The 144,179-nt window shown below is 33.5% G+C and overlaps 2 protein-coding genes across 3 annotated transcripts; one reads left to right on the top strand and one right to left on the bottom strand.

Annotated features, from left to right (window-relative positions):
- Positions 1 to 23,985: 23,985 nt before the first annotated feature.
- On the bottom strand, positions 23,986 to 128,701 carry LOC119066298. 2 transcript variants are annotated; one of them, XM_037168673.1, is made up of 9 exons: positions 128,376 to 128,701; positions 104,095 to 104,519; positions 49,196 to 49,316; positions 49,040 to 49,127; positions 42,788 to 42,923; positions 42,411 to 42,544; positions 38,334 to 38,462; positions 34,727 to 34,919; positions 23,986 to 28,500 (listed from the first exon to the last, which is right to left on the bottom strand). In XM_037168673.1, the coding sequence occupies exons 2-9, from the start codon at positions 104,153 to 104,155 to the stop codon at positions 28,376 to 28,378; spliced, it is 987 nt and encodes a 328-aa protein (XP_037024568.1). In that variant the 5' UTR covers positions 104,156 to 104,519; positions 128,376 to 128,701; the 3' UTR covers positions 23,986 to 28,375. The 2 variants fall into 2 exon arrangements, with proteins under 2 accessions (XP_037024568.1, XP_037024569.1); XM_037168674.1 differs by having other exon boundaries at positions 23,986 to 28,497.
- LOC119066299 lies at positions 49,912 to 51,526 on the top strand. The gene is made up of 6 exons (XM_037168675.1): positions 49,912 to 50,136; positions 50,608 to 50,722; positions 50,783 to 50,903; positions 50,970 to 51,098; positions 51,154 to 51,279; positions 51,346 to 51,526. Exons 1-6 carry the CDS (start codon positions 50,052 to 50,054, stop codon positions 51,475 to 51,477), a joined length of 708 nt encoding a protein of 235 aa, XP_037024570.1. The 5' UTR covers positions 49,912 to 50,051; the 3' UTR covers positions 51,478 to 51,526.
- Positions 128,702 to 144,179: the final 15,478 nt, after the last annotated feature.

Raw genomic sequence — 144,179 nt, 5'->3', positions numbered from 1 at the left:
ATCACAAAATGTTTTAATATATTCGGTATGGCTAGAAGCATGTATGGCAAAAAAATGTCAATCAAATCTTCAAAAAATATAGACGGTACCGGCTTACTAATAGTGAAAAAACGTAATCGAATATAACTAATTTTCTATTTACAGTGGAATGACGTAGGTTATAAGTCATATTAATCCAGTTTTATACTAACTTTATATTTTCGTAGTCGAAAGACTAAGAAAGAAAGAAAAATGAAATGACAAAAAATAAAAATTATTATATTTTTAGTTGTTTAAATATATTTTTTTGATAAAATTAGGTACATTCGACGACGATCAGTAAGCTAGTACCGTCTATATTTTTTGAAGATTTGATTGACATTTTTTTGCCATACATGCTTCTAGCCATACCGAATATATTATAACATTTTGGTGTTTTTTTAGTCGTTGTTGTTTCTCTAAAGAAAAAATTTAGCTAAGTAAAAGGACCCCCGTGAAACCGAAATCACCAAAGCCGACACTTTCGTAACGAAAAATATATAATTTAAATAGAGAATCGTTTTTAATATACTTCGAAGACATCGAAAAGATACTAACATTAGGAAACTGTAGTCATATTAAACTCTGATTTGTCCGACAATGCTGTTACGTACGGCTACTCCGAAATTTTGGAGCGCTGCTCACATATTTCGAAAAATACCATCATAATTGTCACATTTAGTGGCACATTAAGTTCTTGTAACTAGTTCACAGTATTCTTGATCACTTTCAATGATCAGATGACTTACCAAAATTTTATATATCAAGTCATTTAACCCACAACAGTTATTAAAAGTGCTGGAAACGGCCAAATAATGGACTTCAGATGACGTTTTCGCAATTTTTTCGAAAAGCGCCCGCTGCGCCAACCTACCCCTCGAACAAAAGTGGTTTGTTATGACTCAAAAAAGAGAAATAAGAAGAAAACTCAGATGTCCCGGGTAAAAAAAAAAAGTGAATGTGAGACCCCTTTTGAGACCGTTTTTTTTGTATGGAGGTGAGACGTCTCTTTTCGAACCTTTGAGACTGGTTTCTTCTCATATACTGATGAATTGATGATGATGATGATTGCGAAACCGATGAGAAGTCTCGTTTTAAATGTTTTAATAGACTGTATGAGACTGACTGAGTGGTCTCTTCTTCTGTATTTTACGAGACTGACCGAGTGGTCTCTTCTCCTGTATTTTACGAGACCGACCGAGTGGTCTTTTCTTCTGTATTTTACGAGACTGACCGAGTCGTCTCTTCTCCTGTATTTTACGAGACTGACCGAGTGGTCTCTTCTTCTCTATTTTACGAGACTGACCGAGTGGTCTCTTCTTCTGTATTTTACGAGACTGTCCGAGTAGTCTCTTCTTCTGTATTTTACGAGACCGACCGAGTGGTCTCTTTTTTAGATTTGACTATGTTTGAGACTCAAAATATTTTTGAGACCGACTGAGTGGTCTCTTTTTTAGATTTGACTATGTTTGAGACTCAAAATATTTTTGAGACTCTTTGAGAAGTCTCATTTCAGTTTTTTCTAGATCCTTTTAGAGGCCATCTGAGAACTCTCACTTTCTTTTCGACGTCTTTTGAGACTATCTGAGAACTCTCACTTTCTTTTCGATATTTCTTGAGGTTATTTGAGAAGTCTCATTTTAATTTTTTTTTGAGATCCTTTTGAGGCCATCTGAGAACTATCACTTTCTTTGCGACATTTTCTGAGACCATCTGAGAACTCTCATTTCCATTTTCCATCTGTGAGATATTTCATTGTCTTTAGGCTGTAGTTTCTTCCCGCATTCACAGATGGCACAGTTTTTTATTTTTTCTTATAATTCGCTGAAATGATAGAAATTTTAGTGATATTTGATTTTTTTTTTACCTTTTTTTATTTCGTAATGTATTTTCCGGTCACCACTCCAAGTACTAACCGCGCCGAATGATGCTTAACTTTAGGATTGGACTGCCAGCCACCTTACGCGTGTTGCTAAATTGGATATATCTTCGTATAAGTCTTATTTCGAACCGTTGTTACAAAAACTTTGAGGCCGACTGAGTGGTCTTCCTTGGATTATTTTTCGTTGGACTTTGGGAGACTGACCGAGAAGTCTCGTTTTGAATATTTTACGAGAATGTAAGAGAGCGACCGAGTGGTCTTTCCTGGATTATTTTTCGTTGGACTTTGGGAGACTGACCGAGAAGTCTTGTTTTGAATATTTTACGAGAATGTAAGAGAGCGACCGAGTGGTCTTTCCTGGATTATTTTTCGTTGGACTTTGGGAGACTGACCGAGAAGTCTCGTTTTGAATATTTTACGAGAATGTAAGAGACCGACCGAGTGGTCTTTCTTGGATTATTTTTCGTAGGACTTTAGGAGACTGACCGAGAAGTCTCGTTTATGAACATTTTACGAGAATGTAAGAGACCGAACGAGTGGTCTTTCTTGGATTATTTTCGTTGGACTCGAGGAGACTGACCGAGAAGTCTCGTTTTGAATATTTTACGAGAATGTAAGAGAGCGACCGAGTGGTCTTTCTTGGATTATTTTTCGTTGGACTTTGGGAGACTGACCGAGAAGTCTCGTTTTGAATATTTTACGAGAATGTAAGAGACCGACCGAGTGGTCTTTCTTGGATTATTTTTCGTAGGACTTTAGGAGACTGACCGAGAAGTCTCGTTTATGAACATTTTACGAGAATGTAAGAGGCCGACCGAGTCGTCTTTCCTGGATTATTTTCGTTGGACTTGAGGAGACTGACCGAGAAGTCTCGTTTTGAATATTTTACGAGAATGTAAGAGACCGACCGAGTGGTCTTTCCTGGATTATTTTTCGTTGGACTTTGGGAGACTGACCGAGTGGTCTCGTTTTGAATATTTTACGAGAATGTAAGAGACCGACCGAGTGGTCTTTCTTGGATTATTTTTCGTAGGACTTTAGGAGACTGACCGAGAAGTCTCGTTTATGAACATTTTACGAGAATGTACGAGACCGAACGAGTGGTCTTTCTTGGATTATTTTCGTTGGACTCGAGGAGACTGACCGAGAAGTCTCGTTTTGAATATTTTACGAGAATGTAAGAGAGCGACCGAGTGGTCTTTCCTGGATTATTTTTCGTTGGACTTTGGGAGACTGACCGAGAAGTCTCGTTTTGAATATTTTACGAGAATGTAAGAGACCGACCGAGTGGTCTTTCTTGGATTATTTTTCGTAGGACTTTAGGAGACTGACCGAGAAGTCTCGTTTATGAACATTTTACGAGAATGTAAGAGACCGAACGAGTGGTCTTTCTTGGATTATTTTCGTTGGACTCGAGGAGACTGACCGAGAAGTCTCGTTTTGAATATTTTACGAGAATGTAAGAGAGCGACCGAGTGGTCTTTCTTGGATTATTTTTCGTTGGACTTTGGGAGACTGACCGAGAAGTCTCGTTTTGAATATTTTACGAGAATGTAAGAGAGCGACCGAGTGGTCTTTCCTGGATTATTTTTCGTTGGACTTTGGGAGACTGACCGAGAAGTCTCGTTTTGAATATTTTACGAGAATGTAAGAGACCGACCGAGTGGTCTTTCTTGGATTATTTTTCGTAGGACTTTAGGAGACTGACCGAGAAGTCTCGTTTATGAACATTTTACGAGAATGTAAGAGACCGAACGAGTGGTCTTTCTTGGATTATTTTCGTTGGACTTGAGGAGACTGACCGAGAAGTCTCGTTTTGAATATTTTACGAGAATGTAAGAGAGCGACCGAGTGGTCTTTCCTGGATTATTTTTCGTTGGACTTTGGGAGACTGACCGAGAAGTCTCGTTTTGAATATTTTACGAGAATGTAAGAGACCGACCGAGTGGTCTTTCTTGGATTATTTTTCGTAGGACTTTAGGAGACTGACCGAGAAGTCTCGTTTATGAACATTTTATGAGAATGTAATCGAACGACCGAATGGTCTCTCTTGGATTTTTTTTTCGTTGGACTTTATGAGACTGACCGAGTGGTCTCATTTCAAGAACATATTTTTTCGAAATGCAGAGACCAACTGAGTGGTCTCATTTCAAGAACATATTTTTTCGAAATGCAGAGACCAACTGAGTGGTCTCATTTTAAGAACATATTTTTTTTAAATGCAGAGGCCAACTGTTTCAATTTTTGACATACTTTGACTCTGATCCACTGTAGAGACCTTTGAGAGTTCTCTTTAGAACTAAACTTTTATTTTACCTAATTATTTAAATTATTTATGAGACTAATGATACAGTAATGATGTGAGTAATAAAGTTTTTTATAAAATAGTTACGAAACCAATACCAGCTGATCAAAATAAATACGCCGTCGAAATGGCTACTTGTTCACAGAACTCGATGCAAACACAGCAGCAAAACTTGATAGAAACAAAATTGCGTTTATAATTAAAAGTTAAGTTCAAAAGACAACTCTCATAGGTCTCTGCAGTCGGTCAGAGTCAAATATTGAAAACGACCGCTCAGTTGTTTTCTATTTCAAAAAAATGAGACTGCTGATTTGGTCTCTGTATTTCAAAAAAATATTTTCTTGAAGTGAGACCACTCGGTCAGTCTCCCAAAGTCCAACGAAAAATAATCCAGGAAAGACCACTCGGTCGGTCTCTTTCATTCGCGTAAAATTTTCAAAACGAGACCACTCGGTCAGTCTCCCAAAGTCCAACGAAAAATAATCCAGGAAAGACCACTCGGTCGGTCTCTTACATTCTCGTAAAATATTCAAAACGAGACTTCTCGGTCAGTCTCCTCAAGTCCAACGAAAATAATCCAGGAAAGACGACTCGGTCGGCCTCTTACATTCTCGTAAAATGTTCATAAACGAGACTTCTCGGTCAGTCTCCCAAAGTCCAACGAAAAATAATCCAGGAAAGACCACTCGGTCGGTCTCTTACATTCTCGTAAAATATTCAATACGAGATTTCTCGGTCAGTCTCCCAAAGTAAAACGAAAAATAATCCAGGAAAGACCACTCGGTCGGTCTCTTACATTCTCGTAAAATATTCAAAACGAGACTTCTCGGTCAGTCTCCCAAAGTCCAACGAAAAATAATCCAGGAAAGACCACTTGGTCGGTCTCTTACATTCTCGTAAAATATTCAATACGAGATTTCTCGGTCAGTCTCCCAAAGTAAAACGAAAAATAATCCAGGAAAGACCACTCGGTCGGTCTCTTACATTCTCGTAAAATATTCAAAACGAGACTTCTCGGTCAGTCTCCCAAAGTCCAACGAAAAATAATCCAAGAAAGACCACTCGGTCGCTCTCTTACATTCTCGTAAAATATTCAAAACGAGACTTCTCGGTCAGTCTCCTCGAGTCCAACGAAAATAATCCAAGAAAGACCACTCGGTCGGTCTCTTTCATTCGCGTAAAATTTTCAAAAACGAGACTTCTCGGTCAGTCTCCTAAAGTCCAACGGAAAATAATCCAAGAAAGACCACTCGGTCGGTCTCTTACATTCTCGTAAAATATTCAAAACGAGACCACTCGGTCAGTCTCCCAAAGTCCAACGAAAAATAATCCAGGAAAGACCACTCGGTCGGTCTCTTACATTCTCGTAAAATATTCAAAACGAGACTTCTCGGTCAGTCTCCTCAAGTCCAACGAAAATAATCCAGGAAAGACGACTCGGTCGGCCTCTTACATTCTCGTAAAATGTTCATAAACGAGACTTCTCGGTCAGTCTCCCAAAGTCCAACGAAAAATAATCCAGGAAAGACCACTCGGTCGGTCTCTTACATTCTCGTAAAATATTCAAAACGAGACTTCTCGGTCAGTCTCCCAAAGTCCAACGAAAAATAATCCAAGAAAGACCACTCGGTCGGTCTCTTACATTCTCGTAAAATATTCAAAACGAGACTTCTCGGTCAGTCTCCCAAAGTCCAACGAAAAATAATCCAGGAAAGACCACTCGTTTGGTCTCTTACATTCTCGTAAAATATTCAAAACGAGACCACTCGGTCAGTCTCCCAAAGTCCAACGAAAAATAATCTAAGAAAGACCACTCGGTCGGTCTCTTACATTCTCGTAAAATATTCAAAACGAGACCACTCGGTCAGTCTCCCAAAGTCCAACGAAAAATAATCCAGGAAAGACCACTCGTTTGGTCTCTTACATTCGCGTAAAATCTTCAAAAACGAGACTTCTCGGTCAGTCTCCCAAAGTCCAACGAAAAATAATCCAGGAAAGACCACTCGTTTGGTCTCTTACATTCACGTAAAATATTCAAAACGAGACCACTCGGTCAGTCTCCCAAAGTCCAACGAAAAATAATCTAAGAAAGACCACTCGGTCGGTCTCTTACATTCTCGTAAAATATTCAAAACGATACCACTCGGTCAGTCTCCCAAAGTCAAACGAAAAATAATCCAGGAAAGACCACTCGTTTGGTCTCTTACATTCTCGTAAAATATTCAAAACGAGACCACTCGGTCAGTCTCCCAAAGTCCAACGAAAAATAATCTAATAAAGACCACTCGGTCGCTCTCTTACATTCTCGTAAAATATTCAAAACGAGACCACTCGGTCAGTCTCCCAAAGTCCAACGAAAAATAATCCAGGAAAGACCACTCGGTCGCTCTCTTACATTCTCGTAAAATATTCAAAACGAGACTTCTCGGTCAGTCTCCTAAAGTCCTACGAAAAATAATCCAAGGAAGACCACTCGGTCGGTCTCAAAAATCTCATAAAATATTGAAAAAGAGACCACTCGGTCAGTCTCGTTCAGCCAAAGTTCAACAATCATCAAAGAAATAAAATATTGAGAATGAAATGAGACTGAAAACGTAATGAGACTGAAATGAGACCGTTGATCATGCTCATTTTACAGTCTCACTGAGACCTTAATTTTAACCCGGGGTGCAAAAATTTTTGTTTAAATTTGGTTCAGGCACACCGTGATCCATTTAATACCATTTAATCCATTTAATCTAGAAGTGAGTCACCCCTCGGTAAAACTTCTGGACCTATTTCAATCGAGAAACTTAAATTTAATTTTACCTTTACTGCAACGACTTTTTTCTTATTTCGTTTTATTTCTCATAATATTGTAGACCGGACAAAAAAATTATCTATTTCATTAATCTTTCACTGAAAGAACATTTTCACAACTTTTCCGAAAACAATGAACGGGACGTTAAAATTTTCGTATCTCTGACACCTACTTAAATTTGAATTTCATTACCCGATTTAAGTAAGAAAGCTTTCCGTCATTCTTGCAGGATAAAAGCTTTGAGTGTCGTGTAATATGTACAGCCGTATATATATACAAAAGCAACAGAGTGTTAATTTTGTCGCTATTTTTACAACATGCTTTGGTGTTATAAAATATGTATAATCATTTGCTAGCATACAGTTCGCTAGAAATGTTCCATACTTTCTGCATACATAGTGTTAATATAGGATGAAAAAGGTATGAGAATTATTTAGTTAAGCCTTTTCCATACAAATTTCCTAAGCTTCTTAGTAATCGTTTTATCAATGTATGATGTACGACTTTAATGTACTTTACATCAGGATCGTTAACGCTTTCGATGAAGCTATTTTACGAGACGATGACGGTGTATGCAAGAGGGCTATGTCTATGTCATGTGTTATAGATAGAAACAAGTACAACAGAATGTACGTTATAATTAATGAAGTAAAAGATTTTGGTATTTAATTGTTTCAATTTCGTACAGAATCAGTGACAGGCACTGCAGTTTCGCTGATGATAAGTTAACACTTTTGTATTATATACCGTGAGCGTATTCTAAATATTTGATGAATAAATCCTACACTTGCACAGTACAATAATAAAACAGTAATACACCACCTTCGACACCACCAGCACAACACTAGTGTTGGATAAACGTGGAAAAGTGTGGTGTAAGTGATGTAAAAGTGATGGTCGGATACTTAAAGTTTATGCAACAATTGCAACAATCATATCACCAACACAACAAAAATCCATCAGCTTAAATGCCATTAATTACGCTACACTAACACAACATTACAACACCTCACTTCTACAACACTTTTGCGACTTTCAATCAATCAATAATACCTACAACAATTAACCGTCAGTTACACTCAACGTTTTTCAGATTGCCCTACACACCCGCTCAGTTTGTATGTAAAAATCTGTGATACAAACTGAGCGTTACCGATTTATTGATTAAAAGTTATTTGTTCACAGAGGGGGAAAAAAGTTGAAAATTAAATTTCGATGGATCGAAATTTAATTTTCAACCCGAAAAAGTCAACCAAAAAACTGAAATTTCGAACTTTTTCCAGAGGTCAACACAACGTTTTTGAGGGAACATGACTGTTTGACGATTTGTCGAGTGACTTTTCAAGTTAGAAAAGTGCAGCTCTATGGTTTAATGTTTCTTAAAAATCAGTGAATTTCCAAACGCTCTAACGTCGCAGATTGACAAAGAAGGCCTTCGAAAACAGCAGATCGGACGTAAAAATGGGTGCTCTCAATGCACGACTTAAACGTGTGAACATTACCTTAATTTAATTAATTTCCACAAACAGTACATTTCAGTTAAATCACAAGGTGCAGATTGTATTATTTAAGTTAGAGCACGTGCCCGATAACGAAAATTAGAAGAACATCAGTCCAGACAAGTATTTGCCTAGATTAGCTAGAGACACCTTTTTGCTAGTGCAGTTTTGAAAAAGGATTTCCGTAAAAAGTTATCATCGACAATAAAAAACGAAACGCACAAACGTAGGCTACAACTTCAGCTAGGTGACCATGCCTCTTAAATTCAGATTGAAGGTTTAATGCCGAAGTATTTGAATTCAATTAAATTTCTCACCTACTTTCCATATTGTCTTACGTTAATTCGATTCGATGCGATGTCGTAAATGAACGTTTAATTACTTCTAAATATAAAGAAAAAGTAACATTAAAAATCCCCCCAAGGAAAATCATTAAATTGCTGAACTTTTACATTATAACCAAATGAAGTGTGATAACATTGAAACGAAAAGCACACTCCACCATTACCGTTACAATGGTCGAATGTGCAACGCTTTAATTATTTTCCAGCAATGAAAATACATTTCCGATATATAGAAAAAAAAGCTCACACACAGCACCAGTTTCAATTTAAGTAAAATTTCCAGATGCCCTGAATCCCCATTAAACATAAATCACAATAATAAAAACTGCACATCATTTTCCACTTGACAATAGTACAAATGCAGTAAAGCCAGTTTTATGTCGTTTACGTGACGAGAGGGAAAATTCTATTTTACAGTTTCAGTACATTTCGTTTCATCTTTCTTTGTGTTTGCATTGAATAAGTTGAACATTTTTGAGTATAAGTTGCAAGCATTGAAAAATATAAAAAGAAGGTGTGGGCACGTATATAATGTCATTGTTATAATAGTATAATCATTATGCCAAAAGAAATCTGGTTACATTCGGTTGTACGATGGCGCACAACTTTGACAATTGAAAGAAAAGAATGGAAAAATTCTTCTATTATTTACGATTAAATTCGAGTGATAGATTCTCAAATGCTAGAAAATCAATTATTTTTGTGTCTATCCACTTTAATGTCAATATAATAGGTCCTATCCCAGCTGTCTGCCTTAGAAGATATGTTGAGAGGGAAGTCTGACGGATTCAATTTCACGGAACAAAAAAGAGGTGGACAATTGTAAAGTTGCTGTATTTGTTATAAGACCTATCTATCAGTCCAATACGGCCAATAATAACAAGTTAAGTCTCTCAGTCATCTCTGAGGAACGTTGGACGCATAAATGATATCTCTCCACAAATTCATCTTTTTCGGATTATATCATACGAGTTATGTGTACATAATTGGAGTGACCACAACGCAACTATTCAAATGAAGCTTCTAAGACACTCGCTTCATTTTTTGATAAACTGTTTGATACTGTGCATGAGAGGGAAGCGATTTTTAAGATTTTTAGTTTCCAGCTTAATACCGGGTAACATTATTATCAGGTCAGGAACTTTAGAACTATAACAATTCCATAGCATTTATTTCTGACACAATAAAACCCGATCCACTTTGATTGAATGGCATTAGCATCTGAGCTATCCCATCCAAATCGAGCTGTTCTCCCTTTATACTCTTATTCATATGTACCAACCGATAAATGGAAATTTTACTAACAACGAGTTGTTGCTAAAGCTGAATAAAAACATTGTTTTTACTGTTGTGCTCTCGCATGAAATGGAAATAGTATATTACGTCCTTGTTTGTTGTTGTGGCAAGTGTGAGCTTTGCGGAACGAGGCGAAGGCGAGTGGAGTAATCACACAAGCTAAAACCACATCTTACAAGCAATTACGTGTTACGGCATGTAAGGCATTTTACTTACGAGGTTCCAAGTTGTTATTTGAGAAGTGGGGAACACCCCATTTATCAAATACACAACTTGGAACCTCGGAAGTAATATACTATTATCTGTCTGGAACGATAATCTCGAGCTTATCCCTCTAGGGAGTTTTTGTTTATCTCGATATATCTGTTCTCGACAGATAAAATATGATATGCACCTATTGCCAGACTGTTATTTTGACGTGTAGGCATTATGACCCACGCCTTCGGCTAGGGCAATAATGTCCTACACGTCAAAATACCAATCTTGGCAATAGGTTCATAATATATATTACATGATTGTGCGAGGTAAGTAAATTTTCTCTGTCTCAAACAGTGACGGTGAATGCACTTTCGTAGAAATTGTTCAATTATTTTCTATACTTCATGCTAATGAAAAAACGAATTTTGTGACAGTCTAACAGTAACATTACCAACGAAGTATTGACTTTCGGTAGAATAAAACTTCAAAAAGCAGCATAATACTGATGTCTTATATTCTCTTCAAAGCCCAAATATTGCCAATTTAAAAGTGAAAATGTGGTTTCAGCACACATAACGTACTTACATCAACAAAATATGGTAAGGTCCTTTTCGCATCATTAATGCGAGCGAAAATTTTCTTTATGAAAATTTATAGATGAGTTTTTCGCACATGTACACACAAACATACACACGGTTAAATGGAAGGTAAAGCATTCATGGTTGTCGTTAAATTGAATATACAAAATCATTTGTGTAAATGAAAACGAGAAAATGTTTATTTGAAAATCCGTGACTTATGGATGTGTTCGCGATTACATTTAAGCAGTTAAATAACACTCTAAAACCGTAAATTTATAGTGTTTTGTGACCGAAATTCGTAATCATATAAATCATTTGTAACTACAATAATGGATGTCGACGGTGACATCTACTATAAAATATACCCCACGGTAAAAGTCAAATATGCTTTGCACTGTTGTATATAACCATGGGTCTGGGTAATTTATTTCGTATTAAATGATATTTTTTTATGGATTTTTATGTATAAATATGTACAACAGGGATGTCGGCATGTTTACCGAAATATTCAATACGTATGTGTGTAAAAATAGGTTGCAGAAAATTTGTTACATTCTGATTTCGCGCCGTACAGCTATATACTTTGCTTGCTTCACAATATTTTTTTTGCCTAGTAGGGAGGCTGCGCAAAGGTATTTTAAGTCGATCTATGTGAAAGCCGTTGCTGGTTGTTAGTATAATTGATAAGACCAACGTAAAGCTACTTATTTAGATCTTGTAATAATGTTGTTCTACTATAGCGGCTTTACAGAATAAATTGAAACTTATAGTACCTAACGAACAATAAATGTAATTCGTCTCTTGGTAAGATCGTTGCCAATTTGCAATATAAATGCACGTACCTGTATGTTGATTATTGATTCGCAATTAAAAACCATGGCGCGTTATTCCTTTGTGTTTTATCAATCAAAACTACGTTATCATGTGTAATCATTTAATCAATAGTTATCAATGCCACCGAGTGATAAACTCTTTTTGAGGCACTACTAGATGTGCTAACTCGAGGCTGTAAGCCGCTTACAACGTTTTTCTCAAAAAATCCAAAGAAATCCACGAAATCCACTTTTCGTCGGTATCGGGGAATCTGGCTACGGTGCAAAAGGAATGCACTTTTAAACTACGTAAAAGGTGAACTCGCACACACAAGTTTATTACTGTAAATGCTTTTTAGCCATGTCATGGACTTAATGACTCCTTTTACAGAATTTCGGTATCAAAAATTTGTGTGCGAGTTCACCTTTCACGTAGTTGAAAAATGCGTTGTTTCACGCCACTCCCTGATTTTCGCCACGATTTTTCTTTAATTTTGCATTTTTTTATCGGGATTTACGGGTATGAAATCGAGTCTAACCGAAAACACATTTTGCAGGTTCGGGATGGCCTAATAATTTTTGAAAATTTTCATTTGGCTTCAGTTAGAGTCTCACTAATTTTTGGTTTAATCAAGTTAATAAAGTCGATTTTAACTTCCATAACAGTTTGAGCCGCTATGCTGTTGCTTGGTGATATTGGGACAAAAGAAACCAGCTCTAACACTGTTTGTCACAGTTGATATTAATGTTATTCTACTTCAAATATACAAAAAAATAGTGAAAATCCAACACTCTTCTTATGCTACTAAGGGCCATGTCATGAGGCTATGACAACATTCGCATTTGTTTGCACTGTGCACCAGCAAAATTAAATGTTCAATTTGAAATTCGACTTTGCCGAAACTCGTAACGTTTGCCCAATTAAAATAACTATAAATTTACCAGAGACACATACTCAAATCGCACAATTTGCATACATCGTAGATCGTAGCCGTTGTAGTAATTCTGCATTTGATAAATAGAAAACATACAACGCAGCATGACCGACAACATTTACATAAAATGGACTAGACAGTAGACATTTCGACGTTGTATTTTTCAATTATGCTGAAAGGAGCTGAAAATGTGAATGAAGAAAGAATTTTGGTGAATGACTGGAAAATGCACCACAACGCCATCGACACATTCACACACACTATAAGTTGTCGAAGACTTTGCTATAGATCATAGAAGGGAAGAGAACGTTGAAGCATTCATTTTGTCGTTTGATATGAATCGTATTCCTCGTCTCCATCATACAGCAGCATAAATAACAAAACTATACCAATTCACGTACTATAAACCCAATTTATTCAGCAACAAAAAATCGAATGAAGAATTTTTATTTCATCCACAAAAAACAGCGGCACACACGATGTAACAACATCATAAACAACCCACAGCACTCAGCACATCGGGAAAAACAAAACCTTCAATAAAGTGTTGAAAAGTATTATTTCCAGCCGAAAAAGAAAAGTTTCGAATCAAACAAAAAAAAAGAGAAGAAGAAGTAGGGGAAGGAACAAGCAGAAAACTTTTTTTTTTCATTGAAAATTCTTATTCCATACGCAATATTTCTTATTGGCAAATTTCATAAAACAATCAGAGCCTAATTTAAAGTGGCAATGCAATTTACAACTTTTGAAAATATTTCGCAAGGGTGACAAGAAAGGAATTTACAAAATAGAAAATTAAATTAGATTTTTCCGGGTTTTGTCAATGTGTCGATCGTTTTAATGCTTCTATAGCTTTCGCTCTGTTATGTGTATGTATGTGTATGAGTATGAATGCTTTCTGTAGACGAGTGATATATTGTGTACGGTGCTTTTCATGAATTAATGGAAAATTCGAAGAATTTCCCAGCATTAGCGAAATTAAAATATTTTATTGAATTGATTTGACGTATAACATCATACAACCACGGCGAACGTTTAAAAAAAGTACTTTGTGAGAGTATTAAAAAATATCGAAAAAAGCACCCCGTGCTGGTTGGTGTTTATTCATCGAAAGTTAAGGTGATTTGAATAAGTAGTTTTGTATCGATGCGACGTAATGTACTGTAGTAATTTAAAGCGAACATTTCCGGCTTTGTACAATGTTACTTCGTTGTGTTTCCACTGCAAATATATTACCACAGATGAAATCACTGGGCTATCTCATCTGTTGACGATAACGATGACAAAAAATTAATATTAAACCAGACTAAAATCGGTTGGTTTATAGCAAGTTCAATGTTATAACTAATGAAGTAAAAGATTTTTTATTTATTTCACGAAAAAAATAAAAAAAATTAAAAAAAATCCTCAAACGTTTTTCTGATAGTTTTGATTTCCAGTGATATTCTTTCCAAGGATTTCAAACGATTTTTAAACTGATTTCATCATAAGAATGTAATTTTGGTGGGTTTCGTTTGTTTCTTCCGTTTTATTTGTTCCACCACATATGATAACGTTTATCTTTAAGTCTCTTCAATTCCACACGTACGTGTGAGTGAACCGACACTCTTTACGCTTCTGTTTTTGACAACATGTAGAACGATGTGGAACAATTAAAACTGTAGAATGTTAACCAATTACAAACTTTAATTGAGTTGAGTTTAAGGTTTTTTCTTTAATTTTCAAGGTTTTTTTTTTGAAGTTCGAGGATTTATTTAGAATTAAAGCGATTTTTTGAGGATGTTCAAAGAATTTGAAGATTTTCTTTTTAGCAAAAAATGTTTAACTGCTCATCGTTGGTGATAGTCGTCTATAAACTAATTTTCTAGACCTTTTAATGTGGAGTTAATTTAAATACTTAGTTGGATATTTCACCACTTGAACGTCAGTTTCTTAACTTTAAGACGTTAATTCCCACTTATATGGTTGATCTCATTGAGCATGCCTCAATAGATGAATGGGAGTGTAAGTCGCCATCGAAACATTTAGTGAATTATATAATGTTCATGTCTTGGACGAGAGAGACACTGAAAAATAAAGTCATGTAACCGGCACCTAATCAACGTACTCATGTACCCATTGGGTACCCCATAAATAAACTGTTAACCAAAACTACCATTATTACATTGAAATATTGATAGAACCAGCTGCGTCTACTATAAATTGTACCACCATGCATAAATTGAGAGTTTTTCTCATTTTTTTATTATTATGATAAGTTTTGTCTCGTTTCTGCTTCATTAATTTCCAACAGTGTATAATCGTTCTGTTTAGTTTTAAGTGCTTTTGCATATGACAAATGTAATAAGTCATTAACAGCAAAAATATTTGCAAATTTTGTATTGTTCTTTTGCATGCACCACACACCGAGATAGAGAAGAGTATACTTTGGTCCTTTAAGTTAACCGCCCCATTTTCTGAAAATTTTATTCTTACTTCCAACCATTAACATATATTTCCTTTTTAGAACTATATACATACCAATTTTATGTTCACTTATTGTAATGCTATGTTAATGGTGCGTTTTTTTTATGATGATGATGATGCTAGTTTCGTTTTTGTTTTATGCAAATTCAATTTTTATATGAATTACAATTTTACAGTATAAGAGCAATATAAAACAGATTAATGGGTATCATTGCTGAATTATAGTGTACATTATATACCCCACGTTAATGGCGCTGTATTCTATTTAAACAATTTTACAAAATGAAAGTTTTGTTGGAAAAGTACTTAAGAGGTTCTGGAAATTTGTTTCGAATGCCAAGTATCACATTATAATGCAATGCACAGACAGATGAAGCGTTACGAATGACGAGACACGTCGGCCGGAACACGAGCATCACATTTTTCTATTGACATTAATTTTTTGTTGGAAATTAATTTTTGCGTGATTTAACCATGTAAACGTTATTTACATGCCCTTCAGCTATACAACGCATAAAAACCTTACAAACACCTCGCCTTGGGCCAACGAAGAAAAATCTGATGAGAAGTTCTTTCTTCTCAGTTTCGTACATAATTTTCGTATATCTCTTGACGTTATTAGTAAGAGGTCAATTCACTCCAGGTAAAAAATCTAGTCTCTTTTTGAGACGTATCGTTACATCCAGTGGAACAACTGATGAGTTCTAAAAACAGTCATCGTATTCGTATCGTTAGTCGCTATCATTTCTCGCGTAACGTGAACCTTGAGATGTTGAGATGCAAGAATTGAGAAAAGCTCTGTTATTGTTTTTTTGTAAAGACTGTGTTCGTGTGGGAGTTTTTTCTGAATGTTTTTGTCAATAAGCTATTACGGTATCCATTCAATCCCTGTGTGTCTTTTTAAAACCATATCGACCGGTAAAGCATTTAGTCTCTTTGTGAGATGTATCACAACGCACGACAAGAACAGGCAAAAGAACAGAATTTAAAGAAGAGGCCTCCACGAAGCAGTATTTCAAAATTCTCATACAGATGTTCCATGCAAAATAAGAGGTCCAATGCACTTTAAAAAAATCTGTTCCTTTGCATGTTCTTGGAGTCCGTTGAAGAGGTGGTTTGACTGTAAAATATAGTCAAAACAACTATACTACTGCAATACACCATAATAATGATGAAGAAAGTAACGCTAAAGTAAATTTCTCTACAAATTCAGTTTCACATTGTAAAAAGCTATGAATAATTTGTTACTCTTGAGGAATGAACAGGAATTACTCTGGAGGACTCAAAACCTTGGCGAAGTTATAAATATCGAATAATCATAAGTCTCCGGTAGCGATAGATCTCCAGGAAATTTTTGTGTCACAATGGTTGCTATGGAAATTTTCAGTATATAAATCTTGTACAGACAGGCAGTCAGATACCACACAGTTTCCATGAAGTTGCTACCTGATAAATCAAAAAAGTGATATGAAACATTTGTAAACATTTATAAAAGTTCAGGTAGAATAGCGATGTATGTGCGAAGCGTTTAACATTTAACAAAATGTAAAAATGATTCAATTTCACCTGTCATCATTTTCATGTTTGCTAAAGCGGAAACACAAAATGTTGACATCATTAAATATGCTATTGTACTTTAGGCTTTTTCGAAAAGATATTGTGTATCACGAAAGATGTTTGAGTCATTGAGGTGCAGCACATCACAGAATCATTATTTTCCAAAGAATTCCGGAGCCATTTTATATCCTCTTAAGTCTTCAAAGACCACAAAGGCCGCATATACAACTGTGAAGCTATATTTTATTTCCCAGTAAAACAAACTTTACCACTGTGTAAGACTTGGTTCTCGTATAAGTATTAATAGAACAATTTTTCGCAGGCAGCCAGAATATGTCACCAATAGAAACATCTATTCTCTTACTTCTTTTGATAGAAATAATTTCAGAAAAATCTAAAAAAAAATCGTTTATTTGATTGGCTTCAACATACACAGCCAAATGTAAGCCTGTATTGACCAGAGTTCGCATAATAATCATGTGCTTAAAGTTACTAAATGCAATATACATCATTTGGTTCTGTGATGATTTTCATATTAAATGAGAGGATGCAGGCTGTATTTTTGGTGAATAAGTTACAGATTCTACCAAAATCTACCAATGATTACAGAAACAAATCGGTAAATTTCGGTAATCTCCTGTAAATTTCAGTAAATTCGGTAAATTACCAGTAATAGGCCCTACGTTTTACATAAATATACTTGGGAAATACATCACTCAATTCCAAGTGTTCCAAGTGTACACTCCTCATTGAATGACTCTTTACGCTCTGTAGTAACTTTACTGTTTATTTAATTACCTTCTCCACGTTGAACGTCTAATTCATACTTCTTGTTATGACAACTACCAACACTGTTCCAATATTTTAATTACATCGAAGTTGATTTACGTGAAGAATGTGTTGAATGTGAGTCGAGATGGATGGTCGGACTTTTGAACAGTCATCTTTCAAAACCGTAATTTAGTCTTGTCAAGGAAATTTCTCATGATTTTCAATTTCACATTTTCCGCATCTGATCAATATGTTGTACTCACATGAAATCAATATGTACACACATAAATAGTAGTATAGCTAAGCGGTACTGTCTCATAGAGCTTTCGAGATAAGCTAGGAAAAATAAACCAGAGAAGACAAAGAAGTGGGTTTCTGTTATCGTACAAAAAAAATATCCAATAAATATCAAACTAAGTTATAAACCGACGAACCGACAATAGCCAACATGGAATCATCTCTAATGGATAATGTTATACATTTGAAAATAATGAAAGTTGAAAATCTTTGAAGCAGAAAAACAACCCGTATTTCCATTTAAATCGCATACATACACACACATACGTAACATAACAAAAGAGAGCAACAACTAAACAATGCTTTCAACTCATAATCTAAATTAATTAATTTTTATTTCTAACATGACTGCTCACAGTCCCAATGGGAATTGGAATGAAAAGCTTTACATTGTGAATAATACAATGTGATACACTCAAATAATGATACAAATCGTCTTAACTTTTATTTTATGTTATTTCATGTTGTTAAAGGATACGCTTGTATTGTGTATAAGTTATGTATATTTTGTACATTAAATTATCCTATATTCGGTTTGTTGTAAAGCTGTGACATATGAGCGGTATATTATTTTGTGGCTTAATGTCAAAGAAGACCCCAAACATATTCTCGTGACAATAAGATTCTTTGTGCAGTACTTTTTATACCTACTTTACTTCACTCATAAATAAAGTGTTTTTTTCTTCGTTTAATAAGAAACGACTAAGTGAGTTCAAAACGTTCAAAAACAGGCCACAATGACTTAGAACATATTTCATTGTTGCCGATTATTTAGTACATTTTTGATTTTTATTACCTCCTGTTCAAATGTAGTTCAAACTGAATTGAGAGATTCTTTTGAAAAACCACCTATCGAAATCAGACCCATTTCGTAAAAAAAACATAGCTAACGCCGACCCGTACGAAACACCTATTCGTATGAAAAGCCTTTAATGTAGAACTCTTCACTTCTCTTACTTCATTTTCTTCTCTGCTGAAAAGCTTTTCGCCCTTTAAAATCACTTACATTATCCACTCTTTGCCATGTTATCATATACAAATAAATTGCCGGAGGCAATGTAGACAGCCCCGTACGAAGTCAAATTTCATAAATTCCTATTAAAACAGCTATGTACCGCTATATTTACCTATATTTCACTATAAATGAACAATTCACAGATGAATATGCTATTATATAGCTCTATATGCCTGTATATAGCTCAATATAGCTGTATATAGATATATATAGATGTCCATATATGGGATGCCGAAAACGACCAACACAGATAATCAATTACTTCTCTGTTAACAGAAACTTTCTTGCTACCATTTTTCCCAAGATATTTCAATGTTACAAAAATCCAATATGGCCGCCGGCAGCCATTTTGTCAGGAGACCGGAAATAGTACTGACGCATTACATTCGTTAATACCTTTCAAACGAAAAAAAATCATGAAATTCGGTCAAAATTTACTCGAGATATTGGCAAAAAACACCACCTTCACTGTACGGCCGAGTAGCCGGATATGAGCTCACTATAAGAGATCTAGCTCACGCTCTGGTGAATCGAATTTCATAAACTTTTTTTCCCTGATTGGTACGGTCAATACCTATCTAATAAAGCTAAAACGAACGAAATATGTTCAAATTTGGCTGTCCCAAAATCTCCCATATTCGAACTTAGCCTTTCTTTTAACATTACCAAACGGGAAAATTTTTTTTAGAAATCGGGTCTAAAAACACTTTCTCTGAGTTACGTACAAAACTTTTTATGCCAAGGTTGGCGAAAGTTGATTTTCATGAGCTGGGACAAAATTACAGAATTTTTCTCGTAATTTGGTCCCTTCGCCTGAAGACATTGCATTTGTGTTCAATTTAGGAATTTGTCGGGTAATTTTGGCCCTCAGCATGAACATCTCACTTCGTTCGGGCTACAACTGGCGAAATTATCTAAAATATATCTACCTTCCACAGCATATACGTAAATAACTTTCAGTACCCGGGAGGTGCGGTAATCATGGTTTGATAGCGAAATGAAACGCATTTCTGTGTAACAAAATAATTTGAGATAAAAAAGTCTTCGCAATTCGATTAATCTTTTCGAAGAAGAATTTCTATTTGAATCAAAAACGTACACTATATTGCACTTACCATACCAATTATTCATTCAAAAATAATCACATTGATTTATTTTCATTTAAGGTCGCAAGAGTACACTGTGCAAACATTACATGGAATTGTTCTATGACTTTTTTGTAAACCATGAATAATTTCGTGTGTATGAAAAGTCAATGCACACATGATTTCAACTTCTAGGATTTGTATTAAAAAATCAACGTTGATGTGATCATTTTTGAATAAATGTTTCGTGAGTGCAGTGGTTTTATGTTTTCGTTCGAATAGAAACCATGTTTCGAAATATGTGAACAATCTGCAAGACATTTTTTATCTCAATTATATATTGTTTTAGAGAAATGCTTTTCATTTTCTGTAAAACCACGATTCCCGCACCTCCCCGCTGCTTCGTGTGTGTTTCGAAGAAAAAATTGGCTTTACCATTTGGTTCCCAGCTAATTCAGTATTGCCTAGTTGAAATGAAATCCAAAGCCAAAAATCTCTTTCATGTAAAAAGTTGTTTTTTCTGTACAATTGTATGGATTAAGAGTAGGAAAAAAAAATCAAATAAAACATGTGAGCGATCTATTTCCATATTACTTCAAACCATAGTAATGCTAGTAACGTATATGCTCTGTTCAATGATTATCCGGCATAATTTGCATGAGCGTACTGTCATAATGATCGGGTTGTTGAGTTGAGTTTGATAAATGAGGCCATTTCATACAATACATGAACGAACGATACCATTGATAGTCTGTGAAGCCCATCAACAGGCTCAATAGAATAGTTTTTTTTTATACGTGCTCTGACGATTGAAACATGAGACATTTGTACTGTACACGATAGTGAAGCTGATGTGTGTATCAGATAACAATTATTTTCCATAATGTGATATTCGAACGTTCGGATGGTATCTATGTCCTCAATTGTAATGAAACCATTTCGACCAATAATATGACGTATGTGTTGGTGGAAACAGTCTAAGGATGATTGTTATCGTTCACTCTAATCTTTTAAGCTCGATGCTGCAGGGAAAAGTATTACAAATGGACTTGAATAATCTTGGATTTTTTTTTAGTTGATCGTAGAGGTTTACTCATGAATGAATTAATCTATTCTGTAAAATCTGGTCGAAGAGTTTTTCAATTTAGTTTTAAGCAAATAACTAAGGAGATTGTGCCAAAAAAACAAGTTATGAGTTAGAGAGTGTTTATAGTTGTTAAATTAGGTTCAGTTTATCTATAACTCCCATTGGTTTTTGCTAAGAATCTGCTGAGTATTACCGATAAGAACGTTATTCTTCTAAGCAAAAAGATGTTGAACGACTGTCTCTAAAATACATATAAAATCAGTTTTGTCATAATAATAACACCCGCAAACCACCGCATTTTCTCAGCCGCTCAAAACTTAACCGAGGCCGTTAAGAAACGATTTGATTGAGCAGCCCAGCAGCTATAATAATTATTATTACATGTTTTGCCACATTTTGTCTTAAGACAATGCAAAATCGAAGATAGTGACCCACGATTTTGTAATTTTTTGTGGGCGGCTGTACGTTTCGAAGTTTACACTCATTTATAAAAAATGATCGGTCCATTTTGGAGGCATACCGTAGAACAACTTTTTGCACACAATAATACTCTAACATAATTATTAAACTTCACGAGTGTTACTTTTCATACATAACTAGCTGATAGATGGATTTGAACTATGAAGTACACTAAAAAGGTGTTTCAGTACACCATTGGGTACCTAATCTATACCCACAAATACAATTTACAATGGAAACAGAACAAAATAATGAAATCACCTTCCTGGACATCCTAATAAAATGATCGGAAGAAGGACAAATTGAAACAAACGTCTATAGAAAACCACACATACTGGTAGATATTTGAATTTTAATTCCTTTCACCATAAATCACAAAAGATTTCGGTCATAGACTCATTGGTTTATCGTGCTTTCAAAATCTGCAGTCAAAATTACCTTCAAGACGAATTAGACCATATTAAGAGAACCCTGCAAGAAAACGCATTTCCAATAGAAGAATTGAAAGAATGAGACTAAAATTCAGAAACCCGATTGAAGCTTTGGACATAGCATCAAATGTCATAACTGAAATCGCAAATCCACTCAACAATAATTTACTACAAAATTCACCAAATGAGAACAACAACATTATCCCAAGATCAACAAAAAGACAAATGACGAATACTGGGTTCCATTACCATATATCGGTAACATATCAAACAAAGTCGGAAGTTATTTACACCGTAAACTGAAGTGGAATATAACTTTTACCCCAGGCATAAAAGTCTTAAATATGCTTCGAAGTCTTAAAGATAAAGAAAATGAAAATCAAGCAGGAATTTACTCGATCCCATGTGGTACCTGCGACCAAGTATATTTAGGTGAAAGCATGAGATTCGAAGAGAGAAAGGACGACCACGAAGGCAACGTAAGAAGACGAGAATAGACAAAATCAGCCATTGCTGGTCATAAGAAATAAGCAACACAAGATCAATTGGAACGAAGGAAAAATATTAATTAAAGAAAAAGATTTTAGCTTAAGAAAAGTCAAAGAAGGTCTCGCTATAAAACAAAGCCAAAAACCATTAATGAACACCGACAAAGGTTTAGTTTTGAGCAATCAAAGCACCTAGTAATAGAGATTTTTTGGTGTCAAATAGAGTAGTTTTTAGTACGAGTTGCCATTTACATTATATTAGACAGGAGTCGCCGTGAGATGCCGCATTGGAGGCAAATTTGAAAACGAAAAAGTGGTTACTTCGAAGGGTTTGCATTAAACTTTTATTAAAGAATTTACATTCAGTTACGTAATTTAGTTATTTGTATGCAGACTGCTAACGTGATGTTAGATTATTTGTTAAAATAATGTACATTTCAGTGATCATATTTTCATTGAAAGAACGTTCGTGCCTATTTTTCGAATATATCTTGGCTCTTACCGTATTTTTAAGAGTGTAAAAATCTTATAAAATTAAAAATGACATTTGACACTGCCAAAATTACCTACTTTATTTTTTTCTATTACCCTGCTTGGTGCTTTGGGGCAATGCATGGACTCCAATAATCCCAAACGTTTATGATTTCGCTAAGTAAACATATCAAAATGCATTGTAACCATTTCATAAGTAGGCCCGTCTCATTTAGTTTTCATCCCTGATGAAGCTCACTGATTTTGAGCGAAAGCTCGAAAAATAAAAACTTTGCAAAAATCGAAACCACGTATTCCAATTAACAAAAAATCAATCTATAAGATCATCTCCAAGGCCGTTTGAAATGCCATCCACGTCTTAAAAATCTCATACAAATTAATGAATGAACGAAACATTTAACGAAACTTAAGTGAGGTTACGTCCGAAAGTACCGTATGTTGAAGATGATCTATTGCAGGGAGGAAGAGACAGTTTTTAAATTACATTTAAAATTAAGTTGACTTAGAATGTCTTTAAGTATAATGTCATGGTAAGATTGTTAAAAATTATTTGTCATGGAGCAAACGTCAGTAGTTCTGCTTCACTCTACATCGACATCTCAACTGATGATTTTATTTAAATTTTGGGAGTATCGAATTGAATATATGGAATTTTCGACTCATCTGGCACGACAAGCACTTAAATATGAATTTTATTCTTTATGAGGCACCAATATCTCCATTTTTACACCTACTTGGTTTTTCTAAGATGTAATTTTAACTGACGAAAAACGGAAGTTCTATCGGGGAGATTGTGTGGTATTGAACACATTTATACAAAATACGGCTTTGAGCCTGTAATTGATGAGTATTTGCTTGTTTTGACACTTTTCACTTACAGCGTTCATTAAAAACCATCGTAAAATACCCAATTTTCATCATATTTATTTGTTGTGTTACATTCATTTAAATTATGTACCTATAGTTTTTAATTATTATTTTTATATATAATCTATTCCTTTTTTATTTTAAACTTATTTACAACTTAAAATTTATTTTATTTGCCTTTAATTAATTTTAATTTATTTATTTATTTTTTGTTTTATAAATATTTTAACAATAATTATTTAAGTATTTTCCATGAATAATCTGTACGGTTTTTTTTGGCTTTTTTTATTATTGTTTTATGTATTTACATTATAACAATTTTGCAATAATTTATTTGTAATTGCTAATGAATGCTTTCAATTGTAATAGAAAAATGCGGTTTCAATTCATTTCAATATCGAATTATTCGAATAGTTTCAAAATAGTTATTTATGCGACGAATGATTTAAAGTGGAAAATTGCAATTCGAGTGTAAATCGTAGGTCGAGCCGAAACCGGGTGTTACAATAAGACACAAGAAACAATTTTCACTTTTTTGCCGACTTTCACCCAATATTTTTAACGACAAGGCAGGGCATCGAAAGTGTGATGAAGCACTATCGCACTTTTCGCCATTGAGTGAAAAGTCATTTTACTCGTCGGAACCCTTTGTCATAACAGCTGCACCCCAACAAAAGAGTAAAATGTTGTACGAAATTGCTTGAATATTATTGTTTTCACTGGCTTAGTCATGAGTTAAATTATACTCGAGTGATTACTTTTTTCCGGTGTACCAATAATATTTGCCTCTTACCAATAAATCGCTGAATAAAGTCTAAATTGGTACCAAATTGATGAAAATATTGGTAAAATCCTCACGTAATTATCCTTGGAAATGTTGGAAGCGGATGTGAAAACGAAAAAAAATCCAAGCAAAACTACGTACGTTATGATGGTTTCTAACAGACGACGAATGTACTCTTAAGTATTTCCAATGGATCAACACACAATCTTTTACTTCATTACTTTTAACATAGTACATTTTGCTACATTAGGTCAGATGATAAAGCCGTCTGTCACAGGTAGAGCTTCCTTTCTAAAACAGTGCAGCCTGAATAAGAGAACAAAGATAGCTTATGGAATTAAAATGTAAACACAAATCTCCAAATTCCATATTGTTGTGCTATAAGAGTTCACACCGACCATTCCTCAGCCAATTTACATTTCCACAAACAGCAAAGTTATTCATAACATTAACATAACCGGTATCGTTTTTATCTTATGGAAATCGGTAGACCTCTTCTTTTCTAAATCTTCCGAATAAATCTGAATGCGGCACCAAAATATAGCAAAAAAACAAAATCACAACCCTCTCTTTATACAAATCTAAACACTTTTCCATTTTGCATTAACAATGTAAAATAGGGAAAAGTTATATTTTCTTAAAATGACAACATGTGTGAATGCGATTGTTACCAGATTCGATACCAACGGTTTTCTTTCCTTATTCTTTCAGCAGTTGCTTCCCTCCATTAGAATACATCGAAGAATAATTCTTACCCTCAAAAAAACAGAATACGCCTGACTTAAACTGTAATCATTTTCACATGGATATTTCTGGTATTCATGGATCGATTTGCAATTACGGTTTATTGTGTGTACATTTAAGTACTCCCATTTGAAATCGTTAATGAACCAGCAATTTTTTTTTCATAATTTTGTAAGTAATGCCATGCCGGCCGGTTGCAGTTTGAATTAAATAAATTTACATTGTTGGAAGTTACATGTAGTTGTTAGTAATAATATTTTTGTGTTTTTTATATTACTGGTAGATTACTTATCGTTTTATCCATCGATTTGGCAGTTTTTATATATTTTTTAAATTATTTTTGTTTAATAAATGAAAACAGTCACACATCTATAGCAATACATTGACTTTCACTTCTTACAGTTAAAAACCATTGTCCTATTTACATTTTGACCTAAAATTATTACAAAACACTTCCATAAAATTGTATGCCACTTCATTTACAGGTAAATTATAAATCTTTCTCTCTACTTCTTCTTTTTGCTCAGTTTTTCTCAATTAATTTTTTGTTTTTGGTTATTCAGTAAGTCAGTATAGATTGGAAGCACGCTTTATTATAGTTTTACAATAATTTTGTATTATTTCTATGTGGTTGAGGGTAATGTTTCTGTTCAAACCATTTCTCTTTTTGTTGTTCGTTTCACTACCCTATTACAAAATTTTGGTAAAATCTTCAGTACAATATCTCTAACCGTTCCTTTTCAGTTGAAACCAATTGCTGCGCTTAAAAAAAAGAGCAACTTTGTTCCAAGTTGAGGGGAACACCGGCTTGTGATCGACGTGGTATTGTAACCGAAGCCCATTAAAATTCCTCATAAGTATTAATTTTCGTGTGTACTTCCCAAAATGTTTTATTCTTCGAATACTTTTTTCACTTGGCCTAACACCACGTAAATCACGACCCGGTGCAAACATCTAGTTCTAATAAAGCGCAATTGGTTATGTTCATCTTCACTGCGCTTATATTATTATAAAACAACTTACTTGCTTGACCCTTGAAATCATCAGATCTGCTACTTCTATTAATTAGGCTATTTTGGGTGTTTTGGGAGCTACTTCACTCGTTTCAACATACAATATTTTGCTATATGACGACAACGCACCATAGTGCTCCTTTTAGTCATAAATTATAAAAATATGAATATGGAAGACGAGGCGAAACGTCATTAACATGCATCGCAAACCGCAACTTTCATGTAGCACTTCTTATAAGTTTTGTATGTCTGCTAAGAGAACCGAAAATAAAAACACTCGAAAGTTTACTTTCGCCCCTCGAATTGACAATTTTTCTATGTTCAGTTCTCTTAGCAAGCATACAAAACTGAATACGTCACTCCGAAAAGTACTTTCGGACTTTGTCCTGGTGATGTAAATGACTATTTAACGCCCTTGTCAATAAATAACTTGTTTTCCGGGGATGAGGTGATAATCTACTTAAAAGCACTACAGGCGTTGAATGACCTGTTACGAAAATGACTATGGATCACATTGCGAACTGTCAACTTCCGGGTCACGTCATAGCACTGAACCAAGCAATATAGTTCCTCTTCGACTAAGTTGTCAAACTTTCTCATGTAAATTAATAAATCAATAATAATAAATTAAGTTTGGAAGGTTGGTATGATGCTGCTGCGTCACAATTTTATGAATGAGACGAGGTGTCAATTTTCCGCTAAACAAAATCTGTTCAAATGCCTAATTCATTGCTATGGTCGCCTGGTACTAAGAAAAAACTTGACAAAAACACAAAATTTTCGTCAAGCAAAATTGTCTTATAAAAAATCCAAGTGTCCCAGAAGTTGACAGTTTCATGAAGTGCCCTATAAAATTATTAAACGGAAGTTGAAACAGACAAAATAAAAATTTAAAAACAGCTTCACCTATTGTTGCTTAGTAATGTTCAAGTTATTCATGATTTTCTTGCGGGTAAAACAAGCAGTATTTCTATAAGTGAGACAGTAGGTTGCATCTACGATATGGACCAACAATATTCATTTTCAAAGATTGCGGCCCAATCATTTTCTCTCAGTTTTATATTTCAATCGTTTTAATTAAGAAGAGTGACTACGAAATTGACAAAAACCTTAGACACATTTTAAAATCTATGCAACCGGAGCGTACTTGATGAGTTTTACAAAGGAAGTTGAAGTGGAAGAAATTTTTACCATTAACATTCTATGTTCTTGTATAAGAAAATACAAAAAAGAATTCGAAAACTTTTCACGGAAGCTACGTGAAATTTTTCTGAAACAAATTTAGGTAAACAATAGCATAGCCCATATATATTTTTCACTGTTTTATCATAAACTTTGAAACACAAAAAAAAAAGAAATTATTTAATTCCATTTCGTTCGTTCATTTTTTTTCCTTCTTTCCTTTGCTTTCTTTTTTCTTTAACTTTCACAAGACATTTTTTTTACCTCCATCCTCAGAATTTTTATGAAACAAAATTCAATGGAATAAATATTGAAGACAAAGCAACAGTACATAATGTCTTATATAAGATATATCTTTTACCTGTGGAAATGCACAAACTCAACTGCGAAAACACCGAGTATTATAGAGGAAGACATGAATTTGAATAGAGCTTCACCAAGCTAAAATCAGACTTTGCAGAAATGAATTTAACTCTAATTTAAGTTAAACAATTTAAAATATTGACTCACAGTTCGTCGTATGTTTGTCTAGTCTCAGATTGAATAGTCGCCGTTTAATAGGTTCTCTTTGAAATGTAAATAAAAGTTTTTTTTTTGTTGAAGACAATATTTCTAAATTAAATTTTGATTCAATTTTTTGTCGTTTACGTAATTTCCTAATTGAAAACATAATTTCTAATGAATGTTCATACCATTAAAACGTAATCGTATCGACTTGAGTAAACGTTCGTTATGCACTGTTTTTTTTGTTTGTTTTTAAATGTTTTATAACCACTTAGAATTTATACAGTAAAAACATTAAACATTTTATTCATTTTTATTTTATTTCACTTTTTTCTACCTCATTTTCATTTTTCTTTCTTCTTATCATATAAACAACAATTTATTTACAGAGCTTTTTCCAATTTTATCCATTAAATTTATGTTATCAAAAAGCATCAACACATATTATTGTGCCAATCCATTATCAGGAGATGTCCACTTTGAAAGCAAACAACAAGCCAATCGATAAAACAAGCGTTGAGAAAAAAAGTGCAGTTGAACTGAAACTTTTGGCCAACAGTAATGGTGATGAAGAGGACGCCATGTCTGCTGTAAACAAACAAAATATGTACTTTTTACGTTGCACAACTAGAATTTTTGTTTCTTTTATTTTTTTTATTTTAAATTTAAGGTTTTAAGTGTACGACCATCATCAATGACGTATTTTCGCGCAAAGGGAGAACACTTTCGTAATACGTTTATGACCTAAATAATTTCAACGGTACGGTGTGGGAGAAGTAAATGATTTTTCCAGAGACTCTTTGATATACAAACGTTTTTCATAAATGCCAATAAATTGCACATTTTGTGGTTTATTAGATTAGAATTGGAAGCAATTAATGATTTCATAGTTATAAATTATGCAGTGTACTGTATACCATCGAATAAATTCATGTTCGCGTATTGAATAGCAAAATTTTCAATTACCAGTTTATACACTTTGCTTCAATAAATTATATGTTTGCAACGATTCAATTAAAATCGAAAATTTGTGCTAAAAATGTTTGTTTTTTTTTTCGACAGACACTTTTACCAATATTTTAATTGAAACAAAGACGAAAAATTTATTTTAATGCACGAACCGACAGGCTTTGATTATAGATATAAGCTTGATGAGAGGAAAATGTGCGAGTATGAAGTTGGAACTGAATTAACATGTTGAGAATCCCTAATTCATATTCGATTTTCACAACTAAATAAATAACGACCAGTGCCGTAACTACGATTGAGTTATGTGGTGCGGTTCAGAACATGCATTTGGAGTTTTTTTTTTACGTAAATAAAGATCTTAGGTCACTTTAAACTAATATCGAAATTCCTTAAGTTGATTTCTCAGTTAGGGCAGACAAATAGTTATAGGGGCGGTGACTTCTAATTTACCAGTCTCATTTACAAAAATTCGACTTCAAAAATATTTCCTGGATCCGACTGAGTTCTTTGAACAAAATGTGAATAGTAAACTGTTCCGAATTTTTTCTGCCACAAAAGCACCAAAAGCGGCCTTGGGCTTGCACCGAATTTAGTTATGGACCTGAAATAAGCATGCAGTCATTTTCCTATGTGTCGCTCATTATTACATTACTAAGTGTCTGTAAAATTTACAGTGTAAATACTATTATGCGTCGCAGAGGTGTCTGACTTTGCGTTGACGAACTTAAATTTATTCAAGAGCACGAAATTCAGTAACATTCAAATATATCTTTTGTAATGGAGTAAAGTTGACTACATTGATAGTTTATGAATGGTATAGCGACTTCAACTAACGTTATGCAAAATGCAACTGCTTAAAGCTGGTGAGAATGTATACGAATTTACTAATTGAATTTTACGCAACTCGAGATCATAATGTTCGAAAACTGCGAATTTTAGATCCACCTGTTGCATAAATCTTGGTGAGAAGTACTTTATTGGGCTCACGATGTGTATTACCACACACGGCCTGCGATCTCGTGTCATATATAACACATCTAGAGCCTAATACTTTCGCACTCGATGTCATAAATAACTATTAGTGAACGCGCAATATTCTATCTTATTTTGCTTTCCTTTGACACATATTCATTACTCATTATCACACATAGTTGAGCAAATATACATCTTTATCTTTATGTTTTACATCTCGTTATATACTTTACAAAAGTTTGCCACTTATCGTCTTGCAGTGTATAATATCGTCTAGAGGTGAGTAATTATAAAATGCAATCTACCAGTACAGTGTGTATGCATGGCTGTATTTAAACGTGCAGAGAGATAGACTCATTACCTTTTGTATTCTTATTTTTTGTTTGCAACAAGAAGTCGGAATATCATGATAAACTTGTCACCCACTTCCAACTCCTTAATAGTTTTCAAAAGTTGCAAATAAACATGGAAAGCATTGAAACATGTCTCGGTGTGTGTAGTGTATCAGAAACACAGCATTCACATTTGAATTTGAATTTGAATACGAGATTGGAATGGTAAGTAAGCATTTTATATTAATTATAAAACTTTTTTAATTTTAATTGGAGGCAAATTTTAGTTTTTCTGTATTTCTATTTCACTAACCACTTCAACAATACGGCTTGTTAATTTGTTGTGGTACAGCGATAATTAAAAGTTTTATTTTCATTGAAATGGAAGAATTTCTGATCTTTTAAAATTTTCACCAATCACTACACACATGTTCCATAACAACCGTTTCCACCATTTTCTTCAGCTAATTAGAGTTACAGGTCTACTAGAGGTACAAAAGTTGCAGGTGCATGTGATTAGCGACTTCTTGAAAATATCTTTTCGTAAATCGCAAACAATCCATTATTGATGGCTCTGTTTTACCGAAAGTGGTCGGACTTTACTGAAATTCATACGTTGCAAACTGATTTTTTTTTAAATTAAATATATTGACTCTGGTGTCATGGGAGAGCTGATATTTACTGAACACTGATCGTAGCACCTCTAGGGTACCATTAGGTTCAGCGGAAACCATGGCACCCAAAAGGGCGTGGTAGAAAAAAATCAGGTGGTTCGCATTACGATTTGAGAATTATAATTGTAATTGGTCATATATAGAGATTGGAAAATTCCCATTAAGGTGAACAATGTTGGGTAAAAATGTGGTTTTAAGTTGTCCATGTAAACTTTTTGACGAAAAAATTATCGGTCAACTCACCAAATAAACAGTGACTTATGACATTTGCATATGTAAAGAAAAGATAAATCCTTAAAATAAAAGTGGTTTCATATAACATAGTTCCAAAATCGCAAAGAATTTTAAGTTCAAAGTGGAGACTTGTCAATTTTAAACTCTCCAATGGAGAGTCTCCGTTGTTTACCTTATTTGCACATTTTCTTTTAAATAATTTCTGCGGTAGTTGAAAAATTCCTATTTTTTGCACTTTTTCTGGGATTATTTTCTTTCCATTTTTTGCACAATTTCTTTGACTTTTTTCTATGGTCGTTGGAGACTATTCGCAAAAATTTTTGAAAACCTTTCGTACAAGCACTTTTTATCCTTTGGTATCATGGATTTCACTGCACTAAATGGCATACCTGTCAATTAAATTATTTTGTGGAACCTTGTTCGGAGCTACAAGCTGATCCAGCGACACCCGTGAACCGGGGAGCTACATGAATTTTCGTATTTTGCATCCAAAATGTTACTCAATTCATGGAGACATATATTAATAAGAAAGTGACACACGTTGATACGTTGCTTGGCAATACTTTTATTTTCCATTAAGACTTCCAATAAATGAGTTCTTGGAAGTATAATAAACACACAAACATTGAACATTCTTTTTATACTTGACTATAACAAAAGCTGATACTGTTTAGCTTTCAGAAGCAACCCCTACAAAAAGTATTTAGGGTATGTCGTCAGTGCTAACAAATGAAATAGTTGTAAAAATGATGGGAAGTTTCGCTCCAGTAACCAAGCGATAAGAATTTCTCCCACGTTGTTATAAGGTTGTTTTATTTTTGTGTGTATACATTTTGAACAACGGAAACGTTCAACAGACGAGGTGAAAGTATATAATACTTTGGAACATTATTGCTTTGTACGTGCGTATAATAAGTTTCATTCGAAATAATTATTTACCACAAAAATAAACGAGCTTTTCGACTACCTACTAGAACGTGAGACATTAAAACTGATGGTATTCGAAAGTCATAGACAATGTTAACAAAGTAATGAAAATCATGTGTTTGACACCTTTATTAAAATTCAAAAAGAGTATCATGTTAAACAGGAACCCGCACATAACATTATGGGTTGTAGAATTTCATTTTTTTTTCTCGTCTAAAAAAAAACTTTTCACATTTTTCGCAACGAAATTATTTGTATTTTGCTTGATGAAATTGTGTCACAAAACAAAAAGGAATTTCGAATGATGAGAGATAATATGCTAACAGTGCAGGTCTTGTTGTACATACATAAATACACTTTGCATGTGACCTACCCTATTATGTTTTAAAATTTACCGTCATAAATGACAACTTTTTAAAGTTGCGTGAACGGGGAGGGTGAATTGTAAACATGAAATGCGAAATCACGAAATATTGTGAGTTAGAAAAAAAGCTCATGTTACACTTCACTAACTGCTCTTTAGGCAATGAAACATTCCCCAATTTAAAATACCTCGTCACATATCAACTTTAACATACATTTTGTGTATCTGGTTGGGGGCGGAGGAGGTTTAGGGTTCATCATATGTAGATCTTATCCCATCACAATTTTTGATGTTTATGAAACTATTTGATCGGATATTTGAATGATGGAAAGCATTGAAACAAGTTCGCATACAAAATGTTAGCGTCAGACTCACCCTGTGCGACCCAACTTCCGTATGTGTTTTGCGAGACATCAATCTAACTCGGTATTTTATACATTTTCCTTTGTTTCACGAATGGCAAAACAAACTTAAATGAAATGCACGTAACACAGTATACCTGTCATACATCGCTTTTATCTTATATATCCCGTGTATACGATGAAGGATGAAGGGCATTTATATATAAGGACAGAAATGCATATTTTATCCCATAAAGACTTATTCTATTCCATACGAACATACAAGTGTACTTTAACACCAAAGTACTTTAAGTGAACGATGCAAATAATGTGTATCCCAGAAGAGTCTATTTTTCAAATGATTTATGCATTAAATGGTGCAAGTTGTTCGTTGGGGTTTTACGTTACTTGAAACTATGTATTAAACTATGCCATTTCTATCATAGAAATGTGTGTGAGGCAGTGTGCATACATATATCAACTATTCCCTGGTTCTGCATAATCATCTTACATTGGCTGTGGGTGGGACGGATCAAAAACTCTATGGTGGAAATTTTTAGTGCAACATCCCATAACTGTGTAAAATCATAAAAATTAATGTTGCAAACTCGAATAAAAATTTATATTGAAAATGAGCGTATCGGTGAAATGTTATTCATTTCTAAGCAGTTGGATGGTGATGATGAAGAATTGAAAATTGACACCGGTAATTTACGCGAACATTGAAATGAATCAACAGCAAAAAATTTCATTACCGTCTGAGAGCAAGACGAGCGATAAATTATTGCAAGTCTTTTATCCTGCATTCTAATTTCCATTTTAATATCTTCCTTCAGCCACTAATTCACCATTCTTGAACAATTTTTCATAATTTATTTTCGCTACTAGCGACTTCATTTCAGCCACTGGGAAGGCTTGTAATTAAGACGACTATTTGCAGTGTAACGCATTGATTAACTGCCATATTTGTAGTATCATTATACCGTACAAAGTCGCATAGGTACAGATGACCTACATAAGAGGATGTATTTACTGTGTGTCAGTTCAAATTTAATCGAACAACAATAGTGACTGGTAGAGAACTTTGATTATCGTGTTAAAACGTTTTCCACCAGGCTTCGTAGCACATGGACTTAGATAAAATTAAATGAATTAAATGTATTGACTATTCAAGTTACTCTGGGTAAAATAGTTCAGAGGCTATTTTAGTAAAAATGCTTCTTTTCAGTGAACAGGAGAAAAAAGCTACTACCTCAACTGCCGTAATTTTGATAAAAAACGATTTCCAGAGGAAATAACAAAAGATTTTCCAATAATTCTTTTGTTATTTCACTGGAAATTATTTTTCTTCTGAATTACGGCAGTGCAGTTAGTTGTCTTACAGTGAAATCTATCTACAACAGAAGTAGTAGATTTAATAACCACATAATGAGTTTAATGAATCTACTACTTCGTTACTATAACTTCATTAATGTCATTATGTGACTAATGAATCTACTACGTCTTTTGTTCAAAGTATGGGCTGTTGTTTGACACAATATTTATAATTTCATTAACATAGATTTCACTGTAGGACCACTTAACGAAATTATTGAATCTACTACCACCTGTTTTGTTCAAAGTATGGGCTAATGTTTGACTGGGCATTGTAAGACCACTTGACTGCAGTTCGTAGTTTTTTTTACATTGTTGTAAATTAGACGTTGCAGAAAATGATGATTTAACAAACCATCAGACGTGAATTATTTGTTTTAAATTGATTTGTATAAGTTGACTTCACGAAAGTGCTGATCCAACATGTTCTATTTAACACAGATGAATTGAAATCATTGCAATAGTTCCAATTCATTCCTGCACCACATACTATCATACTAACAATCAGTGGTAATATCTGTGTACCTCCCCCAGATACTGTCACATTTACACCATCAAACGACCCAAGTAACGACCATCAAATCCAATTTAAAATCAAATCAAATTTAATCAACACGTTCAACTTACTTTTATAATGTGTGAGATGAAGATTGTTTTGATCCATCATTTGTTCATTGTCTTGAGGCGGTTGATCGTACGGCCCGTACAAATTCATATTATGACCAGATGTTCCAGATGCCAGAATTTTCGGTCTATCTTCTTCTATTGATTTTTCAACGCTGGTTTCATAAATGGTGTGAATTCGTGATGTACATTTTAACTAGAATCCAACAGATGTAGAGGAAAATAATTAACAAATCTGCATATATTAAAGAAGACTGATGATATTTTGGCGAAATAAATGAAACTTTTGGAGTGAAAGGAACATCCTATCCGGTATATCCATCTAGATATACATTTTGCGGAAAGACAAATTATGCAAATATGTTGTGGAAATGTAATAAGCAATTAATTTAAATTTCCCAATTGGTATATACGGTTAGACGTTGATTTGTAATAGAAAATCCCGCCGAGTACTTACAACAAAAAGATCTACGTAAAACGTCACCAAGATTTGAGTTATCTGCAGAACAAATAATACGTCTTCATCAGATAAATTGTTAGAACATTGTTCTGCTCTCAGAAAGTTCATGCAACAATAAAATCTCATTGGTACATCGTGAAGCTGTATAAGAATTTATATATTTCACGTATAGAAATGGTTGGTATTTAAATATATAAATACGGAAGTTAGGTCTATACCATACGTATACAGGAGGCAATACAACACACGATATTCGGTACCGTGTTGTCTAAGATCTCTCTCCGGCAAGTTTATGGAAATGAATTCCATTTTTGATGACAAAAGATATAATATTTGTTTATATAAACCAGTAAAACTGGAAGACTGTACGCTTTTATAGCAAAATCAGCATTTGACTGATGTATGCTAGCATATTTTTGTGATAATGTGTCGCATAAATAAAAATGTGTAGAACAAGCTTCGGGATAATAAATTGTCATTTTTCATTATGATTGCGGAGACGGTATTTTTGTTAATTTTTCATGTTAAGAGGAAAAACATGTCTAGCCGACTGGCTGGATGCTATTGTTTTAGTTTTAATCGGTCACAGTCGATTTTGCCTTCTTTCTATCTTTCTTTCGTATGGCATAGTGTAAATGGAAATTTTGTTGTTTACTTGGTACTACATTCACTATTTGTTTGAATTTTGTCTGAGTAAGAAGAGATAGAGCATTTAAAGTGAAATTAGCATTGATATCGTACAAAAAGTGGCCTTACAATTAACTATGGATTTAACTAACAATGCAAAAGACACCTGAAATATCTGTTATTCAAAACCGAAGAACAAAAGAACTTAGAGGTGAAATTAAGGTTAATAATATCATTTAGAATTTCTTTTGTTCTTCGGTATTCCATTGCTATGTGAATCTTGAAGTAAATCCCGATGTAAATCCACCAGTAATTTATACCGACGGACATTAAAAAGTGCCTTTTTATTCTACAGGGAGAGAAACTTGAAATTCGACATGTTTTCTGATTGGGGAGTTGTTGCAATGATTGCACATATTTATGTCAAAATTATATGAAAATGGGTGCGTTAGAATCCGTTTTTAAAATCGTTATTTCCTCCTAGGTGACATTAGACCATACCTGGGTGGTTTATATTCATTGAGTTGTTGTGGTTTGTAAATGATTCTAAATTTATTTAACAAATGAAAATCTAGATTTTGGTTTTGGTTTCTTGTGTGATCAATTACAAACCGGAACAACTTCCACTTTTAACTGCGACATTTTTAAGTGTTCGTGAGTGTAATGATGACTAAGACAACTCGGCCACATGAGAAATGAAAACATTTAATGTACACAATACTTCTGTCATTGTCAATGACTCATTGAAAATCAGGAATGACGTTTTTGAAAAGATTGATTTTTTACTGGCTGTGCAATTTTAGCAGTCTTTTTCGCTTATCTTAAAATAAATAGTTAAATATTTAAAAAAAAGAATGACGTCGAAAATAAGTGAAATAAAACCGGATGCTATTGACGTTTCAGTTTTGATTTACTGCCAGCAGTGTATTGGTCTACTCTTTTGCACAGTCATCTCTTTGAAAACGTCGTCATTCATTGACTCAAATTGAAAGGTCTTTTAAAGAAACTTCGTAGACTATAAAGCAATGGCTAATGGTAGACCAATAACAATGACGTATGTGTGACGTGAGATAATCGACTTTATGTTTCATGGTGAGAAATGATAACAGGTGCCGCTGCGGTAGTACCACAGACCCTATGTTATCATTTCTCTGGTTTCAAGTTGTCTGGCTTCCTCTAATGAGGGCTTTCAAAAAACGACGACAAAAACGGACACAAAAAATTCTTATTTCCTGCTAAAGGTCCTTCCTTTTCTTTCGCCATGACAAATTAATGAAAATAATACGAACCAATATTTCGATCGCTTGATTGGAACTCTGTATTGAAGTGATTCGTGTCTGGCAATCCATCCAGACCAATAATAAAATTGAAATGTAAAATGAAATGGCAACATGAAAATTTAATTATAAAGTAATCCATTTCTAACCAGGACATGACACATACACATCTGATATTGTATCGAAAGATTAATCTAAAACTTTCTTAAAAGGATTATACCAAAGAGAAAATTTAGTATTCTGGGTTGAATTGAAAGGGTCAACAACAAAACTCAGGTTCAAGTTGGTTTAATTATCTTATAAGTAATAAGATATGTGGTTCGTTCAGTATGAATTCTCAACTTACAATCATGGCATACCTACAATAATAACGTTTTCGTTCAGCATTTTGTATACATTTGCGATATAAATAACAATATAATGGTCGATTCAATATTCTAATCCGTCTTGTTGAGTATGTGCTTTGTAATTTGAGCAACCCGACTGATATCAAAATGGAATTAGTTATCCAGATATAGAATTTGAAATATGAAGTTTAAGCTGTGAAATTAGTTTCGTAGAAAGCCGCAAAGATAAATATTTAATTGGATGTCTGACAATATATCGGATTGTGTATGCATTTGCTCACTTGCCGAGGTTTTCAATTACTCTACGTGTATGATTTACGTTTACTCGATTGTTGTATTTACGATTACTAAAGCATCAAATGGTCGAAATGAATAAATGTCCGTCCCTCTATTCCTATAAACACAGAACCTGAAATTTTCTTTTTTTTTGTATTTTTACTCTAGAACCATGTGACTCTGTCGCTTTATGCACACAACAAAATAGTATTTTTCGTCACAAGTGACGAAAAGTAGGATTTTTCAGGACTAGTCTTAAGCTTGTCCTAACGAGGCGAAACCGAGTAGGAAAAGCTTAGGACGTGTCCTGAAAAAATTCTGCTTTCGTCACGAGTCACGAGTAAGGATCATAATGAGACGAAAAACAAAACAAAAACATTGCAACAATTTGAGCTTTTCTTAGCAATCACTTTTCGATCGTAAGTGCAGTGACGAAATACGTCGAATTATGATCCAGAAATTTATTTTGACACATTACCAGCGCAATAACCAACGGAGTGTAATTTGTTAATTAAGTTTTGTAATTGTAAGATAGTTCATGTAAATGAAAAATAATTTTGTTTGATAATCTTACACCTCATGTAGAAATTAAGAAGTGAAACACATCAGCAATGTTATCTTACCTTTAGTCTTCCTTGAGAGTTATTGAAATGTAAGTAAGTTACGAGGAAATTCACTTCCTGCACTGATAATTCTAAATTCGTAGTCGTATCTTTCATCGGAGCGTAGTGTTTTATCATGGACAATTTGGCCTGTAAAGAAAAAAAAAAGTTTTTTTTGTAAGCAAAAAGTAGTCATTTGAATATCAATTCACGTCGTGAGTCCGCTGAAAATTCAAAATTCAAACATAAATCAAACGCACCGTTGCGTCGCGTCGTATGTAGATGAATAATTCACGATCATTCATTTCTAATTCATTTGTTCATCCATCGATTCACCCGAAATTCAAGTTCTGAAGCTTACGGCGTGAATTCAATTAGCTAACAATGAGAATATAGGTCATGGTAATCAACTTATTATGATACTTTCAACCTATTTTCAATACTTTCTCTATATTTTCAATACTTTTTGTAACAAGAATTCGCAGCAATTTATCTCCTGGAAGTAACTCAATTTGTAGAGTTGACCGAACTTCTTTATCAGCGTTCGACTGAACACTTTTGTTCCTCATTCGAATTCTTTTGTCACCAGAAAATTGATCGACGAAATTACGTTACTTTCTTTCATTTTTTCGCTAACTAATAAAGTGGTAGCTGAAAATTAACACCAATCTCGCACATCCAAGTCTTTCAAGTCTTTCTGATTTCCGAAACCAATCAGAAATTCCTTGCAAAATTGTCGATGGATAATTATTCATTCCATTGTTGGTGACACACTTTTCGCCATGCTCCCCATCACACAAGGACATCACCTCTTAATAAATTGCTGAAATTTATTTTTCCTTTTTGCGTCATGAAAAACGATTGGATTTTTCTCAACAATCAATAAGGTGATGAAAATATAATGTAAATAATAGGAGAGAATTAACAATTTGATGTTATTGGAGTATGCCCGACCTCTTGAACGATCCCCATCGACATATACCTTTTATAATGCACAATGAAAACGTACGGCTCTGGTGGAACTGTCACCATAATATGGGTATATTTTTACACAATTGATTGAGAGATGTGACACAACAATGATTGAAATACTTCAGGTAATTGGTTTACGTACATCTATTAAGATAAAATTGATGACGTTCCGTTAAATAAAAGAAATTGATTTTAGTATTTTTCTTACAACGAATATATATCGATTTTACGTGTTGTGGCTCCCCCTAATGTTTGCATGTTTATGTTAACACTCAATTAATCATTTTTTGATTGTGAAGTGGTTTGATAGCGAATAAATGTTTAATTTGGAGGATGTTGTTATTGGACAACTAAAGCGATCCATGCCATCTCCTTTGTTTAACATTTTTACGTTTGGTAACAATGCAAAACAAAGAAAATCCAATTAACCATACTCTGATTAAACTAGCTACAAATCGATTCTCCCAGCGATCGTCTGATTTCTTTTTTTCAGATAAACTTCACTCTGATTCAGCCTCTTGAAATTCATTTAAAGTCATTGTAATGTAAAGTTTTTATCCGAATCAATGTAGCAATTAAGTTGAATGGAAAGTACGCCAAACCATTTCTGTTTTTATACGAATCAAACGTTGGTTGTACGGATATTCCCTACAGACAATATGATGTTTCCACCGAAAATAATACCACCATGATGAGAAGCTTTATTGTTAAATCTCATCAATTCGACGAAATTGATTCAGCATATGTATGCACCGCACACAAGCATCAAAAGCAATATATGCGATCAGACTCTCAGTGATAAAATCAAAATTTTTTTCCTTCTTCTAAATCGTGTCAAAATGACGAAGAATGATTTCGAACATCTTTTTGATAGTCTCCGGTTTTTTTTTTATCTCGGAGAATGTATATTTTATACCCTGTGTGGTATGCGCGTATGTGTATACACACAAGCCATAATGAATTTCCCTTGTATGGAAAATGTTTAAAATCAAAATCGATACGGTGTGGTAACAGAAATGCTGATTTTCTCTTTGAATATGCAATCAAAGTTAATGTAGATTACATCGAACATTATGTTGTGTTTTACTCATTGAAAAAAGGCAAAGTTCCCTACACGCTTCTATGTTCTAGTAAAATTTGCTGAACCGATGAAATTTTCTCGTCGTTGGATGATTTAAGTGTTGAATATTGCGGCGGGATAGTATTATAAATTTTTGGTTTATATGGTGAGCGATAGCACGTTAACGAGCACGTTAATTAAATTCTTATCAAATTTGTTGATTTTCCTATAAATTTTAAATTGTTTTGATATTTTTGGGGGTAGTAGCACAAAACATTTAACGGAAAACACATTGTATTAGCAACGTAAGCACAAGTGTCGGAATTCCCATCCGGATAATTTAGATAAAATATTATTGATTATAATAATAATTTTCTGTTAAATTTAATTAAATACATAAATCGGAATTCAATTTTCGGCTGGTGTTTGTGCACTTCGATAGGCTCAGTTCAAGTGGAACGGAATTCATTGCCGTTTTATTTTTGGTATGTTCTATGTTTTCATGATAAGGCTCTTACTTACTTACTTATGATAAGGCTTGGAACAGATTAAATTCAGGTAACGGAAAATTGACTCAATCTCCTGATAGAAATATATAGGCGGTACATCGGAACTAGTGTGACATTTGTAGTTATCGTCGGTAGCTTTCCGTTACACAAATTGGTCACGGTGCTTCGATTTCAATTTTTATCTTATAAGTGATTCCAGATTCCGATTCACCATCGTACGAGAATTAATATTCAAACCGTTTTCGAAGTCAATATAAGCTTGCACCGATGGAATTTCTAAATATTTGCGAGTTTTGTACCTGTAGTATGGGTTAGGCCACAAAATTCAGAAGTTTTCACTCTGCACCGAATCCATTACGACATACAAAAATTGAATGAAAAGAAACGAAAAAATGTCACTTTGATGTTTCACCGAGGTCCGATTTAAAAAATAAAAAAAAAGTGAAAAAGGAGGTTATTTGAAATAAATTATTTCAGGGTATATTTCAATAGCGTTTCCAATAAAAGAATATTTTCGAGAAGTAAACTTAAATATTATGAGTGAAGCTGTCGGAAGCGTATTTTTTCCGAGAACAGTGAAAAGTGACATATAAACTGAAGTTCTCAGCAGTTACACTTTAAAAACTTATTTAAGATATCTTGGATACTGGGCATATGTAACTAAAGAATTGTTTTATTGATGATGACAAACTGTACATAAAAATTAAATTGTGTCGAATGAAACCGATCAAGTTTCAGTACAAGTCCATGCAGTAATAGTTTAGATAGACAGCTTCGTAATTTAGATATGCGAGACTTATTCACAATGATGTTTAGGCGATAATATTTCACCAAACTAAATTTGAACGCAAAGAAGAGACGTCAAAACTAGAAGATGCTGGATATTACACTAAGAGTATCATCAGTAAATCTGTTACTTCTTTTGTTTAATGTATTGTCTAAGTGTTTAAAAAAATCTTTTACTTCATTTGTTTAACATACATTTTACTATTTATAAGAGGAACATTATAATGATCTTCGGTTGTTTTCATCATCGTTTTTGATAAAATAGGTGGTTGGTCCCGTTCTGCAAGATCGGCAATTTGAGAAAAAACCATCCAAAACTATCACATTTTTCTTATTTATTCGACATAACAAAATGATTAAAAACCCCAATGGGTATTACACATATTCATTGCATGGCTAGCTATTCTTTACATTAAACTCAAGTTTTGTTTTCACATCTTCAACTGTAATACCGCTGACGCTGTTTGAACATCCAGCAACAGGCATCCAACCCTCTTGTTCTTATAATTACAATTTTCCATCTACAAATTACAATTTAAATTTAAACCCACTACGTCGTAGACCTAGCACCAGTTTGGCCCTCTTTCAAGAATTTATTAATTCAAGTGCTGACAAGAGTGCGCTAAATAAGTACCACGTTTTTATTCCGAAATTTAAATTACAAAAATCCTCAATTGGAAGAGGTAATTTACTCAAACTGAAATCCATTAACTATATTATATAAGTGTATAAACACCCCCACCCTGTAAAACAAAAGGTTATAAATCTTACCGGCACATCATTTATCGTCCACGTCAAATTAGCCGCCGGTTTGGAATAGTGGGATGTGCAATTACCTTGCAGAGTATCGCCTTGTCGATAACGCGAATGTATGCCTGTTATGGTTGGCTTTTGTTCTGGCAGTTCTGCAACAATTGAAAACGTTTCACTGAAGTCAGTATTGTATTTTGAATTGGATGAACATAATGTGAATGGTGAAATATCTAATGTATAATATATATATGAATGCGACCGACAATGCCATTATCGTTTTGTATTTATATTTTATGTATTCCGAATTTATTTGAATGGTCGATGAATATGGCATCGATATATAATTTCAACATAAAACTACAATGAGTTGAATGTTTATCAATAAATTTACTCACCAACAATTTCCATTTCTCCGGACACAATCATTGTATGAAACGATGGGGAATCAGCTGACACCTCGCAACTGAATCGTCCAGATATGCTCGGTTCAACTGTTGTTAATAATACGTGACTTCCATTCGAATGCAAGCGCTGCAATTAACAATGAGATTTTAGAGCAAATTTATTGTTTCTACGTATTTCAATAATTGAACAATATTTTTTGTATGGATATTTCTGCCATGCAACTATGTATACTGTGCTCACTATCTCCAAAAATTAATTGAAAGTCAAGGTCTTACGACACAAAATCGCTTGAAATGTCCGTAACGATAACTTCACGAATATAATTGACGAATATTACAATTCATGAGGATGGATTGGAGTAGTGAGAATGGGAGTTATTCTCCATATATAATTACCACGATAACTTAAGGTCACCGATTTTCAACATTTTTGGTTTAATCAACGAAGAATCCTATTCTTGATGTTGATGGTTGACTTCGCACAAGGATAATATTGGGAGCAGTGAGATGGGAGGAAGAATATATGTTTTCAGCCCGAGTTTGAGGCAAATTCTGAAATCGAATTCGCTAAAAAAACTTTTGAGTATAAGTTAGAACAATATTTTGTCTATCGTGTGTCAGAGAGATGCGACAAAGTTCGTTAATTTAAAAGTATTTTCGGAAAGGATTTTTTTCTCTCGATAACACGAAACCTTCAATTAGTTCAATTAACGAGTGTGAATATCCTATCCTCTCACGCGAACTTTTATACCTTAATTCTCCCCACGTTTAAGCCCTAAACATTATGAATTTTATTCAGAAAATGGAGTAGATTAAATGTAGGTAAAGTGAGTAGCTACTCGTATGTATGTGGGAGTGAGTGGTACGAATGGACAAAATTCACAGTTTCTGGCCCCTTCACCATCAAAATATAGTTTTTAAATGTTCAAAAATCTGTTGAAAAAATTTTCAGTCAAGGGACCTGGCCCACCCAAGTTGTGGAGCCTGTTTCTATTGTAATTATTTTATCGGTGGCGTCATTTCGTCAAACATTTGCTTCTGTCACGAAAAACTGACATTTAGTCACTGATGATAGTCATTAGCTGATGAAAACGATGAAAATGTCACTTGATATTGCGTTTTCGTTTTTGTAATATCGGTAGTAGTTTCAAAGAACATTCAAAATTCGGTCACCCGTACACTTAGTAAAATACTGACCAGATTTCTGTATAGAAGTTGCAGAGACACATACAATGGTTCGTATAGCAATATTTACAAAACAACAAAATAAGTTAATCAGTTGTATCAATACCCTCTCTAGCAACCAAACTACAATTATTAAGGTGGTAAATACGTTTATGAATCACTGCTACTTTGTTTGCTCGTGTTGTTGTTGTTGTTTTGAAGCCATATTAAAAATCAGCGTTTTTCAAACTTATTTTCCCCCTAAAGCGATTTTTTGAGAGAGTTTGGATGCTGGAGAGAGTATTGGTTGTATAGTTTAAAAAAAACTTTGTCTAAGACCAATGTTAAAATACTTGACCTTTTACAAACGGCAAGCGAATAATATTCATTGAATCTGTTATGTCTTGTGTTTAAGGGTTCGCCGGGTTCACCAAGCAAAATCTTTTAATGCATTTGTTCAAACATAAGTTTTACTGTAACACTATAGACATCTTTTCGTTTGTTTTAGACGTACGTTGTCGATAACAGATAACTAAAACTACTTTAACAGAATTACGTTTAAGTTTAAGGTAATGTCTGTTTAAATAAAAAGGGGGAGGGTAACAATAGAAAGGAAATGTAAACTGTTAAGAAGATGTCAGTTCATATTAAGGCATCGCAAAGAACCAAAATTGAACCAACAATTTGTATGCGACTTTAGATCGCCTTTTTCTTGCAAATTGTAAATTTACCTTAAATCAATTTAGCCTGTTCTTCACTTCCGAATAATTAACGTACAAATATTTTTTGCACCTTGACTGCATAATGTGACCATTTCGACATATTTTACATAAAACTTGAAAACGGAAATTTTATTGCCACAACCACGATTGAAACACGTGCTACCAAGTACGAACTAAGGTGAAATTCAAGTATCTTCAAACTATATTTGTTGATGAAAATTGCTGTAAACAGAACCGTGTCAACAGTTGTACGAGACTCTAATTGCAAAAATCTTCTATGCAACACGTTGGGTAACGGTTGGTTAACGTTACACGAACTGCACAACATGTTACCCATGCAGTGCGTTAACAAACATCGTATCACTGAACATGTAGCATAAATAGCTATTACATTCGGTTGACTGTAACAAACCGTAGGGGATGTCTGGTTTCGCCAAACATTCAATAAGATTGTTTTTGTTGGGTCTATTAATTCCATCGATCAAAGTATTTTTAATCTGATGATTTGAAATCTTGTACTTCAACTTTTTTAACACGCATTTTACTGTATAAAGGACCATTTTACCCAGAGATCGTCATTATTTTTGTCGTCGTTATCGATAACAGATGTAGAAAAATTGTAAAAATGATTTGATTTACGATGCATCATAGACAGACAACATATCCATCAGAATAATGAAGTGTGTTACTTCATTTTGTTCTAAATATTTTCAATGTAAAATCTATTACTTCAGTTGTTGTGACACTACATATTTCCAGACAATGATCACATTGAGAAGGCTTGATCGTTTATTTTTGCCAAAGAAAAGGAAAAAAAATATCTATAACTTTCACAACTGTAACTTCGTTCATAACTTTCGCAGCGAACATTAACTTTATTCTAATTATGTACTGTTAGCGTTCATTCGCTGCTATCGAATCAACTTTCTTCGCAAAAGTTATATCTGAATCACCTAGCAAGCACAAGTTGTTACCTCAAAGCATATCCATATAGTGAGCTTACTTACTATCGATAGTGAAAAAGAAAACGAAAATAATTTCAACTTTACGTTAAGCTTTACTCTAACTCTACTTATTGCAATAATAATTCCAGCAATCCGTTAACATGGGGTCGGTAACCAACGATAAACACTGTGCCTTCAAACTTTTGGCTGCCGAATAGATTAAAACATTTTATTTATGATCAGCTCGTTAATAGTTTCGCAGAATATTATAAAGTCTCCTGAACCATGCTCAATTTACATTTTGTGCACATATTGTATATATACGTGAAATGCTCGAAGGAATGAATGTGTGGACGAAATGGCTATTTGTTTCGAAAAATATCGCTTACATGTGGATAGAATTACAACGAAACACAGACATGGATGTAATTATTTGCATCCTAAATATATTATGTCTGATTAGACTATAAAGATCCTTTTCTTATTCGTTTTACAGGTATAGTCTTCCAAGTACCAAGATATAAATTTCGGCTTGCAATTTCAGTTTCAGTTTCCCTAACCAATGGAATATATCGGTATCGAAATTTTCTAACATGTTGAAAAGGTTACATGAAAGGGTAATCAAATTTCAGACGAAATTTTATTCAGCTGATGAAGCTGATTTACTCATACTAACAAAACTGATTACGCATGTTTGTTTATATTTATCCGGTTCTACCATACGGCCAACCGTACACTGTTACATCCATATAGACACTCATATCCAGTTTTGTTTGTGTGAGTGAACCAGCTGAAAATCAGCTGAGGCAATCTTAGACTAAAATTTGATCGCCTTTTCCTGTAAAATTCAGTTTTTTTTTTTGGTTTCGAACGGCTGTACTAACGATTTCTTGAGGAACTGTAAACTTTGAAGGGTACTTCTGCTCTAAAAAGCCATTTAAAGTTCATGAAAAGTATATAGTCTCCAATGTTACCTCACACACATCTGTAGTGACGACATAAATGAACTTTTTTGTCTACATAGGTCACACACCTTAACTTCTCAAAATATGAGGCATTCTGTAAATAGTCGGTCGAAGATACTGAACTTTGAACAGATGTTCTGGAGGTGTTCGGCATATTCAGACTCTGCTTACCCTTATTAGTCGAAGACGGAAAGAAAAAACTAAAAATGCAGAAAAATTTGACCCGGCAAGAGATAATAGTGGTTGGGTGTTCACGGTGGGGCTGAACCAAATTTAAATAAAAAGGTCGGATAACCTCAACTTTTTTTTCATGAAATGTTAGCATGGGTTGAGTGTAGATAATATACATAAAAAATTAAAAAAATCACCGAGCCGTTTTTCAGAAAGTACTTTTCAACTGTTTGTAGACTGTCCCATGCATGTGTAGGACGTTTTTTTGATATGCTAAGCTAACGTAGCCAGTGCTCTCAGCTTTCGATTTATACCATACTTGCCGTATAAGTTTGGAAAGTTTAGCAACTACTGTCCCTACTGTGTGGTATAAAAAATGAGTCATTTTTGGAGCCAAATTATATTTTTAGTTTTTCTTTGTTTTTTTTTTATTATTTAACAGAAATAAGATGAAAGAATAACAAAAATAAGGTTTTTCTTCAATTGTACAAAATAAAAATGTCTCTTACTCTCCATTTTTTATACCACACAGTAGGGACAGTAGCTGCTAATTTTTACAAACTTATATGGCAAGTATGGTATCAATCGAAAGCTGAGAGCACTGGCTATACTTACGTTAGCTTAGCATATCACAAAAAACGTTCTACATATGCATGAGACAGTCTACAAACAGTTGAAAAGTACTTTCTGAAAAACGGCTCGGTGAATTTTTTTATTTTTTATGTATATTATCTACACTCAACCCATGCTAACATTTCATGAAAAAAAAATTGAGGTTATCCGACCTTTTTATTTAAATTTGGTTCAGCCCCACCGTGTGTTGTCTAATGTCTAAAGTGAGATATTTATGACCTAAGGGAAGAAATAACAAATGCCTGTGAAGCTTGTAACTTGGCAGGCAACTTGAAAGTTGCGGTAATTGACTTCGGCTTCATCTCAGTTCTATTTTGTTCATATTTTGATCATTTGTGTTTGAACTTATAAATTGAATCCAGGCGTTCAGATAGAATCGTTGTTGATGTTGATATGTTTGGTGTGTTAGGAACAACAACAAGAACAAAAATTACTGATTCAGCAGCATTTATCAGACATTTATTCGAAAATTTAACCTGAATGCTTTATTGTAAAGCTGAAAACTTTTCTAATTATCCCTTTTTCGTTGATGATGTAAACAGTAAAACTTGATTATCAACTCATCAATCTTATTCTAATCTGAGTCTAAAACAATTTCGAATTAATTGTTCTGTTTATTTTTTTCCTTGTTTCCATTATTCGTACACAATTATGTTAATTAATCGAAAATAGACAGGCAAAAAAAACTTCCATAATTACAGTTGTAACGATCGAAACAGCACCCACCATTAAATTTCCATTTTACGTATGTCTAATAAAGACCCAATTAAATACAAACAACAAAAAAAGTTGCGACGATTAATGCGTGATGACCTTAACTCACATTCAATACCGCCCGCCCTAAGACACTTTTCGTGTTGCGTTCTCTGTGGTGTGAAACATAACAATTATGGTCAGGTTGTTAGTTTTCAACGCATCCAACTAAAAACGAATACACAACGCACGATTTATCCGCATTTCGTTGTTGTTAACCTGTTACACAAAGTGTATATATAACATGAGATTTACATAATTACAATTTCCGGTTGTGCTGTGTGTATGTTTTCCGACAAATATATATATTCGCAACAATTAAATCGTGAATCGCAAATTAAAGCGATCAAAATAACCCCCGCAATTAAATTTCCCTATTACGTATATATATCTCCGAACACCCAATTACCGAAAAGTTTTCCTTTTTTTACGACACTTCAAATATTTTTCAATTTAGTTTTTATCTCGTAATTTTGGAAAAAGTCGTATAATATTTGCACCCCCAAGCACTAAAAATTAACGTAATGTTTTACATAGCACCATCATCCAGCCAGTGTTTAGCGTGGAAACAGAGACGAAACGGAACACTATGTATATATATGTAGTATATCTCACAGCATATCATAAAGCTTGGATGTACGACTACAGTATCTAATATCCTACCACATTACACTACACCATTATAATATGGCATTATCAGACTTCTACATTCGCAACAGAATCAAAAAAAAAAAAAACTCTTCGTCCCATTATATGCACCATGCATGTAACCATTTATATAAACATACATTTTCATTGCCGAACCGACTCCATATACAAGCCATTTCATTTAACATTGTACAATATTCGAAAGATAACACTAATGCATTCTGACATAATAATTACTCTCACCTCTACACTAATCCCTGGCAGAGGAAATATTTTCATGGCAGGATTCTCCTTCGGGGTGTATCGATAAAATTCTCTACGGCCTTTGTACCTGAAAATTAGTGACTTAGAGACTGTGGTAACACTGTAAAAAAAAGAGTAACCTTAATGTATACGTACCATTTAACGGAATAAAGAGCATCTCCCTCCAAATCGTAATTACATATTAGATGTGCATCGTCGCCTTTCTTTACCGCGGTCGGTACGGTCACACGGACGTCACGTAATCCCAATGATATATCTGGAAAATGGAAGGTTATGCTATAAATTTTCGGATGAAAAGGTGTAAAATTTTGTTACTCAGTATTTTAATGTTGATTGCATTATTAAAAGTGGCAATACGAAGTTTTTGGTGTGGCTACAGCAATGCTGTAGTACAGCACATAGAGCTTCTTCATATTGCATGGAAAATGTTTTGCATTTACGGAAACGTATTATTTGCTACAAAATTATAAAATTTAACGAAAGAGCAAAGTAAAATTAAATTTGTGTCAGACTGTCGTTATATTACAAAGTGATTAGGTATTGTTCGTGGAAATCCCTTTTAAAATTTAGGTACTTCTGATACCATGCATACTCGGCTGAAGATGGCTAATTCGTCAACGTACTTAATACAAGCTTTCGAAAGTGTAATTTTATTATTAACAATGTTGTTGGTACAATGTTTATTATAGAAAAGTTTGTATGTCTGAGGTAGCTTGAATAAAATATTCAAAGACAATCAATATCGAAATTTAGGTGTCATTCACGGACACAGTATAATCTGTATGCAACAAAAGATATACATTTTATAGCAGTCTTATCGTTCACAATTTTTAATCCAAATGCGAATGGTTATTTATTCGATCGAGACAGCGGCTTCTGTATCAATTTCGTATAAAGATAATACTAGTCAGTACAGTCAATTTGAGTCGCAATAATAAAAGCAAATTCAGTTTTAATGGTCAAGTTCATCAGAAAGTAAACAGCTGCTCAAATGAAGTTGATAAAAAATTGTGTACTTTGTGTAGGTGTGCATTTGATAATTTTCACTTTAGTGAATCAGTCTATGGGACAATCATGTAAGCAATAGTATTTGTTCATCGAGTGAAGAAAAGTTTGAAATTTCATTTTGAGGGTGTTGTTTAACAACTCGATAAAATGTAATTTCCAACTTTTTCCCGAGTTAAACACAATATTTTTCACAACAAAGGCTTCTGAAGCTTCAGCGAAGGGAAGAAAATCACCGTTTTCTCGTCTGTGTTGTGAAAAATGATTTATCTGGAACCAGGACTTATTTTCGCGAATTCTCTCTTCAAAATTCTCCAAATTTTTGAAAATTCTTTTAAATGAAGAATCTCAAGAATTTTGAAAATTCAATTTCTTCAAAATTCTCAACATAACACAGAATTGGGTGAATTTTCAAAAAATTTCAAGAAATTTTATTCTAAAAAATCTGGAAAGTATCGGAATTCTTGTGAAATTTTTTGAAAATATGCCCAGTCTGGAACGCAACAATATTTGCTTCAACAAGAGCATTTTCTTTACGATAGTGATAAAGTGGGAAGATTATCTTCAAAATGTTGGACAGAAATTCATAAGCATTCTACAAGAACGTGAAATCACTGGTGACGGCATGCCAATGAGAGAATTTAATGCAACTATTAAGTATGGTAAAATTTCAATTTTATTGAACAAAATGTAAAGGAACAAAAACTATCTCATTAGCCAAACTTTGTACGACATCAGTGCCATTGGTATAGCAAAGTTTCATTCGGGATTTATTGCTAAAATAGATGCAAGTGGCATACTATCTACCTCTTACCGTTCACAAGTTCTAGAAGCATTCGTAAATCAATCTTTTATTGTGATTGGAGCGACTTATTTATTTCATTTTCGACAAATTCTCTTTCAGAGTAATGCCTATTGCTATCTGACATTCGATGGAGTACAAACGGTTTACGATGTTGACTATGAATACGATGACTTTAAACGACGTGGATCTGTGTTGACTTGGTACAAGCAATTGCAATTCGAAATGAAGGTATTTTGATCATTTTGTTTGTAGTCTGAGTGAATTTCATATTGTTTGATTGAAGGTTGAACGAAATCATACGACAAATGAAGTCAAGCCGACCATTCGATTATACAATACGGGCAGTCAAAATGATTATGTGGTAAAAGTTGATCCCAACAATGGATACACTCAGCTTACTGCAAAAGAAGTAAGTAATAGCTTCTCGGTGTGGTTTCACCTTTTTCGGCTAAATCGTTTTCGTTTCGTTATTTAGATTAAACGGAATATCCCATTTAGACAGCCCATAGCGGACTCATTTCAAGACTGGGCTGACTCGTGGACCGATGAGTTAGCTACGGCCACTGCTGAATATAAATTTCCAGAAATTTGCTACTACTGCCCCTGATGGGCTGTCAACCAATTACTAAAATTTAACATAAATACCAAACATGCAATTTGTATTTTGTCGAACGTTTTAGCCTGAATTCCGGCGCACAGACTTTTGTTTTTATTTACTGCGATGTGTACATCTAATACTAGCCCTTCTTCGAAAATTAACACGACCCTTCTTAGAACTCGTTGTTCGTCAAGGTAAATCAGTTTCATTAAGCTCTGTGATATATGTTTGAATAGAAGCTCACTGTCGCGTAATCGCATTGTACATAATACCATTTTCTGTGCAACTTTCATGTTTCAAATTCATCAAAGCTGGATTCATTTACATAGAGTTTACGTGATACAGCTATTGAGCATATTCGCCGAAGCGCTTCCTGTTTTATTCCTTCAGCAAATGAATTGGAACTTCTTTCGACGTCCACCTCTATATTGCTCATACAGACTCATACATAAAAGTTGAAAAAGATTTTCAGGAAATAAAAAGTTGGTCGAACACCCACTTATAGTCTCATCTAATTAACTGCATGTAAAGAAAAATAAGTAAACTGTGAAAAAGTAGTGCACCAGTAGAAAATTCAATGAATAATATAGCTGGCGGTTTATAACCATCACCGGTGCATTATGTGCTGATACATCAGACTCTGTTCAAACAATACATACAATCTCATTTAGTCAAAATAGCTCGTTGGTGCACCGAGCAAAGTTTGATTTAATGTTTGTTAATTGGTAAGCGGTTAAAAACTATTAATTTTCAAGTAAATTCTGAATTTCCATTGATGAAAATATACACCTGAAGTAGACAAGAAACTTTACAGGTTTATAGTCCCAGTATCGTTCATATACGATAAACACAAACATCAGCAGAGGAGCATGGTTGTTGCATTTGTGATTATGAAATGAAGTTTTTTCTACTCTCTCACTGAATAACTTATTGTAGAGGAAAGATGCCTTATATTTGTGTGTTATGATTTTCTAACAAGTTGCTTGAATGTTCTCTATTTTCCGCAAAGTTCCGTCTTTTCGATATGAAGCATAAATGTTGAAAAGTTAAACTTTCACAAATACAAAAACCGTCATGAGCAGGTATCGCTAATGTGTGTTTATAATTCTTTATAAATTAATAATGTAATAAAGATGGATTTTTATACGTTTCGTAACATTTCAACGAGCTTTCTCGTTTTGTCTGTCGGTTACAGTCGTTCAGAAATGTAACAAAATGAACAACAACCTAACAGCCTAGATGGAAGTATGTATCTACTTCAGCCGGTTCTTTTCTATACTTTCTACATAAAACGAAATTCCTCAATGGACCTACTCCGATAGTTGTTTAATTTTAAAGAGCATATAGTCAGAACGTCAGAGGCAGTGAAATTTCAGCATGAATTCGTGTCAGCTGTTTATCCTTGTTTATACGGTTGAAGCAACTACACGCACGCGCGTATAAACAGTTTTGATTGTTTGTGTGGATCAGCTGAAAAACAGCTGAAGCAAATTCATGCTGAAATTTCACTGCCTCTAACTGTACGTGAATTGTATAAATGCTAAATAATACATACATCATAATAGCACTTAACTCAGTCAAAATAACAAAAGTTTGAATTATGCAGACGGGCTTAGTTTAAAGAAATTGCGTTGGTTGTGAAATTATAAATCCATCGTTGAACGTACCACTCCACAATATGGTGTACAGTTTCATTTTCCAAGTTTATATTTTAATTTATTAATCCCAGACGCAGACACATGTACCTTTCAGACTCGAAATACTTTTCTTTTGTTTACATTATTATGCACTTGCAGAAAAGTGAATGCCGACCTCTTTTCTGATTTAAGAGTGGTTTTGGGTTGAAAGTGTTTTCACAAAAATTTTCTCAAAAATTGCGTTTAACCCTTTGGCCTATGAAAAAAATTTTTTTTAGATTTTCAAAAAGTTCTACATAGGGTTCTTCAAGACCTTGAGAGGTGATTGAGGGTGTTTTGGAAAGCTATCGACTAGGACAAAAATTTGTATAATTGTAAATTTTTGAATTTCATGGAAAAATTCTCAAAAATTCACATTTATTCACCAAACTAAGTATTTTTTCTCAAAGTGAAAGTCTATGAAAAGATTGTTCGTTGGTTGATTTTACGTCGATTTAACATGTCACACACTCCATTTGAGGCCTAAGAATTTTCAACCCAAAAAAAGTGTACGCTTTTTTTAGGATCAAAATTTTTTTGTTTCCAAATAGTTGTTCAATACGTCACATCAATGTAAAATCATCTCAGAGGAACAATGTTTTCATAGATCACTTTGAGAATAAATAATTATTTCAGCAAATAACTGTACATTTTCGAAAAATTTAAAAATTTGAAATTTTGGCGCCAAATTCAGGACAAAAGCAAATCTAGGTTTTCATTTTCGGGTTTTCGTTAGGTACTCGATCGTGACCTGTAACGAGACACTAAAATATAGAATCTAGATTTTCAATCGTTAAACAAAACTTATGATTTCGAAACAGTTTTAAACCACAACAACTCCCAAATCAGAATAGAAGTCGTTCTTCACGTTTCCCCGAGTGTATTCTGTACTTATAATTATTATGAAGGAATTCTACGCCCACAGACAGATAGACGTAATTATAAATAAATGTTCTTGTCGGCGGTATCTCTTTTCCCATATGATGTGTGAATACTACATGAATGAACAAACTTTTGCTACAGTGTAATAACTGAAAACTGACTGAAAATAAAATTACCAAACAGTGTAAATATATTGCAAACAATTTACTTTGACGCTGTGCCTATATGCTCAACCATGTGAATTTGAAAAATGGAAAAGTTTGAGTGGGAAAACAATATTCTGTAATCTCTTCACCAAATCATTCAATCTTCATTTTCCACTTCATCCCCGATTTGGAAATGTATATCCTTCGCTTCATTTTCCCAAAAAAAGTCTAGGAAAAGAAAGAAGAATTTACTTTGTGTGTACATACTTTGTGCGTTGATTCAATATATGAGTGTGGTAAATTTTTGGTATTTATGGTATATATGGGGGGATGAGTATAGAGAGCCATGTTCATACGAGTACGGTTTGATGTTACATATTCATACATCACATCATATCACTCGACATCACATCACATGCAAATGTGTTGACAAAAAATGTATTATTCAATCTTTTCGTCAGCAAATATTTTGCTATTTCTTTGCAATTTCCTTCCCTATTTGATATGTAATATTTTCGGGGGTATTAAATTGATTGTGTATCGGATATATACAAGTTTGACAGTCCTAATTTATTTATTTATATTTTTGCAAAATCACTAAGTTCTTTACAATCATTACGACGAAATTTCGATTACCGTAGCAGAGTTTGCAGTTCGCTTCCATTGCAAGAAACTATTTTCCCATGATATTGTTCACTGGAGAGTAACGAAATTAGTTTACCAAACACACAAAACTAATAAAATTGCAGCAATTATTGAACGAGAATAATAATTCCGAACGAAATTTCCTTCTTTCCATATAATATTTTTGCCTTTAATTTTGTGCTTGTTTGGAGAGTGTGTGTATTTGAGCAGTCAGAATAAATTACCTCAAACACATTTTGTGCACTGTTATTGTCGAGATTAAATAAGGCATACATTCATTACATTATCACTTTACTTGTTAACACAATATTCCGACTAACTCTCCATTTACTGTGCACACAAAGAACGCTTTTGTATACAGTATACACGTTCAGTTCACCTATTTATTAATAACAGCAGAATACTACCACGTGAAGTACTCACATGCTACGTTGCAATGATACGTGGAAAAAGGTCTGTGAAACTTAAACGAAGTAACTACCACTGCTAGGAAAAATGCAAAAATGATAAAGAAAACGGTAATGACTGTTATTATGGGTGGAATTGTTCATGTTTTTCACATAGAGAGAGGAGGTACCTATATTTTGCGGTCTTTCATGTACTGTTTTTCTCTATTCTTCAATGATTGAAAGCTTCCGTAAAGCCACAAGAAAGGTTGGAATACTGTTTGAGTGGAGAGTTCGTTTAATGTACGTTTCAGTTATACCTTAAAGTAAATAATTAAAAAAGGAATTTAGTTGGAAATAATGTCTAATAATTACACATGGGATACTCAGGTAATGGCACTTCCACCATAAACCACAGACTATTATTATATTAACTAGAATATGCTGAACAAGTTCCTTTTAAAACAATACCATAGTTTCGGTAAGAAATAAAACTGACAGAACCGACAAATCGTCAATTACTCAACACTCATTGCACACAAGAACCAGAGTGGGGCTGAAGAATAATTAATATAAATTACGAGATATGGTCCCATGTCACGGCGGAGGACATAACAATTTTTAAAACGGATTCAAACCACTCATTTTCATAATTTTGAATTAGGTTTTCTGGCGTTCGGACAAAATAACTTTCGGACAAAATACCCCGAACAAAATAACTACGAAACACATATTTTAAAATAAATTGTGAATAACACCCGCTAGCAGAATATATGGCGTAGGGTCAGTGTACCAATCACCGGATATCTATGAGTAGTCGTACTATTTTAAGAAAACAAATTTTTTAGAATCTTTTTATGTTATTTCCTCCGACCACTAGTGTACATAACTCTTTCACAGATCTATTATATATCTCCGACCATACTCGAGTATACTGAGTATATTCGAGTATATTTTCGAGTATGTATCGACTATATTCGAAAACAACGCCTATTCGAGAACATCGACTATATTCGATGACATCGACTATATTTCGAGAACATCAACTATATTCGATGACATCGACTATATTCGAGGATGCCGGCTATATTTGAGGACATCGACAATTTTCTTGGACATTCGAATACATCGACTATATGCGAGGACGTCGACTATGTTCGCGGACATCCACTATTTTATATGACATCGACTATAATCGAGTATATCGACTATATTAGAGTATATCTGGAATATATTCGAATATATCTCGACTTTATTCGAGTATATCTCGACTATATTTGAGTGTATCTCGACTATATTCGAGTGTATCTTGACTATATTCGAGTAAATCTCGACTATATTTGAGTATATCTCGACTATATTTGTGTATATCTAGACTATATTCGAGTATATGTAGACAATATTCGATGACGTCGACAATATTCGGGGACATCGACATTATTCGATGACATCGACAATATTCTAGGACGCTCGTCAAATCCTAAAATTATATTTCGACAGATTTTGAAAGATAAATTTTAGATTCTAAAAACATGGAACATTCAATACCAGTATTCGGCATACCTTTCCAAATCCACACTAATCACTTGCAGCCATCTGATCAGTTTGTGATTATTGCAAAGCGAAAATGAACGACAAAAAAAATGATATTTCGATTCCTTGCTACAAACATTTACCATCGCTTCGCAATCTGCAATTCAAAAATTCAATCAAAATCTGAGTGCTATTCAAACGTCCTGTCTTTCATGAACTTTTGGTTTAATTACAAATGTGCACAATTTGTTAGTGGTAATGGAAAACATTCTGGTGACTGTATTGCAGAGCATACTTTAACATTCGCATAATAATCAATTTTTATATCGGATCCATATTGTGGTCTTTTAATCGAAATATTTTACATCACGAATATGGAAAGGAACTCGACAAAAAATTGAAAAAAAAAAACTTTTTAATTTTTGTAGACAATACAATTGCAGCGACGTCGATAATTGAAGCAGCTGCAATACGTACTATGGTATACAGTCAAAGTTTATTTTTCTTTTTCTTTCTATATTTATATATAATCTATATTTCGTAGATTTGAAAATTTTTATGGGGAGTAGAGGGAGAGATTTTCCTTTAACTTTTAAACTTTCGTCCAGAAGAAAACTTGTCCGGAAAAGAATTGTTTGACTACTTCAACAAAATCTGCGAAGTAAAATTATTGAGCATTTTGTCGTCACATCATTCAGACTCCAAGTATTTCATTAACGTGGACGATATATTAAATTTTGATGAAGTCCTTCCCTGTTTTTAATTTAAGCAGTGTATGCGTATTTGGTATGTGTAAAACAGCTCATTTCTATTTCAAATGTAATATGCCCAAAATCATCTTGAGATAATTTTTTTTATCTCATTTGTATACCAGCACCAGAACAAATTTATATTTTGATAAAATCGCTTTCCCGTACTAGTGCAAGAAAAAAATGTGCTGACTTATCTCACTATAGTGGCTGACGTTTCTCACTATAGGACGAAAGTTTCATCCATTTCAATATCGAAACGAAATTGAAGATTTCAATGGATACAGGCGGAGAAAAATAGGAAGTCACAGCTACAATCCAAGTCCCTTCACATGCATTACCAATGTTAAGAGTAATCTACACATGGCTAAATTGTTGCCTACATTTGCGGGCAAAATCATTATTATTTTGATGATAAATTTGTACTCGTATCCTTTTTGGAAAAAGTACGACCATCGTTTGGTGTTAAAATGTGTTTCAGTAAAAATTTGAATGTTTGTGGTGATATAACCTCAATCGGAGAAAACTCAATATTTCACGAAAATTGGTACATATTTTGAACAGATTCCTCTTAAGACATTTACGTATGTTATATGTGTATTAACTTAAATATCGCATGTGGAATAAATAACATCATTTGGATGGTATAATCTTTGAAAAATGACCTGTTTATTATCTCTCACAGATTTTTGATATTATTTTATAGACTTTTGAGGAAAGTGATTCGATAACGCTTCGAATACAAAACGTTACCGAGGAATTGGCAACCAAATATTTTCTATTCAAATAATTATACGTGATTCCTTAATTGGCCTACAACCCGCATGGTTACGTATCTAAGTTATATACAGACAGTTTCTAAGTATTCCAAGAATTTACACCTATAACAATGGGAATATGCCTGAAATGAGACGCTTTTTAACACTAACATTTCACTTTCAAATCCGTACATAAGATCCGTAACACTTCAAAAACACCAAACACACTCTTTCAGTGTGAAATTAAACGCCTAGAGAATTTTTAAACTATAGGCAAGTTGTCTTTTGTCAGCTGTCTGGGAATACAGAGCGTATTTTATGTCGTATAAGGATAGACACAGTAATATTTTGTGATGTATATAGATGTATATAACGAGACACGTTTAAAACAACCCATGAACCACTCAAACAATTCGTCCCCAGGAAGGGAAAAGAAATCACCAGTGTCTAATATTAACCAAATACAACAAATCATGTTAGAAATTTTCAGTTAAATTATGTGAATAGATGGAGATATTATACGATGTAATAATATCTATAAAGTGAATATTAGAGCACGTATCCTTGTAGAGATATCTTCGAATACCCGAAATTGTAGCTGAGTTGTGTTATTGAACGAAGTTAAATAAAAAAAAAATCATTCTTCCACTTCATATGTCTGCATATGTGTGTGTTTGTGGAATGCCAGTGTGAAGATGTGGAGTAAATTCTGTAGCTCAAACCCCCATTTCAAATATGTGTTATAATTTAACATATAAAATCTATTAATATACAGCACTTTATGGAGCACAAAATATATTATTTGAATCTATCTTCGAAACAAAACACAAGCAATTTGTTACCAGCACACGTCTTTACCATACAAGTAGTAACTGTGCTGAGTACCCACTACTATGCGAAATATATAATAGTGTGCCATATGTACGTGTTACATTGCAAAACACTTAAAATGGAAAATTTAAATTTGTGTTTATTTGACATTAATGCTTAGTATCATTGTTTTTGCTCAAAAGCGTCTGGTTAATTGCAATTCTCTACCCTTAATTAAAGTTTTAAATTTATTGTGTTCGGTCGGATGGTCGATTGTAAATTGTAATGTGTTATGGTTGGTGAAAAAACGAGCGCTCCTCTTTTTTTTGTTGTGTGACCGAATAATAAACAGGAGTTTTATGAATACAATTTTAAACATTTCGTTTATTATTAAATGCAATGCGACTCAAAACTTTTTCGCTGAAATGTGTACACATAAATACTTTGCGAGAACCGCACAATACGACAACCATATGACAAAGTGCGGCAGGTTGTAACGTAAATTGAATCAAACGAAATTTTAGTGCCGGTTTGATGTGGTTGCATGCACATTCCATTATAAAAAGGTTGGCGAAAATTGTTTTTCTATTAAAATATGCATTCTATTGTCTTATGCATCAAATAAAACCGTTGTTTCCCAATCTGATCGAAACGTTTTTATTTCCACTCCAGATTACAGTACAATAAAGATATGAAATTTCAGTCGGTAATTTCTACGAATAGTTACGTAATTGGTGGTAATTTGAGACTCAACTTCTTACCTTTGTAGATGTACCAACCGACATGATATACAGCTTACAGTGGTATAACTATTGTTTAGAAAGATTTTTTTTATCATTCTTTTATCGATTTTTGAACTAGAATTCATTTTTCTTTTCCACTCAATCTCCATCGATTTTGCCGATTTGTATTGCATCAGTTTCCAAAGTAGCCATGTAACGTGTCAGCTTTACAATTATTTATTTTCGGAATTGAGCAAAATAAAGATTAAAAGGGGTTGTCAAAGTGTACATTTTAAATTCAATGTTCGCAAGCAGAGAGAAAAAAATATCGCAAAAAGAAACGAAAAATTGTGTAGCTTTAACGACAATTTGCATTCAGGACACGTATCGTGTAATGAATTTGGTGTCTTTCTATTTTATATTACCCAATGTACCTAATATCGAAACCAAAGAATCGGGCTAAAAAATTGTCCTTGATATAATATTCCGTGCACACCGATTTTTGGTAGTTACGTTTTTGCCTTTAACGTTTTTCGTGAACGATTCAGTAAAATCGTCCCCGACAATTTTGTGTGCTTCTTTTTTTTTCATTTTTTTTAGCATAGATTAATTGAATCAAATAGATATATACTCGTAGTATCCCATTCCATTCAGGAAAATAAAGCTAAAACAGAAAATGTGTAATGACATTTTGGATGGGGGTAGGAGTGGGAGCCGCTCTTGCTCTGGGTACAGTAGTACGAAGGGTTACATTTAGATACGTTTGTATGGCGTTGAAAATTGTGTATTTTGTACTGATTACAGCTAATGGGAGTAATAACACCAGTTTTTGTTATCAACAAGGAAATTTGTTTTAAAATTCATGGAGTGCACCATAAACAATCAACTCTATGGGAGAGAAATTTTAAACTTCTTTCGCTGAGATATGGATTATTATTCTGACTGTATACGGTGGGAGCGAGATGGTTTTGATTTAGTCATATAAACCATTATTGAATATTAATTAGATGAAAAATAATGACGAAGCATGGAGTCGTGCATCAGTATTCAGCATAGCCGTTATAGTAATCAATTACATTGTGTTGGAGAAAAGATTTATGAAAAATGATAAAATTAATTTTGTGTGGTTCATAAAATATCAGACGAAATGACTGTTACATTTTAATCAATTTCAATTATGTACTCAGCAATTGACTGTTTGATGTAACGGTTGTCCTTAATGAATGTCTAAGGTAGATCTTGTAATGTAGACTCTTTTTACCGTTTCAGTTCAAGAAGACGGAAGAAGGATAATCAAAGAGTTTATATACTGATTCAGTATATAAACTCTTTGAGGATAACCTTTAAAACCAAAGTCTAATTCAGGGCCGATAAAGGTTGAGTCCTTTCAAGTTTCAGGTCTGGATGGCCGATCAGATGTTTTTTTTTCTTTTTTTTTTCATTAACAAAAACTATCCTCACCTGAAACTTGAAGGATTCGATTTACCGAGTAGGGGGTGGAAATTCTATCCGATTGAAAAACTAATTGCTTTATCGGGGTTTTAAGATCGCACACTACACACTGGTATCTTGTTTGACCAAAATCCGTCGACTCGAAGTTTATTTATTCTTGGGTTGACAATTGTCGTTCTACGATTTATACAGAATATACTCGAGTATAAACTCTTAATTGTGAATCCCCTTATGCAGTACAAGCTTTTCAATTTGCATTCGGAAGCGTAAAGAAAATGTACAGAAAAAAAAACTTACGAAAAAACTCTGTCGCTGTTAACATTTTAATTTATGATGCTGTAGTTTCAAGAGCGTGAGAAGTATTTACATCCACCAGTACATAATGGTCGGTTCAGAGAAGAAGCGGATCGTATAACAACAAAAAATAATTAAAGAGTTCAGCAACAAACAATAACAACAATATCTTCGTCCGCTAAACTTTTCAGAGAAAGAAGAATCTGCAACATTGCAAATGGTAAATGCATTCTTCATCCCGAACTTGAACCTATAATAGTAAGTTAAATAGAATGTTTCCGTTTTGGAAATGTTACAGATTTAGCAATTTGCGCTCTTAATGTGTAAGAATATTGCCATTCCCTCGAAAAAATAAAATAACAACAAAAATCGGAAATCTTATCCATTTTCCAAAGTTTTCGGTTAAGTTTTCTATAAAAGTTTATTCTCCCAAAAATGCATTCATAATTCAATTCTATTATCCACGTGAATAATGTCGCTTTTATTTAAAAATTTATTTCAGATTACATTATTTTATGGAAGTTTTTTTTACCCCACCGAAATAAAGAAAAATCTGGAAAAACTGCTATAAAACTGTGATGTAACAGTAAGCAAGCAAGCAAATTATAACAAAAAAAAAGAAACTGTAAACTAATATGAAAAACACTCTACGTTTTTATGAGTTATACTCGCATGTTGGAGTCGTACTCGTTTACCTACATATGCAAAACATTTTTCGTATTACACATATTTTTATGGTAACTTTTTACTGTGATACTTTTCTTTTTTCATACAGTTTTTTATATGGAAGCCATCAACAACCGTGAAAAAAACACATTGAAGCAACCAAGCACTTTTCTCACACAGCTTTTTTGCCCTTGTATATAAATTCATTTAATTTTTGTAGCTTTCAAAACCAGTTCATACTCAACAGCAGTACACAAAAGGTGGGACGTTTGCTATACACAAAAGGTCACATTTATGGAACCTTCTTTTATATAAACTGGAATTCCTGTGCCATAAACTCTCGGTAAAAGGAAGAAAGCAAAAAAAAATTAAACAAAATTACAGAAAAGTTAAAAGGCCCAAGTTTTTTTTCGGGGTAGAAAACAAAAAAGAAAAGCGAAAATATCGCACACATAAAATAAAACATTGTCGCAATAAACGACACAAAAAAGCAATTTAATTAAAGCGCACAACTACACGAAAATAGTTTCAGATTTTCTCTCTTGAGCTTTAATTAATTAATTATCCGAAGATACGACCGACACTATGTCTAATAATACTGTGTGCGGCTGGCTGATGTCGACGACGACGACACAACGACGAGCAAAAAAAAACTACCCCCTTTGTACTAGCTGTAAAATACAATTTTCTATCGCCTTTTTAATTCTTTTTACCAAGTTTTATTTGAGATTTTTATTTCGTTTCGTTTCCCTAAACTTGATATTTACTACAGTGGTGAGTGACAGATGTTTTACGGTGGGGTGATTTTGTACATGAAAATGAAAATGGAAAAAGAAACAAAAAATGAAACAAGAGAGTAAAAAAAATGGTCTGGTCACTTGCTCTGATGGTGTTGAGTAAAAGTTATTCTTTTTAAAGTGGATAGATATTTTCTCGTATTTCCTCTTCCGGATAAGTGAATTTCAAGTATATTATACCGGTACCAACAACACCATCACTTTATGCCGAAAATTGAATCAATTTTGTGGTCTCTCCTCTCTTCTCAACATGAAATGCATTATCGCGTTATGACGAACATATAATATTGATCTTCTCTTATATGTGAATGATGAAAAATATTTATTCTATTCTTATGCTTACATTTTTCTGGCTTATCGCTTCTTCCACAACAAAGTTTCATTCAATGCTATCGAATAATATAGCTCAAAGAATTTTTTCCCATTGATAATGTGGGCATTCCAACGAAATGCCGAAGCGGAAAATGTCTTGTGATATTTCCTTATAAATTTAATCAGATGAAATGATTTTCTTTTCTAATGCAGTTACGACTTAGACGTGATTTGGGGGAAACGAATTTAGAGAGATTTGTGAGTTTAAATCGTCTTCATAACAATATCACTCGCTTCACTAATAATGTCACAACTTTTCTTTTTTACGATCTTTCATCCAAATCAAGAATTTAATTCTTCATTTCGGGTTTACTATCTAATCTCATCTATTAAACGTTATTGTTTCTCGTAAAAAAGTGTGCTTGAAGACGACACAGTTAAAAAAAAAGTTCTAACAGAGAGGCAAAAAAAACGAACGAATTCCTCATTGAAAAAAAGAAGTTCCGTTCCTTGTTCTTGATATATATCCCAGTTATAAAACTTTCCTAATGACTCAACAAGTTTCGTTTTAAGATTAATTACAAAACTTTGATTGAAAAAATGTGATGGATACATTAGACAGAAGCGAAATTAGATATGTATGATTGTACACTTTTTCTATGTTTCGGTTAGTGGGCGTGCTACGAGCATACATGATGTGTAGATATAAATATGTGGTGCGTTAAACCGTCATGTACGAACATGCGATGAAATGTTAAGATACAAGTTTCTTATCCGTTTCAGAATGGATACAATCAAATTAACAAAGTACAACGATGATCAACGTCGGATATAATTATCGGCAGACAAAATGTACCGAATGATTTCGGCCCCCTATATGCGAACCGAACATCTCAGATGCGAAAACAGGTTTCATAATTCCAGAGAAATGATAACAGATGGCGTTGCTGCTGCCTCATCGGAGCCGGTGCAGCGCCATCTGTTACAATTTCTCTGCATAATTTATTTTTACTGTTTGTACTCTTGTTCCCTTGACTGAAAGCCAGGGTCTTACGCCAGAAAATACCGAAAAATGTGGATCCTAAAAATATAGAACGTATGAAGGTTGAAGAAATTTTTTAAGCCAAATTATTGTTACCAAAAAAGGGATGAAAATGAAACTGTTAGTCATGGGATCTGACCAACCCAAAAAGTGGGACCTAGTACTTTGGTGGGTAAAAAACATTTCGGATTTCATTTGAAATTCCAATAAAATTTAAAGTTGAAGATATTGCATTCCTCGAAAAGTCAATAAAAGCCAAAGAAGTTACGTTTTCCAAACGATTACAAAAAAATTGTAGAAAAAATTAACTTCTACGAAAGCCTCATGCATCGTACGTTTATTTTATTGGATCGTTCAATATATATTTGCCGGAAAGACAATCAGTAATAAATCTAACTCCTCGGGATTTTTGAATAAAATTAGAATCTTCGTTGCGTACATGATACTACTTACTTTGCGATCTGTTACAATTATGTCATAGAAATGCCTCTCTACAATACCAATATACATTTCTGAGAACATCGCGCCTTGTGTATATACACCGAAGAAGAAAATAACGGGAAAAATAAAGGAAATTTGTTTCGTTCGTTTCTTTACTTCTTATATTTCAACAAAAATATCTTCAGGCACTGTGCACGTCAAGAGAAAATTCTTCGAATTTAATTTATTTTGACTTGGTCGACTTTTTCCATCTTGGTACGTTTGCAGCTTTTAAGAGTGTTACAATGCTAAATATTGTAGAAGTATTGAATTTGTCATTGATTTTTCACATTTGTTCTTATTACCAATTATTCCCAAATGATTGACATCATCCCCTCCTATATTATGTCCATAGCACTATTTATGCTCATTTCTAGCTACAAACATTCTTATAAGTAACTTCTCCATACAAAGTATTCGTGTGGAGTGGAGTCAACTTCAACTTTAAATACAAATCGGAAGCTCCTCCTTATTTAACCTGGTCTCGCGTAGCTTCATCTAGAATTCTCACAGTAGGTGCTTTATGTTGGAAAACGTTTAACTTTAAAAAAAACCTCAAAGGATTTTCTACGTTTCTACGTTAAACACTTCAAGCTCGTCATACATTGAATTATCATATAAACTCGAAGAATTGAGAGTGAAACAACAAGAAGACAGGCCGATGCCGAATCGACAAAAAAAAATAATTGAAAATGACAAAATAATTGGCATTTCATTTGGAAGTAATTGATAATTGATTTCTGAGTAAATAAAAGGAAATTGCACAATGCAAGACATAATTTTGTCAACTAATTTTCCCCTCCATCAGATTATTTCCCATTTTTTAGGAAGTAGTTATGGATTAGCCAACAGCAAAGGAAACCAGATCGCAGATGAGGGATGAGACACGATAAAATTTCGTAAAAGAACTGTAGAGTTCATAAATAAACAAAACCAAAGCACCATCTTAAGATCACATAAAATTACCCTTCAAAAAACTGTAGGCGTATCGCGATGTATTAACAACATCTATTAATTTTTTTGTTCAAACAATCGCCTAATACATGAAAAAGAATCTATTACTTCATTTGTGACATATAATTCAACATATTCGTCTTTTTTGTCAAGCTGTTCAAGTAGTCACTAACAAATGCCAAGTCGTTTCTGAAATGTTGAAAAACTGGAAATGTACTATGTGGTGTAGCAACACCTCACTGTACATATAAGCTAATTCAGCGCCACGAAGCCGGTTTGAGTGTGTTTAGTGAGTTTTTAATTTTCTGTTAGCAAAATGTTTAATTCAATTTATAATTGAATTCAGAATGAACTGTATAACGTTAATTTGAATAGAAAAAATTATAAACTTTTCTTGCTGAAATTAAAATGTTGTTGTTGAAGAATGTTTTGTAATTTTTCCGAAAGAAGTATGAATGAAGCCATAACGAAAAATGGATTATGAGATTTAGTCGGATTAATTGAAGATTCTATGTTCTATGTTTTGAGATGTATGTTGTTTCTTAAAACATCATACATGCCTTGTCTGTCAGAGGTTTCGTTTGTAGTAATTTATACGGCTGTTGAATAATTAACAGGAGTATATATTATCTTCCATACAGGTCGACACTAAAATATGCAAACAACACACTCATCCCAAAGTAGCGATCGAGGCAAAGTTTAACTGGAATATTATCTGGTGGATTTGGGTTAATTCGTTGGTCCAAATTAAAAATGTAAAGATGACATTCTTTTTTGCCAAACGTCCGTGATGGATTCTTTTGAAAAACAACCTACCGAAATCGGACGCATTTTCTAGTGGAATTTTTTCGTATGTACCTAGAAAGGACTTCGACCCTAGAAACCAAAACCACTTCAAAAAAAATTCTTTGAAGCTTGTGCGGCTAGCGAGAGGTCATTAAAAACCGAAAACTTGCACTTTTCTTACAGAAATGTCTCCAGTTACACGAGCCGTACAGGGTCGTGTGAGGTGTCATTAGAAAGGTAATCACATGTACTATTGAGCCGAATAGCGACTTCTTGGTTTTAAAATTCATCCACACTGAAATATGTGCAGAAATCGAAGACTTACACTGTTCTTACAGAAATTTTTCGAGGTACACAAAACGTACATGGTCGTGTAGAGTATCATTCGAAAAGTAATTTTACGTGCTTTCGGGCCAAACAGGGTCTTATGTTGTTTGGATGCATATGCGATGAAATATAGGCACTTTAACAGTTCAACCCAATAAGTGGCCCAATAAGTGCTTTACGGTTTTTCGAAGATATCTCCGGACATTTAAACGTTAAACTTGTAAGTGATACGTCAAATAAAAGGTATTTACAATACCGATAGACAAAAAAAAGTTTATGGAAATCGGATGACCGACTCGTGAGTTAGACCCCTTGGTGTGGAACAGGCACAGGGCGGCAAGCAGTTTTTGCTTGTAGGTCGGCCACATTTGAACATATTTCGTCTGTTTTAGCTTTATTAGATAGGTATTGACCGTACCAATCAGGGAAATTTTTTTTTATGAAATTATGTTCTTCGGAGCGTGAGCTAGGTCTCTTGGAGTGAGCTCTTATCTGGCTACTCGGAAGTACAGTGAACGTGGTGTATTTTGACAATATCTCGAGTAAATTTTGACCGAATTTCATGAATTTTTTTTTGTTTGAAAGGTATTAACGAATGTAAAGCGTCGGTACTATTTCCGGTCTCCTAACAAAATGGCTGCCGGCGGCCATATTGGATTTTAATAAAATAGAAATATCTTGGGAAAAATGATACTTAGAGAGTTTCTGTTAACATGGAAATAATTTGTTATGTGTGTGGGGTTTCAGGGATTCCATATACGGACATCTATATATACCTATATACAGCTATATTGAGCTATATACAGGCATATAGAGCTATATAATAGCATATTCATCTGTGAAATGTTTATTTATAGGAAAATATAGGTAAATATAGCGGTATACAGCTGTTTAAATAGGAATTTATGAAATTTGTCTTCGTACGGGGCTGTCTATATTACCTCCGGCAATTTAGTTGTATATGATAACAAGGCAAAGAGTGGATAATGTAAGTGATTTTAAAGGGAGAATAGTTTTTCAGCAGAAAAGAAAATGAAGTAAGAGAAATGAAGAGTTTCACATTAAAGGCTTTTGATACGAATAGGTGTTTCGTACGGGTCGGCGTTAGCTATGTTTTTATAAGTGGTTTTGGCTTCTTTAGGCGACTACCTTTCTAGGCACATATAAAAAAAGTCCACTAGAAAATGGGTCCGATTTCGGTAGGGAACATATCAGATATGTCATCACTGCCATTGGCGAGATGCAAAATGTACTTAAGATGTTCTATGTCATATTATCTAAGTGTACCATAACCATTTAGCCATAATTTTAATTGAAACATTCTTCAAAGTATGCAAATGCTCTCTGAGGAAAGTTAGGTGCTAATTGATATCTCACCTCAATTTATGAAACTTGAGTGAACTTTAGGACGCTACCAATGTTATTTAATTGCTAGAAAAATTACATACGAAATTGGCTGGCTCGGAAATCGAACATGGATCATTCTGGTGGAAGGCTAGTATTACCCCTGAGCCATTCCGTCCTTTATCGAACAAGTTAATATGTGAAATCACATGTTGTACCATTAGTAGGTACGGAGAAGCAACACAGTGATTCCGATAATTTTTCTGAAAATTTCTCCTTTTTTCGTCGAGTTTAAAATTCCAACAGTAAATCATGAAAATACCATTAAAAACTGCAACTACACGTTTAGATAGAAGTAGACAAAGTAAATAAATTAATTTTATGATAAATTTTTACGTAAAATGTAATGGAGCCAGATTTGTTATAAAGTTGTAAAATTAGTTTTGCCTATTAATATAAATTAATAAACCCCAAAACGTCGACATCATGGCATAGAACAAGGTCAACAACACACATACATTTTCAACCACAAAAACATTCTCAACATTATAAACTTTTTAAAAGACTGACAGAAAACAAAATATTTCAATTTAGTTGGAAAAAGGGAATTAAATTAGCACCCTATTACAGCCATAAATCAAATCACCTAATTTATAGCGTTTTCACCGAAAACCAAGACGAAAGAAAAACAATTTGAAAATTTGAACATTTTATGTAGCGAGAGAGAGTGCTGCTAAAACATACACACACTGTAATTTGAGTGTAAACTTATACATATGTTATGTTTGTTTATACATGGCGCTTTCGAAAATATTTTGATATTTTTGTGTTGTGTTATTCTGCTTCGTTGCGTTGCATTAGAGATTGATGGATACATAACCGTACAATGCATGACAAACATATTGAGCAAATTGGGGCACGTTTTATTGATTTATTTTTGTAAATTTTAAATAAATTGCTACAGAGTAAGAGTATGGATCCGTAGTACAGCCCCGCATATCGCATACGTATTTCCTACAACATTTATATTCCCATCTGGCAATATGAAAAATATGAAAAGAAATAAAAATCACTTTCAAAGATAACCAGGGGATATAACCGAAAATTTAACTATCGATTTTGGGGAAACTGCTGCGTGCGGAAAAGTTGTTTTATTAAAACCCCAAAATTTGAGGTTTTTGTTTTGGGGTCGAGGTTCAGAGTTCTTATTATTTTTCTTATTAAATTTTTTTTTCTACTCCCGTTACCACTCTAAAAGTTACTTGCCCAGAAGCTATCACAGCAAATTTGTTAAACGACTTTTAATTTCGACATTATACAATGTTTATTTGGATATAACAAGACCATGAATTTATTATTCTCTTGAGAAATGCTGTGAATCTATACACATATTTCTAAGATGAATACATACCATCTATATAGATGGAAGGGTTAAATATACACCTTTCGTAGATAATTTTATGGGAATAGAAGGAATAATATTTTATTTATAAGAAGTAGCCTCCTTTATAATATGCTTCGTTCATTGTTGTATTATATCCTCGTTACTGGAGCTATTGTTTAATTTTGTTACAAATTAAACGGAATTTATAATAAGTTCAAATATTCGCATTCATACTCATAATGGAACATAGATCTTGTCGCCGAACATTTCATAAAGCAGGTGTAATGAAGTACAGTGCTGATTCTTACGGTGAGTGTTCACAAAACCGGGAAAATCCGCTATAAGTGGAGGTCGACTAATCCAACAATTTGAATAGAATCAACGTTACGTTCACTTCAATCGAGGGGAGGACATTTTAATAAAAAAAAGTTTTCTGAATTCTTTTTATTTAGTTTTTAATGGGCTAATAAAATGTATAACGTGCCAACGAACGTTCCTACTAGGATGGAATGACACTCGGAAAACTTATATGGATTTGATGTTTAAAGTTGCGTTTTTATGTTACAGTGGACGTCAGTGAAATTTTGATAGGAATTTGCTTCAGCTGATCCACTCATACAAACTAAACTGCTGATACTGACGCGTCTTCATACGGAACTACCACGCACGTGCGAGTAAATATTCTACCCGTACAAACAAGTATAAGCAGTTTTGTCCGTATGGCTGAACCAGTTGAAAAAAATGGCTGAAGCAACTTCCTGCCTAAATTTAACTAACGTCCACTGTAAGTTTTTTATTCTCTTGTAAAATGTAATTGTATGTCCGAAAATGTTTTCCAACTGCACTGTTTTCCAACGTAAGAACGGTTGTATCACGTACGTGAAACATCGTATACCGTAAACCATACGTTGTCCCGATGAAATGCTCCAAAATTTATTAAAGTCTTAAATATCAGTGGACTTTCCGCGAGGCTTTCGTGCGTTCCATAATTATTATTAATTTAATCCAATGACTTTATGCATGGTGCTCTTCAGACATCAGCACAAACATAGACTTTTGAAGTATATCATACGATTTGAAGATGATTAAAGCTGTATCATATATTTAACACACATGAGCAAATTAACTTTAAATTCCACGAAACCCGGGACAATCCTATATCTTGAGCATTGTGTGTGTTTTACACACATGATCACAACAAAGTTCGATTCCACGAACTTATGATAATCCTCACACCTTCAATGGTTTTCCACGTACGTCTATCTCAAAAGCTATGCTTTCAATGATCTAACTTTGCGTAATATTCCAGTTCATGAAATATATTTTCCACACGTTCCACTCTATAATGTCTAGCCGATTTTGATTAGCAATGGAAATGAATACTGATCTAAAAATAGACTTTTAAGAATTGCTCTTCTGTGAAAGGAAATAAATATTGGTGGGTTTTAATGACTTCTTAAAATACCATTTCCAGCGAAATAACGTTCTAATACAAAATGTCAGACGCATATAAACGTGCCAGAACAATATACCGAAAAAATTCGCAACACCAGATTGTTATGTTGCAGACCAGACGCCCACATTAGACCCAATAAAAATAGAAAATTTACGATTTTCTTTTCATTTTTAATTGATTTAATGTAAGCAGATGAGGTAATTTAGCAGGGGATGTATTTACTTTGTAGACAATATCAAAAAAAAAATGTAAAAGATTCTTTTCAAGGGAGATATTTTGCAGGCAAAACAGTTTTACGAAAGAAGGAAGCTCACAAAAAAAAATTTAATTGTAAATTATGTTCATTTAGATCGCCGAACAGGATGAAGGAAGCAAAAATATGACTATAAACAAGTATAATCGCGTAAACGTGTAAATACAAAGCAAGGAAATGTGTTGGTGCAATTAAGAAAGTGTTGGTAAGTTTATTCGAGTAGAACAAAAAAATAATTGTCCATCAAAAGAACGCAGCCTTTGTGAGTAGCTTTAATTTTCTCCTTCTATCCTAAAAGCATTTAAGGAAACATCTCAAATATCGTAAATAAATTCTTAATTACGTAAAAACCTCTCTGGCGACAAAATTTTTATCACAATAATAACTTGACGGCAATGGCATTATTAAGACCAAAAAAAATTCACTAAATGTTGTGTATACGTGTATCAATTCATTCTTCGTCCCACGAATATTTTCTGCCGTTTCCATATAGCGAAACAAACAAACAAACATATTATAATGAAAATGATAATATTTTCGTCTTCTCATTAACGACGAAAAATGTAATTTATTTACGCCGAAAAAAAAACATATTCCACCACATCTCTCTAGTCTTTGTAATTTATCCGACAACAAGAAAACACAATTCACATCCTATTATATTGTAGTATTATACTAGGTCCCACCTTTTGGGCGGGTCAGGTCCCTTGACTGACAATTTTTTCAATATATTTTTGACCAATTTCATTGTTGAACTTCCGAAGCATCACTGATAAAAATGCCTACATTTAATATATCGATTACTCTAAACATGACAACGAAATTTGACAGAAAAAGTTCTTCAAATAAACCTTCGAAGACCGAATGATCTTTGAGTTCTGATTTTTCTTATAAATTTGCAGAAAGATTTTCAATCAACCACACAAATCGTAAATAAAATGCGACTCGTGTGATTTACGGCCCTCGCTTCGCTCTGGCCGCAAACTTCCCACTCGTATGAGCTATCTATTATTCTGTTTGATTGCCATTTTGTCAAATTTAATCAGAGTAGATGCGAAGTTTTTCAAATGTGGAACGATGAGACAACTCTTTCACTTTGGTAAAAAATTTAAAAAAAAACGATAGATGTTCTTCTCTTACAGTTTTGTACAAAAAGGAAGTCCCCCGGTATTTTACAAAACCGTCACTCGTGAATAAAATGTGGATGGTAATAAACGATCGATAAATTAATTATTTTTTTTTCGTTTCTTCACTTTTGTCGATTCAGAAAACGACAAAAGTGAGGGATTGACAAAACGTCTTTAAGTTACATTTCGTAGAAGGATGAATTTCCCTATGAACGAACAAAACGTCTTTAAGTTACATTTTGTAAAAGGATGAATTCCCATGGAACGAACAGAACGCCTTCTCGTTACATTTTGTAAAAGGATGAATTCGCTAGGAAATCGACAAAGAGTGAAGCAAAGACATTTTTTTTTTACTTTTTACTGATTTACTGAAGAGGTGCCAGCGACATGTACCACATTTCTATCGGTATTTTATTATTTTTTATCGGTAAAATTGAATTTTTCTATTGGTCGAATATAATATCCCATAAAATTATTACGACTCGTGAGAATTACGGCCCTCGCTTCGCTCTGGCCGTAATTTTTCCACTCGTATAGGAGTTGTAACATATTTTGTTTGATTGTTGGAATAATGAATTTAAAAAAAATATTCAGAAATTTGTTGAGAATGACTTATATCTTATATTGCCTACAAAGAATGATGGTTACATTTAACGTTTTTCATAAAATTTCCTACACTTTTCAATCATAGTGTGCTCATGAAATTTTTCTGCCCGAAGACCTTGAGTAAAAAAACATCTTTCTTTGGTAGTAGACGCATTAAATTTGTTAGTCAACTATCAAGTTGTTAATCAACTATCAAATTTGATAGTCAACTATCAAGTTGTTAGTCAACTATCAAGTTGTTAGTCAACTATCAAATCTGATAGTCAACTATCAAATTTGATAGTCAACTATCAAGTTGTTAGTCAACTATCAAATTTGATAGTCAATTTTCAAGTCGTTAGTCAACTATCAAATTTGATAGTCAACTATCAAGTTGATAGTCATTTATCAAATTTGATAGTCAACTATCAAATTTGATAGTCAACTATCAAGTTGATAGTCAACTATCAAATTTGATAGTCAACTATCAAATTTGATAGTCAACTATCAAATTTGATAGTCAACTATCAAATTTGATAGTCAACTATCAAGTTGATAGTCAACTATCAAATTTGATAGTTGACTATCAAATTGATAGTCAACTATCAAATTTGATAGTTGACTATCAAATTTGATAGTTGAATATCAACTTGATAGTTGACTATCAACTTGATAGTTGACTATCAAATTTGATAGTTGACTATCAACTTGATAGTTGACTATCAAATTTGATAGTTGACTATCAAATTTGATAGTTGACTATCAACTTGATAGTTGACTATCAAATTTGATAGTTGACTATCAAATTTGATAGTTGACTATCAACTTGATAGTTGACTATCAAATTTGATAGTTGACTATCAAATTTGATAATTGGCTAGCAGGAGATGTTTACCGGTTCAAAGCTGGACATCGACTGATGGAATTGTTATTTCCACTTATTAAATAAACTCTATCGAGAACATACACACACTACGCAACCAAATCAAATTTCATCAAAGTAATCTTTTTCGATTGAGGCTATAATCAACAGTGTAAAATCCTGTTTTTCCTGGATAGCTTCCAGATCCTTCGTCCCACATTGCCCATCTTCGAACTTAGCCTTGAGATTTTAATTCCACATATTTAAAAAAAAGATTCATCCAAATTGCTTGAGAATTACTCAAGTTATCGTGCCTTCAACGATTTTTTGTCACCCACATTTATCGTTTTTCATACCATTTCATACATTTTCAATCATAGTGAACTTTTTTGTCACCCACATATTTCGGTATTTTCTGGTTTAAGACCCTGACTTTCAGTCAAGGGAATAACATGCTTACACATATACATATACTACGCACTTGTGTTACTGTACCTAAAAACCGAAAATCAAACAAAGCCCCTGAAATGTAATAGAAAATATCGTTGAAACAAATAACCTTTAATGTTTTCCCATGAAAAATAAGCTTGTTATGCTTTGTAATACAGTCAGAGGGAATGTATAAATAGCGTAGAAAATAGTTAAGAACAATTTTACCTAGCTAACTGGAAGCCACGGAAATAAATTTTCTATTCGGGTACGTCTGGCTTGTCTATTAAGCTACTGTGCTGCTACATATATATTATAATACGAACAAAAAACCCATTGATTGTAGAAAAACAGCATATACACACATATGTATAGAGATATATGATGGCCGTTATAAATGGAGATCATGTTTATTGTTGTTTTGTTTCGAGAAAAACAAAGAAACGCCGCCTGCATACATGGAAAAACAAAGCATTAAAAAAAAGAAAGTTGAAAAATAAATAGGCGTTTTTGTGCGAAATTCTAACTTCGGTTATGAACCCACACATTATAAATACGTATTCATGTTGTTATGCTGTTTATATAACCAAATACACACACATGATGATATTTACTTCCCATTCTCTCTATCCCCCATTGCAAAAATTGTTGTTTGGCTTCGTTTCTCTAGTTTATCATATACGGTTTCAAAGTTTGCATTTAGTCAATAAATATTTCCCATGCTTTTAAAACAGAAAGCTCTCTTCGATCATAAAATTTTACTGGTCTTTCCATTCGGTAATAAAACCCATTTTGAAGGGAAAATGATTTTTTATCAGTCCATTTCCCAATAATATCAAGTCAATATACATGAACCCCACTTTTTTTTCAGCGCCGGGAACTTGTTTATGATGACAATTTTCTTTATTTTATTTTTTTGCAATATTTTACAAAGTCATTTTGAGAGTTTCGATTTATATATATAGAACTCCTGGCTGTAAAATGTTGGAGTGGATATCTTAGAGACGCATTATAATAAATTTGTTTTTTGGTCACAAACTTACTATATACACTACACTTTCCTGCTGAGTGTAAATTCGCTGATAGCACATGGGATAACACTATGAAAATTAATTCGTGTTTAGGGCTTATTTTAAGGCATAAATAAATAAGATCCCAGCAACAAAAAATATTTTGAAAAGTGATGGTGTGAAAAATATATATTTCGCAGAAAGCAAAAATATTTTCACATTTTATGAAAATTTATAATGGGAAGAACTCTTTTTCACGCAACAGAGCCAGTAATCCGATATGGTATACTCGTTTAACGTTCGCTAGCAAAGCATTTTATAGGACAGAAATATTATAATCGTTACTGCAAAAATAAGCGACAGGGTGAATTGTTGAAGAATATGGAAAGAGTAAAGAGAAGAGTTGCGGTGTTGGAAAATTTATACAAAACCTTTTAGAAACGGCCAATACTAGCCAGAGTTCATCGCGATTAACTCTGGTTTGTATTGGCTTATACAATACAGCTTATATTGTTATAAGTTATGAAGTAATAGATTTTGGAATACGCACTCTTTGAAGAAAAGTGATAAAAGATTATAATCGACGTAATGTCTATGTTGAAAGTAATGAAGTAATAGATTTTGCATTACGCACTATGCTGCTCTTTGAAGAAAAGTTGTAATAGACGTAATGTCGACAAATTGTCGATCTGCCTTTTTTAAAAGATCTAAAGAATTAATAACGCCATTCGAGCGGCAGGACGAAATGGTGTATCTACGATATTGTGATTTTTAGACGATACAAGCCGTACATGGACAGCATGAAATATTTTATTTATTGCACTGACTGCAATTTTGATAATTTGCTCTTTACTTACAACTTGTTCTGTGGAGAAAGGTGTATTTCGCCCCTTGTCAAAACAAGAAACATTCTCTCCACCGAACTGTCATTAGACGAAGCATCAACAAAACATAATTTTTTCTAATGAGCTTTTGAGTGGAGAAAATATGGTTAAACACAGCATGTTTATGAAATAGTTATTTGTTCAACGAGGAAAAAAAGAAGTTGGAATTCAAACACAATTTCCAACTTTCAATTTCTTATTCAGCCTTGTGTGATCACTTCATTCCTCGTCTTCAGCTCGGGCTGCAACCCTCTCATTTGGCAAAATAAAAGGTTCCAAGCAAGGGACGTAATCTATTCTTACTCGCAACAACCCGAGGAAATAAAAAACAATCTACCCACTCGTCAAGACAACAAATTACCAAGCGAGTCCGTAATGTACCATGTAATTGGCAACGACTATCGAGCATTTAAAGAATGTGAATTCTCACGGCTAATCGTGTCACAAATTGACTTAATTAGTTGTTTTATCTTGCTTACAGAAAATCCGGTTATAAATCGCTTCAATTGAATGTCCTTCACATTAACTTAATTTGTCTCAAACTTAAAGCTGGAAGCCATCAAAAAATCAAAAGATTTAAACAAAATGAACTTTTTACAGAAAAAAAGCTACGATCTCTTGACCGTTTTGGCATCTAAGAAAATAACAATAAAACATTGTACTGATAATGCCAAAGACAACAACAATACTTTGGCCACTTCAATTTATATTCTGGTCGTCTTCCTATTGTTTTTCTTCTGAACATAATAGAAATCTACCACAATACATTTGTTCAAGTAATATCACAAAACTACTTGTACCAGAGTATTTTCTCAATCAAACTTGATCCTCTGTAGCTTTTTTCTTTCTTCAAATGCACACAAAATATCTTCTACAAAACTGACTACATCCCGCACCCGCCATCAAATAATAAGTAACTGAGATGTACCTATATATTATATAACTGAGTATGGTACGACAACGGTTTAAATGACAGACATAGGGTTAAAAGTTGTAATTGAATTTTCTCTACCTCGGTCATAGAATCTAGTTAAAAATATACGTAACGTATTTCGGTTCGTTCTTAGGTAAGCCAACGGGCTTAGTTTAGTTTGACAACTTTATCTTAGCTTTATATTTGCTTTACATATGTAAAGTCAGATGTTTTAGTTGAGGTTTCTCTCCGTGTGTGTATATATATGTATAGCCAATTTTAGAGCATTTGTCAATGAAAACATTTAATGGAATGAACCGAAACATACCACCACCACATGAGATACTGGATACTGGATATACCATTTGTGTATAGGTTACCATTTGGCCTCGTGCCTTTTTCTAAGCGAATAAATAAAAGGGACATTAGAGATTCCTACTTTATGTTGATTTGGCCCATTAAGAAGGAATTAAAACGATAAAAATTACGAATTTTAATTTAAAGTTTTAAGTACTGTAATTGCTCGGGTTCGGTGTTCATGTGTGTGGGTTGTGGCTTTTAGTGATTAGATTTGGAAACGTGGACACAGGTCTAATGTACGCAATTTTGTTTTATCGACCGTAGCACATTTTTTACATTTAAATTTGAGTCAATTAATGCGAAAATTGATGGTGGTAATTAGAAAAAAAAAATTATTTGCCAGAACTGTAACAATTTAATACAAAGGAGATACCTGCCAATTCAATATATATATAGAGATGAGATGAACGGAAACGAGTCCTCGGGCGACGCTGTGGATATATTATACCATTGCCAACGATAATTTTCCACCGCAATTTATAGCAAAAATTCTACATTACATTTCGTTCGAAATTATATGATTGGTAATGGCCGAAATGAAGTACAGCAATGAATGATTAATGCAATCGAAATGCACCGTGAAAACTAATATAAAATCGGCATTCAAATTGAAATATTTTGTGTGGCTGTGTGGCTGTGTGTATGCCCATCGTAATGCATAACCAATAAATACGCCATAGAAACCGCGGGCATTTAATTCCAATTTTCGGTGTTTCACATGCGAAAAGCCATATCATATTATTACGAGGGGGGAAAACGCAATTGCACCTCATAATGGAAAATGAAATGTACATTGCTTATACGCCCGGACGTAATGTGCGGTGAACAGCATCGTTACGTGGAATGTGAATATAACTGGCTGAGCTTTCCTAGAAATTACATTAGAAAAGCAAATGTTCTTGTTTACGCTAGAGTACGCTAACCCAGTAATAATATTTTCTACTGGCGTGCATATTAAATTGATATGGGTCCGATTGTTCACAGCATTATAATGACTAACAACCGGTCATCTTAAGTCACTGCATGCTCGTTATCGTGAAATGGAACTACTATCCTATATCTCTTATGTTATAATGTCTGTGTTGTTAAACCAAATAACAAGCAGGAACAAGTAGCTCAATGAGAACATTTTTAAGCAAACACTGAGAATAGGATAATGTGAAATAAATGCGAGCATTATGTGTACGTTAACATATATACCGAAAAAGATAGAGCTGTAATGTAATGCTCAAACCTAACATATAATAATAGTAAAACATGAGATGTTTGCCATAAATATTATCGGTTAACCGCATCACTCCGTTTCATGTATAGAAATGTGAAAATTATTAAACTGAAGGTGTCTATAAATATGAGGGTTCAATGATTCTGAAATTTAGATTGTGTGGTATGTGGTGAAGGATATAATTTACTATTGAATGGAGTATAATAAAAAAAATATTGTTGATATATTGTTTGAATTGATGACGTTCATTTGAAAAGGGGATAATAAATGATGATCGGATTATTCGGATTAGATTTTAGTCCTATAATATTTTTCGGAGTCGTGCACTCTTCGCCGTTTGTTGATAAAAGTTCTTTTTTTCGGATTCCTTTTGACGAATTGTTACGAAAAATTATATTCCCATTAGCTTTAGAAAGAGGGTTCAATTTGTCAATTGTGACCGATTATGTGTATTATATGTATGTATGTATGGCATCAGTGGGTGTTATCTTTTTTTTATTTATTACCCATTTTTTTCTGGCTGGCTTAATTAAATTATTTTTTATGAGAGTTCATGAACGGATCATTATTTAATCAGATCTGATGGTCGCTTTTCATAGAGGTTAGTTGGGTATTTTGAATTTTTTTCATATATACCACCACATACATCATCCTTAACTTATTTTGTCCAAAATCCTTTTCCCATTTCCCACCCCATTTTTCATTTTCCCACCTTATTTTGAACAAAAAATTATCATTTCGTTCAAAAATCATAAAACTGTTTTCCTTCAGGACTTTTTTTAAGAATTTTATTTGTGAAAAATTCTGTATAGTCCAGTAGCCACGGAAGTGCCCGTGTCCACGAAAGGTGCACGGAATGTCTTGGGTGATTTAAAAAGCCCGTGGTAACCTGAAAAAAAAATTGGGTGCCAAGCTGAAATCTTGTCAGTTTTCGGGAAAAGTAGGAAGGGAATCTGGAGTTCACTATTTCAGTTTTCAACCATTAGCGAACACTCTGAACAAAATATTTTTATGGATGATATCGATAGATAATTAAATTTCCTCAAGCCTAGAAGTTTTTTCATAGGGTGGTCCAAAAATGTGGTCGAAGTGAAAAAATATTTTGAATTTTTTTTTTCATTATTTTTATCATATTTCATATGGAAACATTTATTTTATGCTTAGATAATGTTCTACAATATTGTTGCTCGGAAAATTTGCTATTCATATACCATTTTTCGAATGTCTAAAGGCACTGAACGTTACAGGTTGGTCCTGAACAATGGTTATGTTGCGTCTGTAGAGAAATAATGATAGCACTTTTTAACTAAATTTGTCGCAAAAATGTTGAAGATTGACGATGAAATTATATCTTTTTATGATTTGTTAAGTTTAACAGGGTGTTCAGGATATTTGATAAAGAAGATTTCACGAGGAAAATATTACAAAAATGTCAAGTTCGGCCACTATTTTGATGCATTATATTGACATTTAAAAGTAAGCAAAATTCCAAGTTAATCTTCACTCATTCGATAAGTTATCGAACATCTAACAATTAGAAGTATGGCTAGAACCATTTGGACAATACATAGTGGATCACAATTTTTATGAAAGACAGAAGAAGATGAAGTAATGTGAGCATGTTAACAGGAAAATTATGATTGCACGTCCTGAGAACTAAACTTCTAGGGCTTAGGAAATTTAATTCTCTATCGATATCATCCATAAGTACACGAAATATTTTGTTCAGAGTGTTCGAAAATGGTCGAGAACTGAAATAGTGCACTCCAGACTTCACCCCTCCTTTTCCCGAAGACTGACCGGATTTCAGCTTGGCACCCGAACTTTTCTTTTTCAGGGTACCAAGGGCTCTCCAAATCACCCGTGCACCTTCCGTGGCTGCTGGTAAAGAAACCTGTTTTTTAATAATCACTATTTTCCTACCTTATTTTGCCTATTTCTTTTTGGAAGTAAGAGTCGACCTTAGACTAAATATCGACTAAGTATCGTCTGCTGTAGATGCAAAACTGAAGCTAAAGTAAACCGATATTACGTATGTATAACATACACATCCATACACACGTCGATCGAACGTCAAGCAAAGTTTTAAAAATAATTCATACGAATCCACGTTTATGTGCCGATTTTCTGGTACCACAAATTTATGGTACTCACTAACACAATTCTACATTTCGTTTTTAATTTTGATTCAGCGCTCGAACAAAATTTGTTGTATGAATGCCAGTCTATAACTACTATTTAGTGTAAGGAGTCGACAGATTGAACTGGCTATGAGATTACGTGCTAATTTTTTAAAACCTCGAATTGATTACTGTAACCATAGTAAGAAAATATCGTCCGAAATCTCTTACTAGTCCAATCTCTTACAAAAGTTTACTTCCGAATTACTAGTAAAACAATTTTTTAGACCTTTCGTAGGCAATTTTGAGATAACGTTGCATAAAAAGTCATTTAACAACTAATATCATATGTTGTCAACAACGATCTTAAAAATTTAACTCGGGTTGATAGGCAAAATGTTCAAAAAATAGACAAAGCTTTAAACAAAAAGCTTACAGTTTCAATCATTATGACTAGATAAAACGGAAAGAAGGAATGTTTGTGTAAATTTTTCGGGTGTATTTCGTTCATTTCGCTAAAACTACATTAAAACATTCAATTTGAATGAGTAGTTTGAAATTAATTTTTCTTTTTCTTTTCCTCAAAGAAAAGTCATTACGCTCCGTTTTAATATGTGGTAATACTATTAACCTAAAATTCCGAATGCATGACTTTCATTTCGCAATAATTGAAACATTTTTTGGAGGGTAAATTTCTAAAAGACATAATAAATGATCTGTTGTAACATCTTATACAACATTATTTTATCTGAAGAGAAAATCAGCCAATCTACCCAGACAAAGATTTTATTCAACTTGAGGTTTTTAGCTTTAGTTCAAGTTTCAGGTTGTAACCGGATGTCATGTATATAATAGAGCCAATTTCCAAGTATTTGTTATTTCTTTTCATTTAAGTTCTATTTACTTTTGTTGGTTTTAAACGTTTCGGACCAAGTAATTTTCAAAAATGTAGACATTTAAGAGAGTGTGAGAAATTACTTTAAAAAAACCTATGGCCCCTTTCCGCAATTCTATTCTCCATTCTTATGGTTCCTCGGTATGTTTACATCAGCACAAAAGATTCAACAGAGGAAAACTTTTTTTATATTATTTTGAAGAGAAAAGTTTTTGGGCTTTTGGCGTCAAAACCATTCAGTGGATTAAAATTTGTCAAATTGAATTGGATTCAAGGAAAGTTTTGTAATCTTTTAGATTTTGTCGTTATGGAGCGGCAGTGGAGGTTATTTGAACATTTTTTGGTGCGCGCTGTGATGTGTATATATATAGATGTAAATGATTGAAATGTACAAGTAGGCCAACGGCGCGCAGAAAAAAAAATTATGCAAATAGAAAGGATATGAGGCACGAGAGTAGCATACCATGGCGTCGAGGGTGAAAATGAAAATCGTTTCATTATTTACTTAAATTTTTGGTGTGTTGATTTTCATCTCACTGGCACACAAAAAAAATGTAAAAAATTATTTTCCCGGATTATGGATATCTTTCTGCTGCAGAATTATCTCGAAATATTAATGTAATTAACAATTCATGATAATATCTTCTGATATTTGTTTAAACGACCATTATTCAGATGATATTTTACAGAACAATGAGACGGATAATGACTTCATACAGTTAGCGTGATAATATTATCTGGTGGCTTGCTTTGCCGAGTGCGACATTTCCGATTTGGAGGATATTTTTTGTCACAGCAGGATAGACGCTCTTGTAATGTATTCACATTCACATAGAGGATACAATTCAGAGGTGTGAGAAGACATGAATATAATACAGCTATTTTGCTTACTAAGGGTGGGATAGCGTCTGCTTAAAATTGATATGTGATTTTTCAAATGAATGTTATTGACGAGACCAGTGAGGACATCTGATTTATCTTGTATGTGGATCAGAAGCTATCGCACCTCTGGAGTAATCCAATCTTTTTCGTGAAATTGTGCCACCTCCAGATGTAATGACTGTAGTAAATAGTTAACGATAAAAAACATGTATGACGAGTCAACCTATAAATCATAAATAACAAATCATCCTTTAGAAACTGCTGGCCATCTGTTACTGACAACAAATCCAAGCAATGAGTTCTGTATTAGTTGGTTTGTTGAAGCTGATGAAGTAGTAGATTTGGCATCAATGAATGTTGAAAATATTTCGATTGAAAAAAAGTGCAAGATTTGACTAATCTACAGTGATTCATTTGCCCGTTTGTCTATGGGTAATGTGAAATAACATTATGCACGAAAAAAATCTCAATAAATAATTTTGCTCCGACGATTAAAAAAGTCGCTCCCAACATCCACTTGAATAAATTGTACTTTTCTCGTCCGCAATGAATTTATCATTTCGACTCTTGTTCATGTCACTCGAAATTATTCAGATAATATCTCTCTTAGCTATAAGATTTTACGACCGTCATTACAACTTAAAGATAATGATTCTTAACAATAATTTGATTCACCCTGAATATTCAATGCTAAAATAAAATCTATGAGCCTGTCTAAATAAACTCAGCATTTTTATACTCTCCACAAAGATGTAACGGAAAAAATATATAAAAGCAAAGAAAAAAAGAACCACGAGGTGGTGGTGGTGGTGTTGTTTTTTTCTCTTCGCTTCTTTCCTTTCACCATCAAATAATTCAAATTTTAATTAGACAAGTCATTTCCGTTTTTTCATCTTGTTGTGTGTATTTTATGTAGTAAACCAACCCTTGTTTGCCATCAGAGATTCAAATCACAAACAAGCACTAATAACCTTTTTTTCTCGGCTACATAAATCAGTGGAACGCATAGGGCGGTAAAAACCTATTTGTAAAGGCTTAATGATAATGTTCATTTAATTTTCATTCGTAGCACAGGAATTTTTATGGAATTTTTAATTGAATCAAGCAGATAGTAACAACTCTATTGAACGGTAAATTGAAATGGAAATTTTTTGATATTGTAGCGGGAGAAATAAATCGTCAACTTGGCTATGAAATTTTGTTTTTTTATCAGCAATGTCGATCTGTGGCTCGTAAAACAACTCGATTTGCTATCAGTACCTCAATGTTTCCGGTTTTTCAGCAGAACCTTAAAATTGATTCTTTGCGATTTATCATTTTCCATTTTCTTCTTGAAAATTCACAGAATTTTTTAACATTGTTTATGAACCGGAAAGTTTGTTTGATCTGTTACCCATCTTGTTTTAAGTATCGATGGACTTCTATAAGAAATCTTTTACTTCATTTGATTTAAGATATATTAACTTTTTGAGGCCTTAAGGCCCGTCATTGGGAAATGACAGGACAGTTTCCCGAAAATGTATGGAAAATTACCGCCGAAGTGAACACAGCAAACATTCATTCTAGTACTTATAATAGCGGAGTGTCACAGTTGTGTCGAAATATTTTCTGTGTTTTTGTCGCGACAAAACAAAAAAAAAATTTTGTTTTTGCATCGAGTAAAAAGTGTTTAGTGTTCAAATATGCCTTGGCGACCTAAAGAGACTATGCCCGAATACAATGGAAAGCATAAGAGGTGAGTTTCTTTGAATTTTTTCTGTGAATTTTTGTGATAAAATTTTCCATACATTTTCGGGAAACTGTCCTGTCATTTTCCAATGACGGGCCCTTTAAGGGTACTTACAATTTTCTGTTATAATTTTAAATATAAAGAGGATTTAGGAAGTCGTTTGATTTAGTTCGGAACCTATTTAATGGTTTGACGAAATTAGGCGACGGTCAGGTTCTTTTTCGCATAGTGACAAAATTTCGTCATAAAATTACTTCCGAATTCCGAATTATAACCAAATATGTTTAGGTAATAGGGTTGACACCTGAGCATGCATAAATGACGTCCACCGTTTTTCGGGATTTAAATAAAAAAAAACTTTTTCACCAATTTTCTGTAACACAACCACTTTTGACAGAACCTGCTTTTTCCCTCACGATGTCATTTAAGGACAGCTCCATTGGTTTTCATCGTCTTCAAATGGATCAAAACAACAAACTTTGAAGAAGGGGAACTGAATTTTATTTGGTTGGGAAAAACAAAGCTACCGTGACAGCATCACTTCCACTTATGCCTGTAATTCTCTTACTAATCAATTAAATTCCAATAAAATTTCAAGGTAATTTAGTATACGAAAACACAACGAACAAAAGGCAAAATAAATTAAAATCAATTTTCATAATACAACCCACTTAAATCATCTTCCAACCCAATTAAAACAGATTCAGCGAAAATTTATTCAACATCAACTCAACGCCAAAAAAACAACATCTTTGCTCATACAATAATAACAGAGAAATTCAATTAATTACAAACATAAATTTCACAATTTTCCAAATTAACTTTGGAAATTAGATTAATTAGCCATTATTTGATGTGCAGCATAATTTGCCGCATAGACATCGAATAACACCATCACCATCACCACCGCACCGCATCTCACCCATAAAAAACACAAGAAAACGAGAAATTTTCTCATTTTGATTTAATATTCAATCTTTTCTTTTTTGCATTTAATAATTATAACTCGATGAATGTGGTGACTTGTTGTTGCCATCATATTATATAAAACTGTAGCGGCAAGTCGTTTGTCGCATTAATTTTGTTGTTGACGCCCCTTCAATCAGCTACCACACAGTGAGATGGTAAAATTTATTCACCGAACAGTATACAGTAAAGATTTTGTAGGAACACGAGGAGGAAAAAAAATCAGCGGAAAAAAAAGGAAATGTAAAAGCTCACAAACAGCAGTAACAAGGATATTTCAAAAGTGAATATCATCAGATTCAGATGCAACATACATATGTAGAGAGATAGCAAAGAAGGGTTGGACTTAACACTATCCTGCTGCACATTTATAATAATATTTTCGTTGGGGAAAATAATGGCAACGTTGGCTGTGGCATGAACAACAGATTGTTACAATGTGTGACTATGAGTACATTCTGCGAAGTCAGAATTCTATGTGCTATGCGGAACCATGTTACACGTATACACACAGTACTAAAGTTCAGACTGTTTGTTTCGGTTGCATTTAATCCTACCAATTACTATAATGTAATCAGAAATGACAATGCTGGGATTATGCCAAATATCTTAAATCCTTCTGTCACTTATATAACGTGCCATTAGACTGTGTGTACTCAGTACTGTATCGTTGCACTAGGACACAGTTAAACATATATGCAGTATGCACCATACGATCGCATTGTATATCTTATGCTCAGATTGCATCATGATTATCGGGTGTAATTTTCAATGAACCAAATTTGTATAAATTTAATTAACATACTAAAATGTAATTAGCGCTAATATCAACATAAATTTATATCCTCTGTTTGTTCAATAAAACTTTTTTATATGCTCATTTAAGTGTGGCAAATGCATATTGTGTAACATAAGCAAAGCCATACGTCGTATAACGCTGTATATGTGCATGGGGATGAGGACATTATAATATTATTTGGGCCCTACTGTTGGTCAACGCAACATTATTAATATTAATATTAAATAATTTATGATGTGATGATGAGATGGATTTATGATGTTTGCAAAATACAGATTTTCACACAAATTTATGTTGTTAATTTAAACGATTATGCACGGGTCGAACGACCGTTTCATTAATTTTTAACACAGTAGAATATTGAAATTTGTCCGATACGAAATTATTATTAAATTTACGTTTTCGGTAAAAAGCCGTAGGCCGGACGGTCCGATCTCTGATTTCTGATATTGTAATCACATTTATGATGCCCGTTGGCCGGGACCAGGATTTCTAACTTAATAAACTTTTACGAAATATTTTTGACGACCTGATGACATTCATTGTCCGATATTTTTATCCTCTTCGAAGCTTAATTAGACACAATTACAAGCACAATAGAGCTTTGTGGGTGTAGCATCATTTCGCAAATTGTTATGCTTGCCTATTATGTTCAAGACTTAAGACTTCTTAAAGACGCTGAGGGCAATTTATCATAAATGAATCAACGAAAGAGGTGTGGCAATGGACGAATGGGGTGGTGTAAGTGTAGTTTTAATGGTGCAAATATATCACTTCTTATATATACCTATGTCAGGCCTTCCACCCGATATGGTAAATGGAATATTGCAGGTAAAACTGATTCAGTAGTTTTATCAAAACAATTTGAATTGGAATGAAAAACGTGTTGCTGAAATATTTTAATTATATTTTGTTGTGTCGCCGGCATAAATGATTGATGTTCAATGACAAATAAAAAACCTTTTTTTATAGTTACATTTCGGCTCTGTACTAGTTGTGGCCATCTCCAGGGCTTTATTCAAAGGAAATAAAAAATCAGTAAAATCAAAGAATAATTATTTTGCTATTTCAATATAATTTCTTTCGAATAAAATACTTAATAGCAATGGACCCTTTGCAAATTTATAGCCTACATTTAGGCGGAAAATATTTGTTGTTTGGATGATTTCTCTTTTCTCTGAATCAAAATCATGTACGCAAAAATATGTTACTTTTAAAGGAAAAATTGGTTTGTGGGTGATAACTTGGAGAAACCTGTGCATATTGTGAAAATTTATGTAATCTGCACAGGTTTCTCCAGGTGGGTTAAGTTTTGACTCACAAACCAACTTTTCCTTTAAACGTAACACGTTTTTGCGTGCTTTAATGGTTTTCGTTTTTCAAAAGAAAAAGAATTTGATTCAGACCAATCACAAAAAAACGAATATTTTTCCGCCTAAATCTAGTCTACAAATTTGCAAAGGGTGCATCGATCTTAACTTTAACCTCATCAACACGTCGACAATAAAATTTTGTTGGAAGCGTAGGCGCACAGTCGACGTCAACGAATTTACTGTTTTTAAGTAAGTCCGCTTCGTCAAATAAAAATGCATTTCCGTGTACGGGAGAAATAGTTACATGAACATGGTATTGGTAAAACTGAATAAAGATGTGATCAGTTTTGTTTGTATAAGTGGAACAGCTGACATAAATTTATATGATGAAATGAGAGTCTTCTACAGCTATCAAAAATTAGGTATTATCACATTTTTGTTTTATGTAGGATCTGAAATTTCGGAAATTTCTTGTCCCAAGCATTTGACAGCTGTTAAATTGAATGAAATATGTATTTGAATTTTTTCCCAGTCGAAATTTTTGTCGCACACATGTAACGACCAGTTTATTGGGATCTGTGGATCTAGAAATTATCTAGAATTTGTTGAAAACGAAAATGTGATAATAAGTAAATTTTTTTAAGTGTATAGCAAAATACATGTTGAAACAAATGAAGTAAAAGATTTCATGTCATCCTACCAAATTTCTTGGATCAAAGCGAGTAATCGACTCATTAACTATACTAATAATTTTCTTGTCCGTCTGCGAATATTCATTTTCAGAATATTACAATGAAATAAAAGTGAAATTCGACATGTTTTCTGTTTTAAGAGTTGTTGTGGTTTGTGCATGATTCCACTCAAAATTTGTTTATTCAATAAAAATCTAGATTTTTTGTTTTTTTTTTAATCTCATTCTTGTTAGGAGCGCGACCAAAATTAAGAAAATAAAAATCTAGATTTTCATTTGTTCAACGAAATTCTTGTGGAATCAATTACAAACCACAGCAACTCCCAAATCAGAAAACATGTCGAATTTCACTTTTTCTATCTTTATTATCAACGTTGTTTAAATCAATTTAAAATGCTTCAAAAAGAATTTAACTTCTTTTTTAAAAATTGGAAGTTAAATTATAAAAACGAGCCATCAGAACAGTCGGAGCGTTTGCTGCGACTGAGCCCCGTACAAACCCGTATATCTATTGCGTACGTGACCCTAGTGCGTCTGTCACCCTACTTTGACCGTAAGCCTATGCGCCGGTTAAAGTAGTTAAAGTAAAATTATTATGTAATGTGTACATCTTAGAAATTGCGCATAGCGCAATTACGAAGCCCCGTACGACGTTCCTTTCAAATAAAACAAAAATTTCAAATAGCCCTAAAATTTTAATTTATTGAGTATAAATACACATAGGGCCTAGTATCGGCCTCAGTCCGAGGATCCAATTTTTTTTTTAACTACATTCTATTCGGCCTTTGATTACCTTCCAAATGAAACAAAAAATACGAAAAACGGATGAAATTTGCTCGAGTTATATGTAAAATACACATAGGGCCCTAGTAGCGGCCTTAGTCCAATGACCCAAATTTAATTTTTTTTTCAACAACATTCTATTCGGTGTTCGATTATCTTTCAAATGAAACAAAAATTATGAAAAACGGATGAAATTTACTCGAGTTGTATGTAAAATACGCATAGGGCCCTAGTAGCGGCCTTAGTCCGAGGACCCAAATTTTTTTTTTTTCAACAACATTCGGCCTTTGATTACCTTCCAAATGACACAAAAATTACGAAAAACGAATGAAATTTACTCGAAATGTAAAATACACATAGGGCCCTGGTAGTGGCCTTAGTCCAAGGACCCAAATTTAATTTTTTTTTCAACAACTTTCTATTTGGCGTTCGATTACCTTCCAAATGAAACAAAAATTACGAAAAACGGATTAAATTTACTTGAGTTCTATGTAAAATACACATAGGGCCCTAGTAGCTTTTCACTTCTAAGGCCCTAACTCACGGTCCACTCACCCGATTTTAAAAAACTTTTTTTTTCCTGGATTGGTATTGACAATACCTATCATTTGCCGTGTCATTTACATTTCCATCGTTTATTTTGCCATAAATATCACCAAAAGACCTTAAATCTCTTAGGTGGCCCTAACTCACGAAGGGCCGACCCGAATATGCCCATCTTCGAACTTAGCCTCACTATTTTGACTATCTTTCAGGGAAAAAAATAATTTTGAAATCGGATTTGATTTACTCAAGATATCGACGTGACGGACAGACGGACAGACGGACAGACGGACAGATGGACAGACGGACAGACGGACAGACTGACAGACGGACAGACGGACAGACGGACCAAATTTTTATTGCGGATTCGTCATCTATGAACATAGGCAAACACTTTGCCCTTACCGTCTGCTTCGAATTCCATCAATTACACACGGCATCGTAATCCTATAAGCCCCTTCGTACTTCGTACGGGGCTAAAAAGAGGAACAAAACAAATTGTGGGAGTCCTGCGTGATAACTAACGTTGATTCATCCTCAATGAAGTTACGTTAAAGAATTTCAGCAAATAACTCGACTCCCTTTCGCCTATTGAATCGAAATTTTACATAACCGGCGCTACAATAAAGCTCAAGCATCCATTAGATAAATCATGTTTACCAGTTGAAAGGATGCATCAACGCGTTTAATTCGGAAAGTTTTAGATTTAAATTTGATGCTGCAATTAACAATAAATTCCAAAGGTTCAAAGTTTTATAAACATGAATTAAACTTCGGTTTTGAAAGGATCGTTAAATTTATCTTTTATAAACTGAAACGTGTGTACGCATCAGAAAATGAATCTATGTGTTTTCGAAAACTTCACATTTACTGAGTAAAACTAGTATGCGGTGGTCTATGTTCGAAAATTTATATATAGCAGAGAATATACTTAGCAAATTTAAACTTGATGATTGCGACTTGTAGTTGAGTTTAACTAGGTCAAAAGATGCTTGATTTTAATTATATCACCAAACATGATTGCACACAAACGAAAAATGCAGAAGAAACGGTAAAGTTCAAGAAAATCAATAATTCATTAAAACAAGTTAACTGTAAAATCGAAGCCTTCGACGGATTGGATCGGGTTTCTTAAAATTTTAATGGCTTCAAGAGAATTTAAGATAACGTCAGCAAAATATTCACAATCTACGAACAGGAAATAAAATATATCCTTTACGAATGCAACAACTGAAACAGTATGCACAATGTACAAAGGCACCCGACAACACGAACATTCCGAATAGTTTATGCTTTGACAAGAATAAAAAGAATAGCTTTGCGAGATACAGAAAAAGCCCGTTTTAATTTCAATTAAAATTCTGTGAGACAATTTAAAACCAAGCTGAAAGGATTTTGTCGACATCATCGCATTGTCTATGGAGCGAACTATGTACGAAATTTATACATAATTTAAAAAACACCCAAAACCCACCCATCGACTAACATACAACACACATATAAGATGTTTTTCATGTAAATATCTTTACAGCAGAAATGTAATCAAATATACGGGTAAAACAATAGACACCCAGAAAGATTGATTTCCATACACAAATTGAAATGCTTTTTGAACAGTTAAGCAGAGAAATAATGTCTGGCTTGACTTTTGTTGAAAATTGAAAATGCGAATAATTTTCAGAAAATTGAAAATTAATTTGAATGTAATTGAACTGAGTGGTAATGAGTGTATGTTAATCTGAAATATGTAGAAAAAAAAATATTTTTTTTTGAAGTGATGCTTGAATGAACACACTTCTAATACTTTTTTAACGAGTCGAATATGCTATTTTGTTCGCATCTGAAAAGCATCGCTGTAAATATTACTCCATGGTATGAAAGGGCGGTTGTTGTTGATGGTTGAATGACTATTCACGTCAATCAATTCAAATTTAAATTCGGTTTTCATAAAAAAACGATGTTAATCTATCGTTACATTTGTGACATTAAAATGTTTTCTGCTTGGCTTTGTGGATACCAACGTGTGAGATAAAGCTTTTTCAGTATGTATTTCTAAATTTGTTATCGTTTGATGTACAATGAAAGGGATATTCAATATTCATCTGATAACAATGACAGAAATGACTCATATTACACTTATGCATAACAAAATGTTTGTTAACACAAATGAAGTAAAAGATTTTGAATAAAACATTGAACATACTAAGCCACCGTAAGACGCATTCATTTAATTATTGAAGTCTCTCAGTATATGTATAAATAGGTATCTCAATCTCTGATTGAGGTAAGATCCTTAAAAAAGGAAACTTTAGAAGGTAGAGACCAAAGATTTTTCATTTCTTGTAGGCCGATCTTTGTTGTGTCGGTCAAGTTGAAAACTCTAAGACTGGACAGAATAACACGCCTTGTATTTAAATAGCACATTACGATATGAGGGATCTCGTGATACGAGATATCAAATTATTTCCCGAGTGTAGAATAGTGCTTTAATTTACGAGCGAGGTAAAGAGTTCTCCCTAATGAGGAAAACTCCTAAAACACTTTTCGTCTTACATACCTTATAAAAGACAAATCTTCATCGTATGCAGAGCTTAATTTGTGAAATTCAATTATGCAAAGTCGCAAAAATTTCACAAAAAGTCGCAAAAATCCGATCTGAACCAAAACGGAAACTCGACCCGAATTACATCGTCGAAACCCGAGAACCCAAAAAACCCGCCAGAATATAATCGGCGATGATAATAAATATTTCGTAAATAAGTGGCTCACCACGCATTGTGGACCTGATGTCTAGTTTCTGAATTAAATGTTTTATGTTGTATAGAAATGACTAGCCATCTGCTGTCGACAACGACAACAAGAAGCTCTGGTTATTGTTTGTTATTGAGCGGAATGACAAAAATATTGAAGTCATAGATTCTGAATGAACCACAAATGAAGTAATCGATTTTGTTTGTCGTTTTTAAGATATTAAATGAGAGTTTGTAATGTTACAAGCTTTCGTTCCTGTTTTTTATTCGCTTACTTCTATCTCCTGTTGAAATTAATGCCTATAAAACCAAAAAGCGGACCATAATTATACAATTCTTTGCCAAACATAATTGTATGTTTTCTAACAATACATATGACAAAGTGGGGTCTCCTAACTACGGTTCTGAAGTTGTTACCATTAATTTCAACATTAGTCGGTACCTACATTAACTTAATTCATATCTCTGATACATATAACGGTACATTCATTCACAGAATGTCATCCAGGGATGACACGGAAAATATTAATTTCGCTATTATTTTGAAGCCACACACTTTAAATCATTCCCAACAATATGAAGCAATTTTGTGTAAAATATTTTTTACTTAAAAATCTGTTTGTTTAATCGATTTTTCCAAACATTTCAAAAGACTTGGAAAATTAATTAAAAAAAGAGAGTCACAACCAATCTGTTCTGTTGGAGTTCGGGTATGTAATGACAGAGAAAAACTTGTTTGGCTCGTTATTATTATTTATTTATCGTATGGTGTGAACAACAGACAAAATCTTTGAAAACATTAAAATTGAAACCGACGTGAAAAACACAACATATGAATCCATCGCAATTACTAACGTAACAATTTATCATCGAATCCAACCACACCATGTCCGGGATGTCCGTTAGGAGTTCAGCAACTATGATGAGTTAAATGAACAATAATCGTAGAAGCAATCGACAAACGTCAAATTTATGGTAAAATTTCGATTCGCTGGAAAATAAAACTGCATTCTATCAGCCCGGGATGTCCATTCGGAGTTCAGCAGCAAATGATGAGTGCGTTGTACCATCCAATCGAAACAAGTGACCATATGCATGCCAAATTTCGTTCGTCGTGACGTATTGTTGCAGTTTCAAGCCCTAAGGCAAAATTTTGCTCCACTGGTTGTGGATTTCTGTTGTTTTGCCGGGATGTCCGTTCGGGAATTCGGCAACCAGATGATGTTATTGACTTAGGCTATGCCTAAACGATGGGCTCTTGGAGCTAACATCTCCCATCCTTTGAATACATTTTCCGTAGAAGTTTTTGGACTGTCGATTTGTTTGCATTTTGTTGGTTGAGGTTATGTTTCTCTGTCCAGATTTCGATCGCGATGAAATTGGCGAATTCGGCACCGCAGTATGAAACTCCATTGAATCGAGAAACTCGTAGCACTAATTTATACTTTACAGCAAAATTGTGCACTTAAAACCGAATTTTACATACGATTTTAAGTAGTTTTATACAGCAACAAAAAACTATGACAGCCGGACTTTAACGTAAACGTCATGTCGTGCAAACGTGCAAATTGCAAACATCTATAATAGTTCACATAGATTTTTTTTATATTTTCGTGAACACACTCATCCCTTTATTATTCAGCTGCACCCAACCACTCCATCCAATTTTTCTTTTACGATTTTCTTTTTTCCTTCGTTTTTTTCATTACAACGATGCATCATATGCGCTAAATTATTCTATCGATTAAAAAAACCAACAGCATGCATAGAGTATGGTATTATACGTTTTTACTGAATCCAAGGCATTGCATTTATGTTCATTTTCGTTGGAATATATAAATATCTGTAGTTTTTTTGCTATATACTTTTTTGAAAAAAAGTTCTTCTATTCACCCCGAAAAAGCGAATTACAAAATCGTTTTATGAAAAGACATCTGAAAACTTTTTCATCATGACACACAGTCTCACAGATATGTAATAATTTAAAAAAGTTTTCTTTTCGAGAGCTGTTATATGGAAGTCATGTCATGTAGTATTAGGATCTGTAAAAACGATATTGATGAATTGATGTGAATATTTTTACTTTAGCGCTGTTTTCATGTAAAATCGAATGAGAAAGGCTAACACTGACAAATCTATAGGGCAATGGCTTTAAACGAGTAATATCTTTTAAAAAAAAACGATGCATCTACGTTCAACCATACATTTTAAGGCAAAAATCAGTTTTACTTCAAAATTTGCCATAACGAGCGAAAATATTTAAATCATCTGAACGTCTGGAAGTCTTTTTCGAAACTTTTAAATTGAAATTTTTGATATTATTTTCGAATTTAAACCATAACAAAGATAATATGTCCAGTACAGTTACCAAAGAACGTGCAAATATAGTGAGAGAGATAGAGATAGAGAGGTGAGAGATGGCCATTGATGAGCGTACGCTACAAATTTTGTACCTCATTAGTTTCAATCATATATTCAATGAATGTTATTCATATAACGGCAAAGTTGAATATTAAACATTCCTTCAAATGTTGTAGGACAGCAACGTGAGTTGGTAGCACTGATTGCACATGTAGTGTCAAAACTTCATTGTTTCATTGTTAAATAAAGCTCAGACTACTGTTTCTTTATTTGTTTAGTAAAAGTAAATCAGTACCAGATCTACTATCTATCACTAAGTGATTCTTTAAGCAAACGAAGTAATAGATCGAATTGTTACATGGCGATATGCTTCACGTATTTAAAAGGTTATTCGTCATACGTTTAACACCAGACGCACTGAGTAAAAGCTCTCTGGAAATATTGTCCTCAACCCAGATCTGCACTTCAATCTGGTGAATTTAGCAGTTGGTTGACTTGAGGAAGTTTTAGTCATTGAAATTTTTTTCTTTCTTAATTTTACGTTAGCTAACAACAACTTATGATGAAAAATTCGAAAACTTAGCAACTGCAGAAGTTTTTTTTTGTGAAAAGCTTTATAAGTTTTTTTTTACTGAAAAAAAAAGTTCTTCATAAATCAACAACCGTAGTATCCCAACTCAACCAAACTAGATCTCCAAATTTTGCTTTCTTTACTTGCCCGTGAGAATAACTTGGAAAGGAATATGTTTCGAGACTTTCTATTTTCTTATTCACATTTTACGACCTGAATTATCCAAGGGATGAAATGTATAACACACCACATCCAAATCAAATCTGAATACAATTACACACTGGAAAGACTCATCGCAATAATTTTCGTCCACAAAAACCACTAAAAAAACCTGCTTGCATCTAACCGCACCTAGCACCCCATTTTTTTTTTCTTTCTTTCGTGTGTGTGTGTTGTGTTTGTACTAACCTACGAACAACGATGTCTGACTCAATCGTGAACGTTGCATAGAACTGAAAGCACATAGTTTCCAATTTATATTAAGGTAATAATCTTTCGCATTTACAAAAACGTGTAATCGCTGTAGAACATTAAAGTTGTACAGCAGAGCAGCAAACAGACACACAACATATGCACAACGGGACATAGAAAATAAATGAACTTTATGTGAAATTAACATTCATGCACTAAATAAATGTTTGAAGGAATTTTCGAGTTTGGGATGTATTCGGAAAATTCGTTTTACGTTTGTATAACTTGAGTATTAAATGTACGGTAAATATTTTAAGTTTATTGCATGTTAGATGTACATATATATATATACGAAAGGAAAAATATCAGAGATGAAATGATATAACGAAATGTATATCTTAAGCAGCAGAAAGGCGTGTATCTATCTACATTTTAATGGATGTGATACAAATAAGGAAAGTGTTGTAATTTTCTTATGCGAGGGAAATATTCCCGTACACACAGAGATACGTATAAGATTTATGTTTTGACGACACAAGACAAAATTAACAAATCGCTTAGAATATACCAATTGTGTTAGCACACACACAGCTCGTCTTTTACGGTGTGGATATAAGCGTACGATATACTCCATTTGATGTTAACTATCATGTGCAGAAATTATATTTGAATTTGTTCCACAGAAATATTCTCTTTTAACATTTTGTTGAAGTTTGAATTTTGTTCAAGCCACACAGAAGTCGGATAGCATATATAGTATGCATAGCACTGTAATCGGTTTGTGATAATAAATATTTTAATAATTTGCGAAATCTTAATTATTCGAAATACCAAACAAAAGCACATAAAATAAACCCTGTAATTGCTAGCAAATGTTTGCGTTAACTCGTATATGGTCACACACAGCATTCACATTCGGTTCCTTGGATGCAGTAAGCTTTCTATGGGTCAATAAATCTACAAGATTGGTGGATATGCCACAGTTCTCAGCTAAGACATAGTTGATAAATGGGTTGTTTTTGGAATGGATATGCTAGGGATGAGTTTATCTTGAAGAGAATTTATTTTTTATTTTTCGTTTCATTTACCACAAATGTGGACATTGCACCTTTAACGTATGTGAAAGTTGTACAGCTTTCAACTGTTCCCAAAAAAATCACCGTGTACGTATACAGACACAGAATCATCTAAGAGACAATATTCCCTTCACATTTAAAGAGGATTTCCGGAAAATGAATTCAATTTATAACAAAGTTGTCAACCCCTCATTTACCAAATACTTCATGATTACGTGTATGTGTGTACAATACGATTTGACATTATTAAGATTGATTATGATAATGGCAAATAAACTTTGGTGACATCGATATTCCTTCATTATCCATGTAATATGTATATATATGTCATGCCATTTGTGTGAACCCACCACTCTATTCGTAATGTTTTAGTTTTGGTATGTCATTCAATATATCTGTACGTACATGTGTATAGCCTGTGCTATTATATAGACACACAACTAATATAACACTGCCAACTATATAGTTGGTGTATGTACTCATGTAGTGCCATTATCAATCTTCCGAAAATCTAAGAAGAGATTTAATGCAATGATTCCTATCCATTCGAATCAATCTAGATTTAAATGTATATTAAATAAATCAATCAACCGGGCTATTTTAAAGCTTTTTAATGACTGTGTACTTTTCAACTGTAATGTATACTGAAAGATCCTCTTAGTTTGGATGAGCAGTATATTATTTCAATATCACATAATATATACCCAGATACACCAGGGGATAATGCGATGTTGGCTAAGTATAATCAATATAACTTAAAATCCCATTATTACATCCACCCCAAAAATACAATATCCATATAGAATATAGAATAGAAAACCCGTCTTATCTGCAATAAACGGGCCAGGCAATTTTGATGATAATTATACATAAAGTATTCAGTTTCAAACAAAATTTCAATTAAAAACAATGTGGACGGCCTGTGTCGTAAACAACATTGTTTGTACATTAAACACACGAGTCCCTTAAGAATTTCACTTGGTCTATCGCATCGCATAATAGACACCATACCGACAATATGGATGGTGGTAATGAATTTTAGTGCATTATCAATTCTATTCACCATCTGCATAACAGTTTTGGAGATGGTCCTTGGAGGCATTTATCATGTGTTCTTTATACATAGTAATAACACTCATGTGGGACGAAATTTAATTTCATTTGTCGGATTAATTATAAGTTCATGTTGGATGTGTTTGTTAGATAATTATGGTAATTGTTTTGTGAAAGACAGACGACATGCATCTTAATTGTTGTGCCAGAAATGGTACATGCTAATTGAATAACGAAAGAAAAGGGTTAAAAGAATCAAAAACGGAATATATACCAACAGTAATATCGGTACAGAAGCAAGAATAAAATAACAGTAGCGACCTATTTAATGATTAAACCACAAACGAAAACGTCAGCCATGTCTGGGGTGTCTCTTGGGATTTGGGATTTAAGAATTAACGGATAGGATTTTTCATTTATTGAATCTTTTACTAATCTACTTGACTAATTCGGTTAACATAGGTCGGTAGTATAAATTATACGAGTACTTATTGTACAGTGGGTTCATTTTAGTTCGGAACATATTTGAAATTTTTGAGAGTTCTAAAAGTCATCGATGTTCCCAGTCAATAAAGCGTTTCCAGGTTATGATATTTTGGCACAAAATTTGAAAATCGCATAGCGAATTCAAATTTCGCGCCAAAATATCATAGACCGGGAAGAACTTAATTGACTGGGAACCTCGATGACTTTTAAAACTCTGATAAATCTGAAATTGTTCTTTCTAAAGATGAAGACACTGTATCGTTAAAACTTGTTCTTTAAATGGGAGTATATGGAAGGACAGAAAACATTCCAAACATTGTTATGAATATTGTATCCTGAGACCAACAAAGTCAATTATGTTACTATGTTCCTGATAGGAGGAACATAGCGTCATAGCGAAGTAAAATCATCTGTATGAATTACCAAAATAAACAATGATATCTGGCCTGTGCTATTAATATTCGTTAATAATAATGAAGTAAAAGATTTTGTATTGTGAAGTATTTTTAAGTAATAGATTGTTAACGATTCTTTACATAAATATCGCAATTGTAGGGCCGAATGAGGGTCAACTCTCGACACATATCACTTTTGTAAAATAATAGAATACAGACAAACTGTGAGTACATTAAATTTTGATGTTCGTTTCTTCGTTCTACAAGAAATTTCATCAATTTCGATTTATGGATGGTTCCTAAAATTAACTCTTTAATGATTTGTTCGGTCACCTGCTACCAACATATTGAAAAGAATAATATCACGGTGGGGCTGAACGAATTTTAAATAAACATGTCGACTTCCATATCGGTTCTTTTCATGTCTGAGTAAGGGGAGACATGTACTATACAACGGCACATGCTGCAGGCGCAACCGCTGAGCCGTTTCTGAGAACTAGGAATATCGTCGCCTGGCCCAGCGGAAGTTGCTGGACCAGTGTTTGAAACTGGAATCGGTAGAGGGACAAATTCTAAGATCAACCATATAGTCTAAGCTTTCCAATGATACCGAATATGCCATGTATGATTCTCAGCAAGAACTATTTATGATAAAGATTTTGCATCTCTACCGATTCCAGTTTCAAACACTGGTCCAGCAACTTCCGCTGGGGGATAATTAACAAAAGATTTTCAAATTGTTTTCCCCCGAGGCCCCGAGTACGAATCTGCAGACGATCAGGAATAGACTGGAAACAGTAAAATTTAATTTGGATGCCCCTTTTCGTCGATGTGACTTTGACTTCTCCGAGGATTCTTGTTAGCCTTCCATTACATTCAAGTCTACACAACATCTCTGCATAAAATCCAATAGGCAGGTCAAAACCATAATTCTGATTTATTTCATGTCTTACAAGAGTAAGGTCAAAAATTGTGGTTGGGATTTTGGGATTCGAAGAAAATTTCCAGAGCAAAAGGATTATTCGGATTTATTTTCGCTTTCATATTTTCGGTGAGGAACGAGAAAGAAGGAAGGAAAAAAAAACTTTACCAAAATCACCCTTTCAAATCGCCACTTGACTAAAATGGAATTTTTACAATATGCAACCCAAAAAACAACATTTTCCCCAAAAACATTTTCTCCAATCCATATTGTATATGATTTGATTATAATAATTCGAATTTCGTACAACTTTTGCTTATAACAATGAAACAAGAAAATTGAATATTCAACGGCACTTTGATATTAGAATTGGATTTCATTAAAACTTTATTATAAAGTTGAAAACCAAACATTTTACACACCGGCTGTTTTCAGTGTAGTACAAACTTGGATTATGCTCTCAATACTAGCATTATATAAATAATATTTTTGGGTGTGTATACGCTCGACGGGTACATCCATACATACGTATACATATGTACATGAAAGTAAACATTAGGAAGTATAATATTTGTACATATATTGCAACATACCATTAAATCTCCATCCTTTCAATGCTTCAAAGATAAGACTACACTTATGTGTATAATAATGTGTGGCCGTATGCTCAGTTCGGTAACGTACGAGCGGAGTGTGTTTGAGGATGAAAGTATATAAATTCAGTCAGGATATTGTATCCGAAAGTTATGTTAAAGTGAAGGAAATATAATTTCTATAAAAAAAAACTGGATATCCAGAAGACGAAACAGCAACACTGGAATGTTGGTTTTCATAATATAATATGGCAAATATTTGATAGGTCAGAGGGTTTTAATATAAAAGTAATAATCTTGGTAATAAGGTTATATGATGTGTAAACTGTTTATTTATTGGGTTGGTCTGGCTGGAAAACCCGAAAAGAGTTTGAGTCGAACAAGTATATATATAGCCGAGAGGATGTTATTGTGCGTAAAATTTCTGTTGATTTTTTTCTTTCTTTTCTGTTCTTGAATGGATTCTTATGTTTTGAATCTGATTTCGGAATGTTACATTTTATTAACTTGCAGCCGAGTTAAAGCCATACTTCAAATCCCTGCGGCTGACTCAATTCGAAGATGGAAATAATTCGGAGTCGTTACGACCTCTGTCTCTGGTGAATATAATACAATGTTAGACGAGACCACTTACATTGTTATATACGGGGAAAGTGAATATACCATCTTTTCAGTAACGATTTGTTTGTTCGTGCAACTGGAATCGAAGAATGAAAATTTTTATTGTTTCGAAAAAGTGGTATATACTATATTTTTGTCATAGCCGGGAGCACATTTAATATTATTATTTACTGTAGCAGATATATTAGAAAATAAGAGCGGGGGGGTCTTCGATCTATTTTCTTCCAAATGTAATATTGATATGGCTTCGCTTTAAAGAATATTGTAATAATAATAGATACACTGATGCTGCATGAATGGTATTATATGTAAAAATTTATTGTCAGGCTTTCGGCGGTAACACGTGCGTACGCATAAGGCGTAATATCATGATTATTTTTCTGCGAATTTTATTGTGTCTGGCATAGAATGAATTTTCCTTTCTGTGTAAATCGTATTAGAAGAAATTCGTTGTACACGAAAGATATCGAATATGTTTATAGCATTGACAGGTAAACAGATCATTGACATTTTCTAAATGGCTTTTGACCTTCCATTCATGCTTATCAATTTGTGAAATATCATACCAAATCTGATTGATCTTTATAAAGCCCATAGTTCTGTCAAATCGCTTTCATTCTGTGTAATACACATTGGGTCTGCAGAGGTAAGGTTTTTTTTCTCCTTGCGAGAAAAACACTCTCCGAAACGATTTCATTTTCTTTCAAATTTCGTTTTGCATTTTTTTGTTTAGTTTATCTGTCTCTAAAATAGGCTCACTGAATTGAAAGCATATTACCCTTTTTTTTCGATCAAGTCAAAATGTAACCTTTTCTATATATAATTCTATCAATCGACACGCTATTTACCATTCCTTCTCACCTGCCATATTCTTTTTATAGAATTGAAAATAAAGAAATATCTTGCGCACGAATCCGATGGATTTGTTTTACTCGACGAATGTCGGTTTTATTATATGAATTTCCACAAAGGAAATATTGGTTTCTCAAATCCCAAATTTGTTAAATTGATATTGTTTCCAATATCCACCGTCCCACAGGAATTCCCGTTTTAATGTTCTGATAATCTGAACATTAAATTTTCGATTCAACAAATTTCGATAAAACTTTTTTTTCTCTTCCAAATCGAAATTGCTGTACACGTGTAAGTTTCGTTCGTCTACCCTTTCATCATCAGGAAACTCCTCTGTAAAGTTTAATTCCAAAATTACTGTTGGATATGACGAATAACTCGGTACAATTGGATAAGAAATGGTATATTTGTTCTCTAATCAGAGGAATGTTTTGAATTCCAATGCCATAACGAATCTGCCACAATTATTTCAACAATTTCACATCCGACTTATACTTTATTGAATCTCTGACGAATCGTTTAGATGGAATAGTTTCTACAAACGTTCGGAGCGATGTGTATATAGCGGATTATTTGGTATTGACAATTGAAATTCATGTTATAATACCCTCAGCAAAATTCAGTTATTCATCGAAAATCGTAGATAAGATTGTAATTAAGAGGCAATACAATGCTGACCATGATTTCATTTTGGCCGACGTTATGTATATACTCCTTATATGATTACACCAACCAAGTATTTGATACACAACAACATCTGACCTGACTTATGAGAAAAGGATTGTAATCTGTTAGATACAATGAAATTTATAATAAAACGTTTGAAGAGTAAATGTTTTCCTATTTAAGCGACCCATTTTCCACACTTAATAAAATGTGGACCCTTAATGAAAAACAGAAAACGAAAAAATCGTAAAATCTTTCTGTTTATTTTGCACTAAGAGTGAGATCATTCGGAACTATAGTCAAACAGAATCAAATTTGCAAAGTTCTGAGTAGTGAGATACTGTAAAACTGACAATTGTAATGGTAACCGTTTTTCTTCCCATTATATTCTAATCTAATAGCCATTCTGATAAATAATGTTACACGGAACCCCCATTGAAAGTATAGACTATTTCATTTGTCTTATTCGTTCCATCGTTCTATTCGGTTCAAGTTAATTTCACGTACAAAAGAAACGGTTGCACGTTTCTCCTGTTTTACTTTGAAAAAGATGTGGAGCAAGTGAAGTTTGGGAATGGCAGAATCATAAGTGAGCATGTGAAATAACCAGGGACTATTTCAAATTTTTCAACATTTCCTAAAATTTTCCCAAATTTTCGAAGAATAAATTTGGGAAAATAAGGTAAAATGTGTGAAAATTCGAGAAACTTTGGGAAACCATGGAAAAACATATTTTCCCAAAAATAGTCATTGGAAATAACTCAATGACTAGCAATTCTTTAGGAACTTTCAAGGAGTTTTAATTCACAAGGCTTTGTAATTCTCGAACACTCGGTATTCTCCGCTTAAGCTCTGACAACCCACTGTTTCCATAAAGTCGCTATCACCTGCGGTCACAGACTTTTTTTCTATGTTATCCATACCTGTAAGTCACAAGGTTCACACAGAAAAACACATATTGCCACAAAATATTCGACTGTAAACCCCAAAAACTTTTGTTATTCTGAACATAATTTAATTAACAAAATTTGATTTGAACATGTATACACAATGGTCATGGCCTACGGACATAAAGTTATACCAGTTATTATATTTTCGTATTAATTTGGTGCTATTTTCGAGGTAATTGTACCATTTCCAGTTTGGTTAATTTTTTCATGTCCAGACTTTTAATTAAAATAAGGTAAAAAAACCGGTACATTGAGAATACCATTGGGATTGACAGTCGTACATTAGTAGACGGATTGTTTTTTGCGTTGCGCTATAGCAGCATATAGGTAATAAAGAAACGGTACTTTCATTTGTTAAACATATTCCTTGAAAATATCCAAGAAGGTTTAAATTAATGAGTCCTTTTTCTCAGTTGTAAGCTCGTATTTGTTGAGTGTTCTCATATTTTCAGTCATTGCTGCACAACGTTTGATCGATTTCCACAAGTGGCAACGCTATTTATTTGAAATTATTTCTCAATTCAACATTAAAATCGCAAATGAATTATTCCTTACAAATGCACCAATTTAATCGACCAATCTGATTGATGATTTAAAAAAAAAATCAATTTACAAATAAAATCACATATGCGGTCGTGTACATTCATCAATTTCATAGATCTTTCAAAGTACTGATTTGCAGTTTTTCCCATTCAATTAATTGTAACGTCCACACAAGTAAGGAACATTATTTTTCAGCCATTGAAACCATTGAAACGGTATTTTATTTTGTGAAATGAGAAAAGTCTGTTATCAGTTACTTTGCAGCAAATTTATAGCTATTATGTTGTAAACTCAATATGGGTATATTATGAATAAAACGAATTTCGATAAATCACATGAACACCAAGGAATTTTATTATGTTTTTTTTTTAATTTAAATGATTTTTCTTAATGCTATGCAACATACCTGCAGCTATCAGCAACCAGAGAATTGGGAATCGTAAATCTACGACCCTTGGGAGCCACATATTACAGCTTTAACACTATCATACACGGAACATATACGAGCGATCCTTTACGTTTATACGTCCGAAGCATGAACGAGAATTCTCTCTCTCTGCAGGTATTTCCGCTGTGTAATGTTTTTGCAAAAAGTTCACACACGAAAAAGTGGAAAAAAAGAAATTACTACAGAAATAAGCGTTCACTCGAGTTCACACGTTATAACTTCTTTTACGTTATTTTTTCCTCTCTGTCTTTTTTTTTGTTCAAACGCTTACTCTACAAATTATATATTTTCCACTTGTTTAATTATTTTTTTAAAAATTTTATGGTATCGTATATTACTGTTATCACCATTTTATAACTGGTTGGCTCGCTGTTTCAGTTTTCCTATAAAAAAAAAAATTAAATAAATTTTATGTTATAATGCATGTAACGCATAAAAGGAGAGAGCGAGCTTTTTTTTGTGTTTGATATATACCCTTTATGATAATCTATAATAAAAAAATGAGGTTATAAGAGACTTGTATAGACGATGTTATGAATATTGTTCGATGAGAAAAGATGAAAGAGAAAGAAAGGATTTTTCATCATGGCATATTAAATATACATAACATTATATAGTATCTGAGATGTTTGATAAAAAAAAAGAAGTAGAATTTCCCCCGTATATACGCTGTGGATATTCTTTATGCCATTTCATTCTAAGATGACATCGTAAACTATAATATTATTATTGTTACGCTTTTGCACTGTGTGTATTGTGATTTATGAAAAGTATATTGCAGCATAAAAATCATGTTCCTTTGTGATGAAAGAATTGATTTATTATAATGGTTTTTCAATTGCACACAATATTTATGGAAAATAAGGGAATTGAATTCGAGTACACACACCAATTGAAATGTGCCAGAGAACTCCGATTGTCATTTCTTGGACCATACACTATTTTTTTCCCGTACTTTTCTTTAACTTCTTCCTTTGTATAATATAATGTACATGTATTATGTTTAGATAGAAATTTATATCGTGTTCTGGCTCGTTTTTAACCTATTCCATTTTTACTGGTCAGCGGACTAATATTACAGCAGTAAAAGGAAAGTTTTCACCATAAAATATTTCAAATATTTCATTCTATGGCGTTTCATAAAGTTAAAAGTTTTGGTTGAATGTTAATGGGACAGAATCTTGATCAAAGTTTCTGCAGAATGTGAGAAATGTACATATTTTCCTCGGCTCTGCTGATGATGATATGCTGTGTTATGTATGCTAAAATAAAATCCATGCATCGGAGCGAGGAAAAAAAAGAAAAAGTTTTATGTACACATTTGGCTTGTAAGATGAATTGTATAATGCGAATTTTATTGTATTATGTACAAGGAACGAATGTTTTTTTCCGGGTGGGGGTACAGAAGAATTTGTGAGAAACCAAGCACATGGCGAACCATTCTAACCACATTACCAATATTTTTTAATTCATATGCAAAAGCAAATAAAGTTAAATTTTACTATTCACTTATTCAGTTTCCTGTCTGGCATTAATTTCAACCTGAATTAAAACCATTGTCTTTCGGTGATGAGCGTTTTAACTCATGTAGCTCAAGTAATTCAATTAAAAAAAATCTTTTTGAAATTTAATTTTAATTGGGATTTAAGCTCAGGAAAGTAATAGCAGAGAAACTTTTAAATGTGAAATATTACGAGGGTCAGGTCCGTTGTTAGTTTTGAAAAGTAAACTTATACTGAAAACTTATTTTATTCAAAAAAAAATGTGGGGTTTGCTACACGTTTTCAGATAATTTTTACTATCACTCCTACCACGCTTACCACATGTTCAAGTTTTCGTTTAAGTAACTTTTTATATATTCAGTTGGAACTGTTCGTTGGAAACCTAATAAAAACGGGTACATGGTACTATTTTAAAATGTCCCTATGCATGGTTAAGCATTCATAAAAAATATCATTTTGATTGTAAATAAATCTTTTTATTTTTACCTACAAAAAATGGTAGACAATAAATCAGATTAATTTTCCTTTTCCGTCGAAGGAAGTAGCCATTTTCATGGATTCATTTTTAATCATACCTTTTTTGCCTCACCCTCTCTGAAATATTATTTAATTGAATTGAGGTTTTCCAAAAAAAAGCTTACATTCAAATTATTGGAAGACCCGTTGAAATTGAATAGACCCTCACTGTAAAGTCGAATTTTTATTGGATTTGCTTTGGAGGCATTGTCAGGTAGCTCTGATGCAGAGTTCTTTTACGTCTTTGTATGGCAAATATTGTGCATACCGTTTTGCACATTATTTCCTAAGGCATGTGAAAACGTTTTTTTTAGCGAATGGGAGATTTTCACCATGAACTGGAGGTGATTTCTGGAATCGAACTCGCTACAAACACCTTTTAGACTCGTAAAATCATTTCAAGGATAGTATGGAATAATGTATTCCTTGCTCATTACTGACGCCGTAAGTCCGTTGTAATTTCAAAATGAAAAGTGATAGGCACAAGGGGTAAACAAACGCAACATTAAATCACTCCCATTCACGATATTCTCATATAATTAATGGTTGAGTTGAAATTGATTTTGCAATTTATTTGTCCACTGATTCACTTAAAATTCAAATTCGGAAGCTCACCACCCACGCCACGAATTGGCTACCCAACATGGACAGCAGGTTAAACATTACATTAAAATGTTTTTTTCTCACTGTGACGACGATCTTAACGCGTATGTGTAAACATTACATTAAATTGTCTTTCCCAGCGCAACAACAGATCTTTATGAGAATGTCTTATGCTCAAAACAAACGAGGCATTGAAAACGTGTTTTGGTCGCGATTTTGAATAGAAAAAGTTCTAACTTCATTTGACAGTTTCGAAAATTTCGTCATGAAAAATAGGACCAAAACACGTTTTCAATGCCTCGTTTGTTTTGAGCATTACCTGTTGTGGTCTTAACTGATCTGTAATCGATAAAGAAATGTTATATCGAAAATCGCATGCTAAACGAAATGAAGTAAGACATTTGAAGTCAATCTCTTGAAAATGCTTAAATGAACTGACGTAATAGATTGGAAATCAATCTCTTGAAAATACTTAGATCAAGAAGTAATAGATCCTAAGAAATGCCTACAGTAAAGATAATTTGGGATAGGCACGTGTTATTGTTAAGTGTTAAGTTTCGGCTGACACCTCATTATATAGCAGCAATACTGTTAAAACAAATGAAGTACCAGATTTTGCATCAAAAACAAAAAATGCGACGACGAGCTCGCTGTGTCAGAAATACAAATAAAAATTAAATAAAAATATTTTAGATACAAAATCAGATATTGGAAATAAATTGAGGACAAGAAAGTAGATAAAAATTGGGTCACTTTATTTGCTAAAATCTTTTCCGATATATTTTTAAGTTTCACCAATTCGTACGTTCCATCAAACCTGACATATATGAAGAAACTTCTGAAAATTCGACTATCTTCTTCAATAATGAATTGACTTAACGTGAAAGTAGAACGCTACGAATCTACATTCGAAGAAAGTTATTCTGTAAATGATGTCTCATTGGAGACGTAATCAATAATTAAGAATGCAAAAGTAAAACATGTAGCGAAACTTTGTTTAAATAAAAAAAAATATATTTCATTTAAGAGAATTGACTTAATAGTCGATTAGATCCCATTAAAATTTGTACGGAAAAGTTGCTAAAAATTATTTTTATATCAAAGTTTACGCTAAACGATTATTTTTCAATAGAAGAACAGTTTCATCGTTTTTTTCTTCTTCTACTTTTACAAGTAATAAGTGGCTTTGAATAGGTACATATTTTCCAGTTCCAAGAAGAAGCAATTTATTTTTCACGCTATCTATGCCACTTTAATAATATGTACACTTTACACATAAGGTATATTATATTGCCATGTAGCCAATTCACCGAATATATCGACTTGCCGTTCTATACCCTCCTCGACAAGAAAAGTTCTGTTTTTTTTTTCGCCTAAATAAAGAAAATATTTTTCCATGGTCTTGTGTATATATATAAACCGCTCTCGTAGTCAGTGTGCGCTATAAAAATATTAAAAAAAAAATTGCGATGAACCTTTTCGAACGAAAAAATTATTCAAATTCTATAAGGTAAAACTTGCGAAAAAATATATAAAATAAATAACATCGGAGGGATTGCGTCAATATATATATAGGAGGGTACATGGTATGTGTACAGGAATGGAGGAAAGGTGATAGAGGTAATATTTTTTTTTTATTTTATTTTTCACTCAAAAAAGGACGTCTATCTTTTATTTCTTGATATTTTCACGTCGAATAAACGTAACCATACTCAACCAACAGTCAACGGCGAATGGAAATAAAAAAAAAACGATGAAAATCATAAAGCAAGCAAGCAAGGCAGTTTTATTAAATTATGTCTGATCGACAAACCGTTGTGCATTAACGGAAGGTAACACTTTTCCAATAATATTTATAGCGTTTCGCAAAATCTTAAACGATTTCCTGTTCGCAGACACAGGGTAAAAAACAGAAATTTTCACGAAATTAAAATTGTTGGGAAATTAAACGTAAAATAAATAAATCAAATTTACATTAACTTGTTATGTACATTCCCTTTTATATTAATTCCCGAATAAGACATTCCGTCGTCCGTTGCATATTGTGAACGTTTAAGTACGAAACATTCTATTATAACATCAAAAGATAATCTTTAATGAGATTATTTATTACAGTTGAAATGCTTTTTCGCTTTTTTCAATTGTAAACAAGAAGTATCCAGAGTCTTGGAAAAGGTAATTCAGATTCACTACCATATTACAGAACGACAAAATTAATTCTTTTTTTTATTTCGGTTTTTGGGTTTCATTTTCATGCACGAATGAAAAGGAATCAATATAAAATGACTAACAATTTTGTTTTGAGTTTCCAGTATCTTGATATTAATCCCTTGTGAAAATTGTAAGTCATGTTGAGGGGAAGTTAAATATTTGTTATTCAAAAATGAGAGATCATTACAGACAAAGTCATTGAGAATTATTTTCAAATTATAATTTTTAATTATAGGAACGATAAACACTCCCACACATACCGTTGTATTACTTCATGAACAAAAAATTAATCACATCTAGACACAGCAAAGAAAGCTTAGCAAAGATTTGTTATTCTTAAAATAGATCAACTTGGTTTGGCTTGGTACTTATAAAGCCTGGATTACGACTGACAACATGAAACCATTAAATTCTAAAGTATGTTACAAATAAACAAACCAGGCGTCATATCGCATTGGGTCATTATCAGTTATTTTCTTAAATGAATTGTGACCTTTCACTTAAAGAACTGCTGTAATCTTCACAAAAAACACAATGCAAATTATTTGTCGTCATTTTTCGGTTAATTAGTTTTTTGTGAACATTACACAAATTGCAACACGTTAATCGGGAAAAAAGTTCTTTCCATAAAAGAGGTCAACAAACATACGAACTGTTTTATCTTATTTTTTTCTTAAGGTTTGTGACTTATGTGATTATGTAACTTAGAAACGTGAGGCGAAGTTATATTTATTTGACGGTGCCGAAACTTTACATAATGGTTTTGTGAAAAATACCTCACTGGACCTCGGTTTCGGCTCGAATCGATGAACTTCACAACATTTATTATTTGTCCCATTGATAAGTAATATACATATACATATCCTATAGTGTCTACAGTGAAGTTATATAAGATATATGTGACAGTTGGGATCAAAAGTCGGTCTTTTACATCTGTCAAAGTGACGTTTAAAACGTCAAATCAAACTAAATATGTGTAATGATCGCGAATTCGTAAAATTTACTCTAGCTACAAATAGCAACGCGAAGGAGAGCTAATTCAAATTATTCTTTTGTTAAGGCTGTCAAACTTGACAGTAAAACAAAAGACAATTTTGAATAATGTCTCTGTCGCGTCGCTATGTGCAGTTAGTTATTAATGAAATAGAATTTAAAAAGTCACTGTGACAGATGGAAAGAACTGTCACATATATAAGTTATATAAATTTTTTACAACGCCGGCAGGCGAAAAAATAAGTCATTCTCTCACCTCAGCTTCGGGAGCCTTTGCTGTGAAAAAAAATATTTTCTCTGATGAAACTCTCGAAATGAAATTTCCAAATAAAATTAATAAAAATTAAAAGTTAAGTTTAAGTGTGATTCTTGACGACGGTTTCGCTTCGGATTCATACGTAAACTGGACTTTTCAACATATTATCCCTAGTAAAGTAAGTAACTAGTATAATGATGAAGACTTCAAAAAATGCGATACAATTAGGAAAAGTACGGTTGTCCACCCATGTAGCATGTAACAACTATTTAAAATTTTCGCAACTTTTTAATTTGTTTCCATTTTAAATGCGACTTCTATTGAAATTACGGCAGAAACCATAAAATCATCTGATTCATTAGATAATTCTCGTTTGTAAAAAATAATGTTTTCTCGCTCGACCAAAAATAGTAAATGCGATAATGTTGCTTAAATTAATTGTCATTTAAGTAAGGTTGAAATTCCGTTGAAATGGCTGAGTCAAAACTATTCGGCAAACATGAAATCTCGATTTTTGTTGTACTTTATGAAGCAAATATTTTTCTATCTATAAGTTAAGTCTACAACTAATTTCGAAACACTAGCGAATTGCATAGAGAAGTTTGGTAAACTTGAAGCAAACCAACAGAATTCAGTTTTGAGAAGCGAGAACATTGTAGACATGGAAGGGATCACTTCAAACTGATATTCAGCTGTCAACAGGGCCTTTTTCGTGAAATTAATTCTTGAAAACTCTTCTTGACAGTTCCCGTAATTCTTGAAAATTTTCTTTAAAAAAATCTAAAAGCAGGCTCTGGCTGTTGCAAATGATGTCAAACAGCGCAGCTTACTTTTAAAAGAAAATCAGAGAAAAACGAATAAGATTAACGTCTGCATACCAATGTAAATATGAAAATTGTGCAACTGAAACTATATATGAGATTCAGCAACGTATAAAATGCCAATAAAAAAGTCACCGACTCCCATCTAAAAGTGATGACAAAAAGCGTATATTTGAATACTTAATAACTAGGCACATCCTTTCACATTGCAACACCGTTCCGGAACCATTTAGTATCCGATATCAGACGTGTTCACGATATGAATATGAAATTGGCAAGCTTGGTAGTACAATAAAAATATATATCGAGAGAAAAAATAAATAATTGAAACCCACTGTATTCGCCGATTGTTTAGGTAGAGAGTGAAGGCAAGCAGTAGCAGCAGCAGCAGCAGAACAGTTGTGAAACGTGAACAAAATAGATCAAATTTACAAACATATTGAATTCGTGTGCAAATACACAGATGGATAAATGTGGGTCATGCGTTTCATACCATCATCATCACACCAATAAGCTTTATGTTCGAAATTGACTCAAAGCCGACAAAGCTGGTTTTATTGAGACATCCATCAATGTTCCCGCCTGAAGAATTGCTGCAGCACAACAAAGTCCGTTTAAACAAATAAATTTCGATTAAGGACGCTTTGGAATGCTATTCATACGGAATTTATTGTTGTGTTGACGATAAAATTCCGTAAAATATCCGGTAAAATTACCAGATTTCGAAATTCGCGTGTTACATTCCGAGTGCCATTCGGTAAAATAAAAATCGAAAAATCCACTTACCATAAATGTATCACGTGTGCTTATTACAAAACATTACGTGTATGAATTTTACAACACATTATTTAAATTTAATAAAACCGATATAATGCCTATATGCGAAGGATATTGTATTCGCTTTCATCTCTTCTGCAAATTATGATATGCGGAATTCACTGTACCTATCCCGCCGTTTGCTTTTTCACAAAAAGAACCAACATAACATAAAGCCTACAGAAAACAAATTTGCTCGGCTTCAATACCGCATACATCAACGTATTATATAATCCTTTTTGGAGCACTAAACATAATCCAAAGATACCTAGCATTCGCCCATACCATTTCACTTTAGTTGTTTCCATATCGCACATATATACATAATATATTCCGAGACTAGAATCAAAGTATGTAATCTCATTGCTAAAATACTACTAAATGCCGTTGTGTAACATACTTGCTGTGTTCGAATGGAATATAAATTTTTTTTTATATATTTCTTGGGCAAATCCCATTTTACTTTCTCTTTAGTCAGGCATTTTTATATTATCATAAGCTGATTGTATTATCGTCATCAAACCGAGTAATAATAGTTGGTTTTGCTGCTGGAAGCGATTTTAACAAATATTTTCTGGGTTAAGAAATCAAATCAATCCTTTTATTGCGAGTTGAAAACTTAATAAATATCAATAAACGACATGGACAACTTGTGGTGGTAGTTTATGTCGGTTTGATTTTATTTAATTTGCTGCCGGAAAGATAAATCATAGCCACTAACTGGTTTTGAAAGCAGTCGGTGTTAGATAGCTATTTGGGGGAACATAATTACCCATAATGGAATTATAGACTGGACGTCTTTCAACAGGCACACTGCTGTTTAGAACATATAATTGAACATTGCATATGCAGAAACTTGTTTAAAATAAATTGAAATGAAAATTCCAGTTAAGACTTCATCAACTAAAGTGTTAAATGTCGACTTTAGTACAAGTTTTTGGTGAAAACTCAATAAAATGGAAGCTTCCTCTTTCGTGATGTATTTTTTTAATGGATCATTTTTGCAGGGGCAACTTGTAATGGTCAACAATCCCATGGTGCAGGTAGATTTAGTTGTCAACTCAATCACATAATACTTTGCAATACAACCAAAGAAAAATGTTTCATTGACATTAAAACTTTGAATTTTTAAAAAACAGTTTCTCATTCATACAAGCATTCGCAACAGAAAGAAGTGAATTTTGTAAAATTTTATAAAAGGCAATCATATCGCCACACAAAAATAGCATTTATTACTTCATTTGTTTTAATATCGCTTAGTGATCACAAATCTCGTACTTCTATAGATTTACTACACATTTCACAATAAAGAGCTCATCGTTTATTTCGGACGTTGTTGTCGAGAACAGATGACTGCTAGTTTATAAAGACTTCTGAGACGACTTCAAGTTTTATTTACTCAAAAATTCAGTCTTACAATTTACAAAAATCACAATCTGAGACTGTAGTATTAGACCCCACTCACATTGGAAGTGCAATTACTAAGTGAACTCTTAATAAGCCAATGAATGATCTAAAATGAGCGGAAAGCAACACCCAAAAAAAATGGAATCCTTTAGGATACACTTAACGCCAACAGAATTCGCGGCCAAATTTGCTTCAGCTGTTTTTCAGCTGTACGAGTTCAATAGTTACACACGCTCGGCGTAGTGGTGAAGCAAACTGAGTCACAAATTTGTTTGGGGTTAGCTATATATTGGGTGTTGAATGTAAAATGCAATTCTATCGAATTAGTCTAGAATTGGGAAATGCGGTTTGGAAACTAAAGCTCGATTGTAATAGATTTTTACATGCTACATGCGTCGGAAACCATACTTTTCATGTTTCAAGCACTTCTTTCGACGCCCTCAACATGTAAACTCCATTACATAACTCGGGATAAAAATGAAAAGTCTCGTTTTCGTGTGTTTATTGACCTTGGCTTTGCCTCGGATCAACAAAATTCACACTAAAACTCTACTTTTCATCTTTTTATCTCTAGTCATGTAAAATACTATTGTATAATTCTATTACATTTCGGCATGTGATTACTAATGTCAGCGTCCTATTTTTTTGTGAACCAACTTCACTGCTATGACATTTCATGGATAATGTACTAGAATGAAGTCATTTCATCAGAAAATATAGCGCAAAGAATGAAATACTACAAAAAATTGTGGCGCCTCTAATTGGGGTTTCCTCCGAAAGAAGCTGAATTTGTGCGTTCTCTTCCATTCATTCACGTACAGTGACTAGCGTCACTCTTTATCCTTTTCGTGGATATTTTTATGCTTAATACAGTAAAAATTAAAAAATTATAATTAACGAAATATTTGAAGACTGTAATTAATAAATAATTAAAAATTGTCATAGCCACTAGACGTTTCGATGATAAATTCAATACAAATTAATGAAAAATGGAAAACAATTTTTTTTAAAATCTGACCCTCCCTCATCGAAATTCATTTACCATTTTTATTTCATTTTTATTTTGTTATTATTCAGAATTGTTATAAGTGATTTTCTGTAGAATATATTCGTTGAAATTGAATGGATCGATAGTTGGTAGCCGAATTCACAGAATAAATGTATATTTTACGCAATTACGAGTTGATGTTTCAGACAATTTCTGAATAGACTTCAGACATTCATTATTAGTGGCATCATCATTTTCGATATGGCGAGGAGCTGCTTGGATAGCTTTTTGGTTGCGGCCACATAATACACTTAACTTATATACTATACGATAACGCTGGAATGGATTGTTTCTGTACGGTATGTTCTACCATTCTTGCAAACTAAGACGTTCAAATGGCTGATTTTATTGAAAGCCAATTATGTTAGTAGAATTTTATTTTTTCGTTAAACTATAGAAAAAGCACGGTTCAAAAAATAAATAACATAAAAAGCATCAGAAATCTTTGTACCAATGCAAACATGTCAAAGAACAGCTAGTTCGTATACTCCCCGTACCATGCAACGATTTCACAGTACAAAAGAACAATTTTCAATTCGTGTTTAGTGTTTATTTCTACTTCTTTCATAAAATGTAATGTAGGTAGATGTCGGTTTATACATAAAGACATCGTGTTACTTTTATTTTTACTGTGTGGCTTGTGTTAAAATGAAAATGTGCGTTATGAAAACGTCTAAGATCGGGAGGGATAGCTTTGCTTTGATGCTGAGAATATTAATTTTTGAAGAAAATGAAATGCAAAAGGAAAATGTCGGTACAATGGCTTAAGAATGAGAAATATTTGCATATTTTTAAACTATTTATGATTTTAAATTTCTTTTAATTTTACTCTTTCCGGCATATTCTGACACCCAACCTCCACCCCTTCTCCATCAGTATATTTTGAAAAGCAAAGTTATTTCTTTAAGTTGCACTGAAAAAATAATATAAAATTCAAACATCATAGTTCTCCACTTCATGTCTCTTTCAGAAAGCAGTACTCCATTTAGACAATAGCAACTTTTAAGAAAATGTTTCGAATTTGAGGGTTTCCACTCCACTATTTCAGTGTATAGTTATGGACTTTCGGAGGTAATCACCTTAAGCTTAGAAGGAATTCAGTTGGTTCGAGTTTTAAAGAAGTGGTTGTCATTAGCTGCGAAAATTGGGTACGAATTGAAAAAATTTCAAGCCTTCTGTCCTTGACGCCTGCCAAAGCATCTTCAAATGTTATCAACATGCAATCAATGTTTGAAATGGTTAATAATCTGTAATGGACAGCAACGACTAAAATAAACGATGACCTACGGTTAATATCGACTTTTATAATGGTTTAACAAATGAAGTAATCTATTACTTCTGTTCATCAAAGTATTTTCAAAATATTTGCGCAAAATCTTTTACTTCATTAGTTTTATAACACATTATTCTATAAGAGTCCACATCCAATTTAACACTTAGCCGGTTACTGTGACTTGTCGACTTTAGGCACCCTGGAAATCAGTAAAAGAGTCGTAGAATACCTCTAAAAAATTTCTAAAAATCACAAATTAAATTTTAGATTTTTTAAATTTTATTTAGGGGTAACCCTTGACTCCTTTATTACTTTCCAGGGTGTCTAAATCTCCAGCGTGCGCATTATTCTGCAATGTGTTAAAGAATTTCACTTCAGTGTGGGAAGCCTGAACACTCCAAGCCAGTGTGGACACAATGACAAAACCAGACCATGATTATAATTTCGTTGGATACGGAAATGTAAAGGTAATACACGATAGAAATGAATTCAAGGAGAAAATAACGACCATTTCACTCAAGAAGTAATATTCAGATAATTCTGCGCCAGGTCATAAGGACTGGTCATGTCGTTGTACGTGAAGTACGTGACTGATTAACTATAATGAACCGACTGAGAACATTCGATCATATGTATGGTCATTTATTTGGTTTGTTGTTTCGACTAATAATTAAATTACACATAATTTGGGGCTGAATCCTCGTGTAATTGAAAAAATAAATGGAGAGGAAGGATGCTCATCGGACAAACAGAGATTTTTTCCCCTATAACATCTCAAGGGTGTAATGGAAAATCATTTTCTTTATTGACGGAATTTTAATTTAACTTTTAAGTAGAAGACATTTTGCAAATCCGTCCCCATTATAAATTCTTGTAAAACGCGCTACTTGTACAGCAAATTAATTTGTAACGGATGAACAAGTAAAAAAGTCACCTAAATTCGTTGCAAAACATTATCCTCGGAGATAAGAATTTAGCTTATTTTACACAGAAATATCGTATAATCGGCTTAGGCGTAAATCTCTTCGAATGAAATGGCTTTTCGAATATTTTAACTTTAAATTAACATGATGATCGAAAATTTATGAATGAAATGATTTCCGATATAGCAACAGAAAAAAAAACACAATTTCCAAAACAACACCACCTCAACCACAAAAAAAACCCCACCGAAACGACAGCAAAACAACAATAACAAGAAAATTTGAATATATTAATATCCCATCAATATTCAACTACGATTTATCTTGAATCGAAACAACAGCAGAATAATCTTTCACTTCATTGGCGCGCTATGGAGGTAACAACGTTACCTAACAAACACACACACATAGAGAAAATTAAAATTGAATCAATTGACTGTGATAAATCCATTTTCAATAAAGTGGCAGCAGACTGTTCAATAATAATATGGTTCAGCAATTTATATGCATAGAAATCTTATTATTTGGCATTTTGGTTGATCAACATCATCATCAAGAGTTCACCCCCATCCATACTCAATTTTATGGATATTTTCCACTCCGTTCCGTATATAATAAAACGGTTGATTAGAAGGAAAATTTTAATGCAACCATTTTATTAATATGACATGACACTTTTCACAGCGATACAGAATATCGTACAATAACCATGTGTAATATGTGCTATCAACCCTCATCAACATTATACAGAGAGAGGGTAAAAAAAACTTCATTTCAAAACGAACGAACGATCGAGCTTGTTGCATATGTAACCTTAGAGTGTATGGCGTAATTGGAAAATTATGTTCCAAACAAGAATCAATCATCAACATCCATTTTAGTGGCGGACAATGTGCGTTTGTATTTTGTTATTTACGGCGATCTTTGACTCATTGTCACCTGATACACCATAAATATATTATAGGCACATTTTGTTCCGTCGTCGTCAGTAATCTAACACAGAAATATCGCCGAAAGAATCGAAATTTCACCTTCCCATATTTTATATAGCACTTCTCACGGTGAGCTTGAATTTTTTTTTAGTCGAACGTAATGTTATTGCTGTTTAATTAAAATCGCTTGTTCGAAGGTCTTTTGAGATAAAACATTTTTTCGTAAAATTTGGGACATCTGTGAAACAGTTTCACCAGCAAAAACATACATTTTTCGGAGACTTTGGGCAGAAAATTGATAGAGTCCCTTAGCCTGAGGCGTAACCTTACCAATGATAGCCGAGTCCTCAACAACAATAACATTATGCGTCCATCAACTTTCGACTAAAAAAAAATTCAAGCTCACCGTGCTCGGTCTGCCGGAGTGGATGTAAAAGATAGATGAGAGAAAGGTTTTTTTTGGGTGTGCAGTGATATTGGTTACACCACGAACAATCACAATAGCCGGTCAACCGAATAAACATTGAAGCCGGAAGAAAATTTCAGTATACCCTGTTTGGATAACATGAATTCTGTAGGCAAGTTTATTTTTGCCTTTCTGTTTTTTCCTTTACTGAAATCAACTTGGAATAAATCAAATTGTGTGCTTTACCAAGAAATGTTCGACTTTTAAAGTTACCAGATTTGAACGGTTAATGGATTCGATCAAAATATGAATCAAATTGAAAGGTATTACTGAATGTTAGAACAAAGTTGATGATCCGTTGTGAACCGATACGAAAGAAAAAAAAACGAAATGGGAATTTTTTTACAAAAACATTATCCCAATCCAATTCAAAAAGAAGTGATACCGCAGGGCTCGTTATTCGAAATTAAACAGGATTCGGAATTATAGTTGTGAACAATTTTATGCTTCGTTTTATGTACTTATATATTGGCTGTACGTACGCTAGGGTAATGTATTAGTCAGAAAGAAGATTTAAGCTGCAATCGCACCTATGCCGTCTACGTCACCGTAATTTAACAATGGAAAGTGAGATAAGTTGTAAAGGGATAAGCAAGCAGCGTAGTTGCACGAGAGTCGCTACATTGAGTTATCGTCTTTATTTTCATTTCCTTATTTAATTGACTCGATAGAGGAACAATGTGAATAGGTAATTAATTATAAAGCGGGATGGTATATAATGGTTGAAGCGTATTACAGGCTTGGGAATATGAGTTTTTTATTTTAATTTGAAAACTGAATTCTTCTGGGTCTGAACCTCGAACCTCCGGATCATGACTCGACAATAATCCTTCTGTTACTGCAATACAGTAGTGTCGGTTGACATTTTTTATTGATGAATCGTTCCTTAAGATCCTTCTTCAAAAATTCATCATCTTTTCGATTGGCTGTAATAGGTCGAGAAACCGATTTTTCCGTTTTTTTTTATTTGTCGTAAAACCTAAATCTGAGCAAAAACTTATTCTACGATATGAGTCGAAAATAAATAGTTTTTTTTACAAAGTGAATTAACCATCTTACACAAGATCTTACAGCTGCAGGCATTTGTCTTTTTTGTGAGATGTAAAAAAGTAGTAATGTTTTGAGCACAGCAGTAGAACAATTTTCGCTCGAGAAAACTCTTGAAAATTCGAAGATTTCTATTTTGAAGGACTAGACGTTGAGGAGCAATATAACATCAACGGAACATATTAGAGAAAAATTTATTTTTGCTCAAAATGACGAGTTGCATCGCTTAAAAATAGAAAAACACAAAAGAAAAATTTCGGTCATGGTTCATTGTAGAGGTCGCTCCTAATATATTATAAATTGCGATAGGTCTGTCGGTCATGTTACACCTGGGCCAGAAACTTTTTTGATAAAGAAAGGATATGGCTTCCCTTCGTGGGTTGACAAGGCATATTATTATTATTTATCAAAAAATTTATTATTTGGATGATCAATTCGACAAAATCAATGGAAAGTCAAATGCAAACAAGGTAAATCATTTCAGCTTGACCTGAACCATCTCGTCGAAGATATCTGCGAAAACTTTTTTTCAACAAATTTTGCTCTTGTGAGAAGACCAGATATAAAAACGGTTTAAATGATTTTTTTATTGTAAGTGGAGTGCCGTAATTAAAATCTTAATAGATGCACACATCACGGCTTCCATAAAGTTTAAGTAATTTTTAAACCACCTACCATATTAAAGATTTATAAAGAAACTTGCCTTTTTCCGGTAAACTTTTGCATTTTAAACTGCTTCCATATCAAGTTCAGAAACAAAAACGAAGCCCGACTAGTGAATTCAAAACAAAAACAATTTATCAACTTTCTCCACCGTTCATCAAAATCATTATTTCCTAGTACAAAGCTTCCACCTCACATCTACTACATCCCGTGCACTTTCAGCAATGTCTATGTAGTTTTCTCATTGCCTCATCGTGTTGTATAAGCCACCTATCTGTAGTGTTAGAATATCTTGTACAATGTAACGAATATCAAAATTTATTGGATGCTTTTTTTGTCGAAACAAGAACATTTTGTGCCACGTCATATTATACTTTGGGAGAATTTACGTTGTTATTTCAAAATTTCAATATCTATGATGTCATTAATCATTTCTTGATTTATTGAAGTTTATTGGTTTCGTTGGAAATCTCCAGGATAATTTATTCAGACGAAATGAACAACAAAAAACATTTCCGCGCCCAGACGAGAAGTTTTCTGAAAAAAGGTGAGTTCATTTATACGGACTGTTATTCAGTCATTATGTTGAAAATAGTATACATGGAATACTTAATGTTTATTTTATGAGATTGAGGAATATTTAGCTAGAATTTGCACAATATTTTGATGGAAACTTTTTCTGTTTTCATTCAAGGATATGCCATTCCATTTATTTGAAAAATGAATGAACTTGAGTTATTAATGAAATACCCTCTCGAAATAAGAGAATATAAAATTACAAATTTAGCGTCCGTTCAACGGTATGACATAAATTAATAGACATTTTTTTGACAAATTTCAAAACGAATTTTAAAAAATCCGAATTTCTTCTGTAACAGAAAATCCAGAGCTACTTCGACAGGTTTTCAATTAAATTTACATAATGATATTATTCCATTATTATTTCAAATTAGATTTGACGGGGATATTTTCAATAAAAACGGGAAAAATGTTGTAGGGTGTAACTTTCGAGCATGGTTTATATGAATAAAAAATATCCGCATAATGTTCAACCGTCCACTTGAGTTTTGCAAAACTTTATCGCAAAAAAAAAAACGAAATGTTTTGCGCGAATACAAAATTGCATATTTGTTCAAAATTTGTACGATATGTTTCATACTCATAATAAAATTAAGTTGTACCTAGCTTCCGAGGGGAGAGTTTCCCCGAAACTTTCAGTTGCGGTAAATAGCTATTAAATTCATTTCAATTTTTGCGTTAACATTAACCGTAGGAATACCACATGTTGTAAATTGAATAGTTTCCAAGAATAGTTTTTAAAACGATTCTGTGAATACTTCCTAATTAAGCACTAAATATAATAAATTGCTGATGCTAAAACAAAAATTGTTTCCCATAAATAGGAACATTATATATATTCATTGAAAAGCGTAGTAGTTTCTCGTAAAAGGGTATCATTAAAATCCCATGTCCTCGAAGGTTATGAGTCTCCACTCTCAATACGGGACAACATATACAAGTGTTCCAATGTATGACCAAAACCCTTAAATACATGAAAATGTTTGTCACACATTGTTCATTCCTTGATAACACGAGAATTTGAGGAATTCTCCACGGATTTCCAAAAATCTTTTTTTTATTCGACGTGGAATACAATTCCTGAGGTTATGACGGATGGGTGATCTCTGTGATATTCCCAAAAGAATTTTTGTCTCGTCGCTTTTTTGATTCGACAAGGACTGAAATTCCTGAGGTTTAGTAACGAACTGTTCGTTAATAGAAAGTATCGGAGTAATAATCTAGGAGTTATTCCGAAAAGAATTTTTTGAGTGATTTTGAACGAGTGTGAACTTTGCGCACCCACATGTGTTTAACTTAAGTTCAATACATAGCCAAGAAATCTTATCAACGCCTTTTATAGCAGACAATCGATCGTTTGTAAATATAAGCACGGCAGCTCTCTAGCAATATCACACCGATTGTTTACAAAATTTGGAGGCCTAAAATCACTCAGTGAGCCTTGAGAATTTCATTATGTATTTGTTATATGTACTTATGGATAGGTATATGAATTTATTTATTACAAACACATACATAATAAACACATAAATGCATATAACAAATACATAATGAAATTCGCTACTTGTGTTTATTATATATGTGTATGTAATAAATAAATTCATATACCTATCACATAAGTCATGTGCATTTGATGCTATGCATTTAACTGTAATTTTCACAAAGATAACCTCTAAAAAACAAAACTTCATGTAAATTTTTCAAAGTTTGAGGTTAGCTTTGTGAAAATGACAACTAATTTGACATATCAAATGCACATGACATTGTCATAAGGTCAATGATCTATAACAAATACATAATGAAATTCGCAAGGCTCATTGAGTGATTTTAGGCCTTCAAATTTTGTAAACAATCGTTGTGACATTGTCTTGAATAAGACATAGTTCGCTTTGTTTACTCTGAGATTTTGTTTTGAATAAAATATAAGGAATACGCAATTTATAAGAAATCAAGTCAGAGTCTTGATTCTCATACGTTCGTAATTTTAAAAATTCGTAACTTGACACTTGTGGGATTTTATACAGGCAACTTACAAGGTACAAATTTTTAACGTTACGAATTTACTAGAATCGATTCCCAGGGTGGAGATTATCGTATTTTCGTAATTTTAAGAATTCGTAACTTGACAGTTCTTATAGGATTCTATAAAAACAACTGTCAAGTTAAAAATATTTGGAGTTACGATCGCATGAGAATGCCCAGTTGCATGATATTTTTGTAACAATCGCAAAAATTGATTGAGAAAATCAGTCAAGGGACCTGATCCACCCAAAAGTGGGGCCTAGTTGACAACTATGATCTCTAGTTGTTATGATTTTAGTACATAGCAAAACGAATTACGAAACTAAAGAAGTACAAGATCTGGTACGAAACATTACGCGATCCCTAAAACAAAAGAAGTAGCAGATTTAACCTTTATATAAGAATAAGTTTTGCCGTTTGAGTTTTTGTCGAGGTTAATTTCTATTTCACATAAAAATAATACGAAATATGTGAAAATTTGGAATATCCAAGTCCCACGAATTCTTTTATTGACAAAAATAGGATTCCACTTAAATACAACTCCGATAGATAATCCGTCATCATGAACGCTCGTTTTCTGTATATATAAATAAAAGATGCTGTTATCTAATCTTAGCCCATATTTAGGAACTTAATAACTACGTTTGGAGCTATTTTATACAACAAAATCCTAAATCCGATTTCTTTTGAATATAAATAACTTTGCAATTTTCTCTTTATTCTTTGTGTGACATTTACAAAGCGACAGGGAAAAAAAACTCCAAAATGCTTTTGTTTTGTCAAAAAGTAAAGCAAAATCGATTCTCGAAACATTGAAACAATAAATAAAAATTTATCAATATACCATGCCAAACAGCCAAACAAACAACAGAATAGAAAAATAGTATAAATATTGGCTCGTTTAAATTCCTTTACTGTGCAAAATTCCTTTCTTTTTTACCGGACGCTTTATTTTCCGGATACAGTATTTTCATATACAGCTAAAGGTTTTAGTTTCACAGAATATAACAAAAAAAAATTAAATCCCACATAAAACTCTTGATATATACAAAACCAACACATTGGCAAACAATGTAAAGAAGATTCACATGATAAATGAAATCGCCTTAATTTTATAACAGCTGGCATATGTATCCATATGGTATGTACCCTGAATAATCCAGAGAAAAATAAACTCTTTAGAAAATAAGTGTACTTTTCCTTAATATTAGTCTTTTTTAGCATCTCGCATCCGGGTAAGAACATTTTCGGTAAATAAATGAACTCCAGGTTAAAGCGTACAAATGAACACAGCAATAAAAATGATGTAATGGGAGACACTTTACCGGTTCGAAACGTTTAAGATGGATGCAAATTGTTCGAAAGTTACTGCAAAAGTACATTTCGAAAGTAAATTACATCGAAATGCAGCTGAAAGACTGTCGGTTAGAAGAAATCAAAGTGCAAAAAGTGATTGGCCTCTTTTTTTTTGCAAAGCTTTTAGTATGATAATTTAATTTATCTACCTCATTACGAAACCTTTCGATCCGAAGCTTTTTACTTTGAATTCCATCGAGACCCCGATTCAACCTCAATAATTTGGTTCCGTCTATTGAATGATTTATGAAACTCACTTTTGTGCCAGTATTTCCGTTTCGGAATGCTTCAGCTTCGGTCGTTCCATCATACGCTTTTATATTGATAATTTGACGAAGTTGGAAAAGCGAGCGAAAAAAAAGCACGCTACACAACGTATAACCAGTATGACTTGCTTCCAAATGAGGTTGTAAAAAGTGCATTTTTTGTTACAAAGAACCATCGGTATACGAATAACATTTTATGCAAAATAAAGCATTTGTTGACAACCCAACTTTGACGCCAATTTTATTCGTCAGGGAATTTTTTATGTGACAATCAAAATTTAAATATATGAAACTTTGACGTCAGTATTATAAAGTGTTTCCATATTCTTTTGGTTCTTTGGTGTTGGAAAAGTGGTAATGTTTCAACCGTTACACAGTAAATTGTTTTTCAGTTCTCTTTTCTTAATCTAAATTGGATGTCACCACAACTTACGACATCACTACTCTCAACTGCTTTTGACTGAAAAGTAAAATTTGATGGACAATATAAAAAATTAACCGAAAAACAATCAAGTCAACACATTTATGCTGAAAACAAACGAGGCATTCAAAACGTGTTTTGGTCCTTGTTTTCATGACGAAATTGTCGCAACTGTCAATTAAAGTTAGAAATTTCTCTATCGAAAATTGCGATTGCTGCATTTGTCAATGAAAACTAGGACCAAAACACGTTTTTAATGTCTCGTTTGTTTTCAGCATTAAAATGCAAGCAGAGAAAACCCGGAAATAACGTTTCTAAATAGCATGAGAAGATCTTGCTTTCATACCGTACGATCGTCGTGTAAACGGAGTTCTGTATGCATGTAGACAAAAAGCGGATCCCATTTGTCAAATTTGTTATTATTGTATTGTTCTGAGCAAAATACACCGAATGTATTGTGGAAGGTGCCAGGCAATTTACACATAATTTATATTTCCGTATTGCAATAAATAGAGTGCAACCATTTATCGGTTAGAACGATTCCGTCGGTAGCGGTTGGAATAGCAGTGATTCCATCGTCTTCACACACACAAAAAAATCATCTACTAGGCAATGCGCATTTATGCAGTAATACGAACGCTATGATGGCACTGAACTACCATAGCTGACAAATATTTGTACAGCAGCACAAATTGAATGTGTAATACAATTCTAAACGGGTGACGAGAGGAAGCTCAACTGCTCAACCAGCTATAGTGTCGTCTTTACATTAAAAATATTTTATAGTTGCTCAACTCTTCCACAGAACTTTTACACCATCTATACGTACATATACCCCATTCATGTTCGTTCGACACAAACAAGTGAAAACTTGTAACATGGAAACATGCAAATGGAAAATGTTAATACGAAAATTGTGAAAATAACATTGACAGACAAATAAATTCAATTCGAGGTAAATACATTAACTAATAATTACTATAACGTGAAGAGAAAGATGTTTCTATTTCGGAGATGCCATATATAACACCACCACCGTTGATATTTATATATAGCATATATGTATGGTATGTAAATTCGATTACATTTTAACAAAATAGCATTATTATGGTATGTAATCGATTGCATAGCATTTGTAAAATATTAAGCAAGGTTGGCATTATGTGCGGTAAACATTGTGTCGGAAATTGAGGTGACCAGTGTACGTCTTGCACAGAATAAACGTTAACAGTGCATAATAAATTATTGAGTAGACTTATGATTACAATAAACCGCTGTGTGTGTGTGTGTCGTACAAATTTGCATTTCGGTTATAATGGATGGTGCAGGACTTATATTGCACACAAAGTTGATTTTGCACAGCAAATAGCAATGCCGAAATGCAGTAAAATATGATATTGTAACTTCCAGAAAAGCATTGAAAGAAATATTTGAATTTTTGAAAAAGTTGCCTGTAGAAGCGGCGTCGGTAAATCATAGTTTTCGTTCAGAAAACTTCCATCAATCATTTTAGTTACATGGTTGGAATAGTTTTTGTGGAACTATTGACCAAAATTTTATCATTCAGTCCCCATTTGTACAAAATGTTATTTTGAATGCATTTAACTCATTACTCTATTATTACATGGGTGAGGGATTTGTATATTCCTGGATAGGTTGTTAGTGTCGAACCTTCAAACCCGGTTTCAGACAGTTTCTTTCTACCATGTGTGCCCAGTTAGGTACGCCCAAAACACGATTTTTTTTTTTTGTACCGGTGTCATGCTCACAAAAACAGTAGGACATGGATAACTGTAGTCCCTTTGGGAGACTAAGTTGTTAAAAATATAACATCGGAAAAATACTTAAAATCTATGGAATCTCGATGAATCTTGACAAGGGCTGTGACGTCACTAATATTACAAATGATAAGCTTATTGCCTATTCTGAACGTAGTTGCAGCTTCGTACCATAATGTGTCCACTCTAGATGCATTGAGTGTAAGTACTAAATGCATTGGGACGCTGAGATCATTTACGTTAAGAATAGAACTTTACCTAGCTTTCATAAGTGACGTCACACCAAATTTCAAGTTAACCGAAGTTCCATCGAGTTTGCGAAAACCATATTTGTCTAAGAACCATCCAACTTTACGAACCTATATCAGTGAATGAGGGTTTTGGTTCTCCTTGATTTTCCGGAAAACCCTTATTCATTGTTTCCACGGTCAAGGAACACACAACCTATTTTTACCTATATCAGTCCTGAGAGTACTCGACTCTGCCCTTGCAATGGTAGATAGAAAATGTTTAAGACCGACGTAGGACGTTTGGTCCTAGTTTCGATTTGTTGAAATTCAAAAGAATCTCTCTGAGGAGTATAATGAGTTGCATGAATTATCAAATATCAAATATTATCAATATCTGTTTTCGAAATGAGCTCAACGTAGTATTTTCTTGAATCGCAAAATGATTAGATGGTTAAGGTCGAAAATAGTCGTCAAGCGGTATCAAACATCCAAAAATTTGTTTTTGTTTTTAAATTTAGAGTAAATGTAATTTTACAGTCGTAATTTTCTAGATCGATTTTTTAGACGTACAGGTGAGAATGTTAGAATAAGATTGCAACCAGAACATCGTTCCAAGCAATAAGACATAACAAACATCGGCTACGATAATTTTCGAATACAATTGATATTCTTCATGTCTTCGAAATACTACTATATCCCGCAATGTGGAGTGTCTTCTAAATAAAAAAAGAGTATTGGGTGAGTCGAATGAAATCAACCGGTTTTTCAATTACTTATCCTTACTTAAACGGCAATTGCCTCCCTCGTGCCGCCGTGTTTGATTGCGAATATTTTACTTTTCTAATTTTACTGTACGTCATGGGGCTCATCTCTTATTTCTGTAATCGTTGTCGATAAACAGATGACTTGCCGTTTCTAAAGAATATTTTAGTGAAATTCAAAATTTTCCATTTTTTCCTCAAGTGTACCAATCGCATGAAAACTGCATTTGCGGAATCATGTAATCTCAAAAATTGTTACTCTGAATGATGACTTAAACTGTCAGTAGCAGTTACTACAATTCGATTTGAAACTTTAGTGCAATAATCATTGGAAATTTTAGTATAACGAACTCGAAAACTTTGAGTATAGCAAAGAAGATGTTCAGATTTATTTCAAATTTTCAACCATCAGTACCAGGATGCACCAGGTGCTCTGTACATTTCGACCAGACATTATTTCGATTTTGTGAAGCACACATAAATGCAAGTATCGGAAATGTAGTTCTAGCAGACAAGGTGTTTCAAGCAGTACACAAACACTCGAAACTAGTTGTATGAAAATGCTATAAAATTGATTTTTTTACTATACATTTGTACTAGCTTTTTCTTACCTGAATATTCATAAGTACATCAATCACGTAACGCAAAAATTGATTTAGAAAAAAATCAAAATTCAATTGTGACGGATGATGAGAAATGAAACTGCTGACAAAGGTCGTGAAGACAAGCTATGTGTCGATCTCACAAAGCGTGTCTTCACGGCTTTTCAATGTTATTCAGTTCAACGATAAAAGCAAAATGTATGGAGCGATATTCTCTCTAATAAAAATGTAGATTTAAAAAAAAACTTTTTCCCGACTCGATTGAAGATGAGGTGCTTGTTTATTTTATCGTAACTTTGTTCTGTTTCTCAAAAGAACTTAACCCTGACATACAACTGCTTAATTACACTCACAAAACTTATACCACTGAGACAACAAAAAAAGAAAAGCAGAAAAAAGTGAATAAAATTGGCAGCATATAAGATAGGGTGATCCCACCAAACATAAGTACCAAAGTATACCGATCTATATGAATTAATACTTATCCCATAAGTTCCGAAGAAAACTTTTCTTCTACACCCAAGATTAACTTCAATTAAGGACAGGCTTATGTCACTGAAGACACACACAAAAAAAAAGTTTGTATCAGAGAGAGTAATTAATCTAGTTAAGTACTCGGTGATATGGTCGGTAAAGTTTTAATATATAAAATGTTGGATGAGAACTAATTCAATTGAAACGAATGACAAGTTAGAGTGCTAATTTAGATTTTCGATATAAATTTTTAATTCTTCATCAAATATTTACGTTTTTTTTCTCTGCTGGTTCGTGATTACTATCCTCATTCCATATCAACATTCGATATGTTGTGCAGACCTCTTCGAAGGCGATTGATAAATCAGTGTTCGCAAAAACAAGAAAGTTTTCGTAATTAATCCATTCGCACCGAATGTCAGCGATTATTTCTTTTTCACCTCTTCCCGATTTTTTATTCTGCACAGTTTGATTTAACTTATTCAATTAAATAATCAATTAATTCACCAGCAACACAGAAACCGAAAAAAAAACATAAATAATCCTTCTTGAGAAAAACGGTTTTTTCGCGTTGAAATTCATAAAAGTACCTCCAGCGTTCCCGTATCGTAAATAACTGGAGTGTTCAGGAAAGTTAAACGAGAGAATAGGCGCCGTTACATACACACCAGTAAGGGTTGACACGCGTATCTTATGGGAATGTTTTGGCGCATGGTCTTTTTTCTCTCGTCCTTTATTATAGCATTCGTTGTAAAACTAGAATCCATCTACGGTCTGTACGTGCCGTGAGAAAAATGTTACTTGAAAATTGGATGAAAATTTCTTGCTTCTCCCATCATAGCACCATGCTCTACCACACATTTTCTACATAACAATCATATTCACCAGTATATTCCACTGGTAAATTGTAAAGGTCGAATGTGGAGAGTGCACATAATAAAATGGTGTGCTACATTTTAGAACATTTTTAAGAGTTTTTTTTTTAATGTGTTCCACTATATACATTCGATTAAAAATTTCGTGTGTGAAAAACGATTTTTTTCACATTTTTTACTGATAGCTAGCACGCGAGATGTGTATGAAATCACTTGACGCATTTAAGTCGAGGTTCAAATTTTATGTTTAACGTCACGAAAAGACAATCTATTTCGTTTCTGAGATTATATTTCTCTGATTAAAACTTCTACTACTAAAACTCAAGATCTTAACCACAAAAGGCAAGCATATCATTGCGATGATTATCGTATTATGTTATTTGACCAAGTTGAATTCAAATCTTTTACTTCAATTGTTTTATAATGCGTTTTGCTTTATAAGACAGTGTTAGGTCAGACCTCATTCCTTCGTTTTATCATCGTCATCAATAACGGATGTTTTAGCCGTCCGTAAAAGATTAATTCCGGAATACATCGTGACGTCTTTACGCCTGATGTCATTATTACTTTTGTAATTCTCAATGGAATTTTATGAGGTTTTTTGTTCCTCAAAGAATTTAAATTTTAAGTTACCATAAAGAGAGGGATTAAATCATTTAGAAGTATAGTTAATGCTTCAAGAATTCCGTTAATTTAGTTGATTTGAAAGAAACAGCGGAACGAATAACAAGATAACTCCATATTCTCTGACCTATTTATAATTATTCGCTTTCTGTCTAGTTTCTGATGCCACTATAACAAGGAGATTTCGTAATGGGTTTCAATGACCTTTTTATAATTTCGTTAAAGTAACGAACTTAGTAATGCTCCACCGTTGATTTCCTTTTCCCATTCTGACGGACATTGAATTTAAAAATAAATTCGATCGCATTTCAGGCTTAAAGTCAACCAATTGAAACTTTTCCTCCGGCGATCTGTGTTTTTAGGTAAAGTGTTCATATATTGGGTAGGAAACGTTGAGTGTGCATTTCAAGAAGTATGAATGGTAAAATAACAAATCGGATTGAATTTAGGTTATCTGTAAACAATGTCACATCATTCACACACATTTCGGCCAATGCAATTTTTTTTAGTATTTTTGCTGGTCGTTTTTTGCCTTGACATATAAAATCTGTTTATATTTACAGGCTAAGTTTAAAGTTTACCTCGGCAATTCATTAAAAAAATAAATTTTGAGCGAAAGTTTGTCAAAGTAAAATTATAAGTGAAGCAGATGTCTGGGCAAAGTTTCGATTTAAAAACACTTTTAGTTGAAAGTGGAAACAGCATTCCTTTTCTTAACTACAAGTGGCAAAAATTAAAAGTGGAGTAAAACAACCAGTCAAACGATGCTGGTACCTAGTTCTTGACGAATTGAAATAGTAAATGTTCAAATGACGTCATTAAAATCAATATTCTGTATAATCGAGAATATCCGGTCTCGAGATTAATCGATGAGCTATCAACCGTATGGATAAGGTCAGTAACAAAAAAAAGAAAATGTAAAATGTAAAATGACTCACCTTTTGCATAGATTTATACTATCTCAAGTTATTTATATTTTTGTAAAAACATGTCGAAATCTAGACCAAACTAATTATTTATGTCCACAAGCGCACTGTTAAAATTTAAAAAGTTTCTAAAGACTCCTAATATACTAATCACTCAAGCTTTTGTCAATACATCAAACAAAAGATACGTGAACAGAACTTTCGGAACCTCATTCCTTCGACCGAGCAGGTTACACATTATAACGATTTAATAGTTATTTGTTTATCAAGCGGATAAAATACGAAATTGTAACAAGTTTGACAATTTCATTCAACTAAAATTAAAAAAATCGAATTTTGAGGTTATCTGGGTGAAAATGACAACTTATTTGACAAGTGGTATTGACATTCAGGTGTATATTTTCTCACAGTTGGAAAATAAACATTTTCTTATCTGAATAAGGAATGTTACCCACCCTAACTAATGGTGTTATCGTAAAGTTCCTCAAAAGTGATTGCTTTCGCAATAATTTATTTTACCGGAAACGTGGACACATTTAAACTAAAGCGTTTCCTCTAAAACGCAATTTTTAAGATTACCGCCGACATTTTATTTCTACTGGGTCACCTCTTCTAAAACTCACATCACACCAAACGACAATAATGTTGTTTGTTTAGATGATTGGTCAAAATAAATTTTTCATCAATTTGGTGGTTGTGACGAATATTTTAAGTCAACCGCTAAGTGAACTGTTAAAACCTTCTTGTGTTTTACGCACAAAATCTGTATCACATCGAAATCACAGAAAATATTACAACCGACACTAGATTTTTGTGTTGGTGATTTGACGTTTCAAAAACAATACTCATGTTACGATTAACGATTTTACGACGATTTTCTTCGTTAAACCATATTCGACTAAGTTCAAGGTGGATGTGATTTGGGTATGAAATTTAGTGGAAAATGCTTTTATCATAGATTTTCTTTTTGTAACATCTTTTCAATTTGGCAATATTTTGGAAATGCCGAATGCCCAATGTACCAGTTTCTTATTTTTCGTGTTTCTGCTGATATTTGACAAAAAATCTCGAAAAAAATCGATTAGTCCCTTCCTTATTGTTAATTGTCATATTTAGAGGAAAATGCCATCTACTGACTGCATTTTAATAGTCAAAATGAGAACTTACGCGCCGCACACATTAAAACAAATTTTCACATAACTTCGGAAACCTTTGTCGTGGAAAACGTTTGGTTGACCTCAGGAAAAAAAAGTAGGAAATTTCATTATCTCGGTCCTTTAACAAAAAACTATTTCATGCCACGGTACAAAGTTGCAGAATTTTCTCTTCTAACGTTAGACCTTACGCAATTTCCGCGAGTTAGTAGCCCGACCGAAGTGAGACCACAACAAATACGTAAACAACTATTTCAAAGTTTAATTCAGCAAACCTCTACTCTAATACCAAACCATCAAACCTGTTTCTTTCATCAAAATTACCAGCGTTGCTGTAACATCTGGTGGATTCAGTGATAGATGCATTTAGTCGATGTAATATTTCAACGAATAGAAAAGAACATAGAATCGAGAATAAAAGGGAAAAAGAATCGTATTGAGTATGCTACCGACGTACTATTATAATAGACGACGTATCTTTTATGGTAGCATATATATCCCAGCATCACTTACAACCATTTACCATTCGCATTGATTAGGTAAAAAATGCAGATATTAAATGCCCGAGCGAAGAAAATGTTAATAATAATAAAATAAAGCGAAAGAAAATCTTTTTGATGTATCATCCTGACCGTTGAGGAAAAGTAGAAAAGGAAAAAAAAAATAGTTAAATGTCCAACATAAAAAATCTGCTCTCAATCTGTGTATTGTATTTGAGTGAAACCAGAACATAAAATAAAAATCCCAAAGACCCATTGTTGAAGTTATTTATAAATCAAGGGGTATAACTATAAATAAAAGAAAATGACTTCTTGTCCTACATGAGCGGTCATTGGTCACGCTACACAGCTACGTTGTGGGTGATACGTCAAAATATAAATTTGTCCTAATAGCATCAGATACAATGCTTATAAATAGCACCATCAATCCTAACTAATCATACTAAGAAAACATAAAATGAAGATAAAACCTACCCTTATTTCCATATAAATTATATATTTTACTTTTATGCCTACAAAACATAATATAAGAGTACAAACAAATATGTCATGTATGCTCTATAACGGGGGAACTGTGTTTGGTGTATGGTACAAGAAAGGAAAACCTCAACAGAAACTTTAGTGCCTTTTTCCAATGTATATTACTACCATCCAAAGCAGCTAGGCATATATGTTAACAACACAAAATAACACAAGGATAAGAAAACCCCTAGTGTTATGTTGTATGTTTTTGGCAAAATGGAAAATTACAAGAAAAAAGCGCAACAATATGCTGCTAGATGTGCTCTCGAAGAAATTCTTTTTATTATTGCAAACAACAACTGTGTGTGTACTGTGTACGCTGCAGAGAGATTGTGGATATATACATACACACATTCACCAGTGTCATTTCAGACTTATTTATAACCAACCAAATACTGCTTGCAAGAACACAAGAAATAGGAAAATCGTTTTTTTTTTATTCTTTTCGTTTTTGCAACAGCTTATTGCCAAAATATATTGCAAAAACCATCGATCAGCCCCTAAAATTGACTCTGAATGATTTGTATGTTTTTTTTTTGTTGGGTGAAAATATTTTCGATATGTAATAATATCCAAGGGCAATTTCATATCCATACAATGTAATAATGCAGAGAAATATGGAAATGTGCTCTACCCATCGAACACTCAGAGTATATTAAATTCGTTATCCACGGGTGTGTATTGAAAATACTTACTGTTTATGTGCATCTATTAGTAAGATTATCTGCTCTATCCCTATATTGTTGGTTGGATTTGAATGAATTTGTAATTTGGTTTTGGCTAGAAGGAAAAAAAAGATTTTCAAGTAAAAATGGAAAATGCACACGACTCGACACATTTTATTTAATAAAAAAAGATTTATCGATGCTAATAGTCAAAATGTTTGGATGGCCGACATTTTGACATTTAAATCTAGCTCAACTATCTATCTGTAGATTACGAGGGGTGACCGACTACTCGGTATCGTGTGACACCATTTGCACGAGTTTTAACTTTTTTGTTTGTCATTTTCTCACGAAGGTGTGGCAGAATGTTTAACTTGTAACTAATTGTTCAAATATGTCGATATTTATCTTGTCTTCATCTAGTACTTCATTTTTTTCAACAAACATTGTTCTATACAAGATTACATTAGTTAGAGCTCGTCGTTTCTTTTTGGCGTCACTGTCTATGGCAGATGACTTGTCTTTACAACTTTGATTGTCTTTGGCTTCAACGTCAATATAAATTCCATCCTCACGAGTCTCGACAAGAGTAATAAAAAACAGGAATAAACAAATGGGAAAGAACAAAAATCCAAAACCTGAAAGAACGCCTTAAAGCCATTTATTTCTAGACTATTTTTGAAGTTGTCTTTCTTCGATACACCATCAAAAGCTCCTTGATGTATTGTTGTCGCGAGATTATATTAGATTTTTTTTAATACTGCCAAAATGTTTGATCAAATCCACAAACAACATTCCACTTTATATTAAATCTGATGTTATTATATCCTATAGAGTTTGCTTGGCTGCTTGGCTCACATCCTTAACCTATTTACTTTCAAATTTGAAATATTTTTGTAAGCTTTTGATACAAAAAGCCTTTGAAATTATAAGCATCGAACGAGTGTGACTAAAAGACAATGCTTCCAATAATGTATTACACATCGACGAATCAGTCTTTATCTGAAAAACAATTCTTCACATAACACACTGTGATATAATGCATGGATACACATACCTATGGCAAAACATGATTTATATAGTTTTTCGACACTGACATATCCACTAGAAAGTTTTTGACCCATTTAATTGTTGTTGTTGATTAATCGTAAAATTATATTAATCCCAAAAAAAACCTGAATTAATGGCCAGAAGAAATTGTGGCGCTAGACGAGAAAAGAAAATTGTGAAAAATAATACGCAAACCTTTTACAGATAGACATTCTGCCGTTTCGGTGGTTTATATCTGCTTTCCGAGTGAATTATATAAAATTCTAGTTAACAAACCTAAAAGTGATGGATTTGTGTTTAATAAAGTGTAAACGGGATAGGTTTGTGAAAGCATGTTGGAAAATTTCCAATTTATTTAAAAAGGGAAAGCTTATTAGTCAAAGTCATGTCAAGTGATTTAAATAAAAAAAAAATCTCAGAGCTGCAGAGTAAATTCAAATTATGTGAATTTTGATTCGGGATTTGAGATATTTTCTATTATATTTTCGAATTCTCGTCAAGTGTATAGCTTTTATTTCAGTTCAAATGGAAGTTGCCGATTTAATTTCACATAAAAATTGAAAATTTTGTGGATTTGGCTTTTTTGTAGTGCATTTGAAATTTTGTGTTAATCTTGTATGATTGACTTTGCAGCTATACATCAATAAATCTACGTTATCGTAACATTCAACACGAAATACACTTGCAGAAACATAATACTACAAAAGAGCACGACACATACGCTATATAAAAGCGTTTTCCCTTTGAGTCTGACGAAATTTTCAGTATTACAACACATAGAGGCGCCATTTTTCACGAGATTCCAGCATTTAAAATAAAGTTCCTAGTAATTCTTTTATATTACTTCTCTGTTCTCTTTCCACTTCCCCTACTGAAGATTCAATATTTCCTGTTACATATGTAAATGCACCCTTACAATATACATCTTTTGTGCGACTGAATTAAGTTATATGAAAACTGTGCTAGATATCCTCATAACTACGTGTAGCGGTTCGTTGTGAAAATTTTACAACATAATAGGTAATGATATAATCTGTAAGAGTTCTCGGGCAAGGCATTTTCGTGTTAGATTTTTTTCTAGACAAAATGATTTTTGGCTAACACTTTCTTTAATCGTAAAGTGTAGGTCGCAGCAAATGAAGTGGAGGATTTCGTGTCAAATAAACTGTTTTAAATAAGCGAAGTAATAGATTTACAGTCATATTGAGTAGAACTAACAATCAGTAATGGCATATTAAAAACAATTAATTGGTTCCCTATTGATGGAACATTTTCAAACAATTTTTTTAAACTTTGATATCAGATCCTTCGTACACAAAAATACTTTGCTAAGAGAAAACGCTTGTAATGTTGCCATCCCAAATCATTCTTCCAATCAATAGTTGCACGACAAAAACATTTCTTAGTATTGAATAATATGTGTCAAAGGAACCAATTTGTAGCTTTATTGAAGAAAAAAAATTCAAAACAAATTTTTGCTGATGGAAAAATGCATTATCCATAAAAAATGCAATTACGTCATTACGCAATACAATTCCGGAAACGAACTATTTCTTGTATCGTTCTAATGCTGTGACGCGCTAGACCATTTCATCCAATACAGTACACGAAGTCTACCTTTATAGCCCTAGTCCTAATTGTCCATAGAACATGTGTTATAAAAATTAACGAGATAATAGTCAAACGCAGAAATAGTTATAAAATCAAAATTTCGATACAAGTGCCGAAAAGAATGTCACCGTTTCGATACAAGTGTTGCCAAAGATACACTGGCGAAAATTGTTCAGAAAGGTCTCACTTATCGACATTGCTACCAACATCACAATCAGTCATATTGTAGTAATCAATCAAGCAGCAAGAAAAAAAATCCGACATGACATAAGAATTTACTCTTCCCCATCACCGCATCGGCAAGCCTCGATGTTCCCATCAAATGCCGATAACATACTATTAACTGGCCACTTTATTTCGGAGAAAAAACGTTTATACGATTCTGCGTGCATAAATAACTATTGCTGTGAAGCTGAAAATGCCTTATTCCACTTTTCAACTTTGCCACTTTGTTACACGATTGCAATTTATTTTTTTCGGTTTGCCGAATGTAACGCAATGCGGACGCTCAAAGGGTAGATATAAAAAAGGGTCAAAAGGAATTAATAATTAATTTTTGCCTTAGCAAATATAAAATCAGATCCCATAAAACGTTCTGGCAAGTTGAAAAGAAATGAGGTCAATAATTGTATAATGTTTTTCCCAGTTTCAGTTTTATGTCGGAAAATCATTTAAATTGAAAATTCGTTTTAATAATAAAGAAATGGACGAATTTTACTGCAATATAGATGTGCTTAATCATATCTCAATTACATTCCACTTTTTATTTCATTAAATTGAATTTAGTGAAATAAAATATAAATTTAAAGTTTGCAATATAGTGCCGTTATATTAGGTATAGATCAGCAGAGTTCAGATATTTCTCAAGAAATTTCACTCGAATAAAATTCGATATAAAGATTTGTCTTTTATTTGTACTTAAAAGTTATTTGTCAAAAACAGGGCTTATTTTTGTGAATTCTGGAAAAGTCTGAATGTTTCTTGGTCGAAAATCATTCGTTGAATTGTTTTACAAATGATCACTTTTTCAATTTTTTTTTCTCTACAGCTTAGTAGTTTATACAAAGGAATTGTAAATGCTCAGGGCTAAAATAATTTTGAGTAATTTTCGTCCTGTCTTCAAAAATCGTTTATTTTGCCACAATAATATAGGCAAGAGCGGGAGGAAACGAATTTTGTCATTTACAAAATAAAATTAGGAATAATTTCCATTCCAATACTCAGGGCTGCACTGGTAAAGCCCAGAAACTCAAAAAAATTGTAACAAAAATACAAGAGGCACTTCGGAAAACGCAGTATGGTCAGTTCGGACCTACTAATAATTTTTGACATTTGCCATTCGATATGACATTTCAAGAAACCAACCAAGAATGACACTAGTCATGGTGAACAAATAGCTCGAACTACTCTTAAAATTAGTATTCTTACCCATTTTCCGGAACAACAGTAATACCAATTGGCTTAGCCGGAAAATAATGGTGCACTATGGCCCGATGCTTCGTGTTCAACGAATAGATTTCCACATTTCCATGCTCCGAATCGGCACAGTACGTTCGACAGATGATCTAAAAAGAAATTATTTATCACCATTTTTTTGATGCAACAGAAACTGTTGCTCCATACGAACCGAAAAATATCGACGTAACAATACCGACATTGGTCGAAATCAATTCGATTGCCTTTTCCTCGACCAAGTCGTAATAGACTGTTATGATCAGAACGAGAAAACCGAAGACTAATTATAATAACTTGCCTTGGGGTACTTGTCAATGTATTTGCTTCTCTTTCAACGTGGTACGGTGAGAGCGAGAGGACAGAAGACCAGTTTATTTTAACTTGCCTTGAGGTACTTGTCAAAATATCTTCTTCTCTTTCATCATAACACTCTATCGTAAATGATTCGCGCAATATTATCGGCAATGAACACATGAGAGCGTCAGAAAATACGAGAATAAATGACAATTTAACACCACATTGTATAAACACCAAATTTCTATGTTCGGATTAGTTTACAGTCATGCTCAATAAATAAACCAACAAAGCAAACAAAACTCACTCGCCACGTCCTCCAGGCACTTGGTTTTATGATCTGACTGTTGCGCAAACTGAGGAACTCTTTTCGTTTCGAGAACTACATCCGCTTTTTAGCCTCGTACGAAGTACGAAGGGGCTTATAGGATTACGATGCCGTGTGTAATTGATGGAATTCGAAGCAGACGGTAAGGGCAAAGTGTTTGCCTATGTTCATAGATAACGAATCCGCAATAAAAATTTTGTCCGTCCGTCCGTCCGTCTGTCACGTCGATATCTTGAGTAAATCAAATCCGATTTCAAAAAAAAAAAATTCCCCTGAAAGATAGTCAAAATAGTGAGGCTAAGTTCGAAGATGGGCGATTTTGGGTCGACCCTTCCGGAGCTGGGGCCCAATAAGTGCCTAACTGTTTTTCGACGATATCTCCAGACATTTAAGCACGACCGACTCGTGAGTTAGACCCCTTGGTGTGAACTAGGTACAGGGCGGCAAGCCGTTTTTGCTTGTACGTTGGCCAAATTTGAACGTATTTAGATGGATTTTGCTTTATTAGATAGGTATTGACCTAATCAGGGAAAAAAAAGTTTATGAAATTCGATTCACCGGAGCGTGAGCTAGGTCTCTTGGAGTGAGCTTATATGTGGCTACTCGGCCGTACAGTGAAGGTGGTGTTTTTTGTTAATATCTCGAGTAAACTTTGACCGAATTTCAATTTTTTTTTTGTTTGAAAGGTACTAACGAATGTAAAGCAGCCGTACTACTTTCCACCTCCTAACAAAATGGCCGTCGGCCGCCATTTTGGATTTTTGTAAAATCAATATAAATCGGTGAAAATGATACTTACTTAATTTTAGGTCAATTCGAAATTTGTGTTACATTTGAAAGGAACGTCGTACGGGGCTTCGTAATTGCGCTATGCGCAATTTTTAAGACGTACACATTTCATAAGAATTTTACTTTACCGACGTTTACGGACGCAGTAGGCTTACGGTAAGTGTAGGGCGACGGACGAACTAGGGTCACGTACGCAATAGATGTACGGGTTTGTACGGGCTCAGTCGCAGAAAACGCTCCGACTGTTCTGACGGCTCGTTAAATAAAAATCGCTGAATGACAAAGGGTCTGCTAATCAATCAATCAATCAGCACGAACTTGTGTAACACTGTGACGTGACTGAGGTATATATTGATTTCTACTTAGAATCAAAATCAAAACAACATTCGGTGTCGAATGTACCAGCTTCGATGAAGCTTTTCTATAAATTTTCGTTTGATGATCCGCCAGTAGCGTTTGATTCGATTTCATAATCGAAATCGATGCAACCCTGCACTGAAAACCGAATGCTCTTTGCGAAAAATTTTTCGGTGACTCGGCCATTTCGTGTTTGTCAGTCGACCGATTGAGCATCAGAGATCGGAGGTTGGTATCAACTTTTTAATTAATTTTTTTTTATTTGTTGAATCCAATAAATTTATTGCAAAAATGTCAAATTCAAATCGAAGAAATCGAATTTTTCGTTTCAATTGCGGCCATTTTTGACGCTGGTGACATAAACAACCGCAGACAGACGGACGAGCAGATAGTACCGGATGAAATGAGCACACCGGTAGCAGCAAAACGCAATCGCAGTGTTGGCACGACACCAGATAGTAATGCGAAACAACCGAAAAAGTTAGCTAAATTGCAAGACGGCGCAGATCGCGAAACTGCTGAGCTTTCCAATTGGGACCTGCTGAATCGCGACTCTCCGAGTCTCAATCTGAAAGCTTGTCTGCTGGATAGACCGCCGACCAAAAATGATCTACAAGCCATCAGAAGCTTTCTTCAGTACCAAATCGAAAGTTCGCTTGTCGATAGGGCAAAGTTCATCCCGATATTCAAGGAACCCTGTAAGATAGGGCAAGACGGAGTGTATGTTTATTGCTCCGACTATGCTTGTGCGAGATGGGTGAAAGGCATCATCAGTATCGGCATCCCAGAGGTCTCAGGCAGAATGATGGTCATATCACAAGAGGCAAAGCTGACTTATAAGCCGGAGTTCCTAAGCGTTCGGGTGACTGCAAAAATTCCCACGAGACAACCGAAGAACATTATATTAGACAATCTGGCGCAGTTGAACAAAGATCTCAACACCGAAGCATGGCGTATAAAAAACATCCGGCCGAAGGGGTCTAACTGCAGCATGGTCTACATGAGGATTGACGAACTCTCTTTCGACAAGATTAGCGCCCAAGCGAACAGAATCAACTGGATTCTCGGGCCCATTGAAATCAGAAAGGAAGAGCACAAACGACGTGCCAAGAAATCGAAGTCGAAATCATCGAACTCGAAAAATGAAGAGCACAAGTCTACGAGCAATTTCGACCTCTCGTACCGCCAATTCAAACCACCTTCTCAGAGAAGTGTGGATGGCACCCCTCGAGGCAACATGCTCACCGAAAACGAGGAGCATATGCTGGCAGGGTCCGCAAGTTGTGCCGCTTTGAATGATGAGCGTCCCAGTCTCAGAAAAACCCCGAAGAAGAACAAGCAAGAATGAAGACTTCTTTGTCTGGGGATGGATCAGACACCTCGACGCACTCTCGCCTTACATCCGGACCAAAGACTCCGTCGCATTGTTTCCTGTTTTCCATGCAAGCTTATTCTTGGTTTTCCATTTTCCATTTTCTCTTCCTCTTTTGCTATCAAATTACATTTTTCACTTTAGTTTTTTTTTTTAAGATTTGAAGATTCTAGTTTTTAAGTTTGGTTATCTTTTCTTTCTCTTATTATGAACTTGTCATCTTATGATGTATGAAAATTTTGACGTGACTTCTTTGCAATAAACGGAGGTCGCGGGAAAACAGTACAAAGGGTCGCAGATCCAGGTGCTAGTTCAGCCGTTTCGGTTGAACATTTCCCACAAACCTAATCTATCTATCTAACACTGTGACGTGACTGAGGTATATATTGATTTCTACTTAGAATCAAAATCAAAACAACATTCGGTGTCGAATGTACCAGCTTCGATGAAGCTTTTCTATAAATTTTCGTTTGATGATCCGCCAGTAGCGCTTGATTCGATTTCATAATCGAAATCGATGCAACCCTGCACTGAAAACCGAATGCTCTTTGCGAAAAATTTTTCGGTGACTCGGCCATTTCGTGTTTGTCAGTCGACCGATTGAGCATCAGAGATCGGAGGTTGGTATCAACTTTTTAATTAATTTTTTTTTATTTGTTGAATCCAATAAATTTATTGCAAAAATGTCAAATTCAAATCGAAGAAATCGAATTTTTCGTTTCAATTGCGGCCATTTTTGACGCTGTAATCTTGTCACAAAAATTCGATTTCTTCGATTTGAATTTCACATTTCGAATGGAGAATCAATGTTAATTCAACAATCAGATTTTGTTTTTGAATTAAAATTTATTTTCCCTACCATGTGGTTAACCATCTCTTCCATTTAGCTGAAAACCAAGTTTTCTGTTTGCCATGGCAAAATGTGCACCCGACCAATCTTTAGGGCGTCCCTTAGCTCCCCTCCACCTGCACCAGCTGGACGATGATAAAGGTTTGTAACCTTGGCCACCGTTACGGTGGAGACTTACGCATTTCAAATCATTGATTTCAGGAAACCAATGTCTGAAGTTTCCACCGCCTTTAGGTGGAAACAGAATAGGGTGGACTGGACACCATGTGCTACGCAAAAAAGGACAGCGACATCGACTGCATATTCGAAAAAGAATTCAACTGGAAAGCGATTCTGTGGGAATTCAAGATATTCCAAAGGAATTCTGCTAATGCAAAGAAAATACCGGCCAAAATACAGAAAATACGATATACAAACCGAATTAGTAGAAACGTCCCAGAATGCATGGCACAATATTGCCGACACAAAAAACAAGCATCGAAACTCACTTACACCCAAGGATACGGAACTGGATCGCTTTTAAATTATGAAATGGAAAGAAGAAGAAGGAGATAAGTGGCAAAGAGAATCGACAGTTAATTATTGATAAAATCTACCACACCATAAAATTCGTCTTCGATTCGAAGAAATGTACTCAACCAAAAAAGAAACGAGGCGAAACCAGAACCATCTTCTACGGAAAACAGATGTCATCATAGTGAGAAAAAAAGGAATGTGAAATCGACAAAGAAGCAATACACCATGTGAAATGGTCAAATTTCGTAGTTCTGCCACAACGTAATTTTCACACGATGCATTATCCGATCGACACCAAAGCACTATTTGACATGCTGAAAACAGTTCCACACTTCAACACAATCCTCACTCAGGCCTAATTTTTAGAATTTCTCAGCGACGAAAATCCAAATAGAAAAACCACGAATCCGTTCTGGTATTTCTTATTTAAAATTTGGAAAATAGAACCGATCCCGCAATTGTCACCGCTCTCAAGAAAATCACCAATTTGGAAGATTTGAGTGTCTCTGGCGTGGACCTAGGCATCCGCAACATAGACGTACATGGCACAAATCAACTACTGGAAAGTACGAAGTCCACGAGTCGAGAGCCGAATATTTTACATAAATCGAAAGACTATCATTATGAAGCAGGTAAGCATGTTCAGAACTTCTTCTGATTTTTTCATTTCCTTCATTTTGAACATTGCAAAATTTGGCTACATGATTCCATAAACGCCAAAAGAAAAACAAGAAACTGCATGGAGACTTCGATCAACGATACCAGACGACACCGTGTTCTTCAAAACATGAAATACCAAGAGGCCGAGGGAAATAATATGTAAAGTTTCTTCTTTCTTCTGATGTGTTCCATCATATTTGTTTGAAATTACTGGTCGAATGGACTTGACTCTCACTGCTCCTTGCTACCGTGACAACATTATTATTTATCTCAACAAGTTGCTTGAAAAATAAAATTTACACGAAACTTTTTAACTGCACTAATTATTCAACAACCTCCAGTCTAATGTCTTTACAACAACACACACTCTAATAAATTAGTTAGTTTTGGTTTTTGTTATTTCCTAAAGAGCTTAACAAGCAAGCTTAAAAGTTTAACCTCAACTATTTTATGAGTTGAACGCAATTTTCATTCCTTTATAAATACGAAATTCTACCCCTATCCGTGAGAAGAAGTATTCCAAAATGTTTTCGTTATTAGTAAACAATTATCATTCGTATTTGTTGAACCATTAATACGAAATCAGTGTAAATCGAACTTGTTCTAAATTGCAATGAAATATATAATTTATTTAGCGAATAAGCTTTACGATATTTTCCTATTATTTAAATTTAATTTCGGAAAGTAGATCTCCAGTCTATCGACTTTTCTTCAACAAAGAGAATACATTTTACCCAAATAAATTCGAAAAACCCGTCGATATTTCAATTTAATTTTCATCCAAAAAATATTTTCATCAGGATATATACACACATGGAATCCAGCAGGTAATAGTTCTTAGATAGGGGACATTTGGTCAAAAAAAGCCGTTTGCGTGCATGATAATATTTCGGCCAAAGTGGAAATGGGGCCAGAAATTGTACCTGAGGTTAAAAATAGTGTTTTTACCATTTTATTTATGACATGTGACAAGTGGGTGGGCCTGTAGAGGCGCCAAATTTTTTTCATAGTACTTCATTTTCTGCAGCTTATTTTCATGTGAACCAACTTCATATGTGTCATTACAGAACAAACGTCACCATGTGAAGTTGGTTCACATGAAAATAAGCTCAGTGATAGGAGTAATTTTATGACAGAATGTACTAAAATATGGGAAAACTCTGTTACATTTCTTCTTAGCTTCTAAACATCATTCTCCTATTCTCTTTTGTTTTGTTCGCATTTCTTCATGTTGCCAACATAGTAGCATCAAATATTTTGAAGCGATTAAAGTATTCGGTGCATCAAGTACAATTTCAGCGAATATTCAAATTTCGATGTTGATTGAGTGGGTGTATCTATCCGGTGCGTGTTAATGTGAGACAATTAAGTTTTTATTTATGTCTTTCATTTTTTCTCTTACATAAATATCTTGCCTTTAGGGACGGGCAAAGAGTACTGTTGGGCACACTCTTCGTGGTACTTAAAGTTGAAAAAACAACCGCTTTTAAATTAGATTTTTTTAAAAGAAAATATTTACCAAATGGATT

This window comes from Bradysia coprophila, chromosome IV (genome assembly GCF_014529535.1).
Source record: "Bradysia coprophila strain Holo2 chromosome IV, BU_Bcop_v1, whole genome shotgun sequence".
Lineage (NCBI taxonomy): Eukaryota > Metazoa > Arthropoda > Insecta > Diptera > Sciaridae > Bradysia > Bradysia coprophila.
Note: the sequence above shows the minus strand (reverse complement) of the source record. Positions and strands in the feature narration are given on the sequence as shown.

Excerpts from the sequence above, each read along its gene's own strand:
- LOC119066299 (XM_037168675.1), top strand. The coding sequence starts at position 50,052 with ATGAAGTTGATAAAAAATTGTGTACTTTGTGTAGGTGTGCATTTGATA. Across the intron at positions 50,904-50,969 it reads CACAAGTTCTAGAAGCATTC|AGTAATGCCTATTGCTATCT; the intron begins GTAAATCAATCT and ends ATTCTCTTTCAG. Across the intron at positions 51,099-51,153 it reads AATTGCAATTCGAAATGAAG|GTTGAACGAAATCATACGAC; the intron begins GTATTTTGATCA and ends GTTTGATTGAAG.
- LOC119066298 (XM_037168673.1), bottom strand. The coding sequence starts at position 104,155 with ATGTGGCTCCCAAGGGTCGTAGATTTACGATTCCCAATTCTCTGGTTG. Across the intron at positions 49,128-49,195 it reads GCTCTTTATTCCGTTAAATG|GTACAAAGGCCGTAGAGAAT; the intron begins GTACGTATACAT and ends ACTAATTTTCAG. Across the intron at positions 28,501-34,726 it reads TCATCTCACACATTATAAAA|CAGACATGGCGTCCTCTTCA; the intron begins GTAAGTTGAACG and ends GTTTGTTTACAG.